The 144,179-nt window shown below is 41.5% G+C and overlaps 6 protein-coding genes, 1 long non-coding RNA gene and 3 other non-coding genes across 20 annotated transcripts in view; 4 read left to right on the top strand and 6 right to left on the bottom strand.

Annotated features, from left to right (window-relative positions):
* Positions 1-37,965, bottom strand: part of EZH2 (enhancer of zeste 2 polycomb repressive complex 2 subunit) — a 116,864-nt gene extending 78,899 nt beyond the window's left edge. For 2 of the 5 annotated variants that reach the window (XM_044453915.1, XM_044453925.1), the window contains exon 1: positions 2,985-3,147. The gene's annotated coding sequence lies outside the window, so the exon portion shown is untranslated. Of the gene's footprint in view, positions 1-2,984; positions 3,149-37,038 lie in introns of those variants that run through there. The other 3 variants (XM_044453907.1, XM_044453898.1, XM_044453934.1) reach the window with 3 other exon arrangements.
* An 8,542-nt stretch (positions 37,966-46,507) lies between these two features.
* Positions 46,508-65,893, bottom strand: PDIA4 (protein disulfide isomerase family A member 4). Of its 2 annotated transcripts, none has more exons than XM_044453880.1 (10): positions 65,428-65,893; positions 62,650-62,827; positions 59,830-60,035; positions 58,318-58,456; positions 57,100-57,305; positions 54,430-54,588; positions 52,444-52,595; positions 48,262-48,418; positions 47,938-48,171; positions 46,508-47,368 (listed from the first exon to the last, which is right to left on the bottom strand). In XM_044453880.1, exons 1-10 carry the CDS (start codon positions 65,519-65,521, stop codon positions 46,953-46,955), a joined length of 1,941 nt encoding a protein of 646 aa, XP_044309815.1. In that variant the 5' UTR covers positions 65,522-65,893; the 3' UTR covers positions 46,508-46,952. The 2 variants fall into 2 exon arrangements, with proteins under 2 accessions (XP_044309815.1, XP_044309824.1); XM_044453889.1 differs by having other exon boundaries at positions 62,650-62,824.
* A 9,864-nt stretch (positions 65,894-75,757) lies between these two features.
* TRNAA-CGC lies at positions 75,758-75,829 on the top strand. Its single transcript has one exon. It is a non-coding gene; the product is annotated as a tRNA-Ala (tRNA).
* Positions 75,830-76,054: 225 nt separating this feature from the next.
* On the bottom strand, positions 76,055-76,125 carry TRNAG-GCC. Its single transcript has one exon. It is a non-coding gene; the product is annotated as a tRNA-Gly (tRNA).
* Positions 76,126-79,125: 3,000 nt separating this feature from the next.
* Positions 79,126-83,700, bottom strand: LOC123035534. Of its 4 annotated transcripts, none has more exons than XR_006416979.1 (3): positions 83,598-83,700; positions 82,237-82,425; positions 79,126-81,416 (listed from the first exon to the last, which is right to left on the bottom strand). It is a non-coding gene; the product is annotated as an uncharacterized LOC123035534 (long non-coding RNA). The 4 variants fall into 4 exon arrangements; XR_006416976.1 differs by lacking the exon at positions 83,598-83,700 and adding an exon at positions 83,205-83,483; XR_006416978.1 differs by lacking the exon at positions 83,598-83,700 and adding an exon at positions 83,334-83,483.
* On the bottom strand, positions 81,504-81,776 carry LOC123017709. Its single transcript, XR_006413652.1, has one exon.
* Positions 83,701-83,969: 269 nt separating the features above from the next.
* Positions 83,970-88,941, top strand: GLRX5 (glutaredoxin 5). The gene is made up of 2 exons (XM_044453847.1): positions 83,970-84,360; positions 88,531-88,941. Exons 1-2 carry the CDS (start codon positions 84,051-84,053, stop codon positions 88,707-88,709), a joined length of 489 nt encoding a protein of 162 aa, XP_044309782.1. The 5' UTR covers positions 83,970-84,050; the 3' UTR covers positions 88,710-88,941.
* An 11,533-nt stretch (positions 88,942-100,474) lies between these two features.
* EIF1B (eukaryotic translation initiation factor 1B) lies at positions 100,475-107,723 on the top strand. Its single transcript, XM_044453835.1, has 4 exons — positions 100,475-100,721; positions 104,765-104,928; positions 106,531-106,632; positions 107,354-107,723. Exons 1-4 carry the CDS (start codon positions 100,691-100,693, stop codon positions 107,396-107,398), a joined length of 342 nt encoding a protein of 113 aa, XP_044309770.1. The 5' UTR covers positions 100,475-100,690; the 3' UTR covers positions 107,399-107,723.
* Positions 107,724-121,708: 13,985 nt separating this feature from the next.
* On the bottom strand, positions 121,709-125,154 carry CHST14 (carbohydrate sulfotransferase 14). 2 transcript variants are annotated; one of them, XM_044453819.1, is made up of 2 exons: positions 123,946-125,154; positions 121,709-121,825 (listed from the first exon to the last, which is right to left on the bottom strand). In XM_044453819.1, the coding sequence occupies exons 1-2, from the start codon at positions 124,800-124,802 to the stop codon at positions 121,804-121,806; spliced, it is 879 nt and encodes a 292-aa protein (XP_044309754.1). In that variant the 5' UTR covers positions 124,803-125,154; the 3' UTR covers positions 121,709-121,803. The 2 variants fall into 2 exon arrangements, with proteins under 2 accessions (XP_044309754.1, XP_044309746.1); XM_044453811.1 differs by lacking the exon at positions 121,709-121,825 and having other exon boundaries at positions 121,853-125,154.
* A 7,886-nt stretch (positions 125,155-133,040) lies between these two features.
* Positions 133,041-144,179, top strand: part of PIGA (phosphatidylinositol glycan anchor biosynthesis class A) — a 19,459-nt gene continuing 8,320 nt past the window's right edge. Inside the window, exons 1-6 of one of the 2 annotated variants that reach the window (XM_044453799.1) lie at positions 133,041-133,153; positions 133,738-134,138; positions 134,361-134,515; positions 136,253-136,385; positions 137,631-137,763; positions 143,987-144,179. The exon at positions 143,987-144,179 is cut by the window's right edge and continues 14 nt beyond it. In XM_044453799.1, coding sequence (XP_044309734.1) covers positions 133,768-134,138; positions 134,361-134,515; positions 136,253-136,385; positions 137,631-137,763; positions 143,987-144,179 — 985 coding nt within the window. In that variant the 5' untranslated portion in view covers positions 133,041-133,153; positions 133,738-133,767. Of the gene's footprint in view, positions 133,154-133,737; positions 134,516-136,252; positions 136,386-137,630; positions 137,764-143,986 lie in introns of both variants that reach the window. The other variant, XM_044453790.1, reaches the window with a different exon arrangement.

The following is a 144,179-nucleotide window of genomic DNA, read 5'->3' as shown; positions in this document are numbered from 1 at the left end:
ATCTCTGAGGCAGGCTGGATAAATGGGCACGGCAGGCCGTAGTTTGAGGACTCAATGTTATAGGACAAACATCAAGATGTCACATGCAATTCTCCTTCCAGCTCAAACTAAAAGGTATATTGTAGAAATGTTTGCCTGTGCTACAAACTGTGATGTAGAATTACAGGCAGTCCCCAGGTTATAGATGAGTTCTGTTCCTAAGAACATCTTTAAGTCGAATTTGTATGTAAGTTGAATCACGTATATAAAAAGCATAAAAAACACCTAAGAAACACTTCTATATACACGAAAACATCTTAAATACAATACAGCATTATGATAATTATAAAGTAGTAATAAACAGGTATTGAACAGACAAAATCTATATGCATGTGTGCAGGTATACAATACAGTTCTTAAATCAGTTTAGATAGAAAAAACAGTAAAAACATTAAAGTTTAACATTTCGTGAGCTACCATTAAGCCTAACATTAACTGGATGATGATGGGATTGGTGTTAGAAAGTATGCACCTGGTGCTGTAATAAGGGTTTGATCATGCTGCAGGGTGGGGGGGGGTTACCACTGGAGTCACTTTCTGGTTCTGATTTCACTGCTCACAAGTACTGCTTTCTCTCCTTCCTTCCTTCCCATCCTCCTCTTGTTAGCTGGTGCTCAGTGCCTGCAGGCACCCACTTGCAACTCAAAGATGAGGCAGAACTTTTGAGTTTGCTCATTAGTTTGTAACCCAGATGTTTGTAATTTGGGTACTCTCTGTATTGTAATCACTCTTCTTAGTTTTACAACAGATCTGCATAATTTGTGACCACCAAACCCAAACTGCAGTTCATTAGCCACAGACAGAACCCACATGGGCTCAATAAATCATTTTGCTGCTTGCCTGGGACTGTCAAAGCAGCAGATTGAGATCAAGTACCAGTTGGCCACAAAACATCACAGGTATACTACATTCAACTGTTGCGTCAGAAATTGTGCAGTCCTGTTTAACAAGTTTGGGACACTAGTCAATATAAAGCTACAATACACTTTTCAGTAGGATAAGTGTACTGCAAAGGGAGAAGGGAAAAGCAATGCACAAAAGGATCAGAATTTGACAATGTTCAATAAAGGAAGCACTTGTTCTTTGGTCAAACACAAGATTTTTATCTCTAAATATATGTTATAAATACAATTTCTTCTCATAATAACTGGATATGAGGGGGAATGGGTGGCTGCTTTTCATTTTCTACTACAAATACTTGCATAAAGCCAGGTATATATCCCTTTTGTATGCTAAGTTGCAGAAATATGCAAACATTATTATCATTTAAAGAAACACCAATTTTATTCTGATTTAATGCTAATAAATGTTGATTATTATCTTCTACACATCTCATTTAAAACAAAAATCCCAATACAAATCAAGAGAATAGGGTGAACTGATGGGGCTGAAAGAGTTGGAAAATGTTTTTTTCCCATGACTATACCTAATGCTAAGGAATAATATAATAGGGGGTAGAAGGGATGGCTTCCAAATCACCTGCAGCCAATGGCTTCTTCTAAGGTTCCAAGATGGGTTAAAAACTGCAATATACAATAATATTTGGGATGAACTATCACTGCCACTGGCTACAAAAGTTTACAAGTATTTTGATCTAAGTCAATGATGATATTTCACTTATATCAACAGGATTAGATTCAGAAATAAGCCCCTTTAAGTTCAACTGAGGCCCAGACTTGCTTCCAAATAAGCGTTTGGATTGCAGGCTTGATATTTGTGCTTTTCATAGACATTCTGGAAAACACAATATCAAGTCCTCATCTAGGATATGAATATAAAAACCTCCTCACTAGCAACTTATCTCCCATCACATGCTCCAATTCTGGAAAAGTAGGAAACAAAGTAGGATTCAAAAGACTTAAGCCCCTCCTCACTAAAGAACCTCCCTTGGGAGGGCTTTTTTCCTTTGTTACCAACAAATGAAACTTCTGCTGTGTGCCAATTAATAATTTTGAATTCTCGCTTGCAAGGTATTGTCGCTTTCAGATGCTTCTTGCATCCCAATGTAGAATCTGGTGAAAAGGGTTTTGCAGGAAACCAGCAGTGAAGGACAGGAATGCATCCCATCTCTGTTCTTTCCCTGTCTTTACCAATGGGTTCTCAACTCTTCACCAGCAGCCTGTTCAGCCACTCCATTGTGTAGTCAGGAGATCTATGAGCTTTTTCACAGGGAAAGCTACACTGAAAGGCTGGACAGCAGCAATTTAAGCAAAGAATGATTCACACTGTGTATGTTCTTTCAGCTGTCACTACCTCTCAAAATGCTGAATCTTCTAGTGTCCCTTTGAAAGCCCTCTTACAATCGCTCACATCCCAGTGATCAGCAATGTATTTAGTCCCATCCTGACAGGTGTGCACTCATTTTCCATCTCAAACCCATTTAACAAGTATCAAACTTGATGGCCAGTTACTATTCTGCCTTCCTAGACATATATTAGCCTGTGAAATCCGAAGTACTGTATATAGAGAACCTAAAGGTGCACCAGGTGCTGAACAAAGAAGAAAATCACATGCTTCTCTTATAGTATCATCGGCCTTTCTGCAACTCCTGTTTCCCATAGGGGCAGGTTTCTTTTCCCACCGACTCACTTGCATTTCCTCTCTAACCTCACTTTCCCCATTCACGCTCATCTAACCATCAACACATCATTCACACTTTCTCTATCGAGCTTCCCTCCCCACCTGTCCTTTCCTCAGTCTCGTCTTCACCCCGTCTCATATACAGTATTAACCCGTTCCAATACGTCCCTCGATAATCGTTGGGGGAGGGGCACCCAGAGACCCCGCCTCCATACTGTCCTTCATAAAAAGCCACGCCCCCCTTACCCCATAGACAGCCCCCACCCTGAGTTGCGTGCACCCCATCCCCCGCCCCCAAGCGCGACAAAGAGCCCTGAGCGGGTGTGTCTCCCTCTTTCTCTTCGTGTCCCTACCCGTCCGCTCACCCCTTTCCCTAGGCAGCGCCGACGCCCGTCCAGCTCCTTTTCTCCGGTCGCTTCCCGCCCACTGCGCTGCCTTTCACTCGCCGTCCGCCGGCACGCCGGTCTCACTTCACCCGTCTCCCTCTTCTTCTTCTCCTCGTCCTCAGCTCCGGACAACAGAGCGCCAAACCCGGCGGCGGCCCAATGGCCACCGCTCTCATTGGAGAGAACCTGCCGTCGTCCGGATTGGACGGGCTGCCCCCCTCTCCGCCCGGCGGGGCTCGGTTTCCACCAATCAATGGTGGAAGGAGGTGGTGCCAGGAGCTAGCAAGGGGTGGGGTGTCGGCTTCGCCCCCCACGTGCGGGGCGGGAAAGAGGAGAGAGAGAGAAAGAGAGAGAGGGAAGTTCTTTGTTCTCGCGCTGGTTAGAAGAGGGAGGGAGTTTCCTCCTCATCCCTTTTAAAACGTCTTTTCTCTATTGCTCACCTTTAACTGCCCCATTCCCTTCAAGTTTGCACCTTGCGAGTGGGTGGAAGAAGCATGAAAATTCTCTCATGCTCTTAACTAAGGGCAAGAGAGAGGGAGAATTAAAGTTAGTCCTGTCTGTGTAGCGCGCGCCTGGACTCAGGTCGGGCGCCCGCCCTCTCAGTTTCAAGGCGGGAGCCGTTAACGGTTCTAACAGCTGTGTGCGGCTTTGCGCGCGCGCGCGCGCGAGAAGAAATACAGAGCTCGCTCGGTCTCATACACAGGCGCCCCCAAGCAGGGCTCTGCGCCCGGCTCCCGCCGTCGCCTGTTGCTTGCTTAAGTCTGACTAGTCGCCGCCCACCTTTGATAAGGAAAGGCAAAGCCTGAGATTTAACGGTTCGGTTCTTTGCGGAGTTCTGCGGCTTCACGGCTTTTCGACTTCGAGGGGCTTCGGTGCGCCTACCTGTGCTGCTGAGGACCGGACTTACCATCTTTATTTTTCGAATACAAGTCAAGGTCCCTGGCAGCCCTAAGGATCTCACATCCAGCCTCTACGCAAATGTTTACGTCTGAATGTCGATAGAAATTCCTTAAATCTTCAGGCTTGCTGTTTTGTTTTTTGTTACTGAGTCAACGCCATCTACAGAACGTGTAACACAGCTAACATTAGCAAAAAAGACATCCATGCCTTAAGGAGTTTACAATCGGTTACGGTCCCGCTGTAGACAGTTAAACTGCAACTGTATCAACCACATGAATTAAGCCCTGCTGCACAGTGTTCTTATTGTACATCATCCCAAATGGAAAGATTTATGAGGGGAATTGCTACAGATTTATAGACATGGTGCAGTATGGAAAAAGAAAAAAGCAATAGGTCCCTACCCGCATTTATTCTTACGGAGACTTTCCAGCCAAATTTAAATAGTCCCTCTGGGGTCTAACCAATGTTAGTGTAAGTTTATTTCCATTCGTTTCATTTCAATGGGTCTACTCCAAGTGGGACCAATATTGAATACAGACCATTAATTTTCATGGAAGAATGTGTAGATCTTCAATTTCCTTGGTAATCAGTAGGACTTGCTCAATTTCTGCTTTCCTTCCAGCTAGGAAATAACATGCGTGAAGATGGTCATTTGTGATGTTTGCATGTCCCTCACTGCCAACATTGTGCTCTTTCCTGTGCAGCATAAATAACTTCCTATTTTCCCAGACATTTCATTTTGTCAGTTTGTTTTAAATCTGTTCCTGTATTATCTTTGCATTGCTGATAGATTTGACTTGTTTAACTTACATTTTATACTGCGGTTTTAAACTTTTATAATGTTTCTTATGTTGTATTTTGTAATTGTTCTGAATCACGCAGAGTGAATTATTAGGCAGTATAGAAATGTAATGAATTAATATTGGAGGTAGATGGTTCAACAAAAATTAGGCAAATTGCATGAACTGCTGTACACATGTACCTAAAGTTTTCTTGTCATTGCAGTCAAGGGGTGCTTTCATACAGGTAGCTCCTAGTACTGGCCAATTACTTTTCTTACAGTGGAACTATAAGAATTGCCATTAATTTCTCCCCCATAATTTAGAATGGGAACAAAATATAATGCTTTCTTTGCGTCTACAATAAATCCCCCTATGCTCTATCCACATTAGTGGGTATGACATGGCCACAGGAAAGGTTGAACTAACCTGTTTTGCTTTTATTCAATTTTTAAATGAATTATTTTAGGTCCCTAAAATGCATATATAGTTAAACACAATTGTATGGCTACTTCCAACTCTTCAGAAATGTTGGAATGCATTTTAGGAAAAATCTGCAGGATGGGAATATCTTACAAAAATAACACTGATGGAAATGCAGTGGGAATGTTTTGTTTCAAAATCAATGTTTAAATTAGTCCTGTAATGCTCTTTACTTTACATACATTCAAACTATTTGTAAGCCATGTTTTAGGGCCAAGCCCTCTCACAAATACAGTGGGAATATTACAAGATACAGTTAGGCACATCAGATAAGTGTACCAATACTATGAGGGAAACTGCTGCTCTGACTCACAAAAACCACTTACATTCTTAAGAAAAGGCTGCAGAATGACCTGTAGGACTACCACTAATGGTCATGTCATACTTGCAACCTAACCAATTTTCCTAACACGTGCTGAAACAGGACTTCCAAAATAGTTGTTAAGTGTATAGGCTGGATCATACATGTAAAACAGTTTTTAAAATCCAATTCCAAGCTGTTATAATATTTAACTATTAATACCAGCACATTGAATTAGGCTTGGAAACACAATGGCAACTAATACAATTTGAACAAAAATGGTGGAACCTGTTCAAACTTTCTGAAACCTGTTAGAAACTGGGTGACCATATTTTCCACCAGCTGAAGTTTTCAAATCATTTTCAAAGGCAGTCTGACAGAAGGACATTCAATTGATATTGGGTGAAAAAAAATAATCAAATGCAGATAAGTGTACTATAACATCAGTTGTAACATCAAATTTTTAAATAATATTTTAAAAGATGCCCATTGGAAAAGCAATAATACAGATATGCCAACTGACAATATGTTCACTTTACCCTGTCTTCACACATATCAAACTGCAGCTCCTGAAGAGGAAGAAAAATAGCAGCCCAAGTATTTTCTGGAAATTTTTGTCTGTGCAAGTGTTTTGTGCTAAGATAAGCAGCTGGCTATTTAACTACATGCTTTATTTTAAATTTATTTTATCTTCTAATTGAAGTATTTAAAATGTTTTGATTGTGTGATCTGCCTTAGGGCTGGGCCTTACCATTAGTTCGGGTGAAACCCACTTCATGTGGCTGATTTGGAGGCATTTGTTATTCACTTACTTATTTTTATCCCACTGGTCAGACAGTTGTTCTCTCCCAAAACAGCTCATACCAATCAGAAGAAAGAGAGAACTCTACCATCAGGTATACAAACTAAAAAGACTTGATCTATAAATGAAGGGGCTAGAGAGAAATGGACTATTGGTCTGACTCAGTATAATGGAATTCCTCATATCCTGCTTCAGAAATTGTCAACCTGTGTCCCTCCAGCTGTTACTAGACTACAATCTTCATCATAGGCTGAAAGGAAGCCAGTTTACACTGAGTCAGACCCTTGTTCCATCAAGCCCAGTACTGTTGATACCGACTGGAAGCAATGGCTCTCCAGAGTTTCAGGCAGAAGTTTTTCCTAGAAATGCCTTTAGTTTTACCTAGAAATGCTAGGAAACATCTGGGACCATCTATATGTAATGCATGTGCTTTACCACTGAACTATGGTTCCTCTCACAATTATCCCTAACAATTGATCACACTTAGCTGGTGATGATGGGAGTTGAAGTCCAACAACAGCTGGAAGGTCATATCTTGTCCATTTCTGTATTGAACAATGTCAGTTCTACCCAAAGTACAGTGGAACCTTGGCTCACAAACTTAATCTGTTCCATGACTCTGGTCATGACCCAAATTGGTCGGGACCCAAGTCAAATTTCCTCATAAGGTTCAATGTAAATAAGGTTAATCCATTCTGTAATCTTTTAAATCACAAAAATTTGAAACAAAGTGACAAAGAACAACAAAGTAACAACGTATTGTACAGTACAGTAGAGATCACTAACCTAGGTGGTGGGGAAGGTTATTGATTGGAGGGAGACTCCAAACAATAATCGTGTGATAGCAATCATGCTTGGGTGGCAGGAGATGGCCGCGATCGTGCTCGTGTGCCCGTCTTCCCTGCACAAGTGCAACCGCAATCATCACCCAATGCGGAGTTTGCAACTTGAGGCGATTTTTTTCTGAAATTTCTGTTGGCAACCTGATTTGGTCGTGAACTGAAGTGTTGGCAAGCCGAGGTACCACTGTACTTGGTATTCTCTTTTACTTACTATCAATGTTGCATACTTCCAGGCAGAGGGCATATGGACCACCCCCCAAGGTACAATGAATTCACAAGTCCATTTGTGCACATTTAAAAGGTCACAGTTGCTTTTAGTAGTAAACTATCTCCATTAAGCTCTATTAGCATTGAACCCTATGAGTGGAACTTCAGAACATATACTACTGGGCTCAATAAGATCCATTCTTTAATTAAGTGTGCATAGGATCGTAACTGTAGGCATCAGTCCCATGATGTATGTATGTTTGCTTGTTTCACAGTTGTATACATGTCTATTCAGAAGCAAGTCCCATTGCAGATAATGTGGCTTTTATTCCTAGACATTTGAGCAGCCACAGACTCAATTTTCTTACACAATATAGTTACCAAGGCTGCAATCTGAAGAAAAGCGTAAAACTGGCATGGCAGAAAGAATGAAGATGCTCATCACCCTCTGCAAGGGATCACACTCATATTTGATCTCTTAATGAATAAAATAGCTTGGAGGCAGGACAATAGAAAAATAGCATGGTAGAAAAGGGTTAAAAACCACACACACACACACACACACACACACACACACCTTCCTTGGTCTTTCTCTTCAAATTGAAGCTTCAGCGACTGCAGTTCTGTAGTCCTGTCCATTCTACATGGGCCAGGGAGGGGGCACATAATGAAAAATAAATCAAAAATTTAAACACTACATGTAGTTCTGCTTGATGACTGCTCAAGTCACAATGTCTGTGATAGGTCCTCTTTTAAAGATGGACATTATATGGAAATCCCTGAATAATGCTTCTATTTAGCATGCATTCCTGTGAAACCTGTTAACTCTTGTAAACTTCTCGGCACATAGATTTGCCTAGTTGCATAAAATTTCTCTATGGCAGTGCTATATATTTGCTAATACAGCTATAATTTATGTGTTTCCTAGACAAACCAGTCTGAATACTATGAAATTAGCACTAATGCACCACCATTTAAGGGTGCAGTCCTAAACATGTTTAAACACTAAAAAGCCATACACTTCCCAGCATTGCCTAGCCAGCTAGTTTCTTCTACCTTAACATGCTTCCCATTGTTCCTTAAACTATGTCTATGACAGTGTGCTGCTAACTTGACTTCAGTTGCCATCACCTTGATGACACCACTACAAAATGTCAGGTCCCACTTTCCATTTGAGAAATACTATGAGAAAACTCATCAATGCCTTCCAAAATCTATAACAACATACCACAAATAGCAAATATTTAAGAGGGATGTTACATAAAAGTGTGATATAAGAAAGGTGATTTGGGGAAAATATTAGAGTGGCTGTTTAGAGTGGCTATAGCAAGATAATTTGTTCTCATGCATCATTTGTATTTTTTAAGGGAGAGATGTCTGGGTGCATATGTCTGTGTTCAAGCATGGACCTGACCTCTGGCACACCTATCAAAAGTTTTGACTCCAAGTAATTTACATAGTGAACAAATAAGTTTATGAAGAAAAGCATATTGAAAGAAGGAGTTGCTGAAGGCTCTTCTCCCATGATATAAGCTTGGCCTCCCATTGCCTTTGCAAACCAATTGACAGATATACCTAACAGCAGATTGATTGCTTATTTATTCACCAGTCTTGTCCCTGCACTCCCATGTTGTGAATACACTGTCTTTATTTTTTCTTTAAGTATTGCATGCGCATGTATTAATTTAAACACGTCACAGATCTTAGGCAATCAGTGCTGTGTAAAGCCAGTTTTTGCTGCCAACTAGTAGAACTAGCTTTCCTTGAATTCAACCTTGGAGGAAAAAAAAGATTTGTGTAGGTCTCGGTGAGTACATCACAAAATGGCCCACTGTTCAAGTAATGTTTATATACTGCCAAATTCAGAAGTAAATTCCACTGAATTCTGTTGAGGCATATTCCCAAGTAGATATGCACAGGGTTACAATTTTAGTGCAACCAGAGCAGATGTTTTTGCGGAAGGTTTATTCTGATCCACAATGGGAAGGAACAGTTAAAAGCTATCCCACTAATTATGCATAAGCAACCAAATTCTGCTGTGAGTCACATTGGTGTGCATTCAAAAAAACAAAAACTGGGAGAGGAGGTTGTTGATCTCTCATCACAGGTCTCATGCTAGAAGAAAAATCTACCATGTGCTGTGTGTGTCAGACAGTGCCCACACACCACTTAAAGCCCACTTAATTTAAAAAATAGCTCCATGATATTTTAGTGTAGCTCAGTGTTTGGAAACAAGGGCTTACTCCTCAGTCTTTGCACATTTGTAACTCTATTGATTTGTCTGGCATTACTCCCAGTTTCTCTTGAGAGCTCAGAATCAAGCCCAGCAAGTACAGATGACTAATTCAATGGAGTGAATGAATCAGGGGCTAATTATGTAAATAAGCCACTGTGCCATTATGTGTTTCTGTGATCATTTTTATGCATGACTGAATGACTGCATAGCTTATTCAAGAAGCCATACACTTGTGTGGTCCTTGCATCGTTTTCCAGAGACGGAGGGGCAAATTGTTCTCAGTCATACTTGTATCTAGCCCTCCCTCTAGGGAATTCAGGGCACTGTTCATATGGCTATGCCATGTTAGCTAGACACTAACTCCACAAGGTATATTAGGCTGAGATAGAGTGACTGATACAAGGATTTCCAGTATGCTTTGTGGCAGAATGGGAATTTTAACTCACATCATGCTAGTTCAAATACAGTGACAAAATATTTTCACCAGCGAAGCATATACAATGATGAACTAATCTACAATTTTTAGCATATTTGCAACTTGTTTCTCACTAAATATGCTTCATATTGCTACTTTAAGCAAAGCTGGCACTACTGTTACACAGAGTGAGTTGCCTCAGGCAATACTTTGGATGTTGTGAAAAGACAACAAAATATATCTTCTTTAATATTGGATTTTTACTGTCAGGGAGAAGTACTTCTGAGATTTTCTGGTCAGGTGCCAGAATAGTGTGGCCAGTCTTGGATACCATCCATCCTGACTTCTGGCAATAGTAAAAAGAGGCATTTGCTACTCCACTTCAGAAGACAAAATAATTTGGGCTGACCCTAGCCTTAAGACATTCATAAAACACATCTGACCATCATATTTGGCCTTTAATAGATAAGTTCTGATGGGTCTCTGAAACCAGTGAGAGAGAGTTCGAGAATAGCAGTTATAGGGTAGAGGGAGTTCAGGCTGGGGAAGGATACTGGACCACTCCTACCTGCTTGCTCACTCGCTTGCTCACACATGTGCACATGCACACGCACACATGCATGGACACAGTTTGGCCCATAGTCTGCCATAAAAACTGCCACTTATTGCTGACTGCTCTGTATAAAACCTTACCAAACTTTCACAGATAATGTCAGTACCTTCCCCACTTCCCACCCCTAGCATCAAAGATAAAATCTGCTGTCCCATCTGCACTGTATCATCTCAAAATGTGTGCAGTTTTCTTCTGCAGTTTGCACTCAACCAATACAGAAAAGCTTTCCATGCCACCAAGTTGGATATAGCTAAAAAGGGACATGTTGAACAAGCTAAACTATGTTGATGTTTTCCACAGTCTGAACTGGGATATCTTTAAGACTGTTTACTGTACTTGGAAATAAATATCTTAAGAGCAACAAAATTGCACCGAATACAAGTAGGCTCTAGATCTAGAAGGATACTGTCAAACTCTAAACAGTCTTGATAATGTATTTTATATTATTTATTATTTTCAAATATTTGCAACCAAAAGTTATCAAATGTCCTGGGCACTATAAGACTAAGATTTACATTTTGGTATAGGTTTTGTGGGCCAGACCATAGTTCAACAGATGCTTAACCAAACCAACACTATACCTTGACATGAAAAATTAATCATTCATGTAAATTGTCTATAAAGGGCAGTTCTCATTTACAATGAGACTTGTATTACAGTAGGATGGCCACTTACACATCACCAAAAAAGAGGTCAAAAGGGCTTAGTGATTTCCATAACATTTTCATTTTGTTATGACCCCCCACCCCAATTCTACTGTTCTAGAAAGAAGCAACCTGTATCTAGATGGGGACTGGGGCATAAGGGTTTTTCTCCAAAAAGAGCAAAAGATATTGTGGGCTTGCACATTGCAAAAGGAGCTGCAAACTTCCTGCATACAAATTTCTGGCCATTCATTGTGCTCTGATTTCCTTAATTCTGCAGTGTTAAAACTTGCAAATTTCAGATCTTCAGGACTACAATGATAGAAGCCCGCAACAGAAAATATTTTCTAAACTTCTTGTATAAGCCAATTAGAAGGAAAAATACAGACTCCAATGTCTTTTAAAGCTGTGAAATTCTGAAAGCCTCATATTAAGACTTTCATTACATGTAGGTGTAAGCAGGTACACCTACATGATTCTTTTCTCACCCTTACCACAACCACCAAACTTTCCCTGGCTATTTCGCTTACCTGAGCTTATAATAGCCAAAGATATTCAAAATACTACCAATCAATACTTACCCTTTCTTCACCTGGAGAAAGAAAGAAGCGCTGCTTGTTTGCTTTCTTCCCTTAAAGTCTAATACCTAAAAATCAATTTTCTAACATTTGATGAGTGATCTCAGAAGAACAGCTTGTTTTGTTCTTGATTACTAAATCCTGAGGGTTAACCAGAACAAATCAAAGTAACACAAAGAAGATCCCTCCACCAAGAAAGCTCCCCCATCCCATGCTTTCCTCTCACTTTTTTCTCAGAACAGCAACCACCTCCTATTTGTCTCCCCTTTTCGAGAAAAAGGAACTCAACAAAGCTTCCCATCATTTCAGAAGTCAGCAGATGAGGAAAACTAAGTCTTTGCATTATCTTCTACTTTCTTCTAGGTAGCCCATATTCCAACTATCCCCTTTTCTCCCATTTTCCTAACATTTTCTCCATTCCAAACTTCAAAACCCCTTGGTTTTAGAGCTCCTTGTCACACTTTCATGTCTTTCTAGCCACTTCTACCAAAACCTCTTCATTTGTTTTGAACTCGTTCTCTAAAACTTATAATCCCCCACAACAGCCTATTTCTTCCGCATTCCAATTATCCTGGGCTGGCACTTCTTTCTCTTCCACCTTCTCCATGATCACGCTCGCTCGCTCGCTCGCTCTCTCTCTCTCTCTCTCTCTCTCTCTTACTTTTGATGTGGCCTAGTGTTGATTTTAAATGATTGTTATCTTTAGCCTTCTAATTCCCTAGATGCAAGTATGGTTTTAATTCATGTGTGGTTTCCATTCATTTTTAAGTCTTCTTTAATAAAACAAGAATAGATTTCAAGGTTCCTGTTACCGCTGACCTTCTCAGCTTTTGGGGGTTGCAGATACTCCTAGATGCCCAGGTACACGTCCATGTAGATTAAAGCATACTTCACAACGATATACTAATTTATAAGTAAAGATGCACATTTACAACTAATTACTATCATTTAAATAGAATACATATATACCTCATCACAGTGGGGAAGACTGCAAACTGTCTGCCTGCTCAGTCTGCTGACCAGGTTGATGAACAACTTCAAGGTATCTGCTTGATCTTCTTAATATAGTTCCTTATCTTTAAACCAATTTACCCAGATTTGGGACTGCACGGCCCTTCAAATAGAAGATAGTCCTCTGTCAAGAACTATGGCCATCCATACCACAGTCTGCTCATGAATATTTTCAACTATGGCACTGAGGTGACATTGTTAGGACTTCCCTTACAATTCATGAAACAGATTATGTTGTGCATTGACAGAGGACTACTTTGCACAACTGTGGCTTCCCAGCATACCGCAAAATATACACTTTATTTATTAAATTCCTGTGTTTCCCAATAGCTGAAGCACTCTAGTCAGTTTACAATAATTAAAACTACAAAATACAACATAAGAAATAGTATAAAGTTGAAACCACAGTGGAAACAAAAAACAAACAAACAAAAAACAAGTAAATCATAGCAGCAATGCAAAATGCAGATTTAAAACAAAAACCGAAGATTAAAATGCCTGTGAAAATAGGAAAGTCTTTGCCTGGTCCCAGCAAGAGCATAATGTAAGCAGTGAGATACATGCAAGCATCACACATGACAATCCATATGTGTGCTGTTTCCTGCCTGATGGAATTTCTTTGGAATATGGTCAGATTGGGAGTATTTCTATGGTGCTCATGGTGGAAATAACTGTAGAGGGTGCTGCATGACAGTTTAATTTTCAGTACACATACACACAATCCTATAAAGCAGGGTTGCAGGTCATATGTAGCCTGCCTGGAGTCCCAGGGCGGTACCCCAGAATTCCTTAGATAGCTACATTTCTTCCCCAGGCTCCACTACCTTCCTCTACCTGCCAATCATTCTAGACACGAATGCCTTACTTATTAATAATACAAACATTTGCTTGTGTTTGTGTGTTTGTATTTTGGCTTGCCCTCTTTGCCTTTGGCCCCACACCCTTTTACCCCTCACTGAAATGTAGCCTGTAAGCTTCTCCAAAACTGGAGATGCCTCTTCAGTTGAAAGAGATTCAACACCCCTATTCTATAATCATAATGCTATAATGATAATATAATATAAAGGCCTCCACAGTTTGCACTGCAATAGAACATACCTAATCATCAATATTTGGTGACCCACCAATTACTAGCTAAACCTCCTGGTTTTTCTGCCTGCCCAGATCTACAAAAATAGGTGACTACATTGAAGGATATAATACATGGCTTGGAGGAACCACAGATCCACAGACCCATTATATACCATGGTATAAATGTAATGCCTGAACATTATCCGCCTTCTCTAGTTGTCACCTCAGCCACTGGTATGAAGGTGGAAGATAAGGGAGCAGATTCTTCATCTTCAAGTGGTTACTCCCACTGATGGTTCAAAACGAACCTGTCATTTCCATTTGTGTGACGTTTTCATTAACTAAAAGATAAGTTAAAAGGTATGTGAAATTGAAATTACCTGTAAGTTTCTAACAAGGACTTGTACAACTTGCATCCTACTGAGCTGAATATTGTATGCCATCTGGGAAACTGCCTAGGCTAGGGTCAGAGTAGAAGCCCAAGAGCATCAGATTTAACCCCTGGCTGGATGCTCTGTACCTCTGACCTATTTCATTCTAGCTTTCTTGAAAATAATATAATGGTATCCTCACACAGAACAACATAGCCCCAGATGGACTCATAATGGGGACTTCAGTAGTGATATTATCATATGAGTGCCCACACAAGTGGCTATGTTCACATAAGAATAAACTGCCCACAGTCCAGTTGTCCTCATATTCCTGATTATGTAATTTTCTCATTGAAGTTTAGTAGTCTGCACTGCAATTTAGGTGAAAATGTCCCTGGAGTCAGCTTTCATTAATGGTACTCTGGGGAATTATTTAATTGAGTAAACCTCTTTGTGAGTTGAGGTAAATATATCTGCAAATCCTCAATTTTTACAATGATTGTTCATGTGCCACACATACATGTGTGAACAAGCTTCCTATGACAATGGCTAAAAAGTTCTCTAAAAATCACCAACATATAATGAGGGCATGAGTAATACTTGACAAACAGACAGCTTCAACTAAATACTGGATCAAAATGAATAGTACAAGTTAAAACATACTCATGTCTGTTCTGAGAAGTCTCTTGATTGCAGGGAATAGAACTGGATTAGTTTATGCAGATAAGAAAGGATTTTTGCCACATGATTTACACATCACAGAAAGTATATTGGAACCTACATGTAATTATTTACCCCCCACAAAAAAACCCCAAAGGCAGTTGTGTTGCCCATTTAAAAAATCCAAGATCCATAATAAAAACTGTAAAGTTTCAAGATCTACATATCTTTTCATCAGGCAAGATATTACAAAAAGCAGGGGTATAGGAAAGGGAAAAGGCTGACTAAATGTTGTAGTGAGGATGGTTCCATAGTCAGTCTTCAGATGATATGGAGGAGGAAGGTTGCAAATATTCAAATGGGGCTCCACCAGGCTGATATGATGTTTCAGGTATCAGAGCCCCTAGGATCACACGGAACAGGACAAAGCAGAAGACTGTTGTTCCTCCATTTGCTAAAAATGCAAAATTGAGTTACTGACTCATAATTCCCTCCATCTTGGATGGACCAAATAAGGTTCTCTGGTTGATGGAAAACAGAAGTAGAGCTCAACTAGGTAGTCTTCCCATTAACAAAGTCGGAAATAAATTTAGAAGTCACACTAGGTTAAAAGGGAGACAAAAAGTCAATAGAAATCAAAGTGGGTTCTTTTACTTAGGATGGGGGTCCCCAGCCTGTGGGAATTTAAGAACTGCTGTGCTGCATGATGATAACTTGGTTCCCATGCAGGATGCAGCTAGTCACATAATGACTGCTATGAGATGGTTAATCAAGGGGTGTGTATGTGTGTGGGGGGGCAGTGGGGAAAAGAAATAGCAAGGTTAGAGGCTGGGCCGGAGGAGGACACTGCTTTCCTCTTTGCTCACTCACTCTATTGCCACTCTAGCTTCTTTTTTCCTTTCCCCATTCCCTTTGCTCACTTTTTTCTCCTTTCCATTTCCCTAGCCTCCTTCTTTCACTTCCTTCCTAGCAGCCTTCCCTGTTCTCTACCACTCATCATTTATGTTGCTGTTTCTTGCTTCTCCCAGCTTTGATCTTTCTTTCCTCCTTCTCTTCCTTTTCCTCCTCCCCACTGATAGCAGTAGGTTTAGAAACAGGAAGGAGAAAGTGATACCTTATTATTTTTCAGTTTTTAATTAAAAATTTTGAAGAAAGGCAGGGAATGAGTGGGCTCTGCACGGGGACTGCTGATCTAGGTAGGTTCATTAGAGATCTTTTGAAATAGCAAGTCCCAGCCTACCTTATGCTAAAAATACCATAAATAACATTAAACCTTTTCCTGGAAACACTTATCTCCTGAAAAACAATGCCTAGATAAGAATGTGAATCATTTATGAAACATCCCATATGATCCAGTCTGATGTTAGGTGGGTGCAGTTGCAAGAACTGCTGTCTAAGAACTACAAGTCTAGGCCAAGAGCTGTCATGTCTCTCTCTTCGAGGCAAGTTGTCCAGACAGTTGTTTCATGGTCACTGGGCCTTGCATTTTTTGCCTTTAATTTTGACAAGTGCAGTTCCTAGGGCAATTTGGAATTCTTTAACAAGAGGCATAGCTTCCTTAAGCAGATATCTGCAATTGTTTATGCACAGCATATTGTTACCAAAGGGCTTACCCTGTTTCCCCAACTGATAGGATCTTTACTTGGTCTGTTTCTGTGAAAAGACAGAGCACTGAAAATTCATGTCTTTTTCTATTCTCTTACAAGTACATAAGCGAAGCATACAAGAAGCAAGCTAATTCCTAAAATAGGCAGCAGCCCACCACAAATTCACTAATGAGCAACAGCATAGACCCCCACACTCTCCAAAGGCTTCTTTCAGTTTAGCCAAGTCCAACCAAAAACTTGCAAGTCTGACTGACTCTGCTCAAATTCAAAACTGCTTGACTCTTTCTTGCACTCCCCCACCCGTTTCAAACTCTGATAAAACGTGTAGAATCTCATAAACTGAAGAGGGATTTCCAGCCATGAAAGACCATTTAGCTTTTTTGTTGACCACTAGGTGGCAGTTTGCAAAAAATGCGAGCAATAGGTTCAGGGTGCGTCCAGATGGAGGGCTCCTAGCATTGCAGGTGAAAAGGGCTTATATAATGCTATTCCATCTTTTTTTTTCCTTACTAGATTTTCTATGATATGCAAAAAGGCTGAAGAAGTGGGAGGAAAATATAGAAGGGTTATGAATTGAAGTTCATATCTGGAGTTACCATAAATAATTATGTGATTGAGCTATAAAAGCTTCATGTGGAAGTATCCTTATCTCACGGAATCATACAGTTGGAAGGGGCCTAGAAATCTATCAAGTACAACCCCCTGCTCATTGCAGGACTCAAGTCTCCCCTCCAGATTCTAATCAGGCTGTTTAGCTTCCAAGATTAGGCAGGATCAGGCACTTCAGCCTATTTAAAACACATCAAGCTCCTAGCAGTCGTCTTTCTCTTATAAGTCTGCCTTACGTGGTATACCTTGCTTTCTGTTTGTTATAAGTTAAATCTTTTCACTATTTTTGTGAGGGGAGGGGATTGTATGCATTCATTTATACAATGATTTAAGCCTTCTTTCCTAAAGACAATCCTAGGTACATACAATATTTTAAGAAAGCAAAATGCATAGAAGAGTAAAAATACAAAAAAAGCAATACAAACACAACTCATGGTAGACCAGAGTTCACCTAGAGAGCCTTTGCGAATGAAAAAGTCTACTGTTTATAGGAGAGCTTGCCTCAATATACAAGTAGGGGACTGGAAACTTTTTCCTGCTGTACTATTTTATGAACTTGGTTTTTAATGGAATACTTACCAGAAAATCAATGATACAACTACAAATGTGGTCAATGATGATAAGGAAGAAATGTTGTCACCTGGCAGCTGTTTCCTATCTTACATGATACTGGCCCAATTTCTAGAGAAGCAAATGCAATTTTGCTGTAAAACAGGTGATGTTCTTTGCTTATAAAATCCATTGAAGAGATGGATGTTATATTAATAATCAAACTTAGCATTCACAGAGATCTTTACAGTGCTCAAATCAGCACACATATATTATTTAACTAAACCTTATAGTATCTTTGTAAGTTGAGTTCACATCCCTATATTGCAGGGAAAGGATATATCTGCAGATGTTTCCCACTTTTGAAAATTGTATTCAGTACTTTGTATGTTAAATGGCTAGATGTGAAGCATGGATGTTCCTCCAAAAGTTGCTGAACTGCAAGTCCCATCATTATATATAATTGACTATGCTAGTTAGGGCTGATGGGAGATGTAGCCCATCAATATCTGGAAAACCACATTTTCCCAGCCCTGATGTAAAGGGCTTGACTGAGCTAGTTTGCACATGGCTTTATTAATCCACAAATTGCCAGAATTTAGTGAGAGCAAGTAAGTGTGCTGCTTCCAACATGCTCATCTCTGCTTTCAAATAATAACCTACAATCACCTCATGTGTAGGTTGTTAGAGACACATCCAACTCTGAATCATTTATGAGTTTAACAATCCAGAGTTAACCCATGTTTAATTAACCTACTATTACGCATTACAAGTGAATTAGTCCATTGTCTTGTCAATGCAAATAAGAGCAGGCAGGAAGAAATACAGACATGCATGTAAGTGTCTGTGGGCATTGGCATATCATTGGATTATACTTAGAAATGTTGATACATGGAGCTGATTGTTTCAGGGATCTGTACAAATTGTAAAAAGCTTAGGGAAAGGGAAACATTTTGGGGCTGGCAGCAGCTACCATAAAAAAAATTTGCACACTTAATCCACATACCTCAAAGCTTTCATTTTCAGGTCTTCTTTTTGTAAGCACTTTTCCTCAGCCATCCCATGGATACACATTTGAAAGGAAATTAAAGACAGTATACTTACATGACTATTTTCACATCATGGTAAACTGGACTTTCCTGTTTTCACATGTACTACTCATTTGAACTACAAATGCATGAAAAAATGAATAATCTCTGTAGACTCTAAATATGACCCAGAAATACTGTCATTACAAAACTGTGAGCAAGATCAAAAGTTATAAAGTCACTTCCATCCAAAGGCTACTCCTAAGGTACTTTTCACAGTGTGCTACTCTAATACATTATTAGCTGAAAGATTGTTAGATTGGCGTTTCCCTGAACTGATTGTTGTACTTCAAGTTAATTTTTGTGTTTGATGCATTTCATACAATTAGAGATAGGATTGTACTACATGAAATATGTTACGCAGGTGGAACTTGTTGACTTGCTTTGGGAATATTCAGTGTGTCTGACTGTAGTCTTCATTGCAACAGTTCACAGGCTCAAGTGTTCTGAGATTCCTGAGAATCCAATATGTCCAACTTTGGGATTGGCACTGTAGAATGGTGGGAAGCAAGGGGTTCCTTTGCAAAAATGCTTCTAGAAACACATGAGGAAGAATTGCAAGGAGGAAGTGGTGGGTGGGGGAGGAGCAAGTACCCTTCTGCCTCTTCTCCAGTGTAAATCACTTCCCTCACCCAAATCAGCTTTGCCAGGAAGGAGCACCTTTTTCAGTTTCTTCCTTGTGTTAGTCTGTAACATATAGTTCTGCCATTGAAAGTATACATAGAGGAGAATATTCTCAGAAACAGTCCTCAGTTTCTTAAACTGATAAAATCATATTGAAAGTAGATTAGTAAAAGCTGGCTAGCAGTTCTTTGAAGTAATGCCATTGCTTATTGAAGTAGTATCACCCCACGCCCCCACTTAAAGAAAGCGAATACTTGTTTCATAAGTATTCTTCATTTAACAGAAGTGCCTGAATCGCTTTATGTTAGCCATCTTCATGTTACATGAGCTACTCATCCAGGTATATCATCTACTTGGACTATATCTTCATTACAAAAGAAAAGGAACAGTCCGGTTCAGATTATCTGTGCTGAACACTGTAAAAATTATCCCACTTACAATTCACACATTATGTTTACTCCAACAATGGAGTTTAATAACCCACATTTCTATTAGTTTCCTAATTTTATACTAAGAAGATGCTTGCATTTATAACTATGCATAAATATCAAGTAATTTTATGATGGAATAAATAAACAATTCAAAGTGTCAAACTGTCCCTGCTAAAATTGCAATTTACCTACCACATACATTGCTATTTTTGCAAATTATAATCTTGTTCTTCCTCAAACATATTGTTGCAAACATTGTTTTTGGCTATACAAAATTACTTTCTTCTGCATTTTTATCCACAGCTCACTGAATGTTTCCTTAATGCTTCTGGATGGCTGCCTGGACACAAGCTAATGAAATTTATGACACATCTAACCTACCTGTGTTAAGAAAACTGTATAACAGCTTGAATATGGTCATTGAGGACAAAGGGCTATTTAAATGTGAGCAGTAAGAGAAATATGATTTGATGCTAGCTGTCAAGAAGCAACCTGCAAGAGTATGCTGTTCCCTTTAGGGGAACTGATACTGCTTTTAAGACTGACTGCAGCATCTATCCAGCTGCCTCCCTACTCACCACTTCTCAACATGCATGCTTCCAAACAAACACGTTACAAACCTATCGCTAGAGTTCAGCCATTCATTATTCATAAAGAAACCAACCCTGAAAAAGATTGACTGTGAAACTTCTTGCCATTTAAAGCTTCTAATCCATTCAAGTACAGCAGTAACTCTGCCACATTAAAAAAAAGAAACAGCTTCACTTGGCTAACCTAATCTTCTTTGGTCTAATAAGGAAAGGCAAATCCAATTTTGCTTTTATAATAAGAAAATAATCTTTCATTTTCACCAAGCTGAAAGTTTGATGCATGACACCTGATCAATATGAAAAGTTGTTTAACATCTAAAACTCTGAGGGAACTTATTCAGAACTGGGCTTCAGTATGCTGATGACACCCAACTCTGTTTCTCCTTTTCATATAATCTAAGGAAACTGTTGATATTCTAAACGAATAGACTGAATGAGGGTGAACAAACTGAAACTTCAAGCAAAACAGAACTTTTCCTTGTGTGTTAAGCAGAAAGATCAGGGAAATGGGTTTCAGGCTGTTTTTAGATGATGCTCTCCCCTTGAAAAATCAGCCTTGTGGTTTGTAGATTCTTCTGAACCCACTACTAGCTCTGGATGATCAGGTTTTTGTCATGGCCAGGAATTGCTTTGCCAAGCTGAGGCTGGTGCACCAACAAGGCCTGTTCCTAGAAGTGTCAGAAGATCCAACCATGGTGCCAGATTAGTTACATCTCATCTGGATTATTACAATACATTCTGTGTGGGGTTGCCTTGGAAAGCTGCAAGCTCTAGCAAAGAACAGTCCTACATGTCACAGTGCTGTCCCTAGGCAAGAAACCTACAAAATTTCAGGATAGTTGCAAGTGCTAGGAACTATGATAATTGAAAAGCTTTTTTGTTTTTGTTTCCTGCTCAACTGGCATCAACCTTCCAAAAATGTAATAAAGCCAAGTCAAATGATGAACATAGAGGTTACAGTGGCAGAGGCAGAACTTGAACATCCAGCATTTTCCAAGCAAATACTCAGTGCTACACTGTCCTGTACCAACAGAGCACAAAACTCTCTTTGGAGGTTTCTGTTCCTAGGAAAGATAGATAGGAAATAGCATTTAACACTGAATGAATTCTGAGATGTAATACTTCAGCCTTCTTCACTTAAAACACTCAGATTAGAGAATCCTAGTAAACTATTCACTGTGATTAGGAACAAGAGTTGCCAGTCAAAAGATATACCCCTGTTCTGTTTCCCACCAACACCCTAGTGTTTTCCTTATATGGAAAAAAAATAATTTCTGGAGACATTGTATCTCTCCAAATCAGTATCCAGATTTGGATTTGGTCTTCTTGAGAGAAGCCCTGCTTCAACTCAGACACCTCCCAAATCTGCCCAGTTTCCAAATTTGAAAGCTGGATGAATTCACTGCATGCTCCTACCAAAGACAGATGTAATTTGTGCAGGGAAACAACCTGACATTTTAGCACATTTAAGTCTCACTGAATTTAGTGGGACTTACTATTGAGTAAATCAGTCTAGGAGTGCACTGTAATTGAAGGATACTCCTAAACAAAAACTATTCAAGGGTTTTGGATCTAGTACAAAACAGAAGTGAACTCTGGCCCTGGAGAGTGTATTGGTAATAAGAGCTGCTGATTAAGAAGACTGCAATTCTAAGCACTTTTTAAAGGGAATAAGTAGCCATGAACCCACTAAACAAACCTCAGATCAAGGTGCACAGATGAATATTGTTAGCTAAGAAGTGCCCAGTTCAGATTAAATCATTTTATAGCCTTAGGAAAGCCACTGTTACCACAGTTTCCAATCTGCAATGAAGGGATTGTAATAATGGTCTGTATTCCAGCAGTGATGTAAAGATTACTGAGTTAATGTAGAGGAAGCTCTTGAACACAGAAATGGACAATATGCATGCTTATTGAAAACTCATTACTATGCAATGCACAACTACAATCAGAAGCTCACAAAAGTCCATTTATGTAAACTTCTTACTAACTTGTTTATTATTTATTTCATTTCATTGCTATACTGCCAAAGCTCCTTGTGCAGTTTACAATGTACAAAAATGCAGACCACATAAATATAGTAAAATACCACAAAATCTTTTCAATACACAGAATGTAAAAACTATTTAACATATTTTAAAACAATTTTGATACAGTTTGAAAACAAACTATACAAGTTGATACAGCTGATATGAATGCCCCATCATATCAATAAATACCATTCAATGCTGGCGAGAAGAGGGTGGTCTTAACCTGGCACCAAAAAGATGGCAGAGCTGACATAATGCCGAATTTTTACTTCCACATTTATGAATCTGTTTAAATTCAAGTTTAGTAGCACCTGTAGTTCAGCAGCTGTGCCTGGAAAATATTTATGCCGCACATTGGACTCAAGGACAAACTCATAAGAAGCAGCTGTTTTCACACAATGTGCTGTTACATTCTCGCATCTCTAAAAAGAGAACATTTCTCTTCTTGTCTTAACACTTGGGAACAAAAATTGCTCTCCATTAGAACAATTAGAATTAAAACATGAGGGACAGACTCTTGAATGTTGTTAAATATTCATATCTTCTTGTTCAGGACATTTATTTAATATGCAAATATGAGTAGATAAATAGGTACCACTTCAGTGGGAAGGTTCCATGCACTTTGGTGTTTAGTCATGCCAGCCACAAGACCACAGACAAATACTGGCCCCCTCAGCTAAGAAACAGAAATGAGCACCACCCCTAGAGTCAGACACAAGTGGACTTAATGTCATGGGGAAACCTTTACCTTTTACTATAACCCTTGCACTAATGTGTTAGGTAGTTACTGAACAAGGGGGCTAGCATGACTTCTCATCTAGCAAAATTGGATCATTTTTTGTGTGTGCTTTCCCCTACCTTCCCAAAGGCTAGGAGGCTTCAGGGGCAACCTTTTGTAGTGTCATTTCCCTTGTGAAGAAAAGAATATTGGATCTCATGATCCACTGACAACTCAGACAGACAGTGCCAGTTGATAAAAGTAGCATCATGTCTTCCCACAGCAAACAGAATGCTCTTCATGCCCGTAGTTCCTAGTCAGCTGCCAAACTGAGATGTTTGTCTCCTTTGCTGGTTCCATTACAACTCACACCTGTTCCTTTAGCCACACGTGCGTCTCAGGACTCCTGCTTTGTAGGTAGACATGACCCACAAGGCTAAGTGTACATATGCCATCTGATTGAAATTATTATACAAGTATTAGCTATTCAATTAATTAAAGCCTAGTGATCACCTTCTCTTGATTTGACACAATGGTATGAACATACAATCTCCTTCCATATATCCTTTAAGATGCTAAAAGACTGTAGTTAGAAGACTTTGCTCCCAATCCCCTGGGAAAGGAGACAAAAACAACTCCTGAATAATGTACAGAAGCACCAATCAAGGTTGGATTATTTTAAAAAATTCCAAAATATGAACCGGGGCACCACTAAATCCATCATTATAAAATAGAAAGAATATGATTCAACAGCAACTCTGCCTAGAGAAGGCTATTCAATGACTCATTGTAAGGAGGGCACTAGTCAGAGAACCAACCAAGACACCTGTGGTAACTCCAAAGAAGCTGCAAAGATTGGAAACTGGGGTGAAAGAAACCACTCATGGGCCAACTACAACCTTGATGCTCCGCAAAGTTGGGCTTTATGGAAAAATGACCAAAAGAAAGCCATCGCTGAAACAAACCCATATCAAAGTTCATTTGGAGTTTACAAGAAGGCATGTGGCAGATACAGCAAATATGCAAAAAGGTTCTCTGGTCTGAGGAAATCAAAATAGAATATTTTGGCCTTGCTATAAAATGCTATGTGAGGCACAAAGCCAACAGTGTCCATTGCCCTGAAAACTCCACCCCCATGATGAAGCACAGTAGTGGCAGCATTGTGCTGTGGGAATGCTTTTCCTTGGCAGGACTGAAAGCTGTTGTTTATCAATGCTCCCCATCCAACCTGGCAGAGCTGAAGCAGTTTTGCCAGGAAGAATGGGAAATACTGCAGCATCCAGATGCACAAAGCTGATAAAGACTTACCCAAGGAGATTCACAGCTGTAATTGCTGCCAAAGGTGCTTCTACCAAATATTGACTCAGGAGGGTGAATACTTAGGCAACTAACAAGAGCCAGTTTATTTTTGTTTACTTAACCTTTGTACAACAGTAAAAATATTTAGCACTTTCACACTGTTAAGTATCTTTTGGAACAAGATACAAAGCCAAGTAAATTCATTTCTATTCCAGATCCTAGGACAACAAAATAGAGAAAAGCCATAGCAAATATATCTACAAGGCACTGTATGTTCTTTCCAATTGGCAATCACAATTTTACTGCTCCTCTCCTTCCCCAGATTTCTTTTCAGGTACAGATGTGTTATGGTAAAGTTGATCCACCCACAAGTTGATAGGAAGTTAGTAATGACTTCTTTCTTTGAGGAGGATTGGGCAGAAAGTAGGTCTCTGAATGTTCTGAACTTCAACTTCCAGCATTCTGAATTGTTGCGTTTCCTAACAGACAGTTATGCAAATTAAAGTCAGCATATCTGGTGATCTCCTTTGTGCCCATCTGTGACCTAAGGGTTACACATAAACAGCAGTAAATGTCCACCTTGTAAATCAGATGTGGCTGGATGGCAACTCCAGTCACCTTTTGTTACTAGTTATGATGGTCAAGATTAATGGGAGATGCCATCTAACAGCTTCTGCAAGCCCACAGTTTGCCCATCCCTGTGATAATTATCTGTATACAGTGAACCACACTTTACCCCATGATTTCTAGTGTTTATAGTAACTGAGCAAGCCTTCTACTAACTTAGGGTTACATTTTAACTGGCAGAGAAATAGTAAAAAGGTCAAATACATAGACATAAATGCAGAATATATCCATAGAAACATGGAAAGTATAAAATACATGTTTGTATTGTATTGGATTTTCAGCCATTGTGGCATAGTTAATTTATTTTATTCCGATTAATGTTGTAAGCTGTCCAGAGATGGAAGTAATGGAAGGCATACACATTTTATAAATAAATATAAATAAATAAATAAATAAATAAGAGTATACAACTGTAAAATGTATAATTGGCATGTGTAATGCAAGGCCTCATGAGAGATGGTCAGTGGCTTCTAATCTAATCCTACACTTCCATGGTTAAAAGCAAGTCTCACCAAGTTAATGGAATTTGGACTTATGTAAGAGCTATAAGGAACCCAGCCTTAGATGTCAGCTAGATATGACAGTGGCAGAAGCTGTGTCCTAAAACACAGGCCTTGTCAAACACATTTAAAATGAAAAAATGAGTCATTTAGTACAGGTAAAGGATATATGGGGAGGGAGCACTGAACCCTCTCCCCTGTATCAACTTGTACTAAAACTGCTTTGCCTGAGCTACTAAATGTATCATCTTAGAGCTTTTCCAAGAAAAAAAGCATCTTGGCTGAGGGAGGGGAAAAGAAAGTGGGCAGTGCAGACAGGAGAGGGATTCAGCCCTCTCCTTACTGCCAGACCTCCTCATTTCCACATAAAGTCATACTCCACACAAACAACTTATGTCAATATAGCAGTTAATTCCTTACCTTACCCATAGGGTACTGATCCTTTTAGAATGCGGGGGGGGGGGGACTGCACAAATGCAAAGAAACTGCTAAATGTTGTTTGGAAGAATGGGATGGGATGGGGCCAGGAGAAAGATGGGTAGCCTTCTGAGGATCCTTTGAGAACCAAATTGGAAATGCAGGTGGGTTGCATTTGGCCAGTGGTTCTGAGGTTCTGCACCTCTGGATTAGACAATTTATGGAGGACATGTCTATCAACTGTGGATAGCAGCCATATCAATTAAATAGATCTTCCATATCCATAGCCACGGTACCTTTCAAGACCAAGTGCTGGAGCCAAATATCAGGAGGAGGTTTGTGACTTCATGCTTTGAGAGGTTTGCGCAATCAGGCTGGACATCCTTGAAATCAGGATGTTGCTCTAGATGAACCTTGGATCTGATTTGCCAAGGATGTTTATATACTCCTGATCCAAAATATGGAGAAAAGTTGAAAATGGAAAAGGAATTACTCATGAGTTATCTTGAACAGGCCATAAGAGGCATTCTATTATGAAACAGAATGAAGTCATTTTAAAATAGCATGGCTTATGATGGAGAGTTCATGGTTAAAATGGAAGAAGTCACCATCAAGCATTCCTAATGTGAAAATAATTGTAGCAGAGCACATATCTCGAAAAAGTTATATTTCCAGTGCAGAAACACTCTTTCTTGTGACCATTTATTCTTTCAGATCAGTGTTTCTGTGCCTCCCAGTAACACTGTAATGTTACTGTCGTGATGGTACAGGTTTTTTTCTGAAACATGAAGCCCTGACTACTAAGTGATTATCAGTTCATGACTCATACATGAGTCAGCATATCTAAAAACAGCAACCATTTTGTCACCAGCACCTGAAGGTGGTGTTAGCGCACAATTTTCTCCTTTGTCTTAAGACCCTAGTAAATGATTTTGGAAAAAAAATCCTTCATTATAAACTTCAAAGCAAATTCATATAAAACCTAGTAAATAAGTTATCTGCAAACTGTTTTAGGGTTTGGAGGGAAAATTCAGAACAAGTCAATGGGACTTCACTGGAACTACTTTAGTCAAAAAAAAAAAAAAAAAGCCTGATGAATTTCACACAATATTTATTTTCATGGCTCCTAGGTTGTTGAATTTTTAAAACTAGATTGACTGAGTCATAGCTCAAACTACGCAGACGTTTGCCTGAGGCATAATGTGGGAGGTCCATGATCCAACCATTTGACATCTTTTGTTTTGTTTGAGCAGTAGGAATTCTTTTTTCCCACACTGTGTCAGGACTCCACAATGAGCAACAGCATGAAGTTTAACTCCCATTCAGATGAGGCAAGGGAAGCCTAATCTATTGGACTAGCAAGACCAATGACAGAAGTACTGGAGGCTAATGCAAGACCCAGCATCACAACCAGGATTGGTCGGGGTGGAGGGGGGATGTTGAACCTGTTCTAGATGGCATTGCACTCCCCCTTAAGGAGTGGCTATGCAGCTTGAGGGTGTTCCTTGATCCTTCTTTGTTGCATTAGGCTCAGATAGCATTGGTGGCTTGGAGTGCCCTATATCAGCTTTGGCTGGTGGCCCAGCTGTGTCCCTATGAGTACCTGGACAGAGATAGCATGGCTTCAGTAATCTATGCTCTGGTAATCTCTAAACCTGATTGCTGCAATGCACTCTATGCCCCTGAAGACAGCTCAGAAGCTGCAGCTGGTGCAGAATGCAGAAGCCAAATTAATAACTGGGACTTAGAGGTCCAAACATGTAAGACCAGTTCTGGCCTGCCTGCATTAGCTGCCTGTATGCTTGCGGTCTTAACATATAAAGCCCTACATGGCTTGGGATAGCAATACCTGATGGAGTGCCTCTCCCAACCACAGTCTAGACTCTGGTATCTTCCTCCAGGTGCCTATCTCTTAGCACCAGGTCAAGACAGCCCTCTTTGCAGAGGCCTTTAAACATCTCTCTGGTCATTTAGGGGCCTGACACAATTAGCCATGTACCCTTCTTGTACTCTTGGCCAGGACTTCTTTTAATTGTTTTTGACGTTTATTAAGCTGTTTTAATTTATTTTTAAATTCTTGTTAATGTTTATTTAGTGTATGTTATTGTTTTTATACTTTGTTGTAAACTACCCAGAGAGCTTTGGCTACAGGTGGTATGGAAATGAAATATTTGTTTATTTATTTATTTAAAACTTAAATATGCCGTTCCTTATGCATGGCATCTCAGGATGGCTTACAATCATTAAAATCAAAATACAATAAACAATACATACAAATATAATAAATAACATATAACCAATAAAAAATAAATCAAAGGCAACTGGTGAAACATTAAAATACTAATTTCTAAAACAATAATTGAATAAAATGGTTTTGACCTGGCACTGAAAAGAATGTAAGCTCAGTGCCAGGCAAACCTCTCCAGGGAGTGCATCCCACATATAATTAATATAATAATCATGTCTAAATTTGCATCTTTACATATAAATTAGTTATCAATACATTTTATGTGAAAATGGTGTCCCTCTTGCCCTCTTCTTTGGGGATACATTTCCTCTGGTGGCAATTCATAAAATAGTTTCAAAGTAAGAGACTTGCCCCTCAAGGGCCTTCCAATCTTGAAAGTAGCAGAAAATGGGAGGGCAAATGGCCTTGAGACAGAAAGGGTTTCAACCTGAATTTTGTTACAGTAAAATGCACATTTGGAGCTTGCCTGCCCTTTGAATCTTTTAGCCAAGAAGAACCATTTCCCAGAGTAGAGGCTGCTACTTACTAAAGAGTGGGGAAAAGGTAGGGATAATACTTATGCCTGTACTTTTTCTCCAGTGTGGTGGACCCATTCAAAATCACACATGCATATACTCAGTGACACCAAGCAGGTTTTTGTGAAGATAAGAAGTGACATTATGATATTTTGGAAGGAGATCAAGTAATAAAAGCTGCATGGGAGAATAAGGAAAATCCTTTAAAGGAAAAGGGGAATTTCAAGTGGCTGAAGATGATAGGGTTACGGGAGCAGATGTCACATACAAAGATCAAGGAGCAAAGAACTTTTAAATGCTGGTTTAGTTTTGAATTTTTTTTTTTTTTTGCTTCTTCAACACATTTTCTGCATGCAAAAAGCAAACAAAAGAAATTATGGATAACAATTTATCAGCATGGGAAATACTTTTAATGTATGGTTTAATGACTGAGCTACAATAACAGAAAAAACTGAGCAAAGATGAGGGTTAAACTGGATATAATTGCAGCAGAGGTACATTTAAACTGACTGTCAGAGCACTATCACAATGGAACCTATTACCTGGGGTAGTTTTGGGCTCTTCCTCACTGGAGACATTCAGAAAGTGTTTGGACATTCATCTAAATGGGATGGTGCAACTTAGTGTCCTGCAAAAGGGTTGGACCAGATGGCCTGGCCCCTTCCAACTCTATTATTCTATGATTCTAAAGTTGAACCTGGATCTTCCTCATCCGTACAAAAGGAAGAGGGTGAGGGTTCCATTGTTAATGTCAAAAGGTGCACTCTTGTATCATCACAGTGTTCATGCTCCAACTATTCTTCCTGTGAAGATTCTTTCGTGCATGCTTCTTTTCTGTTGAAGCACATCCTGCTTGCTTGCTCGCGCACTCTCTCTCTCTCTTCAAATTTCTGTAGATATACATTTAAACTCACAATCAATTCCCCTCATCTCTGGCTTGGCAAATGTTCACCAGGCAGGGCCAGTATCAAAAGTAGCTATGGTTAGTCACCAGCAGAGGTCTACAGCCCTCTGCACTTGCTCTTTCTCCTCGTAATTGCAGCCTGCTTATTCAACTGCAATTTGCTCTAACCTATTAAAGGGAGATGGTAGTGAAGAGGAGGAGGAGCCAGCGTCCCTGCCTACTTGCTTGCTGTCTCTCTGCTGTCAAGCAAGTGAGTGGGAACAATGATGGGAAAGAGAAGGAAGAACACTGGCAGCTGATGACAATGACGATGAGCAGGGACACTCAGGAAGGCCACTGAGGATGATTTGCCAAAGGGTCCTCAAAAGCCTGTGGACCCAGCACTGTGATCAAAGGCTCAGTGCTGAGGGAATTCCCTATCACAACAAACTAATCAAGACCACAGCTTTTCTATCTTAGCAGAACTCAGGGCCACTCACATCTTGCCTTTACTTAGGCATATTTCAGACCTTGCTGACTTTGTCAACCAAGCTGAATCATGCCCATCTGCTCCTCAAGTACCACACTCCAGAAAAGTTACAAGCAACTCTATCACTTCATTTCATGCAGACACTCCTAGGCTTTCTAGCTGTGAGCATATTCACATGGCTGGTCACTGAGTTGCCTGAAATCATTTTGACAAACATGAAACGCATTCATTCCAGTTTGAAAGAAATCCAAATAAAGTGGTGAAGGAACCATAAATATAGGCTTGGTTTATAAAATCAGAATCCAGATTTAAGTGCCAGACAGTCTGCCTTCTGTTGAATTTACAGCACTTTAGATGCAGCCCTATACACACTTACCCAAGAATAAAATCTATTAATTCAGTGGGGCTTATGTCTGAATCGCAGTAATTAACATACATTAATACAAATGTCTTATATTCCTAAACAGTTGTTTCCACATTCATTCCTGAAGAGCAGCATATAAATTAACATATGCAAATATTATGCAAACCAATGCCATCCACTATTCCCTCTTTTTCTGATTCCTAAATAGTCACCCTAAATGAAATGAATTTAATTTAGGTTGCACCAATACCTAGTTTGTCCTGAACTGATAAACCTGTGCCTGAGCTTGTCTCACTTCAACCCACAGGGGAAAAAATGCAATGAACACTACGGCACTCGTCAAGTAGACGGGTATCGCAGCACACTTCTCCTAACTCCTGACATCTAGTTTTTTGTGTTACAGGATATATTTCATTTCATTTTTATTTTTTGTGGAAAATTCATTTACTTGTCATCTGAAGTGGTACAATACAGCCAGAGATTTGTCACTTAAGTAAGAACTAGACCTTACTGTTGCTAGAAAATGAAACTCATTTAAATGAACAACAGGTGCATAAAGCCAGGAAGTGTACACAATAGCTTTGAAGCGGTATGGATGACAGACAGAAAGCCACAGGATCATAGAATAGTATTGTTGGAAGGGGCCAAGAAGGTTACTAGGTCCAACCCCCTGCTGTTGCAGGACACCAATTTATACCATCCCACTCAGTGGGATGCCATAATTCTAGGCAAGTAAGAAGTTGTTTTTGTACCTAGCTAAGTCAGATTTTCCTGTGTTAACAGAAAGGGTATTTTAGAAATCTAGTACATTTTCAAAGAAACCATCCCCCAGTATACACACATTTTGACTGAACTCTTGTAGAATAAAGACAAGTTCTTATAACTCAGGTTTGACTAAAATGAAAAGTTGTTGCCAGTTATCAACTAGAAAAGGGACAGGAATCATGCACCCAAACCTTCTGACCTTTAGCATACATCCTGCTGCCAGCAATTTTTTAGCTTGTTTAGTTTGAAATCAAACAAAACATGTCCCTTTTTAGCTATCATCACAGTTGGCTGCCACTTCTTGTTGCTGCTACTAAATTTCAGTGGAGCAACATGAGAGCAGCCTACAGGAATTCAAGTGATGTAAGTAGTGGACCCTGGACCCCTCCAAAGTTGCTCATTCCTGTACTACATGGAAGAGTAGTATCTTTGAAATTGCTGTATTATTTAGAACACTGATTTTCAATCATTTTTTCTTCAAGCAATGCATTCCATGTTAACTGGTCTGTCAAGGATACCCACCCACCCCATCCCTGAATGTTTTATAATACACAAAGTTCATTCAGGATGCTAGCCAGGACTGTTGAGCTTCACTGTTGTCTTTTACTGAACAAACAGTGCATCTTAGAACCAGTTCAAATCTCCCATGTGACTGTTTATTGCAATGGAAGATTAGCAATGGCAGTCAAGCTTTCAAGGAATCCTATCTAGCAGTAATTGAGCTTCCTTTTGAGGAAGCCCTGACATCTCTTAAGAGACCTCAAGGATACAAAATGCACTGCTCTGAACAAGCAAAAACAAAAACAATATCCTGTGTTCCATCTTTGCTGCAAAAATTGGCCACTGAAATACTTAAAACTACAATGGCCCACCTTTTGTGCAATGCTGTAGTCAAGCCAAAGATTGCAGGGACACAATGCTGACACTTTTTAATTAGCAAGAAACCTAACATCAACTGCAACCTGCTCAGATTTCCCAGTTCCCCCTGAGCCTAGCTGCAATCTTCACAGCAGGTGGGAAAATGGATTTTCTCAACAACCAATCCCCAAGTATTTTGGGGTCATCTGGTCTTGAATGGGCAATAAAAACCAAACAAATTTATAAAAGCCTCATTCCTCATAGAGATGAAAACTGCTGGAACTGGTTTGTTGATCTGGATCAACATAGCAACCTTCATTTTTTGCCACTCTTGAGGAATTTGACTATGGAGATTGGCATGATAAATGTCCCAGTATGCCACTGCTTCCTCTGTTGTGAAGGTTAGAGGGAAAAAAATCCAGTGCCCCATGTACTGCAACACAGCACCTGCCAAAATCCTCCATCTACAAAAGGTCTAGAGGTAGAAAGATGTAAGGCCGACCATTCCTGGCCATTAGTCAAGTCCAGTGCCAGGTCTATGTTTTTGCAAGCCCTTGGAAAAAACATCCTCAACACCCAAGTCTAACTTCTCACTGTCATTGCTACCAGCTGCTTTTGTACCTAGCATTTTACTTCTTGCTTGCTTGGCAGGCACAAAGCCAGTAGACAAGTGGCATCTACTGTACCTCTCTCTCACCACTACTGCTTTATGGCCAGAGTGAGAGAGAGGAACAAGCACATTACAACGGTGAAGAGGTGGAGCAACTCCAGAAGCCTTTTGTCAGCAGACTCCTGCGGAGAGGTGGGCCCTTGGCAAGTACCCAACCATGCCAAGTACGACACCATCCCAGGACACGTCTGTAGGAAGACTGCCGTATTTTTGCATAAGTGCATTGTAAGAAGATCCTAGAAGGGATTTGAGAACCTTTAACCTTTAATTGTGCCCTTTAAGGGCACAATTCTTTGGCTGCCCAACATTGTTTGGGAGACATAAGATTCTTTGCCATCTCAGCAATGAAGTCCTGTGACCTTGAAGGCTTACATGCATCTGATAGGATTGTACCTTAAATAATCTAAACTGACATTTCAAGTGGCCTTGAAGTAATGTGCTACTGCTAAAAACTGCTTTTATACTTATAGAATACTGTATATTGTGGTAAAATTAACCTGTCAGATAACAAACCAGAAACTTCTGTGCATTACTGTGCACTCTAGTGTAAATAAACAGGCAGAATAGCTACAGATTTAATTTTCTTTGTACATTACTGCCATCTACAGTATTGGGACAACACAAACCTTTGGGCATTATTATGACCAGTAGCAAAGGAGAACACTCCCCCCACCCCCGAATACCAGCAGATATAGTTTTTAAAAAACCAAAGTCTTCTCAGGGACATCACAATAATCCTGTGCTCATTTTATTTAGCAAACAGCAATAGGTGTCATTTCAGTTTCAGAATATTTCAATATAAGAAAGACAAGAGAAACTGCTATTCAGTATCTTGCTTACATTTCCCATCATGCAAGTTTCTGAAATACAAATATCTTTTTGAAAAAAAATCTTTGATTTTGCTAGCAGTTGCAAACTGAACCAGTCATTCATTCCAATCTTTGATACACAGTTGGAATCACACTTACTGGTTCTTCTTCTGATTTGCCTGTTAAAAATTAATCATCCTAACTGTAAAAAACCATGTCTGGAGAACTATATATAGAAGCTCAGCAAAATCATGCTTTGGCTGGTCCGAAAGTAGTGGGTTATCAGAAATTATTACAGTTAGTTTAACTAACCTAAGTCACACCCCACTGCTAACCTTGACTGGTCTTTTCATAACCCCATTTTTTCTGAACCCACTTGGTTTCACTTGCATGTTTTGCTTGCATTCCAACTGCAGTCAATCTAGACAGGCTGGGCGATGAAATGTATATGAAATGTATATTAAATATATTATCACATTCAGTTATAAAATGATCAAGAGGCTACTGTTTAAATTAAAAGAGTGCCTGGTTGTGGTAACAGAAGGCCAATTCACAAAAGTTCAAACCAAAGAATTCAGAGGTACTGTTAACCCAAGTGCAGGGAGCAACTTGCAAATGAGGCCAAATTGCCAGATGCATGCCTCTATCCCACTGATGGCAGTGGCTGTGCTCATGCCCACTGATATTACCTGCTCACCCTTTCTGCCCTTCTCAGTGAGTTGAGAGGCACTCTGTCTCTCTCAATGTGGAGAAAGGAAACTGGCTGACTTTGTGTATTGTCCAACGGGGATGGAGGTGGGGGGCTGCACCATTCAAATAGACCTGACCAATATTTATTATTCATAGTATTGTATTTTTAAAAAAATTCTACGCTGCCTTCCAAGAAGCATTCCACATTTGCTCGCAACATCGAAATTAATATGCTATTTTTAAAAGATAATTAAAAACCTGATACACTAATACAGTAGTAAGCATTCATAGGACCGCAAGCTGCAGCAATAAAACATGACGTAAAATCCAAAGCGTAACTATAGTAACAGTACAGAAGTGACCTGGGCAAGGTCAAAGTAAACATGTAGGTCTTCTTTAAAACCTTCAGAGATGGGGCATGATGGACCCCCACCCCTGATGGTAACTCCTTTCAGAGGTGTGGGGCCACTATGGTTAGGGCCCCTCTCCTTTGAGGGCCCACCTAACTACTCTCAAAGGCAGGCAAAGTGAAACAGGCCTTTCTTGCTGATTCTCATCATCATCAGTCCCCAGCTGAAGCACTGGCTGAAGCTTCTCCAGCTGCCACTTCAACTGGGAAAGGCTTATGACAGGGCCAACGTCTTCAACCCCATGACTTTCCCCTTTGGGAAGCACTTAACTTCAGAGCAATATGCTCAGTAAGGGGAATCCCCTTGTTCTCTGTAACTGGAGATAACAAGGGGGTTTCCCTGTGCTCTCAAATGGGAAGGGAAGCAGGCGCTTAAGTCAGGGGAATCCCCTTGTTCTCCCAGACCATGATCCTTTTCCCCAGTTTCTCCCCAAGACTAGGCAGGGCCCACATCCTCTGAGGACTGGAGATTCCCCACTGCTGTATTACTGGAAACTTTGTCCACCCAAACCAAGCCTTTCAAGGTGTTCTGGAAGGGGCTGCACTCTCTGTGAAGAGCAAAGTTCACACTTTGTGGGTGCAAATTGAGCCATCATTGTCCTTACAAAGTGTCTCCTACTAGCTATGACCCTACCTTTGCTGATAGCCATCTGTTTAGATTACTGAAATGTGTTGAATCTGGGACTGCATTTGAGGCCATCTGGAAACTCCCATTGCTACAGGATAGGGCTGAAAGAGTGCTAACTCAGACCAGACAATATGATCCTGTTATACTAGTGCTGGTCCCTGGTCCCTTTCTGGGTCCAATTAAACATGCTGGCTTTGATCAAAATTCTTCAAGTCTCAGTATCTGAAGGATTGCCTCTCTTCACATGTCCCTACATTTACTCTCAGATCACCACTCTGAGGCACTACTCTGACTACTGTGTGTCCCCAGCTGACACACAGTAGGTGACTATGGAGTAAAGCTGCAATCCTATGCATGTTTAAACAGAAAACAGTCCAACGCTTCTCAGGATGGCTCAGGCAGTGCGGCTGTGAAAGGATGCTACGAATTGTAGGACTGTGCATGTTAATGAAGACTGTCCTCTCAGTTCTCTATTGAAGTCTTTGAGAAATAAATAGGGGAAATTATTCTCCAGCCAACAAAGTGGTAATATGTGATGTAAGGCATCTACCTGCATGAATACATCCAACACCTGTGACCACTCTGCCTCAAACAAGTATTGGAAGGACTAAGAGGAGATGACCATATCCCTGTTTAACAAGTTATGCCATATTCCTACTACCTCACCATGTGTGGTTTTCCTAAATTCTTGACTGGCTGAAACAATAGCCCGTGTGGAACTAGCCATAACCAATGTGGATAGGGCTTATCACAGTTCTAGCCATTTCTCTTTGTTGGATAAATAGGATGATACAATAAGGCAATTTTTACATGCAAATTAATAATATTCATGCCAGCCAAATCCATTATCATCATATCCCTGATTGGAATGGCAGTTGAAACAACTTATATATTTTCTTCTTTATATTAGTATCATTATAATTAATTAAATTTCTATACCACCCAATAGCCAAAGCCGTCTGGGAGGTTTACAGCACATAAATACAAGCATAAAAAGGTCATACCAATTGTAAAGCCAAATTAAAACACATATTAAAAATTACAGTAGCCTTTATGATTAAGCAACTTGTTTAAGCTGCTAAGAAAGCCCCCAAGTAACTATTGTCTGATGTCACCTTTCATGTTTCACCCTCGCTCTCTCTCTAACAATAACGTTTGCTTTCTTGCCTTGACTTAAAAAAAGCCCTAATACTCAAAGCGGTATTTCCAAACTGCCATTTGACAAAATGCATTGAAACCAATGCATGGAATGTTGGAGAATTTTTAAAAGTCAAATACATTTCTGCTTCAATCATTACAAAGAATGGAAGCCAATGGTACCAGGACCAATATATCATCTTTTGTACTGTTTTTAAAAAGGTTATTGCATTATACTAATGCAAGGAGCAATACCAACATCACAGCTTTGTGCTAACAGATACAATTACTTTTTCACCAGAAAAATGGAAATGACCAAGATGGTGTCTCTCCTGGTATATAGGGTGACTCTCATGCTGCAGTGCTGAAGTGAGATTCACCTGCCAGTCCAGCATTCTTCTGCACGTGGGAAAAGCGCCATCTTGCCCCCTGTCTCAAGCAGTAGCATGTGTTAGATTGTTCCTGCCTAAGGACCACATTTGGCCTCCTGCTGCTTCAAAATTCCTGCAGTACTCACATCACAAAACACTTGAAGAAGAAGCCATTTTGTTTACAAACTACTTACCATATGGTGGGACCGATCACGTGAAGCATTTCTGAAGCACTTTCAGTGGCCCTCCAAGCAGAGTCATTTCATGGATGCTTTTATGAGGAAACCATAACATTTGAATGGATCAGACTTCACAAGCAGACACTGACCATTTCTGGAATGTGCCTTCTTACTTTTGCTCACTTCAGTCTCTCTTCAGTTTCCAGTCTCTCTCTTGGTCATTTCCTTCTTGTGCTGGCCATGGACCCTGCCCAGCCATGAGCTCAGAAGGGAAACCCTGCTGCAGGAATCTGCTGGTCACCTCCCTGACAGATTGTGATGACCTCATAGCTGACTTCAAAATACTGGCTTTTGTGATGCAATTGAACTGAGTTACATTCTGCCCATACTAAAAGACAAACACCTCGTCAGCGTTGTCAAAGGTCCATCTTTTAGTTTCTAGACGTCTTGATATTTATAAGTACATTCTGCTCTATTCCTTTTACGACCAGCAAGTCACGCTAGTGGGTAGCTGACTTCTTTATTTACAAGATTTTTATCCCACCTCTCAGTCAAAACAGCCTCCAAGGGAGTTTAAAGATTAGCGGAAATACAAGTACAGACAACAAAATCACCACAGAATCCCAATAAAATACCAAGGAACTGGGAGTTATAAACCGATTTGGGGGCATGCTGGGAGTTGTAAGCCTTTTTTTTCTTGCACCTTAAGAATGCAATCCTATGCATTTAGCGGGGCATGCTCGGAGTTGTATTTTTTTTCCGTTTCAACATGCATAGGTTTGTGCCGTAAGTGATAAAAAGAAAGAAAAGAAACGGGTGAAGGGAAGGCTTGCATATCTGCGTTGGCTTCCTCAGTCGATTCTGCCTATTCTCAGCATTAAAGACCTGCTTGTCTTCTGACTGTGTCATCCCCAAACAAGCGTTCGGCTGATTTTATTTCTTACGCGATTGATCGTATCCGTTTCCGACATCTGCAAATCGTCTCAGCCCAATCGAAGCCACGCTTCTTTAATGAGTTAACAGACTAGCAGGCAGACAGCGTGAGGCCTCTTGAAGTCTTTTGATTTGCAAAGAGGCGTTTTTATTTGCATACAGTATACCCATAATGCAACATTGCATTCTGTTATCTCTGGCACAGGAGCTAAAAGAGAACAGGCCTTTTCGGTTTATTGAACGTCTACATGCTTACGGTAAACAGAAAACAAGAGAATTACAAGCACTGCATTAATATGCAGACCTGACTTTAAAAGTATTAGCCATAATCAAAAGGCACAAAATTATTACAGCTCTATATACTTTCTGGGAGGCTGACTTATTTTGGCTGGTCCGAATGCAGTGGTATTTATAATTAATTGATCACAGTCAGTTACAGGTTTCTTTGTTCTTTCTCCACTCCCACTGCTTCACTTGACTAGTCTTTTAATTTTGACATTAGATTTCAGCGCCCAATTATTTTAAATGCCCGTTTATGTTAATCTTAAAATACATCTATTTACATCTATATTTGAACCACCAAAGATTTTCTTTTGTTGAATGATGTTTCACACGCACAAAGAAAACCCCCTCCCTCATGCTCTAGAATGAAAAATCAATGCACACATGAAAGGTCGCAAATAGCGCATAAAGCCGCACGGAAAGGTCTTCAGCAGAAATAAAAGAGGTCTTTGAAGTGTCTTACTTTGGCAGAATAATTGTTAGCATACATGGACTGTGTACAGTCCTGAAAATGATGCATCTGCTTGCAGTTTTGTAGCTTAACAATATTAAAATATATATGGGGTGAGAGGATTAGAGATTTTAAAAGAAAACGAGAAACTCCTTTGATCCAGTCGAAGCAAAGTTTAAGCGCTTCCATTCATTTAGTGTCCTAGAGATCTAACGATCCAAATTGACGGAGAGAGGAGGCAACACGAGATGGAGGAAACGACGAAGAAAAAGCGGGGGAGTAATTATGAGTAAGGTTTACATTGTTCGTGTACATTTTAGGTTTCTATAATAACACAAAGGGGGGGGGGAATAGTGAAGTTACGCGTCATTCTATGCACCTTGAGCCAAAAAAAAAAACAGTCTCCAAACGCCCAGCATGCGCCAGCCTGGATAGTGCATTCCTGGATTTGTAGGATTGTTTTTTTCTATCTAAGCATGCATAGGATGGCCGGGAAATGCGCTGTTCTTTTGCTGTTCTCTTACCCTTTGTCAATTTGGCTATATTTCAGAGCTCCGCTCCAGCTGGTTCGAGCGATTCCCATTATGCTGCCTCTATTGCCGCCGCCGCCGCCACCCCGCTTCCCGGCCAGGCCATCTCCCGGTCGCCTGCCTACACGTGACCTGGAGCACGCCAGGGTCGCGATCCCGAGCTGGATTCCCGCGCTGCTTTTTGTCCAGAGATAGACAAGGAGCAGGCCTGAGCCCTCGCTCGCACCCTGGTCTACAGGCGACCTTACGGCAGACCGAAGTTTTCTTGCCCCAAATTCAGTTTTCTTATTCCCAGACTTTATTGTTCTTCGATCTCAGAACCTTAGAATTCAATTATACATTGGAGCTGGTGAACACTTTCTCTAAGAATCATATTCGAAGAAATGACCGTAATGCAAACTGTAAATCAGATATATTGTCATTTCCTTTCAGACAGAGGAGTAGGCTCTGTGATCATTTGCCCTAGTCATTCTGACTCCAAAGTATGTACAGTAGCAAGATCAACAACGCAGTACCCAAAATTATGCTACTGAAATGGAGAAAACTTGGAGTGAACGAGAGTGATTTTTGTGTGTGGAAGTGAGCTTCCTTCAGTTTCTTATCATCCCTGGGTTTTTGCACCAAGCTCTGATTGGTATTTCACACTTGTACTTTTTTAGGCACAAAGTAGATCCTGCAAGCCTGAGCTCTATCTGCTCCTACCTGAAGATACCCTAGAGGAGATTCTCTCTCTCTCTCTCTCTCTCTCTCCCCCCCAGAGCATCTGTGTGCTTTCAGAATATCATCACCAGTTATGCATGAAATTCGCTCTACTAAACTATTTCTCAAAAAGCAATTTTAGAGTGTCATTTATTTTGGAAGGGTATATTTCATGCTAAGTTAGGAACTGAAATGTAAAGTTCTGCCTTGGGGAGGGGAGGCAGGGGTTGAATTATTTTATTTACCCAAATTAGACAAATCAATCCTTTCAGTAAAATTTTTATCAAGGCAGGACACAATATAACTAATAAAATAACAGCTAAAATGATAAAACCAAAGAAACAACAAAGACAATCAAATAATTTCAAACAGCAGCTGCAACTCCACATTCACCAGTTAAGAAAACCCCCTAATACCACAGTGCCTTTCTCAACTGCAATCTGCCTCAACACTATGATTCACATATGAGGGTCCTTTCCAAAGGAGGCTGAGAGGATGGCAATTAGGAGGAAAGCCTTCTAAGTGTTGGTTCCCTAACTGCAGGAAGATTTCCCTAAATAGGCACCAACTCTATCCTTTTGGTGCCACCATAAGTCAGCCCTCTATGGCATGGGGATACCTGAGTCAGGTTTTTCAATGGTTGGGTTCATTCAATATTGCTTTAGTTGTAATTCTGTTTTAAATATTGTACTTGGAATGCTGTTAAAGTTTTATTATATTATGGTCCTGTTTAAAACCACTAGAGATCTTCAGCTAATGGGCAGTATAGAAATGAAATAGTCATCGCTACCATCTAAGTAAAATGATCTTGCCTTATTTCTTCTGAGAAGAAGAAATTTCCCCTCAATACTGGAGTTGTAACAGAAAAACCTATCTTGGCCAACACCAGTAAATTTACAATTACATAGTGAAGAACCATTCCCATATATCCTGTTCCAAGGGAGTAAGGGCTTTAAAAATGCAGATACCATGAACATGGTCTTGGAGGTAGAAACCAGCAGCTGGTGCAATTCTCAGAGAACAGATGTCCTCAGTAAGCAGCACTGTTTGCTGGGTTCAGTGGTGTTAGTTGAAAATTATGGATCATTTTCAAGGTCTCATCGCTTGGACAGAGAGTGCTTCTATTCAGAACCTGTTTGCAGATACAAAAGAGAACCCACTAATCACACAGAAAATTAAAAAGAAAGCCCTACTGACTCCTTCCAATATCATATGACCCTGATTTTCTTAGTCCTCTCCAAAATGATTTAATGTTAGAGTAAGAAGTCTGCACAGCCAAGGCCAGTGATAGGTTGTAATTATGCCAATCTGCCTGGTCTGTTGCGCTATGTTTGGGAAGAAGTCGCTGTCCAGCTTTCCACCTAGTATTTTGAAAATGTACTCATTTGTTCTATACTGAAAAAAATGCTCGATTTATACTTTTGCTGCTCTTTCCAAATGGTATTGCACCCAGGGCACCCTACTGCACTCATAAAGTGTAGACCTAAGCGGATTAGGCACACATTCCTTGGCTTCCAGGTTTAGCAATCTGGGATCTCTATTTTATGCTATGAAGATGCAATTACCTACCAAATTGGAAAGAAGTCCCACACAACTGGATTTACTCCTGAGGAAACATGGTGCACAGACTTGCACTGTTCGACGCACTGACAAAAGACACAGCGTGAAAGTAAGCGGGGAAAAACGGAGGCGGCAAGGGACGTGGAAAGGTGGACTTAGAAATGCAAATAACATTATCTTCGTCACAAACGGAGGCGCTTTCTGGTGTGAAGCATCTTTTGCTGGAAATCTCAACAAGACACCAACAGGAAGTTAGTAAATTGAATGAAGCGTTTTTTCTGACACTGAGAGTTTTAAAGCTAAAATGCTGCAGTTCCATACATTTGAGGAAGGCTGCAAAGGGATGTGCTTATTTTGCAAAGCCCTCCCATTCCAAGGAGACAGCAAACATCAGGTACTGCCTGAAGTTAATATAGCAGCGGCATGTCTCACTGGACTAGCAGCTCATTTCGTTATATCAACAACCAATACAATATATAAAGCACCCAATACAATATATAAAGCACCACTTGCATCTGCTCAGCTATTGCGGTACACCCATTGCAACAGTCCTTGGTTTTTGCATATTGGCTTCCCAACATGCACCAGGGCACTCACATAGATTTCCCCTTGTACGATTTTTGTGGTACAAACAGTATATATTGTTGATTAATAATAAGGAATTGAAAAGATCTTCATATATTATTCGAAAATACTGGAAAAAAGAGAGCAGTCGTCATATCTTTAAAAAATATGAAATATGAGACATATAAAAGGAGAGTAAGACGACAAAATATTCGGGCTGGTCCGATGGTAGTGGGTCATTTCAATTTCAATTGATTGTTCACAGTCAGTTACAGATCGATCTCCTTGTTCTCTCTTTCCCCCCTCCCCACTGCTGCACTTGACTAGTCTTTTCTTTTTCTTTAATTGTCATCGTGCTGCTATAAGAAGAGAAACCGACTACAAAGTTGCAATTTTTAAATAATCTATTGGAAGTGCAATCCAAAATATGCAAAAGTGAGAATCTCACTATGAAGTGTTTTGCTACATTTGAATGGCTTATTGCACTCACACAGGTTTCGGTGTGCAGAAAAGGATATGCCTTGTTTTAAAGGAGAGAGGCTAAGTAGCTAATGAATGTGAGAATAGGTTGGTTCCCTGTGTAATTGACACACTACCAATATACATTTCTGTAGAATGAACATCCATCTCTTACAGGGATGTTTTTCAAGATAACCTCAGTAACTATGCATGTAGAACAGAATACACCAATTGTGAAAAGTCCTCAAGCAATCACCATACGCTTGTTTCTTCATTTGTTAAAACTTTGTTTTGGTGGCTTGCATCTATGCCTTAACCAGATACTTCTACATTTTTAAGGGGGGAAACCCATACTTTTTCAAAGAAATCTACAATTTGGCATTCGTTAATTCAAGAATGATAGTGGTGAGGTAAGAAAATACCATACCATACTATAAATACCATACCAAGTACTATGTGAAAAATTGATTTTGGTGAGAGCTCCATGAAACCTGAAACTAGCTTCTGTGTCACCAAGAATGAGTAGAGCAAAGTCAGACAACCTACAAGACATGGCAAAGCCTCACTCTTTGCATCCCAGATTGGTGTTTAACCAGTGTGCAGTATCCTGTGCCCCAGGTTCCCCCTCTCCCCCACCACCCCCAGCCCATGTATTTTGACAGACACTGTGAAGGAGCAGAACAGTTTGTCATTTTTCTATTTAGTTGGGGGTTTTAATGCCACAGTACAAAATCTTGCACATATGTATGCGTTTGTGTTTGTCAGTTTTGACCAAAAGGTCACACATTATGGTAGACAGGATGTCTGGTCATGAATCCCTAGTTTTACAGGCAACTCAAGTTCAAAGTTTAGTTTGATGGAACTAAAAGGAGAAAAATAAGACATCAGTTTGCAAGAAATTCAACTTAAAGTCAGGGAAAGAGCTTAAGAAAAGCTTTCGTCTGGAAAGGTTCCCTATTGTTTGCTCTAGGTGCTCTCCAGATTGGTTGGAAATGGGGAAGCAAAATGAAACACCTATGGCACAAACCTAAGGCAAGAGCAAGGCACACTATTTTGCTTGGTTAACTCTCCCTAACAGGGCATTGCTGAGGTGGGAGACAATACATGCATATTCTAGCAATTATGTTTGCATATTTTCCTGTAATATCAATTGCCCTTTGCAAATTTTGAGGTTTTAGAAGGGAAGGGAGCAGTTACACTTTGTACAAAAGATGCACAGGCTGTTCATCTGCCAGGTGCTTCCTGGTAACTGCAGTAATTTTTGAAATGGAAAGGTGTGTTTAAGAAGCAGCACATATGGACAACTGCCATAAATATATCATCCTCAGTTTATTCAGAGTGTGTGACTACCTTGTTCTTGTAAACAGAAGCCTCTTTTTCAAACATGTTGCATGTTCATAAGGAAGTGCATAGTACACAGGTAGTAGAGTTATCTATCACCTAAAGTATACAATAATGCTGAGGGGGTTTTTTGCTGAGGACCAGAAAAGAAAGGTAGCATTAGAGGCAGATAGATGGACTGGATTTAGAGAACAGGATAACCTGCACTCAAGGAGTATGAGTTAAGTTGAAAAGTGGGTTATCCTGTAGTCTAAATGCAGCCAATAAACCATGCTGAACTACCCAAAGTTCTCAACCCGACAACAAACCATGGGTTCTCTTCATAGGTTGTTCATGGTTAACCAGCCACGGTGTGTGATCTCTTCTGGGTTCAGACAACACAATAATCATGTTTTGACAATAATTCATGGTTCAGTGACAGCCCACACTCAGTCAATGCTTGACCCTTAAATATAGGTTATCATGTTATCTGAACCCAATCAATATTGTGTGTGTATCAGCGGGGAAAGGAAAAAATGGTGCCTACAGGAGAATAAAGAACTTTATGAAGTATGGCCTATCCATCCTGAAAACAGAACATCAACAGGCATTTAATTTTCCCATCACTGCAACTCAACAGATAGGGATCACTTCCCCTTTTAACCAACATGTTTATATATGTTCAGTGACTTAAAATGTTCATTCACGGTGTAGTAGTAATTAATTTATTCTGGGGGAAGGTTTTACATCAGGTTGTATGCACATATTCCAATTTCAGGGAAGTGCAAGTTTCATTATTTAGAAAAGTATATAAAGAAAACAGAATCTCCATCTGTAATGAGACTCCTACATAATCAAGGCTGCTCTGCCTTCCATTGCCCTTATTCCTATTGACTGGGTTTGCATGACATGAGAAGCCATGGTGGGTTTTTACCATTTGTCTGTCCTGTTGTCTGAATCCAATAGGGGTATTGGCCTCTAGAAAGCATGATACCAACTTTGATCTATGGTTTCTGCATACCATAATGGTTTCTTGGGATATCTGAATCCAGAATCATGGTTTTCACAATCTTCATATTCAGCTACCACAAAATGCCCTGAACAGGGTGGCCAGTCTAGGAGCCCCTCCAGCCATCCAGTCTCTACCATCCATCTCTGCCTAGTAACAGACATGCCACTGCTTGCTATGCTCCCACAGGCTGCTCTCTGCTCCTCCTTCCCGCCATCATTTCTGTTATCATCCAGATGTCCTGCAACTTTCTAGCTGCAGAGAAGCATGCAACACTACCCAAAAGGGCAGCCTTGGAGTCAGCCAGTTTTTGTACTCCTTTCTGCCCAACGAGATTTTCACAGATTCCAGTCTTAGTTCTTGTGGCTTTTCTTTTCCTTAGATGCATACTAGTACGAGGAAGAATTCTGTAATTGGGGGAGAGCAATTAGATTATGGGCAGTTTTTGGACAGCACACCTGCAGAACATTCTATTTGTACATTTCTAAGCCACTGAACAGATCAAATATTTTAACAGATGTTTTTGAAATAACCTGGATTCTAGATGAAGAAATCTCTTTAGGAAAATCTTATGCCACTGCGATAAAAATATGGTTTACTATAGAAAAGCCTTTCAATAGGGCTTGGTAGGTTTGCTCATGATAAAGACTGCAGAGCATTTCAATTGTGGGGAATGTTCTCTTATAACGGTACAAAGAAAATTAAGCAGTAGATCAATCATGTGGGCTTTTGGGAAGACATATTTTCCGGTAAGGGAGAGAAAAGAACTAGATTTCATATTCACGAAAAGGGATGGAAAGAAACATGAACACAAGAGTAAGAGGAACTGGCATGTAAGATTGTTGATAGTAGAAGGCAGGGAAAATAAAACTGGAGAAGTACCAAAAGGAGATGGGCACAGAGGAATTGGAGGAAGATGAGAAGCAGTGCAGTGTGGAGGTTGGAATTTTGGACAAGGGATTCCAATGTTGTGAGCATAACTAAGAAAAGGAGCAAAGCAATACGCTGAAACAGAATCAGTACAAAATTAAGATTTTAAAATTTATGGAAAATGCAGCTTAGTGGTACTTTTTATATAGGAGTGATAGAACTGTCAGTGTAGTGTAAGATCAGGAATCTGTTGTGGGGGTAGGGAGCATCAAACACACTGGAATTCAGCACAACTGGCAACATTGTATGAACTTGTGTTCAGGTTTTAGGAATTAGCATGCTAATTTTTAAAAGGAGGTTTAATGTAGTCTGTGTTAAAACCATCTGGAATGGCTTTGCAACCATTCCTTCAGAGGGAATATTCCTGTTCAAGTTCTTCTAAATCCTTTTCTTCCCACTCTGAGGCATGAATGCAGAGGGTAGCTAAGCTGAGTATTTGTCAGGGGCCAAACACAGAAGGCCACTGCTTTCTCAGTGCTACCACTTTTCCTTTCCATAAAAGAAACAGACATAAATCTGTTTGCCTATCGTGCTTCCACTAAATTAGAACTGCCATTCCATAGGACCCCCCCCCCAAACTTGCAGAGCCAGTAATGGCCTTTCCCTCTTCCTGCCAAGAGAAAAAAGCAAAGGGATCACCTTTACCCTTACTCATGCCAGATGAGTGCTCTCAGTCTGCCTCAGTCCTTACATGAAAAATAAATTTCATAGGAACTGTGATTGTTTAAAATAAGGCACAGACACCACTTTCATTTAGAATTATTTTTCTGAATGAAGACATACAAAGTAAAAGACCTGGAAGCATAAACTGCCACATGTCTGGCAAAGCACAGAAGAACCAATTCTTAGTTATACTTCCCCATTTTAATACTAATAAAGAGACACAACCTTGTTTGGCCAAGATTTGTTTGATAACTGTTAAGGTATTATAAAAGCTTTGCTTTGGAATAGGGAGAAAAAATCAAGTTCAAGTCAGTCACAAAAAATATATTTTTCCACCAATCAAAACCAGTAAACTAATAAAAAACATTCACATCAAAAAGTTCAGTGTTCAGATTTGTTTTGTAATACAAAAATCTCATACTGCAGTTTTGCTACCTCAAATCCCCTTTGCTCCAGACGCTGCACTGTTCCCCCAATCAACCTTTCAGTAACTTTGCAATGACCCTGTTAAACATGATCCTCGCTGCACCTAAAGTTCTTCTTTCGTCCTGCTTAGCTTGGTAGAATGTTCTTCTACAAATTTGCTCAAGCTCTCCAAATCTCTTTCCCCACTTTCAAATTTAATAGGATTCTTCTTTTTGTTGCTCGGAGCAAAATAGATGGTGGGGAATCCTTCTGTTTTGTACTTGTCACTGGGGACATCATTTGCAGTAGCATCCATTTTGGCAATGACCAGATTTTTCTGGTTCTTGTATTTTTTACCCAGCTCAGTATAGATGGGCTCAAGTTTCTTGCAGTGTCCACACCAGGGAGCGTAAAATTCAATGAGAACATCCGCATTCGGATCCATCACTATGGATTCAAATGTTTTACCAACAACAATCTTCACAGGACCCTTGTTATTTTTTGGTACTGGCTGGGATTTCACAATGGGTTTCAGCTTACCTAGGAATGGAAATGCAAAGAACACTGTCACGCAAAAACCATGTTTCGTATAATTAAATTTGCAGAATTAGCCTACAGAATTTATTAGCCTAATTATAGTATTATTTTAGTGCCTTAAAGCAAGACACAAGTTATAACCTTTGTGAAGCACATGCTTTCAGCATGTCAGCAAATATCTTTCACAGCATTTCGTTAGAACATGTTAATCCACAGTAATGTCATTTTTCCCTCCCAACTCCTTTCTTTCTGCTTAAATATGCAGCTTCATGAATTCTGAAGAACTCAAATTCTTATTCATGATTTGTGACAATTTGCTTGGTTCTAATGAAGGTAAGAATACCAATCATCAGGCATGCAAAGAACAGAATAGGATGTTCCAAGGAATTTTGCTCCTACTTCACCTGTCTGACAGTCAGAAGGCTGGGAGTTAGCATTCTCTTTACAATGTTACACCATAGGTTTTTTGTACTTCTGGGAGAAGTACTAGCCACAAGGAATGATTACATATGGCCAATTACTCTACACCCAAAATAAAACAAGAAGTTGTTTACAACCCAATCACAACTTACCTTTTTTGAATAACAGAACAAATTTCCTCAGCACATCAGAATCAAACTCTTCTGGTTCCATGGCATATTTCTTGCCCCCTTCATCAAAGATGGCAGCATTTACATCCTCTCCACTGTCTATCAGTCCAAGATCCTTGATCTCGGAAGAATAGTCGTCTTCATCAGCAATTGCAAAAGTATACTCTGGAAAGTCCTTAGCCACCTCTAATACTTTGTTTCGCCAGTACTGAGTAGCTAAAGACAACAGGCAGACAATGAAGTTAGAGATTTCTTGTTTGTTTTGTACAAGGCTCTTAAAAGGTGATAATTTTTAGGTATACTTACCAACACGATAATCAAAACTGAAATCTACAGTATAGTAAACGACCACCAAAGGTTTCTTAGTGTATCTCTTAGCATCATTGGTAGTCTTACGATGACCAACAAGAGGTAAGGCGTATTTTAAAACATGGCTTTTCACTTTATCAACATCAGTGGATTCCTGTTTAGAGTAACAAAAAATAGATCCAGTGGATGTGATGTCAGAAAGAGTTCACATTTCACAGAACATCATTTATGTACTGATCTAGACTTAAAGAACACCTGTAGAACTGTACTGTTTATGACCTTCATTGAAAATAGTTTACACTGTTCAGCCTAAGGAATCTCACGTAAGTTTAATATATGAATAGTTTCCATGGGATTTCCAGCCTAGAAGTCACCAAGGGGGCCTCTTTGTCTGGCCCACAGCATCCCCATCACAGCAATTCTGCTCCTATTAAGCTGCCGATGGAAATCCTGCAAAAACTCAATTACTGCTGCAATGAGCAGTTTTCAGGAAGGAAACAGCTGGGATGGGATGACTCTTTTAAAAGTATCAGTGAACTTGGTTTTTTAGAAAAGAATAAAGCTTCTTGCTGTGCGGGACAAGAAGGGTGGAAGATAAAGAAAGAGGAATAGTTGGGTCAGGAAGGAACATAATCATGCATGCAAGAGAAAGTAGCAGTACGAAAATAGCTTTTGTACATGTCCAGCCTATTACTGGTATTTCACCCACCCACCCATTCAACACACATAACCACACAGATTTCCTTGATGGGAATGTGGCCTGCAGAAGGGAAAAAACTTTCCCAATCCTAAATTAAAAGATTCAGGATATCATGTTGCATTTCCTACAACTGTTGCAATACAGCTTGGGCAGCAGGTTCTTGCTACATTGTGGGAACTCAGTTCTAAGAGATTGGGAAGTAAAACAGTTTATTCCAGAACATGAGTGCTGAAGTAGGCTTCAACTAGTTGGTGCAGTTTCTTTTTTATTAATATGTTCATCACCAACTTGCATATATGTTTTAATTACAATTTTGATTCGACCTTCTATTTTAATATTTTGACCACTTTGAACGCTATTTATACCAGAATGCAGCATATGCAGTGGTACCTCGGCTCACCAACTTAATCCGTTCCGCGACTCTGGTCGCGGCCCAAACTGGTTGTGACCCAAGTCAAATTTCTCCATAAGGTTCAACGTAAATAAGGTTAATCCATTCTGTAACCATTTTTAATCACAAAAATTGAAACAAAGTAACAACAAAAAGATCCCGGCCACCTCCGCCCCTCCCAGCACAACTGCAATTGCGCCCGTCTTCCCTGCACGAGTGCAACTGGGATCTTGGCCATCTCCTCCCACCCCCAGCACGATTGTGGCCATCTGCCCCCCAAGAGCGCGATTGTGGTCGTACTTGGGCAGGGAAGACGGGCATGATCGTGGCCATCTCCCTCCCCCGCGAGCACAATTGCGGCCATCTCCCCCCCCCTCCCCTGACTGTGATCATGCAGGGAAGACACCTGAGCTCGCAATCGCCACCAGATGCAGAGTTTGCGACCTGAGGCAAGTTTTTTCTGAATTTTATGTTCACAACCTGATTTGGTCGTGAACTGAGGCATTCCTGAGCTGAGGTACCACTGTAATTTGAACAACTACATACATTCTGCCTCTCCAAGTAGGGTTTCTAAACAACTCTCCCCACGGACATTTTTCTTTAGTGGATCCTAGCTAAAAGCCATTTGCCATTTTCCAAGCTTGCTCTCCCCCACAACTGAATAGCTCAGATTGTATACATCTGTCATCTTGAAATTCTCCAACTTTGCTTCAAGTGGGCATATTGGGAACTCTCACATGCTCATTCAAGCTGCCAGAGCTCTCAACCAACTTGACCTTGTGGAGAAAGCGTTTGTCATTTACTTGTTTATCGTATATGTACACCACCTCCAAGGATGAAATTCTGCCAAGGTAACGTACACATTAAAATGGAAAAATCAATAGAAATGATCTATGCCAGCAATCACAACTAAAAGCACAAACACGCTTTAAGGAAAACACATCAACAACTAGGGGTCGGTTTGCAGAGGTTTCCTAAGAGCCTACAAAACACCTGAATTCCTGACTGAAGCGCATTACATAGATATGAATGTACTAGAAAAACCCCCTTCATGGGGCTTGCCAACCTAATGGCCCTTGGCAACAGGCATTCCAACAGGAAGAAATCTAGGGGAATGTTTTGCTCCAATAGTTAGCACATACATACAATACAGTTTCATTAAAGCTGTGAGCCAAGTCTATACCATTAGGAGCTTTTCCATCATGTTCACACATAGCCCCTGCAACTCAAGGAACAGATAAAAGAAGCAAGTCCATCCTGAAGGAGCAGGAGGAACTGCAGCTATAGGCCAGTATTTGATCTTGACCAGTGTAAAAATACCTCTGTATTTATTGGAAACGGTCCCCCAGATTTTAAATTGATGGATGACTTTCAGTTGTTGCGGCCTGATGATGTGGACAAGGTGCTTGGACAAGTACGTCCTACCACCTGCTTACTGGACCCTTGCCCATCTTGGCTACTTAAGAAAGCCAAGGATGGGATAGGGACCTGGATCCTGGAGGTTGTCAATGCCTCTCTAAGGGATGGCCGGGTACCTGCCCCTTTAAAGGAGGTGGTAGTCCGGCCAGTCCTAAAGAAGGCATCCCTGGATCCAGAGGTGGCCGCCAATTATAGACTGGTGGCCAACATCCCGTTCTTGGGCAAGGTGTTAGAGCAGGTGGTGGCAGAGAGATGGGGAGTGCGTCCCTGTTGGTTCTCTTGGACCTCTCGATACCATTGACTATTGTATCCTTCTGGATAGGCTAGCGGGATTGAGAGTTGGAGGCACTGCTTTGCAGTGGTTCTGCTCCTATCTCAATGGCCAATTCCAGAAGGTGGTGCTGGGGGACTATGGCTCTGCGCCATGACAGTTATGCCATGGAGTTCCGCAGGGGTCCATTTTGTCCCCCTTGCTATTCAACATCTACATGAAACCACTGGGAGAGGTCATTGGGAGGGGTGGGCTGCGGAATCATCAGTACGCTGATGATACCCAGCTCTACCTCTCATTTTCAACTAATCCAGGTGAGGCAGTGGCTGTACTGAACAGGTGCCTGGCTGAGGTAATGGGATGTATGAGGGCCAACAAACTGAAGCTCAATCCAGAAAAGACGGAGGTCCTGTTGGTAGGTGGGTCGCGCTTTGGGGTGGAAGACCTGGACCTTGTCCTGAATGGGGTTGCACTCCCTATGAGGGACAGGGTTCGCAGCTTAGGAGTGCTCCTCGACCCAGAGTTGTCATTAGAAGCTCAGGTGATGGAGGTGGCGAGGAGCACTTTCCTTCAGCTTCCGCTGATCCAGCAGCTGTACCCCTACCTGGAGAACGATTGCCTGGCAACAGTGACACATGCACTGGTAACTTCCCCATTAGACTTCTGTAACACGCTCTACATGGGGCTGCCCTTGAAGACAGTCCGGATACTTCAATTGGTGCAAAACAGAGCTGCCAGGTTGCTGACGGGAACTGGGCCTTGTTCTCATATAACCCCAGTCCTCCATCAGCTTCACTGGCTTCCCATTGAAGTCCGGGCCCAATTCAAGGTGTTGGTTATCACCTATAAAGCCCTCAACGGCTTGGGACCTGGTTATCTAAAGGAGCGCTTGCGTCCATATATGCCCTCCCGCCCCCTGAGATCGGCAGCAGAGGCCCTCCTCCAGGAACCCTCCGTGAAAGATATTAGGAGGGTGAGTACCCGGAGGAGGGCCTTCTCTGCGGTGGCGCCCCACCTATGGAATGCGCTCCCCAGAGAGATCTGCCTGGTGCCATCATTATTGCTTTTTGGCGCCAGGCCAAGACCTTTTTATTTAAAAGTTATTTTAATTGTTAACTGATTATTTATTGGGTTTTATATTGTGCCGAAATGTCTCCAAAATTTTTAAGGTTAATTGTGCGAATGGTATTTGTAAGCTGCCCCAAGGCTTTTTGCAAATGGGGTGGCATAGAAATGTTTTAAATAAATAAATAAATAAATAAATAAATAAATAAATAAATAAATAAATAAATAAATAAATAAATGTAGTCTAGAGCATCAACATTCAGTAGACATAAACAGCTCCCTCTAAGAACAGAGCTAACCCATCTGCAATAACACATTGGCCTAAGTACTTACTTGAATATCCAAAACATGCATTTTAGGCTCATATTTTGATTGAAATTTTTCAGGCTGCATCACCACCACTTTCCCAGAATCAACTTTCAAAAAGTTGATGATTTCTTTGCTGAACGTATGATGGAACTTGTATTCTTCTCTCATATTGTTAGCTGAAAAATGAAGAAAAGTTGGGGAAACATCCCCCCTAAAAAGTTTGGAAACTGTTTTGCATCTCTGCTTCAGCAATCCAAATACTTTACACAGCCTGAGTACCCTTACCTATGAAGCTCCAGAACAGGGGCGGGCAACTTTAGCCCACCCTGAGGCCAGCCCACCTCACCAAGGCTCCTGCTGCTACTACCAAACTGGTAGCATGGTTGCTTTCGAGTATTTTCTAAGACAGTTCTTCCTAAATTTTAATGGAAAAATCAAGGACTTCGTAGACCCCTGCAAGCTGACAAAGGACAACCCTGGTTTGTCCCCAGCTCTCACTGCCCTAATAATTAGAGACATATTATTGCCTGGCTCCACCAGACTAATACCCATTATCAGATCTACCCTCCATGAACATGCCTAATCTTTTTCTTAAAAGGCATTCTTGATTGATGGGCATGTTCACACCTTGTGGTAGTGAATGCTAAATTATGCACTGATCCAATCAGATACCAGGGTTAAGCATTATCAGAACAAGCTATACGAAGCTTTGGGCACACCTCATAAATTGCCCCCCAACAATCCCTTGAAGGAAGGCAAAATGCAGCACATTCAATACTGGAAGAAGCAACCTTTAATCATCTTCCGCCAAACTCAGAGAGAAGAAGGCCAAGTACATCATTCCAAGTCTTGCTGGACTCATCATTTCATCTGGGCTATGCTGCTGTGTACAGCAGTACTTTCCATCTGTCCTGAATTTGTTGCAAATGTATTTCACTGGATGGCCAAGAGAAAAAATAACCTCTCTTCTCCACACAGTAAATGTCCATCATCATATCTTAGTTATCCTACATCCCCTTTTAAATTGCCTTAACCTCCAGTCATAAAAGTGCTCCAACCCTCTAAACAATTTAAAGCATATTACTATGCATACTTAGAAAGTCCTACAATTCCCATCACTCCTCAGCCAGCCATAGTTGGAGGACTTTTCCTAGCTAAACATGCATAGGATTACAGCCTTACTTGCAGTCTTTTTATTTAGTATATTTGTATCCCACTTTTTTCCCTTTCAAGGAACTCAAGGTGGCTTACATAATTCTCCTCCTCTTATTCTCACAACAACCGCCCTGTGAGGTAGGATGCACTGAGAGTCTGTGAGTGGCCCAAAGTCACCCAGTTAGCTCCATGGCCAAGTGGGGACTAGAACCCAAATCCCAAGTTCCACACTCTTAACCACACCACCACACTGGCTTTCTTCTGTACTCTCTCCTAGTTCTAGAATGTTCTTCTGAGATCAGCTGACCAAAGGAGGGCTGCCTCTTCTCCCAGATTAGGCTGCCTCTTTTCTGCTCAACCAGGGAGGTTTGTTGGTTCTTTCATATAATATGCATGTTCCCTTCCAAGAAGACAGGCATCTACTATTTTCTGTTGCTTGCTATTAGATTATACAAAGCAGAATCTAAACTTCTAGAAAGTTTAAAATTCACTCCTGTTTTCACTCTTCACTTTTTAATGCCTCTTCTACACTATTTCATGTATTTGCCTCTGATTTGCCTCTATATCTGTTTTTCTGTTCCTGGTCTAGCACTAGCAGAGGGACTGTGCCTCCTCACTCCTAAAAAGTATCAAGGGGAGGCAGTTCGATGCAACGCACCATTTGAAAGCCATGGACCTGCAATTTCAAGAATATGAAAAATAATATTTAACTCCTCAAGTTATGCATGTCTAGCAGCTAAAGGAAGTTCTGCCCTGCTACTATGCACTCTAAAGGTTTAATAAAGCACTTTTCATGTGAAGGTGGACAGTGTGCACATTCTGACAAGTTATTTACAAATAAATGGAAAAGCATACCAGCATCTTGATACAGTTGGTAGGCTGGGTCCTGGTCTCCTTTAAACACCCCAATGATGATGACATCATCCCCATCTTTCAAGAATTCTTGTACCTGTTTGGTAGCCTGTACTTGTTTGGATGGAGGGCCAGCCTGTTCTGTCATATAATCAACAATTCCTGTTAGCGAAAGACACAATCTCATGTTACTACTTGGGAAAAAATGTGCAGTTACAAGCATCCTTTTAAAATTACAACTTTTCAACACTATGTGGTTAATCTGCTGTATCTGCTTTCAGATTTGTCACAGAATTGTGTCCCAAGCATCACACCAAGTTTTCTTTCTTCCTTTTCTGGGTAGCAATCTGGAATAGCAGAATAGCTCAAATATGCAAGTGGAAGTTGCGTTTTTGTTTTTTGCTTTCACAATAATGCTGCATTCTCCCCACTAAAAGAAAATTCACCCCAAAGTACTCTATAAAAATGGAATCTTCATAGTCACAACCACGTCTAAAGAATCCATGAACAGGAAATGAAGAGCATTCGTGAAGAAAAAATCCAAAAAAAGACTGAGATTTCATTTTGATTCCCTGCCTTATGTGGTCCTGAACGTGCAGTTCCAACAAACTGAAAACTTTATTTAGTCTTCAAGCTGTCATACAGTGCCTTGGGACTGTATATTTTAAAATAATTAATGTTCCACCTGCAGGCTTTTTAATGCATTTTATCACCACTTTTTTGAACCATGTTTAATGTTAATGTAGTTTGCTTGCTAGTCAGCTTAACGTTTGATTAAGTGCCTGTTTGCTGTTTTCTTGGTTACTGAATTTCAATGCTGATGAAACAATGAAAGCTTTTTAAATCACTGGTGTATAAAGCCTTTAAAAATAAACAAATAAGTAATTCTTTAGGGACAAACACAACAAATTGAGTCAGACTGAAGCAGATTAACATATGTATGATTCTAGAGTACAGAGTTAACCCAATATTTAGAGCTGATCATGTTACCTTTGTAGTGTGGTTACTGTGCATTTGAGGTGGTTCCCTTGGTGCTTTGCTATGGTTACATATTTATTAGATTTCTATCCCACCTTTTTCTTTTCTACAAAGGACTCCAAGTGGTTTACATCATTCTCCTCTTGCTGCTCTCCATCTTATCCCCACAACAACCACCATGTGAGGTAAGTTGGGCTGAGGGATTGTGACTAGCCCAAAGTCACTCAATGGGCTCCATGGCTGAGCAGGGAGTAGAGCCCAGGTTGCCTAAGTCCTAGATCCATGCTCTTAACCACTACCCACACTGGCTTGATATCATTATTCAGTATCATGAGAAAAATTCAGATCATACAAGGGCTTCCCATACCAGCCAACTGCATCACGGTACTCCACAACTATGATTTTTAAATATCAGCATTTTGCCTATCTACATGTCCCACTGCACCTGAAAAAGGAAACATTAAATCTACAGGCACGAGGTGGTTTCAAAGTCATGCCCAGACTTCTTCAAATTTGCTCTTCTCTGTGCCTACACAATCAGAACTCACTATCGGGCACCTATGCAGTCCCCTTTGAAGTCACACCATACAGCAAAAGGAAGTTTGTTTTCCAGGTAAATACAGCTGGCAGCAGCTTTAGGATCACTTTCATGGGATATATGCAGCTCCATGATCTGGAAAATAGCTGGCTGCCTCCTATGAATGCAGCAACACTAGTGGACGTTTCTGTGTTGAAGCTGACACTGTACAGGAGGCTTTTCATACTGTCTAGGCTGGATGCTTTTTGCTAGTGTTGATTGTTTTCATATATGGTGGCTGTTTTCTTACTGTAGCCATTGTTTTTTTATACTGAGTGTTACAGCTGTAAAGTCACCTTGTAAGAGTTCCTGCCCTGAAAGGCAGCCTAGAAACACTATGAAAAAAATAAGTAATACTGTGTTTACTCATGCAAATATTGTGCCTGGAAAAAGCCTAGTCTGTCTGCATTAAGCATGAAACCCATCTTTGTCAGTGGTTTGAGACAACTCTGCAGGATGTCTCGGTCAGAAAAATCAAGGCTTGCAGCAGACAAATCTGCTGGGAAGGAAATTTACCTGCCAGTCTCTGCCATTCCCAGTAAAATGTGAAACCACAAGGAAGAGAAAGACATCCACTTTCAGTTCGCACAGGAAAATGATGAGGCTTGACAATCCTTTAGCCATCAACCTCCACGAACCAAAGGTGCACCCTCAGGACGTTTTGCAATGCACTAAGATTTTGTGTGGTTTAGGAGGAGCGAAGAGGGCTCCCAGAATGGAGAAAGCTAAACTGTTTTATATGAAACAAGATTCTCTTTTTCTCCCTTAATAATTTGTTTGCCCATGAAGAGTGCATACAGCATTCCAAATCGGGACAAATAGTAGGAGAAAGAAATGCTAAAGCATAGAGCATGTAGTTTCAAAACTATAGTTGGAATATAGTTCCAAAACAGAAATTCCAGACTGTAGCTTTCATTTGTCTTAGCAGATGGTAAGACGCAGAAGAGGACAGAGCACTAGACTTCAATTGATGCTGAAATCCCAAGTCACCTGTGGACAATTTATGTAGCTCATAGCAAAGTCAAACTCAAAAGTTTCAGTTTCTCATCTATCAAATACAACTGGGATCAGACTCACAGGTTTATTGCAAAGATGAAAAACAAAACACTTTGCCATACCGTATTTTTCTCTTGGGCCATTATAGTCAAAAGGTTTGCCCTTGCGAAAGATCTTGAGAGTTGGGTATCCAGACACATCAAATCTCTTTGCAAGATCAGTTTCAGCTATAGCATCAACTTTTGCAAGGGGGATAGGAGGGGTACGTTTGCTAAGCTCCTTAGCTGCTTTCTCATATTCTGGAGCTAATCTTTTGCAATGTCCACACCTAAATGAGGATGGGAGAGAGAAAAAAAGTGTTAAAGTTTTGCAGCACAGTTTTTCAGTTTTGTTGGAATTTATTCTTTCAACTGAAGGATGGGGGGAAGATAATACTTTAACATGTTAACAAAGTGAGCAAGCATACATTTCACAATTACATCTCTAAATCCTGATGTGAATGCCACATGTTAATTTTCCATGTACACATCCTGGTTATGCAGAAGGTTCAAGTATACTGTCATCATTTTGAGCTAGATATAGAAGCACATACACAAAGAGGAAAGTTGAAGATAATGCACTGGCTCTCAACTCTGTAATTTAAATCATGCTTCTCAGTGAAGAACTGGATATAGTCAAGTCATTTTATATTACAAAATGCATTTACTTCACACTGCAAAACTGGATTAAATTTAGAGATGTACTTTCTCCAATGGAAAATGTAAGTTTTCAGGAGGATGGACCCTGTGAGACTTGTTTATGTATTTCCTGCTTTTAAAAAGTATTTCTAAATGTATCTTCAGAGGTCATTCAAATCTGCAATTAAATCTAACTCACTGAATGAATGGCATTCTGGCGCCAAACACAGCACAAAGGAAGATGGACTATTTTGAAGAACCGTTTTAAAAAACAGTAAAAGTTTTAAGCTACATAATTAGAATGCATGTTACAAACCTAGGAAAACTTCATGTTTTTTATTTTTACCACTACAGAGCAGGAACAGCCAAATCAGAACTGGGTGAATGTTTCATATATGGCTAAACCTATTATAATTCTTCCCAAATAAGAGATCAAACTCTGAAGAGATAAATGCTACAGTCCAGTGAGAAACACAGATCACAGACTACACTTCTCTTCCCCTCAGCAACAAAACAGCTTGACACACATCATAGAATTGGAAATAGAGGGCTAGCTAGGTTGCACATGCCCTGTGATTCTAGATCTGGGGCAAGGTACACAAAGCCAACACACTATTCTGCATCAAAGGAAATAGTAAGATGTGATAGCTAAAACATACTTACCATGGAGCATAGAATTCAACTAGAATTATGTCAGCCTCATTTACTGTTTCATCAAAGTTATCTTTGGTCAACACTAATGTTGCTTCAGGAGGAGGAACCCAATCTGGCTGTGAAACTTCTTTCACTTTAGCCACAATTTCTAAAGAGAGTGATAGTCACAAAGAACAAGTAATTGTTAACTGACAAAGGTGATGTCATTTTGCAGTGTGGGGCTAATGCAGCAAGGTGACACGTATGGACTGTATGCATGTGCTTCACCCCATGTCTGATCCGGGGCACAGGAAACCTGTCCACCCTTTGTGCCCTCAGCACAATATTCTCCAGCTGAGCACTTCTCATTCACATGTGCAGAAGTAAAGGGGTATACTTGGAATACCACTGGGATACAGGCTACAAGTATTCCTTGATATGAAGAATGCAGCCTATCCCGAGCTATCCAGGCCAGGGATGGGTAACTTATGGTCCTCCAGATATTTTGGTCTACAACACCCATGACCCCTCCCCATTTTGCAGGCCAAAACAAGCGAGACACAGGTTGCCCCCACCGCAAGTGTAGTCATGCTACAGTGAGACAGCACACTGAGGGACTGGCTTTTTACACTGCCTGTTATACCAAATACACTACAGGCACAATCCTATACAAGTTTACACAAAAGAACAAGATTACAACTCCCAGCATGCTCCAGCCAGCATGGTCAGCTGGGACATGCTGGGAGTTGAAGGTCTTTTGTTCTGTCCAAGCATACAGCAGTTTAAGCCCTAAGATGTATTATCAGCCACGCCCATGTCTACTACCTGGACATGCTGCTCCCAGCAATCCACCTGAGTGGAATGGAAAACTGCCCTGTAAGTTGGCTGTGATCTGCCATTGCAAAAACAACTGCAGTACAGTACTTCTTAACCAATACTGCTTTGAAATTCTAGACTGACTCACCAACACTGCTAAGATCCACCTGCAACTGCCTTGGGAGTTGAGAAAAATCTCCAGCAAGCACAGGGTATTTTTGTATGGTGATGCAGCAGTGCAATTAATCTGTTTAAAGATCTTTCAATGAAAGATCCTTAGCTTTAAGCATTATCTTTCACAGCACGATGGAGCCAATGTTCTGCACTTCTAAACACGCATAAGACTGAACAGTAAGAAAAATAATCAAGCATGCCTATGCCTGTTGCATGTACATGCCACTAGCAATTTCTTGGCAATTTCTCTGAGATGAAGACATTCTCAGAGTAGATAAAGCTCTTACATCTCCCTATGGGCAGATGCCTGCCCTTTGCAATATAAGCAAGGAAAGATGGTGTGCAAGTCACATGTGCATTGTTTTAACATCAATGCATCTTTGTAACATGCAAAAGAATACCTGCGCTTCCTTTATTTAGACCATCAGGGAGGTATTTTATGTGTGGACTAAATGACAGGCCATGTGTAGCAGCCTGTATCGAAAGAAGTGAGATCCTTCATTCCTATTTTACCGCTAATGCAAAACTAAGTACTAGCATGGGACTGCTTACCTGCTTCTGTTCTTGAGCCTTCATAATCCACAGGCTGACCCTTCTTTAGGATCTTGATGGTTGGGTAACCACTAACATCAAAGCGGCCTGAAACGGCAGAAGCTGATGTAGCATCTATTTTGGCAACTGGGATGGGAGGATCATTTTCTTTCAGCACTTTGGCTATTTTTTCATATTCGGGAGCAAACTGCTTGCAGTGCCCACACCTGAAGTGAGGGAAGGGAGGCACAAAAGGAAGAATTCAGTGACCATCTGGTTTTACGGAACTCTACTGCAAAACTACAACACTTTTAAGGATAGGGCGGGTTGCACTGCAACACAGTGCTTAGCTAGGCAGCGTGCCTATGTCAGAGGTGCAGATTCCATTTCAGAAAAGGATGCAGGGGCCTCACTTTTAAATTGTTTCTAGTAATTTTATTTTTTTTATAAACCACTATAAACCTACCAGACAGCTTTGGCTATTCTGCAGTACAGAAATGAATAAAGGGGGGACAAGTTCAAAATAACAAATTTCCACTTAAAACACTTGCTGCACTAATGGGGCAGCAGAACAGGCACTTCAATCATTTGGAATGGGAGGAAATCAGTCAAAAGGCCAGACCACCATCAAAGGGGGCTGGGGACCACCTGGGGAAACCCTGAGAACCAGATTTGGCCCAGGAGCCCAAAATTCTCCACCCTGATCAAGATATACTCACACCTCTAGTTGAGCATTTTCTTCCTAAGCCTTCACATCTCTAGTTTTGCACATACAATTAAAGGCACCTGACAGGAATCCTGTTAGATTTCATGTACATAGTCATATGGTGAAGACTTTAATTAAAAACACTTATATCCCATCTATACCACACAGATATCAAGACAGCTTACAACAACAGCAGCACAACTAAAATAGAAAAGGAAAAAATTAAAATGTCTGTCTTGAAATACTATCAAACCTTGAAATACCAGGTAAATACAAATGTTTTGGCCTGGTTCCAAAATGAATAAAGTGTCAGCACCAGGTGCACCTCTCTGAGGAGCAGGTTCCAAAGCTAGGGTACTACCACAGTAAAGTCCTTCTCCAGGTAGGCATCAGAAATCATATGCAAAAACACTCTTCAGTTAAAAGTTTCTTGCCTGCAGAGTTAGCTTGCCCTGGGTTCTGAGCAAAATGGAATGCAGGCTGGGACCATGAGCCACCTGGGGACTGCTTTCCCCCTCAGCTAAATGAAATCTTTTTACCCTCTGGCATGATTGCACAGTACAGACAATAATCTTTTTTCCTCTGCATCCTAATGTCTTCATTTTTTTATACTAACACTAATAGGTAACTACTGAGAAAGAAAAGAAAACCCTGATCTAGTACATGGATTCAAAATAAAACCAGAAACAATAAACCCAGTAAAACTCATCAGGTTTTAGCAGTATTCCAAGTGAACTTATATAATAAGTATAAAACAGATAAAATTATTTTGCACTCAGAATCTCACACACTCATGAAATACAGCTGAAGATTTCTCTCTAAACCAAGATCTGATACTGGAATTTGAAAACCAAATTCAGAGGGAACATAGGTCCCTCTACTTCAGCTTCATTGACTATGCTAAAGCCTTTGATTGTGTGGATCACAACAAATTGTGGCAAGTTCTTAAAGAGATGGGAGTACCAGACCATCTTATTTGTCTCTTGAGAAACCTGTATGTGGGTCAAGAAGCAACAGTGAGAATTGGGCACAGAACCACTGATTGGTTCAAAATTGAGAAAGGAGTTCGGCAAGGCTGTATACTGTTGCCCTGCCTATTTAACTTGTATGCAGAGCACATCATGAGAAAGGTGGGCCTAGATGAATCACCAGTTGGAATTAAAACTGCTGGGAGAAATATCAACAACCTCGGATATGCAGATGATACCACTCTCATGGCAGAAAGTGAAGAGGAACTAAAGAGCCTCTTGATGCGGGTGAAGGAGGAGAGTGCAAAAGTTGGCTTGAAACTCAACATTAAGAAAACTAAGATCATTCAATTCCTGGCAAATAGATGGGGAAGAAATGGAGGTAGTGACAGATTTCATTTTCCTGGGCTCCAAGATCACCGCAGATGGGGACTGCAGCCAAGAAATTAAAAGACGCTTGCTCCTGGGGAGGAAAGCTATGGCAAATCTAGACAGCACACTAAAAAGCAGAGACATCACCCTGCCAACAAAAGTGCATGTAGTCAAGGCTATGGTTTTCCCAGTTGCAATGTATAGCTGTGAAAGTTGGACCATAAGGAAGGCTGAATGCCGAAGAATTGAGGCCTTTGAATTGTGGTGCTGGCGAAGACTCCTGCGAGTCCCATGGATAGCAAGGCGATCAAACCGGTCAGTCCTAGAGGAGATCAACCCTGACTGCTCTTTAGAAGGCCAGATCCTGAAGATGAAACTCAAATACTCTGGCCACCTAATGAGAAGGAAGGACTCCCTGGAGAAGAGCCTAATGCTGAGAACAATAGACGGCAAAAGAAGAAGGGGACAGCAGAGAATGAGGTGGTTAGATGGAGTCACTGTAGCAGTTGGTGTGAGCTTGAGTGGACTCCGGGGTATGATGGAGGACAGGAAGGCCTGGAGGAATGTTGTCCATGGGGTCGCGATGGGTCGGACACGACTTCACGACTAACAACAACAACACAGGTCAGTGTTAAATACTGCAAAAATAATAACAATGTCATGTTTAGTCATATTAAGATTAAGGATTCAAACTGAGTAAAAGAGAAATGAGCATATGCTTTTCTAGCAGCAAACCTATCTGCAGAAGTAAGTCTGAATCAACTTCAAAGGAAATGCTGGGAGAGTCAACCTTACCATGGGGCATAGAACTCCAGAAGAACAGTATCTTTGCCTTCAACAAAAGTATCAAAGTTTTCATCATTCAACACCAGAACACCATTTTCCTCTTTTACTTCTGAATCGTCATCTTCATCCTCCTCCTCCTCCTCCTCCTCCTCCTCTTCTCCGGCCTCCTCTTTGGTAACAGCATCTGCTTAAGGAAGGGGAAAAAATCAATCTGTTCTAATGCACATCAAACACATATATACAGTTCTGTTTCAGTATAGCCCTAATGTTTGGAAGGGAACTCAGCCAACCATACAAACAAGTTCTCCAAAAGTTCTGCTGCCAACTTGTGACAAGGGCAGTTAATAAGAAGTGATATCCAGTCATGGAAAGGAGCTAGAACACAGCAGACAAGCATTCAGCTTGTTAGTTCAAATCAGCATGCAAATTCAGCTCTTCAGTTTCCCTAGTCTACAGTTCCCTAGCTAGGCCTCTGTGAGTCCCACCCCATTGCTCCCACTTCCTTGGATGTCCCCTCAAGGCTTCAACACCCAACATCTCAGTCCTCTGATGGAGTTCAATAAACTTCCTACTTCACTGCCCCACCCTTACCAACAAGAACAGACTGCAGACAATCATTCCTAGAATACTAATTAGTGTTGAGCTCCATGGGTTAGAAACTGTACAAGCTGGCTATGGTGAGAAACAAGTGCTAAATGTTTGCAACAGAGGCTTTTTCACGGAATATGCTGATAGTGGAATTATCAAGTCACCCCACCACGCAAAAAATCCCATAGTGGATAAAGAGTGCAACTTCCATCAGCCCTAGACAAACACAGCCAGTGGGGTGAAGGATGTAAGGAACTGCAGAGCAGCAACATCTGGAGAGCTACACATTGCCTACCATGGCTCTAAACAAAGGAAACTGTTTTGGAAATATTTCGGAAAAGTAACAACTCCCCTTTTCCCAGTGTGCTTATGTTCCTCCCTGTTCTAAAACAGAGATTTAAGTGAGTAATATGTGCAAGGTAAAGTAGGAGATTAACATCAAAGAACATTCAGGTCAGAGCCCCAATTTACAATAATGTGTCACAATATCTTTCAGCATGACCTGTGCTGAAAGATGTATGTGTAAGGTATCTTTTTTAGAATTTCCATGACAATTGTTACATTCTATCTCAAAGGTTCTGTTCTATAATCTCAAAAATTGTGACCCCATTCAATAAGATGAAATTAAAAAGAATGATTAACCATGAACTGAGAGGAGAAAATATGACTTTAGATCAGGTATAAACAAATTTACCTTGAATTCTGGCTTTGATCCCAGTTTATATGCATGAGCAAAACTAATTATACAGTTTAAGGAGGATTTAATTACATGCAGCCAAACCATTAGTTAAAAATTATAAACATGGTCTCCCCAGAGAACTTGTACTACCAAGCAAACAACTGACACAATCCAGCATGAGCTGCTTTTGTACAAACTCTGTGTAATATGCAATGTTTTTTCTATACTTTACTTGAGAAATCTTAACAGAAAAATTATACAGATATATAAGAAATTGCCTTGTACCATCATTTTATTTATCAGATCCATCTTGACTGGAAGCAACTCTTCCAGGTTTCAGAGAGATGTCTCTCCAAGCCCGATTTAAGGATGTCACAGGGTGAACCTAGATCTTCAGGCAATCAAAGCATAAGGTATGGCCTCTTGCTACATGTGCTCCAAGCAAGCAATTAGAGGCCTAACAAGCATTTCTATATAAGCTTAACCCCAGAAGTATCCAGAAATAGGATGTATGCTGAAATATTTCATTACCTACTAACTTGCATTTCTTGTCCCTAAATTCACTTAGGGTGCAATCCTATGTAGACAACTGTAGGCATGCTGGCCTACAATTCCCAGCATGCCTATAGCTGGCCGGGGCATAATGGGAGTAGTAGGTCTTTTTCTTCTACCCAAGCTAGCATAGGATCATGCCTTAAGATTTTAAGAGTCAATATTACTGAATCAGAGTAATGTCCAACATTGTTTCCAACAGCAGCTGAATGCCTCCAGAAAGCTACCAAGAAAAGTTCTACCCAATTACTACCTCTAGCTTCTCTATTCCTAGGTACACTGCCCATAAATATAAGCTCCTGCATGACTAAACAGACAATGTCTTTTTACCTTCTATCAATCTAAGAAGCACTAACGTTTTCTTGTACAACACATTTTACATTTGCATTAAGAATATATCTACCAACTTTGCGAAATATGTCCTTGCAGCACTAAACAAATGACATCCTTTTGCAGACACTATTTAGCAGTACCAAAAAGTAACAGGTACCGAGTCCAAACTGGGGTTTCATTCAGTGTTAGCCGTACTCAGGGCAGATCTATTTAAATAATTAGGCTTTAATAATTAGACCGACGTTAACTACAACCCATGGCCTTCCTGTACGTCGAGAAGGGTACCACCTCTATCTTGCATGCAAATATATTTAAATAAAATACACTGAAATCGTGAAAAAAAATTAGCAGGCTCTTCTGCTCTGAAACACTGACGTCCCACCCGCTTCTATATAGCCCATTTTGCCTTCCTGCCAGCTATTTTTCCTAATGGTTTCTCCACCAAGGGTCCTGCTGCTACGTTGCGCCCCGCGTCCCCCGCAACAGGAGGCCTTCTCCCTTTCCGTCTCTAGAAGAATCTGCCGTTAGGCGCTCCTTTCTCTTGGGGTTTCTAACCCCAGCGCAAACGGACGCCCCAAGCAAGCTTCTCCCAGGCCTGGGAGAGCGGCTCTTCTCAGAGGAACGAACACGCTTACCTTCCCTTCGCTCCTCGTCTTGACAGCTTGCCAGAAGAGCCAACTGTGCCAGTGCCAGGAGAAGCGTTAGCAGGCACACTCTCTTAATGTTCATCCTTGCGTGCTCCTCTAAGTCTTCTCTCCCCTGCCTACCACCCCTCCCTAAAGGCGAGCCTCTTCCTCCCAGTAGACGAGATCCCAGGAAGTCCTGAGCTCCGATTGGCTATAGAAAGACTCTGGGAAACCTGCGTGAACAAGCCAATCATAAGCAACTCGTCTTTGACGGAATTCTAAACTGCAAGTCGTTGCAGCTACTCATAAGCGCCCTGGCATATTCAAGAACGTCCGCTTTGCAAAGCGCTAGTCCGGCCCCTACAAGCAGGGAGTTATTCGCATTTTAACTACGTTGCACGACTTCTTCTAATTCTTCTCCTCGCTTAATGACCTGAAGATAGAGACCGCACGCGTAGGTGGAAGGGTACAAGGGGTGTGCGCTCAGCGTTAGAGGATTTTTTTAAAAACCCCATAAACTTGCTCTGAGGTGCCTGTCCCTGATTGGCTAGTCTGGAAACCACCAATCACCGCCTGCCACTCGTTTGGAAACGCAAACAAATCCTGGGGCGGAGAAGAAGCAAACGGGACAAAAGAAACGGAGGATGGGTTGAGGAGTTGGTGGGCGGAGCTGGCCTGCCCAGGAAGCCACTTCTCGCTTTGGGAATGGTCCGAGGATGATGAGGTCATAGAAGCCGGGGCGGGAAGAAAGGAATTATTGGGCAGGCGGGAGCCGTTTAGGCTATTCCACGTCAGTTTGAACCCTGGGAGAGCGCTGAATGGGTTGGTCGTGTGATAGTCCAGTTCACCTTTCCGCTGTCTGTGCCCTGCTGCTGTGCAAAACACCAGGGGATGATGGGAGTTGTAGCTGTACACATCTGGAGGATACCAGATCGGAGGCTGTTGCTTCAATTAATATCGAATAAGGAGCAGTGCTCTCGTGCTGCTCTGGTTTAGCAGAACCGAGTCATATTGCTGATAGCTTTTATTGCGTTTAAAACTTATTGTAGGCAATTAACAGGAGGGGTATGAAGAACGAGCATTTTCTATTTTTTCACTTTTTGAACATTTTTATTGTGAAATTCCAACAAAAGGGATATAAAAAGTAAGAAAAATTATATGCATACATAGATTACAATATATATCAGTGAACACTCGTTATTGGTGAATAAATACTATATATAGGGTTTTAAGCAGAACTGGTGTTTTCGAGATGAAGTAACTTGAGGCTTTTGTAGCTGTGCCTTGCCACAGATCCTTACAAGGAAGCAAATGGAAATAGATGGCAGGGTGGTTGGGGTAATGCATTTCTATAATACAAGAAAACAAAGACCGCATACTTCAAGATACAGTTCTTCAAGGCCATGGGCACTTGAAAAGCACAAGTTCCCTGAGCTTTTCCTGCCTTCCCTCAGGGCTAGGCTAGAGAAATTGGAGGGCCAAGAGGGGAAATTTCCCTGAATGGGAAAATTCAGGGAAATTTCTTTGCTTTCTTTTCTTGGGGGGAAAACATAGAAAGGAGTGGGACTAGAGAAATAATACTTTTTATACCCGTTTTTCTGTCCCCCCACTTCAGACCTTCAGGTCTCTAGGGCTGTACCCCCAGTTCTCTCAAGCCACTGAAGATCACTTCTGAAGCTGATTGCACATGCTCCTCAACCTGGGCTTCTCATGCATGCTTGTCAGTTCTCCACATACAGTGGTACCTCGGCTCACGAATGCCTCAGTTCACAACCAGATTGGGTCGCGAACAGAAATTTCAGAAAAATTTTGCCTCAGGTCACAAAATCTGCATCGGGTGACGACCACCATTGCAGCCATGTTCCCGCATGAACACAATCAGGAATGCGGCCATCTTCCCCGCATGAACACTCCAAACAATAATCTCCCCACCCACCACGAGGGGGAGCCGTGAGGGCGTGTTCACCTTGGCCAAGGCCTTCCCGGCTCCTTGCTGCTGCTCTGCTTCTGAGCCAGAGGAAAGTCCCCTCGCAGATGCTCGCCCGGCTCCGGGAGGGGGAGCGGGAGGCCGGAGAGGCGAGCATGGGAGGGCTCCTCCAGCCAGGAGAGGGCTGCAAGGAGGGAGGTAAGGGTTGCTTTTCGTGGGCCGAGGTGAGGGGAGGCAAGGGACAGAGCTGCAGCCGGCGGAGCAGGGCGCTTCCCACCTCTCCCAGACCAGGGTGGGAAGAAGCATGGAGGCCACTCAGTGTAGCCAGCTTGCCCTGAGAAGGCCGCGGCGGAGGCGCAGGAGCCACTGCCCCGCTCCTGCTCCGCCTCAGCCTGTCCGCCTCCAGGCTTGGCGAGGCAGCCACGGCTGTGCCCGCACCCCAGGGACATGGCTCATATTTTTGTGGTTTAAAAAATAAACATTTATTTAAAATTTCTATATGCTGTTCTTTATGTATAACATAAAGTTACGGTTCGGAACAGATGAACCTTATTTACATTGAACCTTATGGGGAAATTTGACTTGGCTTGCGACCAATTCGGGTCATGACCGGAGTCGTGGAACTGATTAAGTTTGTGAGAGAAGGTACCACTGTATTATAAACAGTGAGGGCAGAAATGAGCGTGTTTGAAAAGAAAAAAATGTGGTTGGGTTCCACTTTGTATACTATTACTGGAGGGTGGCATCAGTGGTCCCAATTTTCAAAAAGGGTAGTAGAAGGGACATGGGGAATTACAGACCAGTTAGCCTTATGTCCATTGTTGGAAAAACAATGGAAAGGCTCATAATAGAGAGATCTAGTGATGCAAGATAGGGAAGGGAGGCTGGCAGCCACACAACACGACTTCCACAAAAACAGGTCCTGCCAGACAACCCTTGTGGAAATCTATGACAAGGTTTCGAAATAGCTAGATGGAGGGGATGCGGTGGATGTGGTTTACCTGGATTTCAGCAAAGCCTTTGACAAAGTGCCCCATAATATCCTGGTTGAGAAACGGAGGAGTTTTGGGATACACCAAAACACTGTCTGATGGATTAGGGCATGGTTGACTGACCGAAGCAGAGGGTAACCATTAGTGGGGAATCATCAGGATGGTGGCCAGTGACCAGCGGGATCCCCCAGGGCTCTGTCCTGGGGCCGATCCTGTTTAATCTTTTCATCAATGACATGGAAGAAGGGGTGAACAGTCTGCTGATCAAATTCACAGACGACACTAAAACTGGAGCAGTGGCCACAACTGAGGAGCAGGTACTCCAGATCCAAAAGGATCTGGACAGACTATGGAAGTGGGCAGGAGACAACAGGATGGCGTTCAATGTGGATAAGTGCAACGTCTTGCACTTGGGGCATAGGAATGGGTGTCATAAGTACAGGTTAGGTGACAAGTGGCTGGAGAGCAGCACTTGTGAAAGTGACCTCCGGGTGCTGGTTGACTCCAGGCTAAACATGAGTCAGCAGCATGATGTGGTCAAGAGGGCGAACGCCACCCTTGGTTGCATAGCCAGAAGTGTGGCTACTAGATCAAGAGAGATATTACTACCACTCTACACAACTCTGGTGCGCCCGCAACTGGAGTATTGTGCTCAGTTTTGGGCCCCTCATTACAGGAAGGATATAGCCAGGTTAGAATCAGTGCAGTGTAGGGCCACAAGGTGGGTGGCTGGTTTGCAGGGGATGGGGTATGAAGTGAGACTGAGGGAACTGGGTTTCTTCAGCCTGGAGGAGAGGAGACTCAGAGGGGATATGTTGGCAACATACAGGTATGTGAGGGGATGTCACATGGAGATGGGTAGAGACCTGTTCTCCCCTGCAGAGGAAGGCAGGATGCGCTTCAACAGAGCAAAGCTCAGGGAACGAAAGTTCCATTTAGATGCCAGGAAGCACTTCCTGACAGTCAGGACCCCGAGGGTGTGGAATGGGCTTCCACGAGAGGTCGTTGAGGCCCCATTGGTGAGGGTGTTCAAAGATAGGCTGGATATGCACATGGTGGGCATGTCATGAGCGGAGCCAGCTGGAGCCGGGGGTCAGACTAGATGGCCCGGGAGGCCCCTTCTGACTTGCTCTGTTTCGATGTTTCTATAAAACTTGGTCTTCAAAAGAATGCTTCTGCAAAAAAAATGCTTCTACAGATGAATTTTTCAGGGAGTATTCTTTACAAATTTGTGCTGGCAGCTAAGAAAAAAGGGGAAATTGTGTAAAAAAAAACAGGCGGTTTTAAAGTTTTAGTTTTTTATTTGAGACTACATGAGAGTTGCAGAAGTTTCTAAAACAGCAGCTGCTAGAAACACTCTTTCCTTTGAAAGACAAAAATATTCCAAGCATGCAGAGAGTTCTTTTTGAAACTTTATTGCAGCAAAGGGAGCCAATTTGGTTTCCTTCCCATCATCCAGCCCAACTCAGCACATGCTCACATCCCATTTTATGCCCTGCCCCCGGCCACTTCTCCCTCCTCCTTTCCTCTCATTGGCTGGGGTACCGGGAGTTTACAATCTTTCCACTGGCCTGCTCCACACTGCTCCAATACCAGCCCTTCTTTCCCACTTCAGCCCTCCCTGGTGAGCTATAATAGGCCCATTTTGTCCTGCCATGCTTGTCAACTAACAATAAGTGAGTCATTCAGCCAGTATTCGGCCATTTTGTCTACGTGCTGGTTTTCTCGCACACTGTATACGCACCCCCTTTAGACTATGGAATTTTCTTTGTTAACTTTTTTACTTTTCATACTTCCTTGTTTCAAATCATCCTTTCACACCTATCAGCAGCAAAATCTCAGTCCTGGGATCTCATTCCAAGGTTCCCCCAGAAAGATACACCTTTTCCCCTAACCACAATTCTTTGATGGTTTCTCAGCTTCTGAACAGTTGTTTCCTATTTTAAATGGATGAAATGGCTCCTTTTTACACAAAGGAACTCAGCCTTCCAAACCATATCCCATCAGAAATGACCTACCTTTGGTCTATTTTCCCTTCAACTGAATAGAGTATCTCAGTTTCCAGCATGGGTGGGCAGGCCGAGAATTAACTTACATTCCCATTCAGCCACAGCCTCTGTTGCTTTTCAAATTATGTCCTCGAGTCAAACTGGCCCAACTCTTGTTACAACCAGTCTGCCTAGAACTATATAAGGTGATACGCTGTGGAGGAGCCAGCTCCCTGAGGAGCCCCAGTGAGAAAATGGCTCAGTCCCAAAGACAAAGTGCCAGTATACAAACAAGTTAAGCAACTGTGTGAGTTTGGCAGCACGACAAAGAGGCCAGGGCAGAGAATTTAGCCCTTCTGATAGTCAATGTAAATTATAAATTACTAACTAAAAGTAAATCTATCTCTTTTACTCCAGGAAAAAAGAATCACAAACAAAACTAAGTTTTCCAGGTAAGCAAACCCAATAATATAATTAACTCCAGTTTATTTATTTATTTATTAAAACATTTTTATGCTGCCCCATTCTCCGAAGCCTCGGGGTGGCTTACAACAATAAGTTAAATAATTAAAAATATAAACATTAGAATAAAATATAAACATACAATATAAAATAAGCCGCCCTGGCCAGATAAAATTCAGTAATATTAACATTTAAAATGCTGCTTAAATAAAAAGTTATGAAGGTAGAAAGCCAGTAGGGGTGTGAGGGCTATCTGCTAGCACAACAGAAGTTGTCAGTGTGTGCTCAGTTGAATAAGTTCCTGGATCTCAGGGAACAAGTTCGTTCCCTTCAAGCCAAGGATGCTGGTCTGCAGAAACAAAAGGAGACCGTGAGATTGGCTGCTGAGACCATCAGGGAGCAAACAGTAGGGTCCCAATTCCTGGATGAGAACTCCTCTGCTGTCATGGAAAATGGTGGTCTTGGGGAAGGAGACAGTCATTCTGAGGAGGAAGACAATAATCTCTTAGAAATAATCCTTTAGAATGACTTTGGAAGGGAAGCAATTCTCCGTTGGTACTGAGGATGTGTGGCCAGGGGGTGGGGGCCTTGTGGTGGAAGCAGATTGATCATCGGACACATACATGCCTGGATTTGCAATGGGCATGTGAACCACACAGTAAATTGCCTGCCTGGTATGAAAGCTGTGGTATCATGCGCTGTTTAGATCATGGATCCTCAAACTACGGCCCATGGGCTGAATCCAGCCCACCATGCCCATTTATCTGGTCCGCCATAGCTTGCCACACGCATGCGTGGCAAGGTGCCGGCTTACTCACAAGGAGATCGTTCTGGACTCACTCGGAGAAAAGGATCTCCTTGTGAGCAAGCCAGCACCTTGCCAGGAGATCCTTTTCTCTGAGCAAGTCCAAAATGATCTTGTGAGCAAGCTGGCCACGAGGCACTGGCTTGCTCGCAAGGAGATCATTTTGGACTCGGGAAAAATGATCTCTGCGCATGCATGCCCCTGCCTTTCTGAGCGCACACACCTGCCCCCGCCCCCCGCCTGCATCACCTTGGCGGCTCACACCCATTGCTGGCACCTTTCAACTGGCCCCCTATTCAAAAAGTTTGAGGACCCCTGGTTTAGATAGATACCCGTGACATAGAGATAGGTAGTCATGAATTCCTGGAAGCCAAATTTTGATTGCTAAGTAAAAGGCTGAAATCTAGGACTACCAATGTGGCTTTCTTTAAAAGTATACCTGTTCCACAGATAGGGCCAGCTATACAAGTTGAGGAGTCTCAAGTTGCGGGTGAGATGGTGATTCAGACTAATTAGGCACCAGGGAATCCAACAGTTAGATGGTCCAACAAAAGATGGTAAAGAGGTCCAGCATAATCACATCTGACTTCAAAAGAAGAAACTTCTCAAAAATAACTGGTGAAAAGGAAGTTGATGTGGGAGTCGAGAGTAAAACCCCTTCAAAATGCTTGAAGAATACTCAAAACCATAATAATAGGCACTCAAATAGTATGTATACCACAAGTTAGGAAGGGTAGTATGAAATTCAAGAAGTTGTTGGCATGGTTAACAAGTAGTATTAAGGAGGAGGGAAGATGGTTTCCTTCAGAAAACTGGGAAGCTTTCCCCAATTACAGAAAACAAAAGGAAGCACAAGCTTGCACAAGAGAGATGCAAGCAGATAAGAGGTGCAGAAAAGCATTTAGAGGAGCGTAACACTAACCATATTAAGGCCAATCGTAAACAATTCTTTCAATATACAAGAAAATGTTAATGCCATTAAAGGAGTACTACAGGAGGATAAGAAGATTGCAGAGAAATTGAATGAATTCTTTTCATCTATCTTTATAACAGATGATACAGGACAGATACCTGTTCCTAAATTTAGGTATTGAGGAAGGAAATCTGAGAAATCAAGGCAGAAAGAAATGATGAAAGATGATATTCTCAACCTTACTGAAAAACTAAAAGTTAATACATCACTGAGCCCAGATGGCTTCCAACCATCTTAAAGTGCTCTAATTTGAAATTGTCAGCCTTCTTACAAAAATACGTTACATGTACCTAAGATCAGCCTCTCTACCAGGAGACTGAAGAATATCCAGTGTAACACTAATTTTTAAACGGGTCTAGGGATAATCCAGGAAATTACAAAGCCAGTCAGCTTAAAAGCAGTTCTCTGACAATTGACTGAACGTGCTATTAAAGAATCAGTAAACATACAGAGGCCTGGAGGAGTGTTGTCCATGTGGTCATGATGGGTTGGGCACAACTTTGTGACTAAACATAGCAACAAAGCTTATAATGGGATTCTCCACTACTGAATTTACTAGACCACAGCACAAAAACAGCAACAGAACATCTCTTAATAGTCACAATTGAATGAATTATATCTATAGTTTTTCTTTTGGCAGAAAATAGCAACTATGTTGTGTAGTGCTTATCTCAAGTAATTTTTAAGCATGTCATCTAATAAAATAGTAAATGAAAACACAGTGCAGTGGTACCTCGGCTCACGAATGCCTCAGTTCACGACCAAATTGGGTCACGAACAAAAAATTCATAAAAATTTTGACTCAGGTCGCGAACTCTGCATTGGGTGGCGACCGCGATCACGGCCATCTCCCCCCTCCCCCCGAATGGGGAGATGGTCGCGATCGCGCCTGGCTTTCCTGCACGAGTGCAACCGCGATCTCGTCTATCTCCCCCTCCAGCACAATCACGCCCGTCTCCTCCCTCAAGGTCACCTGTGTTCGCGCCTGTCTCCCCCTCCAGCGTGTCGGGATGACGGGCATATGCAGGGATGATAGGCATGATCACAGTCATGCTGGAGGGGGTGGGGAGATGGCTGCACTCATGCTTGGGGTGGGGGAGATGGCCGCATTTTTTGTTGTTACTTTGCTTCACATTTTTCTGATTAAAAAAAAAAGTTATAGAACGGATTAACCTTATTTACATTGAACCTTATGGGGAAATTTAACTTGGCTCACAACCAATTTGGGTCACAACCAGAGTCCTGGAACAGGTTAAGTTCGTGAGCCGAGGTACCACTGTAATTGTAAACTAGCACCTTAGTTACATGTATTGACTGTGACTAAGAGATAATAGGGTACTTTTTCCTACAAATGTTAGAAGATTATGATGTTAATTTTTCCTGTTTCACTGAAGTGCATTCACACTGCACGACCATGGCTAGACTCACTTCATTAGTAGTAGCTCTAGTTGTTAGAAATAGTATCACTTTCTGTACCAGGCAAACCGCAGTACCACTCTGAAAACACAACAGAAAACTTCTGTATGCTTTGCTGTGGACCCATCCTTGCAGAAGGCTTGAAGACCAGTATACCATCAATTCCTATTTATGTGTGGATATGTGGACAACTGAGCCTTCACTATTTGTGTATAGGAAAAGTCAGTCTTGGCAAACCTTCTATTCTTGCAGGGACATTCTCAACCATTCTCTTCTGTACCCTGATACTAGATCTGGCAATGCTGCTATAGTCCTAGTGCCATTCCTTTAGGAAGAGTATTCTGTTGCAAATGCATGTAAAACTGTGTGGGTTCCACAGTCATAGGAATTCTTTTGTTATCACCACACAAAAATGTGGTCCATCCTAACACAAATGACATCACTGCTACCTAGTGACCCGTAACCCCTGACCACTGGCTGTGCTGGCTCTGGCATATCAAAACATCTGGAAGGACCAGGTTGGGAAAGTCTGCTTTAAGTACTTAAGGAGTATGCAAGATCAGACTATGATCAAGAGAGAACCTCCTATACAGGATAGAGATTATGACATGAATATTTAATGTTTCTCTGAGATGGATGCACTTGCTCCATGGAGAAGACTATTGGTCCAAATAAAAATGGTCCAATTAAAAGTGAAAATAAGTAGTTGATCTGGACAGAGTAAGTTAGATGTGGTTTTTGTTGACTTCATGGTTGCTAGTGAATGTTCTAAATTTAAAACTGCTCGTAATGGTAGATGGGATGCACTGCATCCAAGGATTCTCCTCTCCGCTGTCCAGCATACCCCTCTGCCCCACACCACAATGCTGGCTCCAAGGGCAGTCCTGGGAAATTGGCTGTGGGGGCAGAGGGAGAGTGCTTGAAAGTCCGAGTCTCAGCTCCGACCTTGGAGTGCTTGTCTGAGGTTGGGCCTGGGTCTCCGAGTTATCCTAGGCCATTCCGACAACAACTATTGACCATAGGAGTGTGCACCAAGGATTCATTCCTATGTGTTTTTGGACAGAAAAAAACTTCTACAATTCCCAGCATTCAGCTAGGCAAAGCTGGCAGTTGTGGGATTTTTCTAAATATATTTTGCAATTACGAAACTCTCAAAGAAAATTCCCAAGTGGTCAATGGATTGCACTCATAGTTTTGCCTGTAAAGCTGAAGATAAAATACGTTAAATTTACTATCCCGTCAACAACTGGATTTAAACCTGATGTGATTGTCTTTTGTATACCTTTGCCAAAATTCGTACAATCTATTGAAAAAGAATTCCTTATTACGTTCAAGAATGAACAAGCATCCTTGCAGCTGTAGCAGATGAGAATAGCTTAAAAACTAGCAAACTTCTGTCTACTTAGGTTTCAAACGACCTTCTGTTTTTTAAGTAGTCTTTTTGTTTCGCGTTTGAGATAGAGATTAAGGTGTCATTCCTAAAACTGAAGCGGAGGTTCGTCTGCAGTTTCACTTCAGCACGAGTAGTTCGTCCCCTGAGACCGCTGCTTTGTCGACAAGTGAGAAGAGGCACTTTGCAAAATGCAACGTGAGCACTCTTCTCTGTGTCTTCGTTTCGTGTTTCACACACAAGCGTCCTACTTTCAGAGATTTAGAGGTGCTTCCTTTTTGCCCTTCCGTGCTCAGAAAGATGGGCTAAATGATTCCTAAAACATTTTCTCCTACCTTAGCCCTATGAGTAGACTTTATATATCTTTCTGAGAAAAGACGGACGTGGGGGATGTAGCTCAGTGGTAGAGCGCGCGCTTCGCATGTGTGAGGTCCCGGGTTCAATCCCCGGCATCTCCAGTGTTTTTTGCCCTGCTGTTTCTTCAATCCATATACCCCAAGCACCTATATTTTTCCTTACTGGGTTTCTAAATAACTAAAAGTGTTTGAAACACATAGCTTACAATTGCAAACGGTCTGTAGTATTTCTTCCTCATTTTAAGGAACACCAGTTCTGTTGACTCCTACAACGTAAATGTAATGAACACACCTCTGTCGTTGTAAAACTGTAAAATAAAAAAGAATTGCATTGGCCGGGAATCGAACCCGGGCCTCCCGCGTGGCAGGCGAGAATTCTACCACTGAACCACCAATGCACACACTATGTACAGCTTGTCAGAAGCCTCTTCACGGAAAAGAATTCCAAATTCGCTTGGTAGAATCCAGCCAAAATTTGGTGAGAATAATTTATCAAATAAGGGATTTGTGTTAAATATGCATATACATATTTATATGTACCGATTCGATCTTAAAAACGATTACTGAAATTTAAACGGAAGTACAATACGACTTGCCCTAGTGGGAAAGGCTGTGTGGGAAAGGCTTGTGTGACCAGGTAAAATCGACTCAATTTGCAGAGGAGGTGTGGCTAAGTACTGATGGGCAATTTCAAGCCCCGTGCTTGCATTTCCTACACCCTTCATACGGTTCTTAATCGCTAAACTCCATTTGGACTTAATTTCCAGATGCCCTTCAAGTGCCCTTACTTTTAAATAAAGGACAGCCCTCCTGCAGAGCTCAAATAGAAGATGGTCCGGTACAAACTAGGATGCTCAATCGCCCTAAAGAGGAATTCTAGGGCTACGAAAAAGAAAATGTTTTTTTCCCCTTTCTTAGTTAACTTTTCTGTGGTAAGAAGAGAAACAAGTGGCAGAAGGGACAAAAGGGATAGGTGAAGAATGCAATGTTTTCTGGTGGAGACTGGCTTGTAAATTAATAGGAATGTTGGGGAACACTGCTGTAATAAAAGACTTGTTCTTTTCAAATACGCATAATTCCACTTTGAGATGGTCGCACTTGGATCCCATTGAAACCAGTTGGTCTCAAGAAAATCGCAGCAGATGTTTCACATTAATTTCAGTAGGATCTCAATGCAGCCAGCATAGTCTGGCTCCAGTTCATTTATTGTGGCAAATATTTTCAAGAACAAGAACCCCCATTCCAAAAGGAGCAATTTGAAGACCTCCCAGCAGCTGGCTGAAGATGAGGGTAAGTAAAGTGAGTGAGGACAGGATGCAGAGGATCCACCATTCCTTAGGAGGAATGCGAGGTGCTGTGGCACAGGGAACAGAGGGATGGCACTGTGTAGCCTTTCGTATGATCCAGCATGGCTCTTTTTACTTCCTAATGGAAGCATGAGAAGCAGGAAATTGCAGACATTATTCCACTGTAATGACTCCATGGATGCGAACCATGCCAGTCTTTGGAGACTTCCCCATGTCTTCTGGAACTTTAAGGACCTAAACTGTGACTGTTTGTAGCCATCAGATTTAATCTGAGCAATATCACATGGACCTAGTGGAGTCTTAATTCTCTAGGCTTATTTTATCATTCATTACCCTGTGGTTTCCAATTTCTCATCATATTGTATCACCTTGTTGCTTTTCCTCCCTCTCTTTTCTATCTAATAAAAATATTTGTCTCCAAGAACATTGCTGCAAATCTATCTACACTCACCTGTGAGTAAGCAACATGGAACACCATGGGCCTCTCTTCTGAGTAAACATGCATAGGATTGTGCAGTGAGTAGACAACATCTAATCATATAATTTTATGCATCTATTGTATAATCTGTATAATTATTATTTTAAGCCACATACTAGTTTTGAGTACAGTGTACTTGTACTTTTCAAAAGTCTTGTTTTTGCTGAGTTGGAGAGCACTTACTATTTGCTTTTAAGATTTTGCTTTTAACAATGTGAACCATCTGGACGGCACGTGGCTAATGGGGCAGCATACAAATTGACTAAATAAAATAGGACAGTTTTGCTACTGATAAGGCTCTGAAATTGTTGATGCTTTGTTTGTTTTACTCTTCAGATTAGGCCTAATAGTCTAGACTAGCCTCCTAGGCTAGTTTCCTCTGCCTGTGCAAGCCCATGTGATTATGAGAGTTCAGTGGAGACTTAAAACTTGCAGTATCACTTGAAAAAAAATGACTGCACTGTCTGCACTGCATCTTCCTGAATATCATGGATGGTTGAACTAGATCCCTGCTGCAAAGACAGTAACTAACCCTTGACTTGCATCTGCTGTGCTTATCCCAGTTTTTGTAACTTGTCCTCAAGCTGGGCTGTAGGGATAACTATACAGTGCATAATTCTGTGACCACTGATAAGCAGCTCTTGATTATCTGAGCAGGAAGCCAGCTCCAGGCACAGAGGCATGATGGAAAGGAGTGCTTGATAATAATTGGTACCAGGGCACAAATGACGCAGCTATCGTGGTGAAGCAAAACAAATCTGTCTATTCAACAGGGAAGCCTATGTATGTCCCTTTAGAGTGCTAGCATGGAAAAAAAGGGTGGGCATATCAAATAACCACTCCAAATGTCACTTAGCTGGAATTGGTGGGAGGCAGAGCCCAACAATATTAGAAGGATCCAAAGTTCATTCACCTTTAAGTCAAGAAGAAAAGCTAGTGAAAGCTCAAGAGCTTGAGGCTACTTCAAAGCTGTGGCAGAACCACCACTCCTGCATATGTTGTGTAAGTGGTGAAGACCTTTGGGGTCTGTCCAAAGACATACAGGTATGCATGCATGCACACACCATGCAGCATTCATTCACATAACTTGGATCTCTCTGCACCCAGGGTAGGAAAAGAGAAGGAAGAGGAGAGAAAAAAGGGGATGCAAGGAGGATGAAAGCTCATTGGTGAAGATTTTGCTTTGCCTCCTTTCCACCTCTGGTCTGTGTGTCTCAAGGAGGTTATGCATCAGAAACAAAGAAGGAGTTTGAAGCTGTTATGACACACACTATCATTTTTGGCTGTTTTTGCTGCAACACGCAACTGACGCTCAGGAAATTATTGTAAGCAAGAATGTACTCCTTGGGCAGAGAAATGTCTCCATCCTGCAGATTCTCAAAAGCATGCTGTTTGACCCCAATTTATGTACTGTGCTGGCAGGCATTCTCTAGTGATGGAGGTGAAAGGTAGACTAATGGACAACAGAAGGCAGGGAACATCTAGGTAGAAGGACTGCTAGATCTGAATGGAGGGAGCATGTAGTCAGATGAGTTTGCGGTTTTAATATTTTCCCTTATGACAAAAGGAAAGTCTGATCTTTTAGCGGGGGGAGCAAGGAAAAGCAAAACACACAAGTTGTTGATCATTTTAATTATATGAAAATATGTATTTTAGAGGAGAGATAACACTATAGTGTCTTGAAAATTAGTGTTCTAAGAATTAAAAAACCATTTTTTTAACAAGTTTGTCTTTCCATTATTTTTCATTTCTTAAACATGTCAATTTATACATACAAACAGATTTTACTGAATCAATTTAACATAGGATGGTTTGGAGTTTTCCATTTAGCTGCTATACAGGTTATAGTAATAGTCAAGCCATGCAACACTTTCAATGTTATCTTTGATTTTAACTACGTGTCCATTTCATACACCACCCACCTGTGAAAATTTTTACAGGTGACCCATCTTCTTGCACTCTGTAAAGTAGGGCTGGGTAGCACACAGTCTGCCATGAAAATTTGTGCAGCTCCTGAATCCTGCTACCAAAATCACAGTGATTCGGCAACAAAATAAGCTGCTTAGGAAGTACATGCTTTGCTTGCCAGAAAAATTAGATGCCTGACAGCCCATGAAATTGCTGCTTGACAGGCTATGGGAGCACAATTCTGTTTGGAAACATAAAGCATACTTCCTGCATATTTTCCTGCAGAATCAATAATTCCACAGGGCTCTTGGGAGATGGCTCCCTTTGTGTGCCCCCTTTTCCTGCAAAATGGGGCTTCTGGTAGCTAACCAAATAGATGGCCATGGAACTTGAAAAGCAGAACTGGACTCTGAATTTCTGTACCAAATTTCATTCCAATATCACTATTCAACAACATTATTGGGTCACTAACAAACTTACCTTAGGGCTTTATGCCATATTTTACTATTGTAAGTAGAATGAAATTATTTAGGAAAGCTAAAGCAGAAATTTCAATCAGCAGGTACATTTCTTTTGTAATATCTGCTGCTGCTTGCCCCAGTGCCAACAGGCTTGTTTGGGATTGGCATAGCATTTCACATATTTCCTGAAATATTGCTCAAGAGATTGGATGAAAATGGCTAAGCTGAAAATACAAGAACTGTTTGGCAGAATGAAATATTTAAGTGGAAGTAGGACAGCAGGTGTATAACAAAGCAATTATTTAGCTCCTTCTAAGTAAAAGTCAATCTGTTGGTTTTACAGAAAATCTAGAACACATATTAGAAAAACACCCCTACTATCTCTCTGCAAAAGAGGAGATCAGCCTACAATCTGAGTATTAAAATTCAATACAAGAAAAAAATGCATTACATTAGATGTTACAGCCATGAATTCATATTAATGTCCACATGCCCAATGGGACGTCATAGAACTTACTTCCATTTTAATAGTTCGTTATTAAAAAGTTTCCCAGAAATATCAAGCTCTTCATTTGAATCTGCACATCTACTGTTGTTAAATCTGTATTAGCAGTGATTGTCGAATGCTGGGGTAGAGCTGAATTTGGGGGAAGGGTCAAGCTTTGTCTTACCTGTGAAAGGGGAAAATAGCTAAAGTTTCTATGCCCATTCAACAGCTACTCCAGCTGCCTACCAGTAAAAAGTGACAAATGATACCTATCTGCTCCCAGTTTCCACATGTGTCAGCATTTCTAGGAGAGGTATGACAATGACAGAGACTACAAATAATGGCTGGTTACAAAGTCCAGCCATAATAGGTGAACCCCAGCTTTCTAGGTGACAAGAACAGTAGAAAATTGAGACTTGGACTCACTGAACAAAAACACCACAATTAGCAGGCATGCAAGAATACAGAAAGTTAGGGCAAAATGAACTACTAACCTTTAAAGCAAAGGGTTAGTATCCATGAGGTTTAAGGCATTCAAGCTGCCAATTATGGCAGCATTCAAAAACAAATCTGTGGGTGGGGAAAACAACCATTCCAAGCAGCAGAAATTCATAGCCAGATTAAGCTCCATGCACAAGAATTAGTTCTAACATCTAAAGTTACATAAAAGTTAGAATCTGATTTATTTCTCAGCACTTGGTATTTCATTAGTTCCTTTTATGTCCACTCTGTGTATATGCAGTACCTGAGAGTATTTTAGAGTATCAATTCTAAATTGGTTTTTGAGTTGCCCACAAAAATACCACAAAAAGTAGGGCTAGATTGGATAGTGTCTCACCAGGAAAAAACTGCCCAAGCCATCGCAAACTTTCTAGACAAGTTACACTGAACACTTATGCCCCAGTGTTTTTTCTTTTTTGAATTTTGAACATCTGTAGGCAAATACTGCACCATGCTACTTTAAGTACTGAATGCTGTTCCTGACCAGTTGCATTTGTGATACAATCTTCAGTTGTAGATCGGATGTGGAAGACTTGAATCACTTAACCTGAAAACACACACAAAGGGCAAGTGTTAACAATTTCGGAACATAAAATATCCAGATGTACTAACAGATTTTAGGAAATATACTCAAATATGTAGCAGTTGCTAGTGTTCAACAGAAATGCCTCCTTTGCTGAACAATATCACACAGCAAATTTACTCTTACTGTTGATAGATGGATAATGACACTGAACCAATCATTATCTCCGTGGCAACAGTATTAATATGTCAGAGGAACATTGCACATGGAGCTGCCATTACTTTTTACACTCCTGCCTCGGCTTCCTCAAACAGATACTCTTTCTGCAAAGCCAGGAGACCCAGAGTACAGAAGCAACTAAGGGCAATTTCAAGGCTGCAGACTTACTGCCATGAATGGATAGCCCAACACTTTTATTTCCGTACAGATGTTGATGAAGTAGGTTTTTGCCTACAAAAGTTCCATCTTTTAGTGTTAGTTTTGTAAGAGACTGTTACCTTTTCTATCACTAACTTGGCTTCCCTTCTAGAGTTTATATAATTACATTTTGAAAGCCCTTGTTGTGATGCAAACCAGATGTTTCTGGGAACTATGCCATAAGGTATGAAGGCAACAGTCCTTTTCTACTCATTCTCCTGCTTCTAGCAAAGGGAATTCCAAAGATTACTGCCCCTGAATCTGAAAGTTCCATTATGATATAATGGATCAACAATACTGATCTAGACTTCGTTTCATATTACTTTTTATAACAGATGGAGATCACAATTCTATATAATTCAGCTGGCAACATTTCCATCAATATTAGATAGGGTGTTTCTGAAAGGAAGTAGCTATATGTTGCTACCTTTCATTGCATTTATGTAGTCAGATTATTGACAGCTGCAATTATTTCCAGTAACAATTTATCCAGCTGCATTCCACTTAGGAAAACCTCATTCTAGGAATATCTGGTATCAATTGTATTCTTGGAAATGCTCATCATTTTAACAGAGATCTTCATATTCTTCTGTTCAACAGCAAGAATGTATGTGTGCTGCCAGAGAAGAGAAAGCGGTTTGAGTACACAGTTCACCAAATTTAATCAAAAGAGTTGTAGAGTACTAATATTGGGTGTCTGCTCTACAAACATTTGAGGATAAATCAAACTGAAAAGTTGTACATAGCTGGGTAACCCAGAAAAAAAGAATGAGTAGCTTTCTTATTTCTGTACTAAGGACAGTATCCAGTGCTAGCATAAATGACCTATAGCATTTGCTGGTTGCAGAAGTTTTTTCAGAAAGCCTGTTCACCTGTAAAAGCTATTGGCTTCGTGCTAAAGATAGTTTCCAGTGGCACAACACAAATTACATCAGCAGTAGCGGATGCTATTGAATGAAAGGAATTCCTGGAATTCTAACTGCAGCTTCTCCAGGTGTGCCACACATATTTTGTTACCTTTCATATCATTAGATAAGGAGAAAAACAGTGCATGTTTTCCCCCAGATTTGGAAATGTGCAAGCTTCCTTTTACCACTTGAGCAGCACCTTTCTCTGAAACACTGATAGCTATTAGGATAACTCAATTCATTTGCATTGTTTCCACCTAAATCATCATTCAAGTGTCTCATGCCACTGGAAAAGGATAGCTCACACAACTAGATGTGATCTTCCATATCTGTCCTGCCTTCTCCTTCATTAGTAGTTCTGAGATATTCTTAGTATGCCACTCCTAAGAATGTGGCTGTTGATCCATTCCACGCTTATGCTGTGGGGCGGTACAGAAATGAAAGCATAGTAATAATGCTACACATGAAGCTGCCATATTCTGCTCACCGGGTCCGACACTGACTGTGCCAAAATGACAATGTGAAAAGCCTCTAGGTGAGCTCATGAAAGAGGCACTCGCGGTCTCAGTCGCCCTTAGCCCCTCTCCCCGCAACACGGGCAATAATATTAGCTTACTGATGAAACACTTGAAAACACTAATTATTATCTCACTCAATCGAAACGGCTCCCGTTAACTTCACGCTGCTGCTCCGGACTGACATGCTAGCCTACACTATGACGACCAACGACCACTATGACGCCGCTCCGCTAATCCCGGTACAAAATAAACAGGAAGCGGAAACCCACCTCCCCTCATACTCCCCCCACCCGAGCATTGCCGGTGGATGTTGGGAGTTGTAGTCCAACGCAACTGGAGGGCACCAGGACGGGGAAAGCTACCGTAGAATGGCAAAGCCATCGCCGTGCGCTTCACGACTTTTCAGGGTTCGTTTCACTTCTCTCATCTGACACTGACCAACGAACAGATCATCGACATAATTGTAAGCCTATCATGAAAAGCCCAGCGCTGATCCCTAGACAGGGATACTAAAGGCTCAAGGCGGCGCTGTGCAATTGGGCGGTATGATTAACTAATCAAAACCCAGATATTGAATTCCCGTCCGTTGGTTGGTCATCAGGAAGGGATTATAGAGCACATGCTCTCTCTTCACAGTGATTGGTAATTTGAAACCGATTGACAAGCTTATTGACCTTTTGTCGGGCAAGGCTGTCAGGGGGCGGGCACCTATTTGCACCAATCAGAGGGGAGTGTTTCCGTGAGGCCTTTCGTGAGCAGGGTCGTCAGAGAGGACTAGTTCTACGAGGGGCGAAGAAGGCGAGGCGTCGACGGCCATGAGTGGGTCCTTTTGCAGGCTGTCCGCGCCTCTGCGGCTCTTCGGAGGCCCACTGCCCCTGAGGCTTTTCGTGCGGCCGTTGAGCCAAGCTGGAGCGGACTCCGGGGGTGATGGAGGCGCTCTGACCGACGGATCGAAGGAGGCGGTGGAGCGGCTGGTGCGCGCACATCCCGTGGTGGTTTTCATGAAAGGCAGCCCGGCCCGGCCCCAGTGCGGCTTCAGCAACGCGGTGGTGCAGATCCTGCGCTTGCATGGCGTCAATGACTACCGCGCCTACGACGTCCTCCGGGACTCCAATCTCCGGCAAGGTAACGGCTGCAGGGGTCGGCCCCGCCCACTCCCACTCTTTCCGCCGAGAATCGGGGGCCTACAGGGCCCACGGTGCCCTTCAGCCTTTCCAGCCTGCCCTGAAGACCCAACTTGCAAAATCTAACATTTATTTTTTCCCTAGAGCTTTAAAATATTATCTTTTTTATTTGCCTATTTTACTGTGTGTGTGTGTGTGTGTGTGTGTGTGTGTGTGTGGGGCAAAGAGTCCTGTAACTCCCAGCATCTTCCATTTGGTGTGATATAGTGGTTAGAGTCTTGGACTGGAACTTGGGAGCTCTGGGTTCTTACCCTCACACAGCCATTAAGCTCACTGGGTGACTAAAGGTCAGTCAGTGACTTTCACCCAAGTTTCCTCTTAGTGTTATGAGAAGAGAGGAGGAATATGAGTTCCTTGCAAAAGGAAAAGAGCAAAAAACTATAAAATAAAATTGTGGTTCTGTTTACTCTAGCCATCTTAGGTCAGGGTGTAAGTCAGTAATGCAATACCAATGAATAAGGGGAAGTTATTTCCATCTTTTAGTCTTCTTTAGCATCTTACATTGCCACCCCCAGTTGTAAACCTATGTTCAGGATTAAATAATACAGAATGAGTACCACCCCCTTGTTTGGTGTTTATAGCAATTAATGCAGACTGGAGGTGGACTAGTTATTACCGTACCTGGCTCATGTGTAAGTTACTACTACTGCCATGTGTAGCCTATTCACAAGAGTAGTGTTATGGCTGAAGTGAGGTTATGTTGAGAATTGCAGCTGATGCTACTTGTTGAAAACAAACAAAAAAGCTATATGTCTTTCTTGTACACTAAATTGAAAACAAATTGATTTTGAGATCATGCGTGCAACTTAATTTCCAATGTTGCATTATCATAGAATGTACATGGAAAAAATAGTTCCCCCCAACCTAGTATTGACACCCAAAAGGATACAGAAGGGAGAGTAACCTTCACTGCCTTAACACTTAAACACATGACATGTGACACTAATACTGTAAGTACATTCACACTTGTATAAAAAATAAGTACTGGTTCTTTCATAAACGCACAAACTGGAACTGGTTGTGTAAGTGTTTTGGGGCGTTTCTTGCTTTTCTCATTCTGCACAGTTTAACCAAACTCTGTTGGTTAAACATATATCTGACTTACAGATTCTATCATGGACTAACAACTTAAGCCTGATGTTTTTTATTTCTCTGTACAGACATACCAATTTCTTCCCTGCAACCTAATAGCCTGGAAACAAAGGAAGAATGCTTCAGTTAACAAAAGTTTCCTACTTTCTTGCCTAGAAGTGATTCTTGTTTGCTACAGGCAAATGTCTATTTACAAATGTAATCCAACTATCTTTGAGGTAGTGTGGATGTGTACTTTGGCAGCATATGCTGCAAGTATTTGTACCTGAGAAAATATTATTTCTTCCCTCCTCCTATCCATGGTGCAATTGTCATGGTGAAAGTGGTTCACAGGCATTAAATTGCTATTACCTCTCTCCTATATGAGTATGCCACTTGTGACCTTTGAGTATTAAAATATTCCCATGCTCTGCAGCTCCTGCGTAGGAGTGTCCTCAAGCTGGACTTAGAGAAAAGTATATAGAGATTATTATGCTACTTCACAGAATTGCAGCTCACAAACTGTAGAGCTGATTATGCTTGCTGCATAAAGGAGGATAGTCTGATTTGATCCTATATTATGGACATAGGCCTTTAGTGTGTGAGAGGGGAGGGAGGGAGAGAAACTTCATTAATAGAGTGTGTTCATCTTGAGGTCTTGATAAGGGAGAAACCCAAAACACTTAGAGAATATCAGCAATGGAATATTGTCAATATACTTGATGTTTTATCTTCAGGAATCTATGGCATTTCTATTCTGTGTTTGTGAGCTGTGGTTGCTGGAGTGCTTTGGATACAATGCTTTGGATACATTAAGATTAGGACCTTAATATTAGCATGTCTGTGCTGGCTTTATCAAGTCAAGGACTGTGGCCTTGAAACTTAGTTGTGGGTCTACAGCTTATGTCAAAGCATTTCTCTGACATATGTGCAACAGCTTGCACCTCTCCCTGAACTCCCAGGGTCTGTTCGGAAGAGATAAAGAATTTAGACAATGCTCAGTGTGCAAGAGTGTTTAAGCATAGGTCCAAGAAGTGTTGGTTCTTTGTAAAAAATGAAACAAAAAACTCCCTTATTTTTCATGCCGTGCATAACCCTTCATGTAGTTCCCATGAATCTGTTTTGCAAGGGTTTAGTGCTGGAAGTTTAATCGAGATCAGATTGCTCCTGAGTTTAGAAAGATGCATGGCTCTTTCCTAAAAGCCTACTAGCTGCCAGGATTATAGCTGAAATGGGACAATTGAGAAACAAAAAGGAATCAGTCTGAGGTGGTACGTTCTAATGGCATGAAGTCCTTTCAAAGCAGGGTACTAATAACCCTATTCTCACTCCTGGAATATAGTTATGTGTACATTTGTGATAGGGGTTTTTAGGGTTAGGGATGGCAAAATTGAAAAAATTCCAGTGCTCTAAATAATGTTACCTGATTCATTATGTTTGGTATTTTTTACCTGCACCGCCCTTTCTTTAAGAAGCTCACAATATCTCATATTTAGTAAACAGAACAAAAACTGTAATGATGTATTCATAGTGTATATTACATTGACCTTAAGTCTTCCCAATAGCTATTAAATATTTGAACTGAATTATTTGCTTTGGGGGAAAAGTACATGATGCAGTTTAAATGTTATATTCAAAACTGTTCAAAGCTTTATGTGGAAATTATCTTTACATTTTTACAAATATTCCAGTAAAATAAATACAAACAAGTATGTGCTATTGCTAATAACACTGTTTTTAAGGTGCATACTCAAAGAAAGCTGATATAGCAACAGTTTAATTTTCTTTTGCAGAAGTGACTAATACCAACTCACCATCTCCTCTGTTTATCAGTACCATTTCAAGTTGAGAACAACTAATTGAACATTATTTTTCACTAAAGGAGGGATGTTGGTCTTTGGGCACAGCCCAGCGAGCTTGAGCGTGAGACCGTGCTCATGGCACGAGCAACTGTCTGGCCAATGTGTGAACAGAATGCTGGACTAGATGGGCCCTTAGTGTGATCTAGCATGGCTCTCTGTTAAGTGAAATAAACAGTAATCACAATCTATTTCAGCTTTCCTCCAGTTTGATATGGAAGAATCAATAGAGGGCAAATATATCATCTATAGAACTGGTCCAAGCACAGCCTGGAGCTTGTTTGTTTGTTTGTTTGTTTGTGTAAAACATTTGTATGGGCTTAGTCATACCTTATTGTTCAGTTCCCTCATGAGCAAGTGAGCGTTAGGGTTTGCCAGTGCTTGCTTTAGAATAATAACTTACAGAATCCCATAGCCTATGTTTAACCAATCTAACATTACCGATTGAAGTATATCAACCTAGACAACCTTAGATAAATACCAATTATATATAGTATGGAAAATTTTATATGGTAAAATTTAGCTTTAGAACATTTTCATACAGTGTTATATTAACTAGACCATAAGGTGTGACTGGAGAATCCTCAGTTTAAATTGTCATCAAGCTCACTGGTTGGCTGAGAACTAGCAACTTGCCCATGGTCAAACATATAGCACTGTTAGGTTAAAATGCTGCTCTGTACTTGTGCAGAAATTAGTAAATAACCCTTTAGTTGGGCTTCCCTACTTGCTTGACTCTGAAATGCACTAGCAGGGTTTCAAACGCTACTTTCAGCTTCTGCTTGCATTCTTCTTTTCCATACTACTTCTGTCTAACCTGGCAGAATTGGGTCTGGAACATTTTTGGATTTTCACACATTGCTACCTTTCCACAGTTCCAGCAGATGCCATAGACACCCTGTTTGGAAGCCTCAAGCCTTATATTATATAGTGCTGTTAGGAAAAGTAGTATTTTACAGAGCAGCAAAAGAAAAATGACAGCTTTCATATTCCAAGGAAGGGAAAGAGACAGCAGTGGTACTGGCTTATGGCCACTAAGCCATGCAAAATGGCCTGTGCAGTTCCTTTTTCATCTCTTGTGAGGTCTAACTGCCTTGCTTCTTTCTGGACTTTCAAAAATGTTAATAAGTTGTCTAATGTGTTTGGGAACCCTTGGTTTGACTTTTCTTTTTTTGGTGCAGGAATTAAAAACTATTCCAACTGGCCTACTATTCCTCAAGTCTACCTCAATGGTGAATTTGTGGGAGGCTGTGACATACTTCTCCAGATGCATCAAAGTGGAGACCTAGTGGAAGAGCTTAAGAAATTAGGAATTCGCTCTGCACTTCTGGATTCAGAGAAAGACCATGGAAAAAAATAAGCTGCTGTGATTTTGACAAAGACAGCTTTTGATAACTGGTACCAGAAAAGCCTTATGTAATTTAGCTCAAGAAGGCAACTTTTTGAACTAAATGAGGTTTATCACTTAGCATTCTGTTATCCACTGTCTCGTATGATAGACTGATGTGTGAAAATTCTGTTATGAAAGTTTTTATGGATATAGCATTGTTAAGCAAATGTTTTGCGATCAAAGTAAATAAGCATTTCACTTCTTCTTTGTCCTGTATTGTATGCATTTTGCTTCAACTGAATTTTTTCAAACATTTTTTCCCTGAGTGCGTCTGTACTAGGTATATACTCCAGAATAGTCATTTTTTACAGGGCATCCATTTATTTGGTGCAGTCATCCAGCTATGAGTATGGTGTTTTATCTGTGCTTATTCAGTCTTTTCCTGGATTGCAGAAAGTCTGGCTCCTTTGTAAGGAACAAGAGAGTAGTGTTATCTCGCAGTTGTAGAATTCCTAATCTAGCTCTTTCATCTTTTTGAACAGGTCAGATTCTTAAGTGGCAGTTCTCTTTTGGGAGACTGGGTTCTTTTACCTTACCTCTTCTCTACTGGGGTGTACCCTGCTTTCTTTTACTGCTGTTTTAATAGCCCTAAGATAATAGTGTGTTTTAAATTTAATTTCTGATAAAGCACTGATATTAAAAATCATTTACACTGCTTCAGTTAAGGAGGAAAATACCAAAGTATTGAAATTCCCTGTAGAAGCCAAGGTTCTGCAGGTTTTTATAAATATTTTTGTTGGCTTGACACTGCACACATGCACAAAACATTTGGTTGATGTGGCTATGTGTGTTTGTATGTGTGCTTCCTGCCTGGTTCCCTCCTACTTACTGTCCCAGAGCTGTCACTCCCCATTGCATTGTCCCAGTAAATAGCATGTTAGCATTCAGTTTTTAACAAAAAGTGTAAATTGGCACTATAATGCTGTATAGTAAATTTTAAATAATCAAATTTTAAAAATAAAGGTATGAATAAGAGAACTAACAAATGGCTAAGAATGAATGAAAAATGTCTTCCTGAAACAATTAGAAGAAGTAACCTCAAGGGTGGGCAACTTGTGGATTTTCAGCTGTTTTGACTTCTAGCTCTCATCAGCCCTATCCATCATGGCCAGTGGTGAGGAATGATGGGATTTCTAGCCTCCAAATGTTTTGATCAAGTTGCCCACCCCTATATATCTAGGAAGTCAATTGAAAGAAGCAGTTTTTCAGTTTCAACAACCCATTTATTTATGTAAAAATGAGAGCAACCTGCTAAATTAAGCAAACTCACTTGATATCCACAGTACTTTTGCCCATAGAGACTTGCTATCTTCTTCATCTTTCATCTAGCCATCTTCATACACCCCTGCTCACATACATTCATGTACACACACTTCTCTAGTGTGCTAAATCCCAACAATGCTACCATAGGAGTAAGCTGTCAGTAAGCCCCATTGAAATCAGTGAGGAAAGTTTTAGGCTACCAGTGTTTGTTTCTCCCCCACTACATTTTTGCTGTCCTATACACTACAGGACAGCAGGAAAAGGAAGTTGTTTTTAAATGTCTTTTTCAGCGTACCTAAATCAAATCCTTTTTTTTTTTAACCTTTCAGGGAGTGATTGGACAGTTGTTCATTAAATAACTGCTACAATGCCAGATAATTAGTAACTTAAAGATTGGAGTGGGGGGAATATGAAAAAATGGCTGCCTAGGTGAATTGTCCCTTCACCCCTCACACATCTGGGTCATGATGTAGCATGTGTGCCCCAGTGTTAACATAAAAAGGCATAATATCCTCTGTGGTATGTAAAATGAAGTACAGTTCTGATTATAGTTGAAGAACATGACTGGGTAGGAGTAGGGCTCATCTTTGTCTTGCAAATTGTGTTCCCTATATATAATCTCAAAAAATGTGGTTCAGATGACAATACAGCCCACTGTAGGTTACTTAACTACTGGGGCCCCATCCACCATTATGAATACATAGGTTCCAGCTGAAAGGTGTGGTGGCTTGGTGTGTCATCTGAACCTGAGTGGCAAGGTTTTTTGTGGGTTAAACAACACTTGCAGAAACCATGGCCTATTTTAGGATTATGTGTGAGTTGTTTAACACCCATTGTTTGGGTTCAAATGACAAGCTGTGGCAACTCCCCAGCAGAGGTTACATGTTCATAATGGCAACCAGTTAACCCATGATAGTCTGTTGTATCATCTACACTGCCCCATAGTGTTTAGATTTTCCTTGCCTTTCCATGAAAGATGAGAAGAAATAATACCAATCATCCTACATTTATGGACACATATTAACTCTGCAGTATAAGCATTCTGAGGTCTTGGTTTGAAAACAACACACTAATACTATAAACCCATGTGGGTTTTGAGAAAAATTGCAAAGTTTGGATTAGAAGAAAGTAACTTCTACCTCTATCCAAAAGACTGCCTCTGTTGTTAAGCATCACCATATCAGTGATTAGTGCTTTAATATGTATGAAGTTTTAAAATCTTTTCTTATGTGGTTCTGAAGAAGGTACACAGTGATGAGTTTTGAAACAGCTCCATTGTACCTTCTATGTAAGTATACAGACCATTGGGAAGTAGATATTGTATATTCACCATGCTGAAGTATTTCATTACAAAGTTATGCATGAAGATGCAGTTTCAAGGTTGGAGAAAATTATTGCCTCATTGAAGAATATAATCTTCAGTCTAAAATGAGCAAGTATAATTGTTTCATGTTCAAGATGGAAAAAAGTAAAAGAAGTAGAATATTAGTAGGGATGTCTTTCTAAAACTTGTGTATATCAGACTTCTTAATATTTCTGTTTCTAAGCAGGAAAATATATTTTATTCTTTGAATGCATGTGTGCACTGTACTGTGCATCATAGTAACAGCCCAGTATAGTTAGGTTCCTCATACTTATTAAATGTGAGAACAGTGTACATCCATGGATATGGAGAAGCTATCTGAGAAACTGCTACTTCGTGATCTATGATTATACCCATTAAGATAAAGGGCATATAAGATAAATTTCAGTATCATGTGTCTTTATTGGTTTCTTGAGACTTTTTAAAGTCTTCAATATGCTACAAATAGCTTCAATTAAAAGCCGTCAGTGGTGGAGACCAAGGATAAATCTTTCAAACTGAAACTTAAAAGATCCTGTATAAGCCATTGCGAACCCTCATCTAATGGTCATTTTGAGACAGCTAGAAGGATGCTGTGTGTGTTGTAATGTTGCAGGAACAGATTGTGGTGGTGAATGCTCCTTCCTGCAAGCTTCTGCTTCCTGCCTCTACCTCTTAGGACAGTGAAGGTAGTGTGGACAGTGACTCAAAATCTCATAAGCAGAAAGATAACTGAACAAGGTGAGGGTGCCAAACCTCAGTCTCCTGGGAAAAATCAGACCTACTTGGGATTCCAGCCCAGCCCTCTGGGGTTCACCCTCTTTCGCAGAGTAGACTCATGAAGAATGTGTTTCAATGGAAGCACCTGTTTTCCCCATCAATACAAGTGGAACTCCCTAAATTTCAGGAAGGAACACAATACAAAAAGCACTGTCTTTATCATTATGTTCTTTTGAGCACTGGTAATCGTGTATGGGGTAAAGCGCTCATCAGAGCAGTGCAGCTAATACTGATGTTAAGAGGAAAATGAAAGCTTTCTGCTCAGTTCAAAGAAGCATCCCTGTGTTCTTTCATTGTTCAGTTTATGCTTATACTGGGGCTTCAGGATACACGGTGCAGAGATGTGATGACTGGTAAACCCAGTTGTGTCCAGAGTCTTAAAGTAACAATGCCGACAGATTGTGTTCTGGCCAAGTGAAGCATTGAACCAGCAGGCCCGATTGACCGGAATAAAAGCCAAATCAAGTTCACTAAAACAGATGTGTTTTCTTCTGCATTAAGATGAGCACCCCAAATTGAGGGACCTGCAAAGGGCTTATGCGGAGTAGACACATGAAGAACATGTTTGAATGGAGTGTTAGACTGCGACATCAATTCAATTGAAATCCCTTAATTCCAAGAAGGAACACAACAGTAAAAGCTTTGTCTTTATCATAACATTCTGAACCCTCGCAATTGTGGATGGGGTACAGTGCTCATCAGAGAAGTGCAGCTAATATTGACGTCAAATGGAAAATGGGAGCTTTACCCTCGGCTAGTAGCACCAGAAAGAATGAAGCGACAGGGTCAAAGCCGAAAGGACACTCGGTTGCAGATGTACCTGGTGGTGAAAGGAGAGTCTGATGCTGTAAAGATCTATACTCCATAGGAACCTGGAATGTAAGATCCATGAATCAAGGCAAGCTGGATGTGGTCAAACAAGAAATGACAAGACTGATCATCGACATCTTAGGAATCAGTGAACTAAAATGGGCAGGAATGGGTGAATTTAATTCAGATGATCATCAGGTATACTACTGCGGGCAAGAATTCCTCAGAAGAAATGGAGTAGCCTTCATAGTCAATAAAAGAGTAGGAAAAGCAGTACTGGGATACAGTCTCCAAAATGACAGAATGATCTCAGTTCGAATCCGAGGAGAACCATTCAACATCAAGTCCAAGTCTATGCCCCAACCACTGGTGCTGAAGAGGCTGAAGTTGACTGGTTCTATGAAGGCCTACAACACCTTCTAGAATTAACACCAAAAAATGATGTCCTTGTCATCATGGGGGATTGAAAAGCCAAAGTAGGAAGCCAAAAGATAACCAGAATAACAGGCAAGTTTGGCCTTTGAGTACAAAATGAAGCAGGGCACAGGCTGGCAGAATTTTGTCAAGAGAACACACTGGTCATAGCAAATACTCTTTTCCAACAACCCAAGAGACGACTCTACACGTGGACATCACCAGATGGTCAACACAGAAATCAGATTGACTATGTGCTCTGCAGCCAGAGATGGAGAAGCCCTATACAGTCAGTAAAAACAAGACCAGGAACTGACTGTGGCTCAGATCATGAGCTGCTTTTGCAAAATTTAGGCTTAAATTGAAGAAAGTACGAAAAAGCACTAGGCCACTCAGGTATGGCCTAAATCATATCCCTGATGAATATACAGTAGAGGTGACAAATAGATTTAAGGAATTAGATCTGATAGAGTGCCTGAAGAACTATGGACGGAGGTTCGCAACATTGTACAAGAGGTAACAACTAAAACCATCCCAAAGAAAAAGAAATGCAAGAAAGCAAAATGGCTGTCCGAGGAAGCTTTACAAATAGCTGAGGAAAGAAGGGAAGCGAAAGGCAAGGGAGAAAGAGAAAGATACAACCAATTGAATGCAGAATTCCAGAGAAAAGCTAGAAGAGATAAGAATGCCTTCTTCAATGAACAGTGCAAAGAAATAGAAGAAAACAATAGAATAGGGAGGACCAGAGATCTCTTCAAGAAAATTGGAGTTATGAAGGGAATGTTTCATGCAAAGATGGGCATGATAAAGGACCAAAATGGCAAGGACCTAACAGAGGCAGAAGAGATTAAGAAAAGGTAGCAAGATTATAGAGAGGAACTATACAAGAAAGAGCTTAACATCCCTGATAACCACGAGGGGGTAGTCACTGACCTCGAGCCATCCTGGAATGTGAAGTCAAATGGGCCTTAGGAAGTCTGAGCAACAACAAAACTAGTGGAGGTGACAGTATTCCAGCTGAGCTATTCAAAATCCTAAAAGACGATGCAATTAATGTGCTACACTCAATATGCCAGCAAATTTGGAAAATTCAACAGTCCCCACAGGATTGGAAAAGGTCAGTTTACACTCCTATCCCAAAGAAGGGCAATGCCAAAGAATGTTCGAACTACTGCACCATTGCACTCATTTCACATGCTAGCAAAGTTATGCTCAAAATCCTCCAAGCTAGGCTCCAGCCGTATGTGGACCGAGAACTACCAGAAATACAGGCAGGATTTCGAAGAGGGAGAGGAGCTAGAGATCAAATTGCCAACATACGATGGATCATGGAGAAAGCTAGGGAGTTCCAGAAAAACATCTACTTCTGCTTCATTGATTATGCTAAAGCCTTTGATTGTGTGGATGACAACAAATTGTGGCAGGTTCTTAAAGAGATGGGAGTACCAGACCATCTTATTTCTCCCTTGAGAAACCTATATGCAGGTCAGGAAGCTACAGTGAGAACTGGACACGGAACCACTGATTGGTTCAAAATTGAGAAAGGAGTTTGGCAAGGCTGTATACTGTCGCCCTGCCTATTTAACTTATATGCAGAGCACATCATGAGAAAGGCGGGGCTAGATGAATCACCAGTTGGAATTAAGATTGCTGGGAGAAATAACAACCTCAGATATGCAGATGATACCACTCTAATGGCAGAAAGTGAAGAGGAACTAAAGAGCCTCTTGATGCATGTGAAGGAGGAGAGCGTAAAAGTTGGCTTGAAACTCAACATTAAGAAAACTAAGATCATTCAATTCCTGGCAAATAGATGGGGAAGAAATGGAGGTAGTGACAAATTTTATTCTTCAGAGCTCCAAGATCAATACAGATGGGGGCTGCAGCCAAGAAATTCAAAGACGCTTGCTCCTAGGGAGGAAAGCTATGGCAACTCTAGACAGCAGACTAAAAAGCACAGACATCACCCTGCCAACAAAAGTGTGTATAGTCAAGGCTATGGTTTTCCCAGTTGCAACGTATGGCTGTGAAAGTTGGACCATAAGGAAGGCTGAGTGCTGAAGAATTGAGGCCTTTGAATTGTGGTGCTGGAGGAGACTCCTGCAGGTCCCTTGGACCACAAGGCAATCAAACCGGTCAGTCCTAGAGGAGATTAATCTGGACTGCTCTTTAGAAGGCCAGATCCTGAAGATGAAACTCAAATACTTTGGCCACCTAATGAGAAGGAAGGACTCCCTGGAGAAGAGCCTAATGCTGGGAACAACAGATGGCAAAAGAAGATGGGGAGGGCAGAGAATGAGGTGGCTAGATGGAGTCACTGAAGTAGTCGGTGTGAGCTTGAGTGGACTCCGGGGGATGGGGGAGGGCAGGAAGGCCTGGAGGAATGTTGTCCATGGGGTCACAATGGGTCGACACAACTTCACGACTAACAACAACAACAAGTATGCTTGTACTAGGACTTCAGGGTATGGTGGGCAGAGGTGTGATGACTAGTAAAACCAGTTACGTCCACACACTTTCATTAAGGAGAATTGTGATGGATTGTGTTCTGGCCAAGTGAAGTGTTGAACTGGCAGGCCCCAGGGACAGGAATGAAAGCCAAATCAAGCTCACTAAAACAGATGCACTTTTTTCAGCGTTGGGATGAGCGCAATTAACTGAGGGAGGCTGATCTGCCTGACTCGCCTTCCCTGTTAGATCCTGTTGCACTGATTTGACGAGGCTTCTGAGTGTGGGGACTAGGTGAATCCCTGAACGCTCCTACACCCGCTGTGGAGCAGCAATTAAGCATGCCGGGCTGGGGCTGGTGCGATCCAGATTCTAGTCCCTACCTGGCCGTGGAGCTCACTGACTGACATTGGGCCAGGTACAGAGTCTTGTCCCATCCTACCACACAGGGCTGTTATGAGCATCAGATTGGGCAATGCACTATGCAAGCTACCTTGAGTTCCTTACAAGAAAAAAAGGCATGATACACATTGAGTATACAATAGCCTCTGCACAAATTCTGCACCTTTCCTAATGGTGATAAATAATAATAGCATTTTTAGAGACTTAAAGGTCCAATAACTATCAAGAAGACAAGCCTTCCACTCACTATGCTCCACTTTCTGCAACCTGTAGATCCATTTGCCCAGTAAATGAAGTGTTTTTCTTGTTGGTCCCCTACCAGCCTCTAATTTTTTATTCCATTTATTCTCTCATTATTTAAATGTTTAATTTGTTTTAATTGTGATTTTATTGTGAATTGCTGGGTGCTGTGCCATTTTATCTGTCCTTGATATAAAGCATCCGGAAGCACTAGTAATGGGACAGAGTATAAAAGCTTTAAATATATTAAATTGATCAATCAATCAATCATTTGATTAGTTACTGGACCAGTGAGTGGACCATTGACTTGTAACACCTCGCCTGTGTTGTGAATTCCACAGTGTGGGCTGCAGCACCCACTCCCCAGTTTGCAGTGAGCAATGAAAAGTTAAGGGCAGGAAGACCCCTTCCTCCAGCTAATGCCCTTTCTTGTCCTGCTGTAGTTAGAACAGGTCACAGAGCTGAAAGTGCAACCTCAACACAACAGGAGCCTGGAACATGAGAGCAGGAAAATGAGGAGGGGTTCAAGATCAGCAAAGTGTAGCAGACAGGGAATTAGCACTTTACATCAGGGGTTAAGTCTTAAATCACAAGATTACAGCAAACTTCTGAATCTAATGCAAAATAAAGCAAGCAAAGTCAGCATAGGTGTGATGCTTAATTGACTTTTTATACATACAGTTTATGAAGAAGAGGTTAAAGTAACATCATGAAATAACAAAGGGGCGTCCAGCCCCAAACGTATATTACAGGTTCAATTAATCAAAGCCTATTTGAAAAGGAAATTTTCAACAGCAATAAATTTTCAACTTCATTGTGAGGGGTCGGCCATGCCCCACCTTTGCCAAAGCTCGAGTGTGAATATATACAACTCTGCAGACACAGTAAAGGTTAATGGGATGGTTTTCAGATATATGGGCAAAGGCAGGACATCCCTGAGAATGAAAGAACCTGACGTCAAGAGCGTGGCACTCTAATCTCATGAATCTCAGCCATTCCAGTGAAGCTATATTTATACCAGGTTTATGTCCTACCTGCTACTTTGTTTTTCTGGGTGCCTCCAAGGTTAGCAAGTTCATAGCTAATTTTAAAACTCACCAGAAAACCTAGTAGCATGATTTAATACTAATTTCTAGAGATACTGTGGCACACAACGTATTGACTGAGAAAGCATCTCTTATTAAATTTTTAGATATTGTTCTGTTTTTCAGTGGGACAAGCTTTGTTTCAGTGATGGTTGAAGATTTCTACCTCAGACAAAACGACATGAGAAGCTGAAAAATAACCGCTGAAGAAAAATCAGCTCCAAAACACACTTCACACTGTGTCATTCTCAGTTTCAATGAGTCGGCCAGTATGCTACAAGGAAAGTCTCCATGTTCATTTAGGAGGGCAGTGGGTTCTGACATGAGCTCTGTTCATGTGATTTGATCTGTGGACCCTCGTTTAGACTCCGGGTTCCTCCTCCTCCGCACAGCTAGCACCCAGCTTACGGTCCAATGCAGCTCCTTCCTGGCATTGGCCTCACGAATGACGGGACCGGCAGCATCTCCCTGAAAGGTCAAAACATAAGAAGGGTGGTTAGCATTGTCCAGTAGTCATCAGGATGGGTTGATCAAAATCACAGGCTGGACGGGTGGAACAGGTTCACCAAAGGGGGAGAAAATGAATCAGGGTGAAAGTGTAAACATGTGTAGCCACACACAATTCCGCTGCCGGCTGTGGAACTGTGGGAGTTGTAAGCCATCTTCCTGTCTGCACATACGTGGGACTGCATCCAAAGTAATCTAGAGGATTCTGGCATTGCTGTTTCTGTATCTGGAGGGGTGACCTCCTACCACCAGGTACATGGTGCAAGGAAGGAGTGATGGCAGCTACAGCAGGTGCTCCCAGGAAACCATCCTCACCTGAGTCACTCATAAACAGGATGCTACATTGGAAATGTCAACTGGAAAGGTTTAAGGGAGGTGTTAGGGAGTATTCTGTTCACATGGGCTGCATCAGCAGAGACAATTCTGCTGTCAAGGACTTTGGCAACAGCAGATAAGAAACTTTGGGTGACTCGGTCTTCCTCTCTCGATCTCCAGCAGGGAACATGTTGTCGATCACTGTCTGATGCGCGTCGTTTTTCTGACAAATGCTCTGGGATATCAAGTGCATGGTCGTTTTCGGAATCCTGGAGTGGTAAACCCTAGCTGCAAACAAGAGACATGGCCTTCATGTGAGACTCTTCTTGGGGACTTCTGATGCTGACCATCTACTTCATGGGTAGACAGACAAAGGAAGGACGTCAGCCTCTACCCCACCAAATGACTTCGTCCTCAACACTGTGCTCCTAAATTTAACTCAGATGGATTGTCCCCCATCAAAAAAGAAACCATATCAACAAAATTGGTAAAACTGTGTGCAGACTGAGAACTGAAGGGAAGGATTTTCTCAGGCGGCTTTAGCCTGAGGTAGGCTTCAAGAGTAGGCTTGAAGGTAGGCTTCTAGAGATCTACATTGTCACATGCCATAGAATGGTGGAAAATGTGTGTACTTCTGTGTTCTCTTCTGTAGCCAGAAACTTCACACTGGAAGTTATCTCTCAATGATACCTGTGCTGCGTTGGGGCATTCAATGGTGTGCTGGAAGTGGCATCTGGGGAAGGCACTCAAAATCAGACCTAGATGCCCAAAATCGGCCCACAACCCTCACCTGTGGGTCACATCCCTGAAAGTGGCCAAAATGGGCAGGTCGGCAGAATGCTTCCAAATTCACAGTGTTTGCTCGGAGAGGGCCCCTGATTCCTGTGATGCATTGGGGCATTCGATGGTGTGCTGGAGGTGGTGTCTTGGGAAGGCACCCAAAATCCGGGATGGGGTAAAGTACTCTTCAGAGCAGTGCAGCTAGCGCTGACGTTAAATTGAAAAGGAGAGTTTTATCCTCTGTTCAAACGAGCACCCTTGTGTTGTTCGATTGTTCAGTTGTACGCTCATACTGGGGCTTCCGGGTACAATGGACAGAAGTGTGATGACTGGTGAAACCAGTTGCGTCCACACACTTTCAGTAAGGAGGATGGCACAGATTGTGTTGTGGCCTAGTAAAGCATGGAAGTGGCAGTGCCCTGTGAAAGGAATGAAAGCCAAATCAAACTCACTGAAAGAGATGGGTTTTCATCAGTATTACCATGTGTGCTGTGAACTGAGGCAGCTGCAAAGCTCTTACTCAGAGTAGTACCATGAAGAACATGTTTGAATGGAATGTCAGTTGGGATAGTTGGGATTGCTTGAAGTATGAAGTATGGCTGAGAGAATGGGTTCATTTTCTAATGTGAATAAAAGCACTACATCTTAATATGTGCAGACTGTATTTTCATCAGCGAAACCCAAACCAAGCAACCAGGAACAGGAGGTGAAGATTTGTTTGTCTGGGCTGATTCTCCAGTGAAGAAGCTCTCAAGTCATGTACTCCATGCATTTTAGACGGTGAAGAGCTCTTTTTACAAGTCATATTGTGGAACAATCCATATAAATATAATAATATTAATAAAGACTCGAGGGTGGTGAGGTGAGGGTTTGTGTAGCATATTGCCCAAAGAGATTAGGCTGTGCATAAACACAAATACAATTCTTTTAGACGATCAGCATCAGCAGTCCCCAAGAAGTCTGTCTGCGGTGTGATCACTGGGTATCCTTTCCTTCCACCTTGCTTTCCCGAGTCTCTCTGGAGCATCCTGCTGAGTCGGGGTGCTACTATACCTCTGGCCGCGACACATCTCCACGCGTCGAAGATCCAACCTTGAGCAGCTAGGCTGATATCAACACAGGCATTTAGGGCGTGCGGGGAGCAAGAATTAAGGGAGATGACAGGAGGCAAGGATGGATGGAGATGAATGACAAGGAATTCTGTTCAACAGTGTCTACCGGGACCTGCAGTCCGTCTTCCCGAATGTGCGTTGGGTTTCACTCCCGGAGGGACTCTATTTCCCAGGATCCTGTGGGAAGCCTGCTGCAGTCACGTGCCCTCTGCTTCGGCAAAGGAGAGGCTAAATACGGACTGTCGGCCATTTTGTGAACGGACGTCGCTATCGTTGTTGCTGTTGGAGCTAAGTTCCCCCTCCCCGTCCCGAATCGGGTCTTCGTCGCCGTCAAGGCCTCGCCGGTTGTTTGCATTTCTCTCTTTCCTTCCCTTCACTGCTGAACCTGAGAGAGCCCCGGGCGTACCCAGCCGCGGCCTTTTCCCCCCGAGCAGCGCCCAGCCACAAAATCGCATGTCCACTATCCAGAACCTCCAATCCTTCGGTAAGGAATCGGCTCCCTCCACCCTCGTCCCCGTATCTGACGTTAGAAACAAGACGGAGACCGGCTTCTCCGGCCGCCTTCTGATCCGCAGCCTCTTGCCTTCAGCAAGATGGGATTGGTCCAGGTCTTCGCTCTCCCCGCATCCTCTTCTCTCCGCATCCTTCTTTCCCCACCCTTCATCATTTTTTTTTCTTTCTGCTCACTCTTCCCCTTCAATTCCTTGGAATGGAAGGGTGGCATGAACATCGTCATGTTGGCATTGGCATTGTCTCTCTCTCTATCATCTATAACGGGAATGAACAACCTGGTACTCTGGAGATTATTGGATTACACCACCCGTTATCCCTAGTCATTGGTCATGATGATAGAAATTGTAATCCAAATGATTTGGAGGGTGCTAGGTTGTCTACTTTGGTCCATGGTAACAAAGGGGATGTAACAGAGATTCCTCTGAGCCCTTTCCTCTTCTCCCCCTGCCAGCCCTCCACATATATACTGGCTAGAGCCTTCGTTGGGCATATATAAAGCCTTGATTGCTGAGGTATGGGTATTAGAACAGATGTTGCCCCTTCTGCTTTTATCTGGAATCCCTATTCCTTTACATTTTTGGGCTCTGATGTACTGTGGCCCAAATGCTACTTATTTCTCTCCCCCAGCAAGAAATGGGTTGGCACTGATTAATATTCTTTTCCTATTCCACTAGTCAAATTCATTAGGAAAACATTAGCTGGAACAGTGTGTCAGATAGTTTACCTCTATCTTTCCCATTTCTGTTACACAAAGCTGTGATAGGGTTCTAAGATCTTAATCAGCAACTATGCATCATCTCAGCTTACTGATAAATGACAGGGCCAAATGCCCAATGCTGCTTGTTTGTTTTTTTAAATGAGTGAACTGCCTAATCAGGCTGTACCAGCAGACATCAATGGTATAGACTTTTCAGTGTTGTTATCCAGAGCTTTTAATCTGTAAAACATTGCTTAACCTTGATCTAGAATGTGTAGTCATCTAATGAGAATTTGCCAGGATACTGTTCAGCTAACTGTTGTTCTCATGACACATACTTGCTTTAACACGTCCGTGGCTAAGACACTTAACACAGTCATCTCCCTATATAGCAAGCTGGCCTACTGCATAATACCTTGCCCACCCATTGTACACCATTCATAATTTTCACTCCATCGGAGTATTTCAGTTTAAAGCTGTGCATATTTCTTGTGGCAGTAATAACCATAACTGTACTGACAGATTCTGGTTTATAGCTCACTTTAGATCCTTCCATGTTAGTTTTACTAATCCATATTTAGGAAACATAGTTTGAAATCATGGAGGCTAGCCAGATGGTTTAGGTCACCAGTTCTGAAGTTCTTTCCTGACTTCCCAGTGCTGCCAAGAATGATAAATTCTTCTCTTGTTCCTTATTAACTTTGCTATATTTTTGAGAAAGAGGCAAAGTCAAGTAGCTGCCTTTGCTTTTCTCCAGGTAATATCCTACTGGACCTTCCCTACCCTGATGCCTTCCAGATGTGTTAGACTATAACGCAGATCATCCTCAGCCTGGCTACAATGCCTTGGTTACGATAGAAGTTGCAGACCAATGCTTCTAGAAGATACCAGGTTGCAAAAAGCTGCTCTGCTGCAGTCCTTTCTGAGGGACTCATAGCTTTATGCCTGTTTTGACGTAATTTTTGAGCTTCATAGATCATGGTCCTAATTCTCACAGATGTGGCCAATGTATTTCAGGGCTGTACAGCAAAATGCATATTAGAGTCCTAATGACTAAATGCTCTTCTGTGTCCCCACCCCCATTTTTTTTTTAAAGCTGTACATGTTGAGAAAAGGGTTATATGAAAATCCTTTCTGACATGTCTTTGGTTTTTTTGTTTTAATTGGAGAAGATGTTAAGTCTTGTGAGTCCCTACAGTGGAACAGTCAAGACACCAGCTTTAGTGCCTCAAAAAAGGCTCTATTTTCTGATGCCAGCTTGAGGATACCATTCTTCAGTATCCAGGGTACCTAATAAGAGTTCCCTTGGTGTTTCACATCTTTCTATTCAGATAGCCCTTATTCTGGAATCATGTCTTCAGAGTCTTTACCATAATCAGCAATTCTGAAATCCTACTTCAGTTGTACTGAATTCAGAGACTGCAACCTTACGCTGGATTTCTCATAAACTTCTGACTTCTAAGTCTGTTGAAAACAAACTTTTTTTTTTTAGGGATCTTTTTATTCTAGCTAGACTTTCATGCTTTATTGAAATTAGATACAGCTTCTGAATTTACCAGTTGTGGAGGAGGACAGAAAATCAGCTTTAATTTCATACTGCTACATTTGACCCTTTAAATGTTTCCATGTGGGGAGAATCAAGTAGTTGTGAAGATGTGAAGACTGCTTAGGCTCAGCCAGTGTAGCAGGAGTGAAAAAACCTGTACTTCTCCAGATGTTGTTAGACCTCAGTTTCTGTTAGACCTAGCCAGTATGACCAGTGTTTAGGAATCATGGGAGTTGTGGTCCAGCAACATCTGGACTGCCACCATTTCCCTGCTTTACAGGTAACAGTAGATGAGGAGCAACACAAGATTATTTCCTTAAAATTCTGACATACCTTTATGTAATCTGTCTCCTAGTTATTCCTAGAATACAGTTCCTGTTCTAAAGCGTGCCTTTCTCTGACATGATCATCCCCTATCTGGGTTGTTATCAGAGCCTTGCATGATGAACTGCTCTTAATTCTGCAGAATTAAAAAAAACCAGTGTGTCAGGAAGATAGTTCTAGTTGAGCCCCACCTCTGGTCAGAAATAACCACACAACGTCAATCAAACCTGGAAGATCAAGGCCTTGGATATGTTGAAATCAGTGCAACTTGCACAGTGATCCAGAAGTGGCTAGATAGGTCCCCAAGCTATCACGCATGTGGGCAGAAAATAGATCTCCCTATATTTTGGATCAAGTCAACATTCCTGAATGTTGGCCCTGCTGGTAGTGGCTTCTAAATAAAAATCTAAATCTAAATAAATCTGGAGATTTAACTTCTGCCAACTCCTGATCTATGCAGTATAGTCTGTACATCATGGTTACTTAGAATTCTGGCATCTCTCAATACTGCGTACCATTATTCTGCAACTTGTGTCTGATGTTTATATTGGATTTGCCCTTGCTTCCCTTTGTTAACTTGCTAGGGCATTACTTTCTAGGTTCAGTGTGCAGCTGCTGAAGAGCACCTGTATGTCAGTAAGCCCAACCGACCTCTCCAGTGTCTGATGTGAACAGACAGTGTGTTTTGGAATGGGCCCCAGAAGCTCCCTACTACAGTGCACAGGAGTTGCATGGTAGGCTGATATGGAAAGAGTTCTTTGAAGGTAGATTGAACTTTGCTCATCTGGGTAGCTAGTTAGCCTACTCCTCAGAAAAGGCTTGGAATGGATCCTCTTTGTTTTGAACATCAGACAAAAGAAGACAAGGTGGGAAAAGGCTCCTGTCAGGCAGGCAAGCAGTGAAACTTGTATAGCTGATGCGCAGAAGACTTGAAGGGTAAAAGAGCAAGAATGGGCAAAGGAAGTGCTGCTCAAAATTTCCAGCACTACTATTGAACTGTCTAATGAAATACTAGGTTACATATGGTTTCTATGATACATTTTCCAACTGCTGTCCCTGTCCTGAATATTTTTGATTAGTATTTGTGTGAGAGTATTCAAGGTGAGATCAAGAGTGTGTTATGAACATTACAACGGCTAATGAAAAACACTGTATAGGTTAGCCTTCCCCAACCTGATATCTTCCAAATGGGTTTGACTACAAGTTGCATCACCCCCATGGTATCTGGGAATGATGGATGTTAATAGTTCAGCTCATGTAAAGGGCACCAGCTTGGGCAAGTGTGGTCCATCTTCATATTTTTGTGGCTATGAATGAGAAAGAGCTGACATTGTCTACCTAAGGCAGTTTAGCATCTTCAGAGGAAATTTGTTAGAAGTGTCATGATTGTATGTAGGAATGTGGAGATTTGCACTTGGCTAACTCGTGAATTTCCCTCTTGCTCTAGACCCCTTTGCTGATGCAACTAAGGGTGACGACTTACTCCCGGCAGGGACTGAAGACTACATCCATATAAGGATCCAACAACGAAACGGCAGAAAGACACTAACTACTGTTCAGGGGATTGCAGATGACTATGACAAAAAGAAGCTTGTGAAAGCTTTCAAAAAGGTAGAGCTCTTTCTTTCAGGTTCTGAAGTGTTTGAGTTTGAAAGATCCATATGAACAACATTTCCAGTATGGAAGTTTTACTGCAAACTCAAATTCTGTAACAGTTCTAAAACTGTCTTCTATTAGAAAGACAACTTGCTCTCGAAACAACGATTGTACCAGTTGCTGAATGTATTGACTACAACAGCTAACCAAGATTAAAAAAATACAATTTTTGATCAGGAATGGTTGTTTAATCCAGCCTTTCCTAACATGCAGACCTGTTAGACTACAACTCCTGGCATATCCAACTCATTGGAAGGCCCAGGTTGAGGAATGGTTTCTTTTTCAATTTATTTTTATTGTGAATTTCACCAAAACAAGACAAATGGGGGAAATCTAATAATAATGTTAATTATAAGTAAATGTTAAATATATATAAATATATACATGACTAAATTAAAACAGAAGTTTCAGCAAAGGCAGACCCAATATCTATAGATATATTCATCTTTGAGTGGAGTCTATATATCATTTGCTCAAATATTGAAAGTATGATTAGGTCTTCAATTATGTTATGTGAGATGAGTTGTATTTGTTGTTTAGTTGTTGGTAGAGTGAAGCTCTAAAAGCTACAGGGTCACATCTAGTTTCTAGTAAATGTGATTGTATAAGCATTGTCATTTAAATGTAGCTGGTTGGGGAGGGTTGGCCTGATTGGCTTCAACCAATTTGTGTGTGGTCTCTGAAAAATGCCACTATGTTTAGGAGTAGATCTGAACCCTTAACAATGCATCTAAACCATAGAAGTATTGCATCAAAGGGCAACCAGAATTCACTGTCAGTTGTTTTTAGAACAAATATCTCCATATTTTGTTAAGTGTTCTTTGATAAGTGCCTGGATAAAATAGGACTGGAAAAGATGAAATTTAATTTTTAATATCCACCTCTGCCTTTTTAAGCAGGGGAGTGAGTAAAAAATGAAGACAAGTATGGAGTAAACCAGGATGGGAAATGTGGCCGTCCAGATATTGGTGGACTGCTGTTCCAGTTATTTTTAGCCAGCATAATGAATGGTAAGAGATATTTACCATTATCTCTTATCATTATGGCTTGCCAACGAGGGCCACATGTTCTCCATCCCTGGATAAAGAAAATGAACGTGGGGTTTACATGAAATATATCTGAGATATATGGAATAAAATCAAATTAAGGAAAGGATAATATACACTGAGTTTGTGGGTGGTAAAGTTAGGAGAAATGAGCAGAAGGGTAGTTGCAGAGAAATGATGAAGTCACTTGGCCTTTGCAAATTATTTAAGCTTTGCTGGATTTGGAGCTATGCAGTTACAAGAGCAGTAGCCCCAAATCTGAGATCTTCTCCTAGAATCCATCATTACAGAAAGTATCATTCTAAATTACTAGTGATTTTTTTTGTCTATGAACAAAATGTTGTAATTTGTATGTTGTTAAGTCGCCCAGAGAGCCTTATAGCTAATAGGGCAGCATGTAAATCAAATAAATACATAATAATATTAGCTGAAAGTATAGATTTTGGCTCTCCTCTAAGAGTGATCTAGACATCATTTGTTGCAGTTTAATAAATGAAATATTTATCTGCAGAAATTTGCCTGTAATGGTACTGTAATTGAGCATCCGGAATACGGAGAAGTGATTCAGTTGCAAGGTGACCAGAGGAAGAACATTTGCCAGTTCCTCCTGGAGGTGGGTGCAGGCTTAGTCATTCAATCTGCTAATTCATTTTTTAAGATACACACAGTATGCATCTGTAATATTACGTATTTGACAATTGTGCATATGCTTTAGGGCATGGGTCCTCAGACTATGGCCTGGGGGCCGGATTTGGCCCACCATGCCCATTGGACCTGCTGCGTGAGCCTGCACCCACATGCACATCCACCACCGCCCACCTCGCCCCGCGTGTAGGGAGGCAGCAGTTTGCTCACTCAGAGAAAATGATCTCCAAGCAAGCAAGCTGCTGCCTCGTGCACCTGCCTTGCGGTGCGTGCCTGCCCCCGCCTCGCCTCCCCTCACCGTGCGCCCCATGGGCGCTGTTACCTTCCCACCAAAGTGGTACCTGTTTACCTACTTGCATTTATATGCTTTCGAACTGCAAGGTTGGCAGGAGCTGGGACAAAGCACAGGCGCTCACCCTGCCATGTGGATTTGAACTGTCGACCTTTTGAACAACCAGCCCAGCGGCTCAGCAATTTAAACCACTGCACCACCCACAGTCCCAAGTAAATGAGTTATTACTCAAAGATAACCTAAACTTTTTTTTATAGATAATCTTGTACCAGCCTCATTTGATATTTTATATTAAATGTCTTTGTACTTGTTTTTGAGAAGTATGTTTCATTTTATGTTGTTGAAGATCCAGGTTCTAATAACTAAAGGCTTAATGCTGTCTGTTTCTTTTCTGCAGGTTGGCATTGTTAAGGAAGAACAGCTGAAAGTTCATGGCTTCTAAAATGTGTGTGCTTACATGAAGAACTCTGCAGGTTTTGTTCTTGCCCAAGCTGGCTATTCTGTGAAATATGATTCTTTGCAGTAAATGGACTTCCCATTCCAAATCTGATTTGCTTTTGCATGACTACAGAAAACATATGGAGTGTAGACTAGAAACACATAAAAAAACTGCAGTAAGATGGTAACACAAGATCCTTGAGAATTTTAACACATTTCCAATGGAAATGTTCTACTGCTGATAGTTCAGTGTATTACTTTTCACCTGATTTAAATGTTCTATTAAAACCATGTATGTTGCAGCTTAAATAAAATGTCTCTTACCTTAACATCTCGAGTGTTCAGGATGCATAACCAAGATCTTCAACAAATTAGCAGTTTCCTTGTCTATCTAGCAAACTAACACTTCAGAAGAATATGTTCAACATCAGCACAACTAAATATGGCAAGCTTTCACAAGGATTGCTTAACAATCTGAAATTGAGTATAATAAAAACTGACTATTGCTTACTGTGTCAGAATTACCTGACAGATTTGGGTAATTAGGTCAAGTGTAGCTTTAAGTCTAGGAGATGCTGTCATTGCCAGCGCTCAGACTGAGGTTTCTTTCCACTGCATTTCTCAAATTCTTCTTGATAAACAAGCTTGTGTAGAAATAATGCTTCTGAGGGCCAGAGAAATAAGCTTTGACATTTTTGGTCCTGGTTTTTTGCAATCGAGACATTATTGAGTATTCTAGAGGGAACACTTACTGCTGCTTGATAAGGAAAGCATCCCTTGCTGTTTTCAGGAAGGGTAAATCATTTTGATGAGGAAGAATCTCATACTTGAATACTTGGTCCTGATCCTTACAGTAACTGGGTGCATTAGAAGGCCTAGAATACAGTGTCCTGAACTGAATTTCAGGTTCAAATCATGTACCATCAGTATGTCATCTTCCCCTATATTGAACTTTTATACTCATGAATATATATACTGGTAGCTTGAGATACATGTTGATGCCCATGCCTCAGTTCTCTTTAAAATATGATGCAAGAAATTAAAAGTTGGGTTGACGTTCAAGGCCAACATAGTGAATTGCCACATTTTGACTAGAAGGTGATGGCTGATTGAAATCTTTTGTAAATTTTTTTTGCCACAGCAGATGCCAGTGCTTGATCAGGGGGGAAAAAATCTTAACACTTGTGTAACTACACTGGGTTAAGTTGACTCTGAACTGTATTGGGCAGTTACCATGGAAGAACTATTTATACTATAATTTCTGGCAGAGAATTTTACTGACAGGTTTTGTATGTACTCCAGCCTGAATTAGGTAAGGGTAGGCTGTGACCCATGATTGCCATATGGGTAAACAGTGGAATTTATATGTTAATAACTGCTGGTTTGTAACCAGAATTTGGTTTAAACTTGAGGAATGTTTGCTGAAGGCAGTAAGATAAAGCAAATGATGACTCTTGTCACTTTTACTCAAATAGATGAAATTGAAGACACTTTGGTCTTAATTGTCGCAAATCTGTATCAGCTCCTTTTAATAGAATTCATTTTAGAAAGCAGGAATAGCAAATGTGCTTTTGGATGTACACATGATAAGTTTAAAGCACTAGCTCTGGACTGTGTTTGCATGAATATCTCTTTTAAGAACTTCTATACTACCCCATCAATATGATTTCAGAGCTATTTACCTCTGACTTTGTCGATTCATAGCCTGGCTGAGTTCTCTAGAATGTAAGAAGCTTGCCTGTCAGCACCTTGGTTCCTTTCAGTCTGGGAGATCCATACTCCAAAGCAAAGCTGAGGGAATGGAGAAGGGAGAAAATGAGAAGAGACCCAAAGACTGCCTGTGAAATGGCAAGCTTGCAGCAAGAATTTAAGCTTGAAAGAAAGATACATTTGCCAGTCAAACCAGCCCAATCAGAGACTTATTTATTGAGATTGATATGCTGCTTTTCACAGTTTCAAAGCTGTGAGCATAAAATGTCATATCAAGACAACAGTAAAATATGAAAATAAATGATAAGGCTGCACTGGGTCATACTTGGGGAAAGCCTACCTGACGCCCCAGTGAAATTGCTTTTCTTGAGCTTCTCTGTGCTTCAGTCCTGCCTTTCTTTTTATCCTGCATGCTTGTACTGTTGCAGTGTTATCTGGTAACATAGTTGTTGGTGATGGGAAGACTGGTCAGTGATCAACAGAAACCTGGAGAAAGGCTTGTTTTGTTAATTTTCATGCGGATGCTTGTGTGAATAAGAAATCTTTCGGAAGACAAGGCTTAAAATTTAAGTAGAGCAGATTCTAGGGATACATTTTGACAAGATGAATGGCTACTGTTAATTGCTTCAGTTAGACAAATGGAAACATTCATTGTTTGAGTCTCTTTCAAATCTATGGTGTGGTTCTACCTGAATATGTTCTCCAGCAGAAGCAGCATCAACATGAACTATGTGCGTAGAGGAAATCAGATACAGTTGCTTGACTTCCAAGTTGACTGACTGAATAAAGTGTGTCCAAAAAAAATTGTGTTCAGAAATATCTGGTTTGATTATGAAGCACTCCAGATAGATGGTTCTAGGATCATGAGCACTTAATCTGTTTTTGACAGCTCTTTCAAACATGCAAGAAAAATATCAGGCTTGTAAGGGGATGTTACAACACATACAAGGGCGTTCAATGTATTCTTGGTATCAGGTTAATTTGCTATTGATGTGGGTAATTTAATTATTTCATTAGCTAATGACACTATCTGAGGGTATACATGCAAAATTTCAAATAAGTATGATCATTAGTTCCCTGGTAATCATCAGTGAAAGACGACCATGATGACTGATGTGACAATGTCGAAGAAAATTGAGTACTGCGCTGTTCCTTACAACACAAGGAAAAAGTCAAAAAATCATTCACGAAGAGATGATAGCCGTTTTCCAGGACTCTGCACCTTCATTATCTACTGTTCAAAAGTGGTCAAGTGAATTTAAAAGGGGCAGAGAAAGCATTGAAGATGACCCTCGCTCGGGCAGGCCAGTTACTGCCACTACGAAAGAAAATGTGAAAAAAATTGAGAAACTTGTATTGGAAGATGCCTGAATAAAAAACAAAAAGCAGAGATGACAAACCTATCCGTTGGTACCATATTTACTATTTTTCATGACCATCTTAACCTTTCAAAGGTTTGTGCAAGACGGGTGCCGTGAATGCTCATGGCGCCTCAGAAACAAGTGTGAGTTGAGTGCTGTAGGGAGTTTTTAGAGCTCTGTGGTGAAGATCCAGCAAGTATTTTCAACCGGATTGTTACCACCCAGTTGAACAATCCGGTTTCACCCAAGAGATGAAACTTGGGTTCATCACTATGACCCTGAAAGTAAGCAGGAGTCCATGCAGTGGCATAAAAAGGGTGCTGACACTCCGAAGAAATTCAAAGTCACTCCATCAGCCGGAAAAATCATGGCCACAGTGTTTTGGGACTCAAAGGGAATTTTATTGATCGAGTACACGAAAAAAGGTGAAACCATAAACGCAGCATCTTGCACAGCCACTCTGCATAATTTAAGAGAAGCAATTGAAGAAAAAAGGCGAGGAAAATGGACCGCAGGTGTGTTGCTTCTTCACAGCAACGTGCCTGTTCACACAGCATGTGTTTCGAAGGCTGCTGTGTGAGACTGTGGTTTCAAAGAAATAAGCCACCCACCCTATAGCCCGGACCTGGCCCCCAGTGACTACTACCTATTCCCGAATTTAAAAAAAGAGAAAAGAAAGTGATTTTCCAACTGATGTAATGGAAAGTGATTTTCTGACCGATGAAGAGCTCAAGGTGGCAATTAACGCACATTTTTTAGACAAGGAGGAAGGTTATTTTTTACAGGGAATTAAAAAGTTAATTTCTAGATTTAATAAGTATATTGAAGTTACGGGGACTACGTTGAAAAATAAAAATTATTTCAATTTATTATTTCTTTTTCTTCATGCTGATACTGAGAATACATTGAACGCCCCTCATACTAACAGGCTAGTAAAGCTAAAGGTTTCCCCATGACATTAAAGTCCAGTCATGCCTGACTCTAGGGAGCGGTGCTCATCTCCGTTTCCTAGCCGAGGGAGCCAGCGTTTGTCTGCAGACAGTCTCTGTGGTCATGTGGCCGGCATGACTAAACACCAAAGTGCACAGAACGCTGTTTACCTTCCCACCAAAGTGGTACCTTTTTATCTACTTGCATTTGCATGCTTTTGAACTGCAAGGTTGGCAGGAGCTGGGATGGAGCAATGGGAACTCACCCTGGTGTGCAGCTTCGAACCAGTGACCTTTCGATCAGCCAGCACAGCAGTTTAAACCACTGTGCCACCTGCATCCCTTTAACAGGCTAGTAGCCTCTTTTAAATGCTAAATATACTATCTATTTTAGTCATCCTACTTTGGGACAAAAATGAGTGGTGACCTGCTTCAGACAGTACTCTACAAGGGATCATTCTCCTTTGGTATTTTGCAAAAAAGATTAATGTTCTCTTGAACTTGAAGGCTGTGTGAGCTTTTTTTCTTTTTGTAGAAAAGCAATATCTGAAGCCATAATCTGGTTACAAAAGCTGGAAAATTTCTGAGTTTGATATCCTGGGTAAAGAAGCTGAGGAAACAACACCTGGTAAATTTGTATCAACATAAAAGGGATTAGATGCTTGTCCTACCTCCAGTGAAAGCATAATGACCAGTGAAGCTAATCAGCCTGTGAAGGAGTTGCCTTTCCCAATGATGCATAATATTCCAGCCAGATGTATGGTGGTAGGAACCCTTAAAGGGAGAACAAATGGAAGAAATAACATATGACTGCTTTTAACCACATGTGTGTCCAGGTGTTCCCATTTCTGTAGAAGCAAAAAAGGATTTGTGTGTGGCTGCTGAGGCTTGTGTGGATTATTGATGTTTTCTATTTTTATCCTGGTCAATTTCCATGTAGCCTGAAGTGCCTGATCCTGCCTAATCTTGGAAGCTAAGCAGGGTCAGGCCTGGGCAGAAGTGGGATGGGTGACCTGAGTGTATGATTCTATGATTATTGCTGTCAACTGCCTAGAGAGCTTTGGCTATGGGCAGTATAAAAATGTAATAATAATAATAATAATAATAATAATAATAATAACTAGCATAGCTTGCCAAAAGACTGGCTGTTGTACAAATCTATACACATCAAATGGTCTCAGAAATAAGAGGTTAGTTTTAGTAGCTCTGATCATAGCTGACTGGCACACTAATTGCTAAAGCAAAACAGATATCACCACCATTCCCCCCCCCCCCTTTGCCAAAAATAGGTAGGGAAAAAAGTCGGTGTGCCTTACTTTGCTTACCTCTTCCACCTTTCCAACATCGCTTTCTGTAAATGACCTCTGCAGGGGAAGAGTTACCAGCTATAGCTATACGCTTTTTATTCTGGGCTTGCAAGCCTCCAATGTTTACTTCCTGATAGAATTTGGAATGCAAAATTGCACTGCCCTGCTTCAGTACATCAAGTAATGAGACTAGTGTGCTTCCAGTCTAGCAGTGTTATTCTTGCCTTGTGGTCTGCAAAGACTACTATTTCCACTTTGAGGTTCAAGCAGCAGGAATTCAAACCAATTCACAGGGGTGCAGGAATGTTGTTTTCTGCCACTCCCTTCCCTCAGATTTCCCAATTCCCTCTGATATCCGCTGCAATCCTCACAGTAGTTAGAGCAAAATAAACATTCAAAGGAACAATATATTCCTTACTGTCATCTGGGTTTTTGGCGTGACTTGATTTTGGAAGGGCAATTCAAACCCAGTAAATTTATAAAAGACCTGCTGCCTGAATTGTTGAACTTTTTGAAGCTGTGGCTACAGGGCTTGTCATGATGAGCCAATTCTTAAAAATATACTATACCACTGATAACAAAGAGATTTATGCCTGTTCATAATTTCAGAAAGCAGGCTGAAATAAGACCTGATTGCAGTCTGTATCTATACAGATACTAATCTGTTTCAAATAAACAGATTTGAATTTTCTTATTGTTCAAATAAACCTATCGCTTCCCAATGTTAAAGGGACGCACTGTTTTGCCAAATTATCTTTGTTCTGCCTTTCTTATGAACCTTGACTAAGCCATTTAAACTAGCAAGCATGTTTGCTTGTCAGAGAAATACATCCTCTTAATTCCTACTACATGCACCATGTCTCCTAGATCCAAGAAGTAAAGGTGTTTTAGTCTTAACTATTGCTCCCACAGACTATAGTTTCTTGCAGTAAAGCGTAGCTTCCATATGATGATGGATAACAGAATCCCTGTGTTAGAGCCAAACCAGACATTACATAAATGTGTATTTGTATGTAGGGTGGAGGTTTTTCAAAATCTTCATTGCATCATTGGGAATGGGGGGTGTTGCGGTCAGATTTAACAGTTGTGGTGTGTTCCTTTAAAGCATCTGAGGTGTAACCTTGCAAATATAATAGTGCACTGACTTTCCATATCATCTTACTTACTGGTAAGGTCAATTTAATGAACTGAGCTAATATCTCATGTTTTTAATGGAAGCAGGAATTCCAAAATATTTAAAACTTAATACAGTTGTTCCATGGTTTTAAAGTATTTTCTGAGGATGCAGAAAACTATTTTTACCTCAGATTTCATTTAGAGAAGGAAAAAGATGAGATTTCTGTCATGCTAGAAACGACATGCTTCCTGGACTCCCTTATGAAATTACTTATTTTCTCTGTTGCCTTAGACAACCTGAGCTTCTCAACTGCAGAGCTAAACATACAATCCTGGGATGAGAACTGCAGATTTGTTTAATGCAGCAAATTTCTTAAGTTTCATTTTAGATGGGTAGGGTGGAATGGTCCAAAACATTTTGCTGCCTGAGCCAATATACAATGCCCCTGTAAAAGTCAACAGGGCTGGCTGGCAAGACAGCAGCCTCTGCCTAATTTGAGGGCAACAGGGTAGTGTTGTCCAACCTCTGGCTGCTGCTTTCTGCCTTTCTCCACCTAGAAATTGTAACATTTCTCATCTCCAGGGCTGACAAACAATACACATAAGAGTGCTTCCTTTTCCTTCCCTCAATCAGAGATTTTTGGAGAAAGAAATTTTTATAGTCACATTTCAAATGCAACAACAGTTTCTTCATTTTGGTTAATGCTTACAGAAACTGGAAAAGGAAGTCATGTTAACTACTGATTTAATTCTTCAGACCACCCTTCTTTCTCTTGAGAATTGACTGGTGTGCACAGTCAATTATTGCAACATAATTGTATTAATGAAACAACTGATTGAACATTTAACTATTAAAATATACCTATTTAATTGCCCAGATGAGTAAAAATGCTTTCTGCTAAAGGCATCTAAAGAAGGGTGTTGGCAGAAGAACATAAACAGGTTCTGTGATGATGCCTCCATCAGCTGTTTTTGAACCAAGCAATTTAGGGCTTTAAAGGTAAGTGGCAATACCTTGGACTGGGCCCAAAAGGAAGCTAGTGGACTTAATTTAAGCCAGTGGACTTAATTTAAAGCTGGTGTAATGTGCTCAAAACTGCCTGTATCTGCCAAACAATGTAAAAAGCAAGGATCAGGGCTTGATTGCTTTGCTTCCTTCAACAATATTAAAATAATAAATGACATTAAAAGGGGATCCACGGTCACACTGAAAATTCTTCATGCTTATTGGCAGCAAAATACCATGGCAATTTTCCCAAATATTCTCTGGGGGATGGGACCAGACTTCTCTAATAGTTTGGAAGCTTGGAAGTGAAAATGTGCAGCAAAGCAAATTCTGAGGAGTTTCAGTTCTGACTTTGTGGGAGACTTGTGAGTTTTGCCTTGCCATACTTGGTTTCAAATACATATCTACAGCTTCTTAAGTTTAGGGAGCATCCTGCTTTTTTTGGGGGTGGGGGTGGGGTCCAGATCTCTCAATGTGTTGATGTACAAATACATGTATCATCTTAAGAGGAAAAGGAAGCACAAAACTGAATAAGACAGTTGGAAGACAATCTTGGAGGTCATCTAGTCCAACACCAATACTTGATATTACCTGTTTTCTCTACAACACTTGGTGCTAAGCAGCCACTGCCAAAAGAAATCATGTGAAGACCAATAACTGTGTACTGAAAGGCAAGGAGCTGTGGACCTTCTCATACATGTTGGCTTCTGAGGTGATTAAGGTGAGGGCATGACTGTTATTTATTTAAAACATTTGTATGCCACCCAATTGTGCCACAGCACCTCTGGGCGGTTCACAATCAAAAGAAGTAGATTTGAATTGGTCTGTATCAGAATGATACTTAAGTGGGATTTAACTCATGTATATATAGGGTGAGTCTTACAAATGAAAAGACAAGAAGACAATTTCATCTGAAAATGAAGCTTAAACAAGGCCCTTTATGCTTTAGTCATTAGAGAGCTGAACTAGGATTGGAGAAGCCCATTTGATTCCCAGCTCAGACTTGAAACTTGGTGAGTGACCTTGGGCCACTCACTATCTCTTGGCTCAATCTATCTCGCTGGGTTGTTGTGAGGATAAAGTAGAAGAAGGGACAACTACTTTCAGAGTTTTGAATTCTCTGGAGGAAAAGCAGGGTGCAAATACAATACAGTGAGAAATATGTGGATGTAATTGTATTTGCACATATTCTTCCTCTTGCCTCTGTGTCAAAATTGAACTTCTCTGAGCAAAAACACCAATGTTCTGTTTCTGTTATTTTAATATACCAACTTGTAAAATATTAAGCAAAATATTTTGGAACATTTTATCACCATAACAGTTCTGGCGAGGCAGTAACTGGGGTGGGGAACTTAAAGTAACAGTGTTCCTTTCTACAATACCTGAGAATATAAAATTTTATTCAGGTTATTTTTTGTGTGTTGCCACATAAAGTGATTTTTTTTCCATTCCTATGTTTCACAGGAAAATACTTAGACTTTTTATTCTCATTACTCAGAAAAAGTACCTATAAAAATACCCTAACCCTCATCTGGAATACTGTGCCCAGTTCTGGGCACCAAGATTTAAGAAAGATGCAGAAAAATTAGAAAGGGTCCAGAGGAGGGCAATGAAAATGATCCAGGGTTTGGAAACACTGCTCTATGAGGAGCGACTGAGAGAACTGGGTATAGCCAGTTTTGAGAAGAGAAAGCTGAGGGGGCCATGATATCACTTTATAAGTATCTCAAAGCCTATCACAAAGAGAAAAGTCAAGATCTCTTCTTGCTGATACCAGAGTGTAGGAAACAAAATAATCAACTCAAGCTGTAACAACCCAAGTTCAGACTAGATATCAGGAAAAGTTTCCTCACTTTCAGAGCAATATGACAGAGGAACAAGTTGCCCAGAGAGGTGGTGGGCTCTCCCACACTAGAGACATACAAAAAGAAACTGGACATGGCCATCATGGCCCCTTCCAACTCTGCTATTCTATAATTTTTATTCTGTATTCTGCCTTATCAATGCCTGAGCTCACAAAAGCCACGAGAGGGCAGCACTGGGTCTGTTTTACAGCAAAATACACAAGGCTTACAAAGTATAGTTAAAAATGAGGTCGTGTCATTCTAAAATTTTAGTAGAAATTAGTTGGGCCCAGAAGTTTTTGAATTCTCTTTATTGAGGCTTCATGTTAGACCTTAACTATCTATCATGTATTGTGTGGTTTTAAATATTTTTGGTCATTGCAGACCACAAACATATTTCTGTAGAGTTGTACCTATTATTTAAACAATAGTCCTCATGAAAATGTTGCTGTTTTTACATTAAATGAGACCCCTTTTGCATACCACTTCTTGTCTTTTCAATTTTAATTATGTAATCAAACATTTATGGATCACCTTTTTGATCCAAATTATTGTTAGTAGTAATTTCATTTCTATACTACCCCATGGCTGAAGCTATCTGGGCAGTTTATACAGTCCATAAAAACAGATGATAGCAATACAATAAAATATCAGAAAATAAGAAAAAAAACCTTAAAAGGTTTAAAACAGCTATAACCGATGATAAAAATAGACAATAACAAGGAATAACAGAACAGTGACTCTGCAAGACCCCTGGAGATCTCCCTCAAATCCTGGGGGACCAAGTAAGTCTTTAAATATTTCAAACTAAGACTTCAGCACCTGCTGGCCTGGCAAACAAGCCTCCAAGCTGACTTACAGTTAAAATTTGCAACAACTTAAAAACTTTAAACCCGTTTAAAGATAAAACTTAAAAACTTAACTGGGAGACATATGGTCCTCATACTAGACATTTGCCCCAATGTGTTGGAGAAAATGTGACTGGAATGTATTTTAGCCTACCAGTTTATATTCTGGTTTGGCTTTCCCTATAATGCATGACTTAAGGCATAGGGCAGGCCCTTTCATTAGGCCGAGTGAGGTTTTCACCTCAAACAGCAGATGCCGAGTGCCTTTTGAGCTCCCCAATTATTCCCACATCTTGGGGGACAAGCTGTGTATGCTGGCTTCCCTCAAGTAATCCACTGCCTCATGTGTTGTAGGGGATACTATCTTACTGTGAGTGTTGAACAAAGTTTCAGATGCCAGTCCAGTGAACTTCTCGTAATGAACAAAATATATTGACCTAGCCCTACATCTAAACACATTTAGTTGGCAGGCATTGGATTACAAGGCTGCTCCTCTATGCTAAGTCAGGAGGCAGTAAAGCATGAATTATATTTTGATTTGTGGTGAGCTGATATTTTGAGAATTTTATTACTGATGCAGCCCATACAGACCATATTGATTTTGTAGTTCTATTTTACAGCCAGTGGGGATAGGAAATATTCTGGGAGTAATTGGGAGTAATCCAAAAAGTATTCTGCTAGAGAAAAAGCAAATTAACATTAATGGTTTAACTCAGGGACAGGGAATGTGTGGTTTTAGAAGGACCAGCATATTTTCCATGTAAAAGATGACTTGGGAGGGGAACTTGGTATATACTGATTTTTAATCTTGATATGCATTATTCACAATCTTTTCCAAAGTGAAGGCCTTTAGAACAGGAGTGGGTAAAAAGTAGATCTGAATCTTATAGGTTTATCTGTATGATCTCCACTAGACAGGCAAGGACTTCTGTCTCCTGGTGGTTACAACAGTAGTAACAAAATGGCCCTCCACTCTAAATTATACAGTAGTACCTTGGCTCACAAATGCCTCCGTTCACCACCAAATCGGGTCGCAAACAGAAATTTCAGAAAAATTTTGCTTCAGGTCATGAACTCCTCATCAGTTGACAATTGTGATTGCGCCCATGTTCCCTGCCTGAGCGCAACTGCGATCGCGTCTGTTTAGGGCCGCGATCGTGGTAGCGCTCAGGCAGGTTAACATGGGCACAATCATGGTCATGCTCAAGGGGGAGATGGCCGTGATCTTTGTTGTTATTTTGCTTCAAATTTTTGTGTTTTTTTAAAAAAGTTACAGAATGGATTAACCTTATTTACATTGAACCTTATGGGAAAATTGGACTTGGCTCACAACCAATTTGGGAAGTGACCAGAGTCATGGAATTGATTAAGTTTGTGAGCCAAGGTACCACTGTACTGCTGAAATAAATAAATTGGAGGAAGGGGGAGGTAAAAGAATCACAAGCTGTATTCCATTCAGGAAATTGAAGCAAATTCCTTGACTCAGAATTGTATACTTCTTAAGTGTATATTGTTTGCACCAACTTTCTCTTGGTAGATTTCAAGGTTCTGTTAAGAAAAATGGAAGATTTCTCAAGGGTCACCTGATGATGCTTACTAGTAGAAGATTCAGGGTTTTAAAAAGGGAAAAGATACTTCCCACAGCATTGCTACCACTAGATGTAGTGATGGCCACTAACTTGGAAGCATTTAAAAGAGGATTACACAAATTCATGGAGGATACATCTAACAATACCTTCTAGTTATGAGGAATATATATTACCAGAATGCCAGATCCTGACATTCATGTCAGTTGCTGGGGAATATGGATAGGAGTACAGTTTTATGTTCATGGCTCAATTGTGGACTTCTCACAGGCAGTTTTGTTGAGCCCTGTGCTAACAGAATGTTAGACTAAACAGGCCTTTGATCCAATCTAGAATGGCTGTTCCTTTGTGGAAAAATGACCCTTCCTGAAAAAAGATAAGTGTGTGTACATAGTGAAGTTCAGAGGAAATATAGTGCTAAAAATAATCTCTAAGGAAGGACACTTGATGTAACTACATAGTATTCTTGGAAGCTAGCTCTGATCAACAAGCAGAAGGTAATGCTTAAAATCAGAGAAGTGAAAATAAGAGAATAAAGGATCCAGAAATGTCATGGTGCCCTTCTTATTATTTAAAACATTCTCCAGCTGAAACACACAAGGGATAGATTCTGATTTGCACTTTCTCATCTCATTCTCCCCCCCCCCCCTGTAAGTATGCATCAAGTAGTAACACTACCAATTAATTCCATTTCAATCCAGGCTGTAACACAACGAACTGTGGAAAAATCAAAGGGACTGAGGTAAATGTGTCTGCAAGGCAGTGTACCCTCTCTTCCAACAGCTGTCACTGGAGATGACTCTCTCACTCTGCCTAATGGTAGGGCTGGCCTTGTGAACTCATACAGTGGTACCTTGGTTCACGAACTTAATCCGTTCCAGGACTCTGGTCATTACCCAAATTGGTCGTGAGCCAAGTTAAATTTCCCCATAAGGTTCAGTGTAAATAAGGTCAATCCATTCTGTAACCATTTTTTTAAATCAGAAAAATGTGAAGCAAAGTGACAACAATAAAGATTGTGGCCATCTCCCCCCCCCCCCCACCCAAACAAAATATGGGCCCCCCCCCCCCCCCACAGCACAACTGAGATAGCACCTGTCATCCCTGCACACACCCATCATCCCGGCATGCTGGGGCGTGTGGGGGAGAGACGGGTGATCACGAGCGCACTGCGGGAGGAAGAGAAGGGCGCAAATGGTGCACTGGGGGAGGAAGAGATTGGCGCAATCTCGGCCATCTCCCCCCTGCCCCCAGCATGATCACGGCCATCTCCCCACTCAGGGGTGGGGAGATGGCTGCGATCGTGCTGGTTGCAGGTGGGGAGATGGCCACGATTGCAGTTCCATTTGTGCAGGGAAGGCGTGCCTGATCAGAGGCGCGCTCCTGCAGGAAAGACAGGCGGAATCTCGGCCATCTCCCCTGCGGCTTGGCTCTGCTGCTCCTGTCTTTCCTGCAGCAGCGGGCCTCTGAGCACACATGCCTTCCCTGCATGAAAGCAACTGCGATCGTGGCCGTCTCCCCACTCGGGGCGGGGGGGGGGGAGATGGCTGTGATCTTGGTCGCCATCCAAAGCGGTGTTCACGACCCAAGTCAAAGTTTTTGTTTGTGCCCCCATCTGTTCGTGAACCAAGGTGTTCATGAGCCAAGGTGCGAGTGCTCGTACCACTGTACTTAGCATTGTAAACAGATACCAGAAATCACACACTGCTATATTTCATGGAAACAATTGAAATGGTTGATGCTGACAGGGACTTTCTTCCTGCTTCATCCAAGGTCAAAGGATGCCAGTTGAAACATGGATGCCAATCAACTTGCACAGGTATAGCAGCCTTGTGCAATAATCACGGAAAGATTCAGGCATTTAGTTGGAGCTCAGTGCTCTGGCCAAGCATAAGCAGCAGGGTTGAAAGCAGTGGCTTGTGCTGCTACTGAAATGCAATTTATTAATTCTTTTTTCCTAGTTAGGGGAAAGGAGAGTCAGCTGGTGTATTCCTTAAGATTAGCAAGCTACACTTTCACATAACATATTGTATTAGCACAGCAGCTGAAGATAGCTGGGGAAGGGGAAGAGCAAGAGAAGAAAACCTTGTTTCTGTTAAGAACTGCATTCCAAAGCTAACTGCAAGCGGGGCCACCCTTGCTCCCCTCCCTTTCCTTCCTGCCTAGTGGGATGCCTGGGGAGGGACAGATCATCACACCTGCCAGAAGTTTAAGTGATTGCTTCTGGAGGGCACGTGAAATGATGCCAAAGGCTGCAGACACCTAGGGTGGCCAATTATGAATCTTCACAAAAAGAGAAGATGCATCCAGGATAAAAGAGGATACTAGTTTGCACAAAAAGTGTGCACACTGATGTTTATGTAGTGTTGCACATTTTGTAATAATTATGGATGCAAATGCAATACATCTTACCAGAGTGTGGAAGATGGTGACCAGGTGATTGTAAAGGCTTTGCTCAGCTTGCTGTCCAGGTTCTGCTGATGGGCAACTTCAAGGACCAGCTCTTCCTTCCGATGGTTCTTTGTCTTAAATTGGACTTAGACTGGATGACTGTTCAAATAGAGGAAACTTACAAAACTGTGAGCAGTCTTCCATAAAAGAGGACACATGACTGCTTAAACCTGAGTTAAGAACCAATTTGGCTGCAGTGTTAAGAAAAATGCTTCTCTTTTTCAAATAATGAAAACTGGAGGTTGCTTCTTTCATCTTTCCAAATTCCATAGCCTAAGGTAAAACACAATATCCAATAAAACCATTACATACAAACTTTATTAAAAGAAAATGGTATAAACATGTGTGAGCCATTTTGTCTACTCTCTTTCATGGTGAATAATCATAATACTTAAATATAAAGCTATGAGAATGCCATATACATGTAAATAATCAAATTTTCTTCAACAGGTATCCTAGAGAAATCAGGTTTTCTAGTTTTCTAAGTACACTATCACAAGTAATTTTCGAGATAAACTAGAAAGATATTAATTTTTATTTTAACAAAAAGTGTATATATTCATGGGAAAAAACAAAGAACATATGATAGTACCCTAGCAAACTGCATTATCTGAACTTAGAGTATACGAAGCTCCAAATTTGTTAAAGCTCTGCTTTTACACAAAGTACTTCTAGATAAGGCTTTCTGTTGTGCAGCTGCCCTGCCTTGTCCATGGAATTTGGTGAAGCGGGGTCCAGAAGTTGTTGTCTTCCACTTGTAATCCTCCTATGTTTTACCACTGCTTCTTCCATCTTTTTACATTCCACAGAAAATCTTGCAAAGAGAAAATAATGGCACAGCTGCACAATGCACTAAGAGCCTCTGTCTGGAAGTATCCACTCACCTTTCTGTTTTCTCAAAGCAATATCATACTATACAAACAATGCTTCTTTGAACCTCAGGTTATCTAAACGTTTTGGTTGTTTCACAGGCGAACTGTATGAATGTGTTTTCCCATACTGACATTTTAAAGGCTGCAATTGTCAAAGCTTGAGTAAGTTCCAATGAATACAGTAGGACTTACTTTTCAGTAAACATGGATTATGGTTGCTCTATAAATGCTAATTCCTATGACTTGCTGAACTAGTCAAATAAGTACTTAAAGAAAGAGCATATCAATGCCTGCTAATTCAGTACTGTGGGTCACACATTTTCATATGCAAAGGGATGCTGACATACATAATTTTTGATCAGGGCATTACATTTTCTATGATAGAAAATAATAGCGAAAAATACCGTTTTCCCAAAAATAAGACCTAACCGGAAAATAAGCCCTAGCATGATTTTTCAGGATGCTCGTAATATAAGCCCTACTCCCAAAATATGCTCCAGTTAACATCGTCAGCCAGACGAACTCATTTATTATGTCTGTTGCAACACAATTCGGAGTTTGGAGTGTTATGACAATGTTTCAGAAGAAGATGGCATGACTATTTGAATAAATGTAGATTGTTGTATATGAAAAAATAAGACATCACCTGAAAATAAGCCCTAGTGCATCTTTTGGAGCAAAAATTAATATAAGAACCAGTCTTATTTTCAGGGAAACATGGTAGTTAACTTATAACATTATCCTATATGTATCTATTGAGAAGTAATTCCAACAAGTTGAATGGGAATTGTTGCCAGATAAATGAAGACAGCATCCTCTATAACTCTACCAATAGAAACAGTACCTCATAAATATCAAGATGTTTAATACTGAAATAAAGTAGTAATAAAAAACCTATCAAATTGCTACGCTCACAGGACAAGCCCCAACAGTGCAAGCATGTGGCCTGCATGTAGAGGCCCTTGAACCCTCTCCACAAATCTTGCGCTGTTGCTGTTGCAGTTTCTTTTCAAAATGTGACTGTCCTGCAGTTGATGCTCTAGTAACTCTACAAAAATGCATATTTCCTAAAATATACAAAAAACGCACCCCAAATAAAAAAAGTGTGCTTAACTCAATGACGCATATACATATGTTATAAAAATTAAAGCTATTTTTAAGCTAAAGGCAGCATATATAGCAAGGCATTTGATGTCAAAGGTGTTCATACAATATATAACATTAGGAAATTGCATAGGACATGGATTTTTTCACAGTGGAACAGTTTATTGCCTGCAAAATTCACTGGTAACATTGGGTAGAGGGTAAGCAAACAAAGAAAAATCCAGAATATACTTTGGTAAGAGCTCTTTTACAAGCCCCCTTGGAGTGTTACACAGAAAATAATGCAGAGTTTCAGGAGTCACTGGCTTATACCATGATTGCCGCTCTGGGAAGTGTATAAAAGAGGGTGCCTGAACCCTTTCAAGAATATAATTGGCATCCTCATTCAGTCTTTCATAGGATCCAATGAAATCGTACCTCACTGCACACGGCTGGCACAAGTTGTAGATGGGCATCCAATGTTCGTTCATTCTCTCCACTTCTTCATCTAAGAGGTACTGGAGAAATTCAGAGAAGGTAACATCATCACCTGTGCTTTTCCCAGGGTTTTTTCTATACCTTTTTACGATTTCCACGCCATACTTTAGCTGGTATTCTTTGATTTCTCCAAACTTATTCCTATAAGCTGATAAAAGCCTTTCCATTGGATCCCGAACAAATATGAACTTGAAATAGTGCTTTAGTCGGTAACGGATCTCATCTGGCTTCATGTCACTTAGGAACAACAAGTCTCTTTTGTGGTCCATTTTAAGCTTCATATTCACACTCTCCAATGCACCATCCAAAACTTTAAGAATCCGTTTCCAGTTGGAGCAGGCCACTTTGGGGACATAGCAGTACAGAAAACGATGTTTGTCACTAACCAGAATGTGTTTGAGTGCAGTCCTCCTCTGGCCTGCCGGGAGGTCCCAGACACTCTGAGGCATGTTTTTTTGTCCACACATAGTACGGATGGTCCGATTCCGGATATCCTGCAGTACTTGGTAGTCCACATCCTCTGATGCTGATCTGGCACTGCCAACCCTCCTCCAAGGCAGCTCCCCATGCGAGGGATGGAGCGGTGGGGGCTTCACGTCCGCCAAAATCCCCTTTTCGATCATAAGCAGGAGTCCACTGGAGGCCACAATCACAGCAAACATCAGCATAGATGGCAAGAACATAGTGCCACTGGCACTTCGGGAGCGGGTCCTGGCAGACACGGTGGCCCGGCGCACGGAAGTGGGCCCCATCTCCTTGCCTCTTGCCACGAGAGGCATGAGGGGCTGTGGAAACATGGCTTGTGGAAGTTGCTTGGAGGCTGGCTAACAGCCGTGCTCCCACCTCCTGGCCGACGGGTGATGCTGTGTTGCTGGCGCAGGCGCTGCTTTCCACGGACGGGCCTGAGCGAAAAGGGGCTGGTGCCGCGCCCCGACAATGCCCCTCTCGAAAGCTCCCCTGATTAACTCAGTCCTGCCCTGCCTGCTCCTCCGAAAGGGCAGCGACGGGGCCCGAAGGCTCGCAAGCTGCCGCCTTCCATGCGGAGAGGAGTGGAGCCGGAGAAGCGGGCGGCGGCGGGTTCCTCCAGCGGAGCCTCGAGGGCAGCCGCAGACACGGACCGGAGGTGCCGCGCTTTCTTGGGAGCCGGGAAGAGCGGCAGTCCGGCAGTGACGGCTCGGCCGGGGCGGGTAGACCGGTACGAGCTGGAGCCGCCCCCTCCTCTTCCTCCTTCGCTTCCAGCGTCGCTGCTGCTGCGTGTCTCTGCCTCTCTCGGCGGAACGGCTCCTCCACGCGGCTGCCTGAGGAAGGCGATACTCCTTCGATCCGCCTCACTTGCCCGAGGAGTTGGCAGGGGGCGCCTTCGGAGCCCAGACGGTGGGTGCGCGGCTGAGGCTGCCCGCGCACCGCACTTCTGCCTCGCTCTGGCACTTCCATGTGCTGCTTTTTGCGGGTTCTGCACCCTTAAGGAAGGGGATTGTGCCGGGGCAGGCAGCTTGTGGCTCTCCAGGCTCTAGATGTTTTGCCCAGCAACTGCTGCTCTGCCTAACTAGCGGCGGCATTGGCTGGAGCTGATGGGAGTTGTGAGACAAAACGCCTTGGGCACAGGCTGGGACAAGGCGAGGTCCACTAGGCTGGAGCCCCAAATCGCTGGTGCCTCACCACCTCCTTTCCACTGGCACCTGCTGCAATAAAGGTACAGAGGTCCTGATGATCTCTGCTGCGTCTGGCCCCCCATCCCACAACTAGCAGCCTTTTGCTGAAGTGCTTCACCTCCTGCTGCCCTCTCCTTTGAATCTTTAAGCCAGCCTTCCCCCCCCCCACCTGAAAGCCTGATTTCTGAAATGCTCCACTCTCTTTGTCCATACATAACTTTTTATAAATATGAGTGTCCACTGGAGACAAAGACTTAAAGATACGCATAGAGACTGTAAAGTGTATTTAAATTAGCATATGCATATTTGTACATTACTATTTTAATGCTGTGGGCCAAGACTTGGATCTTTTCCCTCTGTCTGGAGGGCTACAACTTATGCTCCCCAGACAGCTTAGTGCAGCCTTCCCCAGTGTGGTGGCTGCTCTGGGTGCCTTGGGCTTCTGCTCATGTCAACACAAGCCAGCATGGCCAATGATGGGTATGATGGGAACTGAAGTCCAAATATCTTGGATGGCACCCAGTGATTGTTGGAGGTAGAATTAAAGGAAAAGAGGGCAATCATGGAGCCTGATCCTCAAATGCGTGAGTCTGCTCGGGGACCCTTGGCAATAGGCATTCACATCCCCTTGGGCTAAGTCTACCCTGTCAGCAGGAGGAGGAAAGCAAGAACTGGTGGATCACTTCACTCCCACCCCTCCATCCCTACCAGGGAAGAAGAGCAGGCCCCATAACATTCCCAGAGCTTGCTGCCTCTGCTCAGCCTATTCATACTCTCTGGTTAGTGCAGTGGGGAGGACAGGACCTGCTGGGCCCAGTCCTCACGGCTTTACTCTCAGTGGGCAGCTGTACCTGCTTGTGCCACAAAAAGTCCCCTCCATCCTCTCATTTGCTCCTCTGTGCTCTCTGTTCAGGCAGCATGTGCTGGCGAGAGAGTGAGTCTAGGTCAGTGATGGTGAACCTTTTAGAGACCGAGTGCCCAAACTGCAACCCCAAACTCACTTATTTATTGCAAAGTGCCAACACTGCAATAAAACCTGAATACTGAGGTTTTAGTTTAGAAAAAAACAACTCATACATTAACATCTTCTGTCTTAAAAGAAAAATACAGTAACAGAGCTTTCAATGATACAAACAGCTTTTTATTGAAAGGTAAAAGTTTGCATTTGGCATACTTTTTGCACAATTAATGTGATCTTTGCTGTTGTATGCATGCTGATAATTTGTCAAACCTTGACTCAAATATGCCAGGGGGACAGCTCAACATTAAAAGAATCTCCGTCTCTTAATTAGAACATCTCTTTGCTAAATCTTAGATATTAAATTTCATTTTTTCATAAGAAAACTCAAAGCTAAAATCTTGTGTTAATAAAAACAAATGTATTAAAACTGACAGCCAGTCCAAGCAAATATATATATGTATGTATGTATGTATGTATGTATGTATCTCCTTGGCAGTGCAAAAGCTCGGACGAGTTGCGGCAAATAAGTCGTGGCTCATGACGTCATCGCCTGGTGCCACTACTCCTTTCTGAGCATGTGCATGACCCCTGTGTGCGCTGTTATCCAATGCTTGGCTGCTGGGGTGATGCTGGCGTGACTTGGCTTGCGTGCCGACAGAGAGGGCTCTGCGTGCCCGCTGTGGCACATGTGCCATAGGTTCACCACCACTGGTCTAGGTCTTTCCACTGTGCTCCCAGAGGAAGGGCACATGGCCAAGCAGGGGTTCTGGTTATTCTTGCTCCCTTTGGGTGGCCTTGCTGGACTCAGTCTTTCCACCATGCTACCAAAAGAGAGAGGCAGCCTGAGTGAGCAGGCAGAACTTTCCAGAGTGAACTTTCTGCTTCCCACCCACAGGAATCATATACGCAAGTAAGTGAAAGGGTAATCACATGATTTAGTCCTCTTTACTTCTCTCTTTCTCTCTCCCTTACGTACGTGTGTGTGCGTGTGTAACAAAACACAGACCAACAACATCAAAAACAGAAACAACATATAGCCACTGTAACAATCAGAGATACACTGAACTGGTCTTGAGACTACTACTACTAATATATGCATAGTTCTCCCTACTTCTAGCCTTCCACATCCTGGGTCCTTCCAGATGTTTCACTTTACAACTCCCATCAGCACCAACAACCAGTGTCTATGATCTGGAATGACAGGAGTTATCATCCCAAAACAACTGGAGGTTCCCATGTTCTTGCAATGGTCACTCTGCTGCCTTCCATCCCAGGTCTGTCAAAGGACTCTACTTACTCTTTTCTTCTTGAAAATGAAACAGTTCCTTTCCTGTTTGGTTCATTATAACCAGAAAAGGGAAGTATGGTCATGTTGACTAACTTAATCAGAATGGATCACTCACAGTCCACAAACTTTAAAACTCTTGTTTAACTCTTGACCTCTATCATTATTATTATTTATTACATTTCTAGATTGCCCATAGCCAAAGTTCTATGGGCAGTTTACAAAAGGTGTAAAAATAATAAAATACAATAGATGAAAAAACTAACAAGAGTTTAAAATTAATTTAAAATAGCATAAAACATTAAAAGACAATTAAAAAGATAATTAAAAAGACCTGGCCAAGAATGAAAGGGACCTGGGTAAAGACCAGGGAGATCTTTAAAGGCTTCTGCAAAGAGGGCTATCTTGACCTGGTGCCAAAAATAAAGCAAATTTGGTGCCAGGCAGGCCACAGCAGGGAGGTTATTCTAAAGATGGGGGGCCACCACCAAAAAGGCTCTCCCCCTAGTTACCACCCTTTGAGCCTCTTGAAGGGTTGGCACAAAGTATAGTGTCCGGGTAGCTAAACCTCTAACTGCTTTCCAACTGAGCAAATCTGATTTGGAAGCAGTAGGTTCCAGGAGGATTTTATAATTCAGTCTGGGACACTGTATGTGGATTGGACCCTCTACCCAAGCACAATCTATTGGCAGGGACTGCTGCTTATGCAATGCAAGTCTGTCCTTATTTATATCTGTGATACACTGGAGGATGTCCTAATTCACAAGAGTAATGAAGCTCTAATGTAATGTTCACAGCACAGTTACTGGTGATATGAAACATGAGAGGTGGATGGGGGGAAGAGAGGGAGCGATGCCAATCATAATTGTAATATTTGTTGAGCCACATGGTACTGTAAGATAATCTTTCCTCTCCCAATGTGACCTACCTCAATGGGCTGTTGGGAGGGTAAAAATTAGATATCTCTTAATTACAACACCCTGAGCTGTTCTGAGAACAGTAACAAAATAAATACAATATTTGAGAGAATCAAACCAAACATTACAAAAATACTGTCTATTATTGTCTTATTTTAATCTAGACAAAATGTAACACACAAATTTTGTGCACACTTGGATTTAAAAAGGGGCATAGGGTACAATTCTGTGCATTTTTAGACAGAATGAAATCCAACATTTCCCAAAGTTTCCCAGTCAGTGCTTCTAGCAAAACAGGACTAGTATTTCTGTCTTCCAGTCCTAAGCAGATACTAGAATCTGTCTTTCCTTTCCATGGTTCTTACATACCTTGTTGCTCCAAGCATCATAACATTGCGGTTAACCACACACTGCTGCCATAGGGATATACAAAGGAGAATGGCAGTGAATGGCCCTGGATTGCCTTGGTCTCAGTTAGAACTACAAAGTATTTCTAACGCCATTCAGAAGCTACCAGTGCTGTCCAATAGCCCTTCGGTACCATTCTTTGAAGCATGACTGCATAAGGAATTAGGAAAAATAGAATCCAGGCAAGCAGCTTGTGGCCCAAAACTTCTCATTTTCAAAATGTAGCTACCATTGCAACCCAGCTCATTCTGGATGACTTATAAATGGCTGATTCACTATAAAAACCTTCCCTGAATTCCCTGGAACCCTCCTTTTAGAACAGGGCCACAGCGTGCAGGCCACATGCAACCCAGGATGGTTATGAATGCAGCCCAACATAGAATCATAAACATTTTTTGCATTTTTTGTAACTTGATTGCACAGTTCTTGAGCATGAACTTTATAGATGACAACATTGTGTTGCATCGCCCACTGTGACGACTTTGCCAGGCATTTCAGGGAGAAAATCGCTCAGATTCGTCACAAGCTGGACACCACTATTGATTCAGAGGTTTCAAAGGAGACACCAACGCTGCCGTCTGGTCCAGATTTATTGAATGAATTTCAGTTACTGCGGCCCGATGATGTGGACAAGGTGCTTGGGCAAGTACGTCCAACCACTTGCCTTTTGGACCCTTGCCCGTCTTGGTTAATAAATGATTCCAAGCACGGGATTGGAACCTGGATCTTGGAAGTGGTTAACGCTTCTCTGAGGGAGGGTCGGGTGCCTGCCCCTTTGAAGGAGGCGGTAGTCCGACCGGTCCTGAAGAAGGTGTCACTGGATCCAGAGATGGCCACTAATTATAGACCAGTGGCCAACATCCCGTTTCTGGGCAAGGTGTTAGAACGAGTGGTGGCGGGACAACTCCAAGCACTCTTGGATGAAACTGATTATCTGGACCCATTGCAGTCCGGCTTCAGACCCGGGTACGGTACTGAATCTGCCTTGGTCGCCCTGTACGATGACCTGTGCAGGGAGAAGGACAGGGGGAGTGCGTCCCTGTTGGTTCTGCTGGACCTCTCGGCGGCTTTCGATACCATCGACCATGGTATCCTTCTGGATAGGCTTGCGGGATTGGGGGTTGGAGGCACTGCTTTGCAGTGGTTCCGCTCCTATCTCAATGGCCGGTTCCAGAAGGTGGTGCTGGGGGACTATGGCTCTGCGCCATGGCAGCTATGCCATGGAGTACCGCAGGGGTCCATTTTGTCCCCTTTGCTGTTCAACATATACATGAAACCGCTGGGAGAGGTCATCAGGAGGTGTGGGCTGCGGAACCATCAGTACGCTGATGATACCCAGCTCTACCTCTCGTTTTCCACCAATCCAGGTGAGGCAGTGGCTGTGCTGAACCGGTGCCTGGCCGAGGTAATGGGCTGGATGAGGGCCAATAAACTGAAGCTCAATCCAGACAAGATGGAGGTCCTGTTGGTTGGTGGATCGAGCTTCGGAGAGGGTGAATTGAACCTTGTCCTGAATGGGGTTGCACTCCCTCTTAGGGACAAGGTTCGCAGCTTGGGAGTGCTCCTCGACCCAGAGCTTTCACTGGAAGCTCAGGTAACAGCAGTGGCGAGGAGCGCTTTCCTCCAGCTTCGGCTAATTCATCAGCTGCGCCCCTATCTGGAGAATGACTGCCTTGCGACAGTGACACATGCGTTGGTGACTTCCCGTCTGGACTTCTGTAACGCGCTCTACGTGGGGCTACCCTTGAAGATGGTCCGGATACTTCAATTGGTCCAAAATAGAGCTGCCAGGCTGCTGACGGGGACTGGACGTTATGTTCACATGACTCCAGTTCTCCGTCAGCTTCACTGGCTTCCCATTGAAGTCCGGGCCCAATTCAAGGTGTTGGTTATGACCTATAAAGCCCTAGACGGCTTGGGTCCTGGTTACCTGAAGGAGCGCTTACATCCTTATATGCCCAGCCGCCCCCTGAGATCAGCGGGAGAGGCCCTTCTCCGGGAGCCCTCCATGGAAGAAGTTAGGAGGGTGGTTACTCGGAGGAGGGCTTTCTCAGCGGTGGCGCCTAAGTTATGGAATGCGCTCCCCAGAGAGGTCCGCCTGGCGCCGTCGTTATTTGTTTTTCGGCGCCAGGCGAAGACCTTTTTATTTAAGCAGTATTTTAAATGTTAATATTTTTGAATTTTATTTGGCCAGGGCAGCTTGTTTTATAGTGTATGTTTTATATTATATATTTGTATTTTATTGTATATATTTTAAAATGTTATTTTAATCTTTTTGTTGTAAGCCGCCCCGAGGCTTCGGCGAATGGGGCGGCATAAAAATGTTTTAATAAATAATAAATAAATAAATAAATGTCATGTAAAATAAATGTACATATGCTCTCACTATTTGTATGCATGTGTGGCTTCAGTTTTACTACTTAGATATGCTCATTTTCTATATTAGTGATTGCAAACTTGGGACCTGCTTGATGATTTTAAAAGACTCTCTGAACAGGTTGCGGAATACTTAGGATTATTATGTGAAGACGTTTTTGCTTATCTGTGGTGGTGGATATCATGAAAATTATGCAGAGACTTTTTTTTTGGCTTATCACGTTTTGTTAGTGTTTGTATATTTAATGTGCAGTCCAAGATAATTGTTCTTCTTCAAAAGTGGCCCAGAGAAGCCAAAAGTTTGGACACCCCTGATTTAGAATATTGAAACACATAGAGCAACTGCTGAGCAGCAGGGCTATGGCACTGGAGACAAGAAAGGGATTCTGTTGGGGAAGTGTATGAAGAAGTTACAATCAGGATTATCTCCTGGGAAATCCCAAATACTAGGAAACATTCTTGGGAAAGAATTTTGCCTTCATGTCATGCCTGTGAGCTGTGGGAACTGATTGATCTTGGTCTGATTTCACAATTTCACATTCTTATGTTCTGGTCTACACCAATCTTATCTGGGAATTAGGGAAGTTGTATTCCAACTCAACTTAAGGGCTCCAGTTGAGGAAGGCTGTTCTACAAATCTATGAGTCATCTATGCCCATTTCCTTTATGACTGATCTGACTTCAGCAGCTACTGGATGTAAGGAAGCAGTCTGGTTTAGCAACTAGGCTCAGGTGGCAACTTGTTGTGACCTGCAAATGTTGTGATCTACACCTCCCACGATCCCACACCCTTGGGGATGCTCGCTAGAACCGATGGGTCTCGTACGCCCAAACATCGGGAGAGTCACAAGTCGCCTACCCCTAAGCCTACTTGTTGCACCGCACTGCTTCCTTATATGAATCACCGCACCAGTCCAGTTGCCTGCCTCTTTTTTTCCTCTACTGCTGGTGATGAATACGACTTTTTTCAGGTGCTACGACCTTTTCTTGCTGTTGCTGAACTGCCTATGGAGGTGAGTCTAGAATTAGCAAGAGATGCAGACGAAGAAGTGGACCCGCCCCAAAGCCAAGCCTGTGCTCCAGCCAGAGGGGAGCTTCCAGAACACTTAAGGGTTACCATCATAGATTCAAAGGACAGGCTAGAGAACGTTGCTAAGTAATTCTAGGCGCGGAGAATGGTAGCGAAGTTCGGGGGGGGCGATTTTGTAAGAGGCTACCCAGCCAATGAGAGGAAAGCTCCGTGCTCCACACCGGCATACGGCGAACAGCCAGTCTCTGGAAACCGTCAACTGCTCGTCAGAGCCTACTTCCTGAGAAGTCTTCTAAGCGCTGGGATTGGCTTTTGTTACCCCACGTGGTTGGTTCCTTGTCCTTGGATTGGCCACTTGCCGCGCGGAGTCTGAAGAACCTAGGATGTGAAGATAGGGTTACTGCTTAGATGAGCGCAGGAACCGCTGGGTTTGCGCGCTCCCGCCTTAAATTAATCCGGAAATGGGTTGGAATTGGAATTGGACTTTGACTGGCTAGAACCTCGCGGTCAGAAGCGCAGGTGAGTGAATGAGATGCCAGGTTGGTGGGAGTGGGTTCGGTGCGTTCTGAGGAGGCTCACTTGGCTTTTTGTAAAGCAAATGCGAGTCAGAACTGTGGGAATTTTTTCAGTGTATTTTGTTAATGACAGGTAAACTTGACCTTCTTCCTCCTGCCTAGCATCCCTCCAGACTAGGGGGACTCTGTTATGACTAAGCCCTACAGGACACAGCGATGCTTATTTCTGAATAAATATGCCTCGGATACTGTAATTAGTGCCTGACTTTAATTATTGTTCGTTTATTGCTTTGTGCTTGACTTCATGCAGGGGTCGCGCAGAAATGCAGCTGCCGGCAGCAGACAGCTACTGTACTTCTTAATCAATTCCTGAAATGCTGCAGCTTGCCTTCTAGCTATTGCTGCAATCCCAAACACTACAGGAATGGGAATAGCTGTTCAGAAATACGGTGTGACTTACTTTTGCGTAATCACACACAGGGTAACTCTGTAAGATATAGGGCTCTTCGTGTAACAGCAGCAGTAAGTAGCGAGAATTTTTCTTTTAGCTTTAACATATAATGTACCTTTTTCCATTTACTGTCCTAGGTACTGAATGGAGCCTGTTCTTCATATGGAATGGCTACCACATGGACAAATTGCCACCCTAACATGGCCTGTAGAAAGAGGGAAAATCACAGGGAGTCTCATTCTCTCTCTTCCACTGCAAACTCTTATAAATTTCCAACCTGTGCTAATCAGGTTCATCGTATATGCATGGTGTCTGATTTTTTTTATCCAAACATGGGAGGTGTGGAAAGCCACATTTACCAATTATCACAGTGCCTAATTGAAAGAGGACACAAAGTTATAATAGTCACACATGCTTATGAAGACCGTAAAGGCATCCGTTACCTCACCAATGGACTGAAGGTTTATTATTTGCCATTGAGAGTTATGTACAACCAGTCTACGGCAACAACTCTCTTCCACAGTCTGCCTCTGCTCAGGTATATCTTTGTACGGGAAAGAGTCACCATTGTTCATGCACATAGTTCTTTTTCTGCCATGGCTCATGATGCACTGTTCCATGCCAAGACAATGCAACTACGGACGGTTTTTACAGATCATTCCCTTTTTGGATTTGCGGATGTCAGTTCAGTACTTACAAACAAACTCCTAACTGTATCACTGTGTGATACAAACCACATAATATGTGTTTCTTATACTAGCAAGGAGAACACAGTGTTGAGAGCGGCGCTGAATCCTGAGATAGTTTCTGTCATCCCAAATGCTGTTGATCCCACTGACTTCACTCCAGATGAATCTAGGCGGGACAACAACACAATAACTATTGTTGTTGTCAGCAGACTTGTATATAGAAAAGGTAATGAGGTCTGGACTATAAGTTGCATTTAAATGTAGTTTCTTCTTTGAAATGTTAATGGAATTGATCAGAAATTGTATTTTAAACAGTTTTACAGTTACTGACTGGCAGACAGCTGACTTAGTCCTGATAGGTGTTACCTCATGACTAAGATACAGTTAAGACCTTTGGCACACCATTGATAGGGATTGCATGGGTGTGCCAGTTTTGTATGAACTGAAACTTTTCTGTGGAGCTTATACAGAGTTTGTTGTGCTTTCACATGACTTTGGTGACTTGAGAAGGCTATTGTGAGTAGGCAAATTGTTGTAGGCCCAAGAAGGAGGGTACTTGTTCATACCACTGGGTTTTCCATGAAGTCCCTTTATAAGTAAATGGCCTTGATTCCTCCGTAGGTGATTATATGACACTTGTAGGGCCCTGTGTTTGCCTGTATACATATACATACAAATGGACATGTTTTTGGACCTTTTGGGACTGCCCAAAATCCTAGGATAAACAACAAATATTGTTTAACGAGCACTGACACTGCCTTGGTACATTAAATGCTTCATGCAGACGGATCTTTTCAATCCTGGTGCAGCAAAGCTGGGGTATGTGTGTAACCTTTAAACAACTTATTTAAGACCAGGACTGGGGAGAACCATATTCAAATTCTCTCTCTCCATCACCCATGAAGGTCACTAGGTGACCTTAGGCTAGTCACTTCTCTCAGCCTTTGCTAGCAGGGACTTTTGGGGATCGAAATCCTAAACACCTGGAGATCTATCTTTGGGGAGGAACATGCACACCAGAAGAAAGCCAGAAGATAAATGAATTACTCAAGAGCAATTCTGAAAGAGTACACCTATTTATGTGTTCCAGTACAAGGTCAATTGTATACCACATAAACAGGTGCCCTCCTTTGAATAGGTCTTCCTTGCTGGAGCAATGCATTTCCTTGTTGGATGTTGCTGCCAGCTGTGGACTAGTGGTTGGACACTAGGATTTTGCATATATCTGTGCTACTTTTTCTAAGAGTAGATTTCCTGTTAGTCTGTTCTTTGCTCCACTCCTGGTAGAATGCAGGAAGCTGAAAGCAACATATTCTGTATGTGCGGATTAATCCTGTGCATACTTACATGGGTGTAAATCCCACTAATCTCAGCAGGACTTGCTACTAAGTAAACAAGCAGAGGATGGAGCTGCAGGTGCTGGATGTCAGTACCTATCTAAGTTACTGTGTTGCAGTTGTTAAGATTTGCTCAATTATGTTGATGCTGTCCCATAATTAGTCTGCCTCATGCTTTTTTCCATTAATTCTTGGCTATAGAGGTAGGATTATGGTATGTTTTACCAAAGGCAGTTGCCTCACAAAACCTTATGGTATAATATAGTAGATGCGTAGTTATGAAGCTCCACTGGAGTCCCATGTTAGCAAATGGTTTCTTTGGAAACATATTCTTGGAGTTATTGTGAACTTTTGCAATCCCCTATCTCTCTTCCCATCCCCCATAAATCTGGTTACAGTAAAACATCAATGTCAAGGAACTTAACTAAAATATTATTAATATAAGTATTATAATTATTAATATATATTATTAAATATTATAATTATTAATATAAGTATTATAAGTATTATTAAGGAATGTATTAATATGATCTTTTGTCACTTTTGTTTGATACTAACTTGTAAATCTAACATGATTGCTTCAACAATTCTTTTCATATAACTGTTTTTAACTATTATGGCTTCAGGTATAGATTTGCTTAGCGGTATAATTCCTGAGCTTTGTCAGAAGTATCCAGATTTACATTTCTTAGTTGGAGGTGAAGGACCAAAACGGATTATATTGGAAGAAGTACGGGAACGATACCAGCTACATGACAGGTGTGTGCCTTCCATATTAAAACATAACACTTGAGATAATTGAAGGGATGGGAAAAATGAGGAGAGGGACAGAAATAGGGGGTGCTACAGAACATAGATAATGTCAGTAGCTATCTTAAACCTGACAGATCTGAACTAAACTGAGCAGCTTGTTACAGTTTTTCTCTACTATATTCTTTTTCTGAAACAATATCTTCAATTCTGGAAATGCTGGCTCAGTTGATAAAAATACTGGATCTATTGTTTAATAAAGCTTATATGATTTACTTAAGAGAATGTTCAGTTTTATCATATCATGTGTGCAGTTGTGTGTAGATGGGTGTGGATCTAGAAAGGAGACCAATCACCCCCAACTATTGTAATCCTATGCATGTCTACCCAGAAGTAAATCCCATTAACTTCAATGAGACTTACTCCTAGGTAAGTTAAATATGACTTGTAGCCTCAGTTTGCTAGGTTGTAATCAGCATTATTCTCCTTAAATCTTTTTCAAAATTGCTTTCAAATACTTCTGAGCAGTTTAAATGCCTCTTTTTTCTTTAGGCCCTTGTAGAGCTTGTCATCTTTTCTTTCCTTGTTTTGCTTTAGCCGTTTCCATAGAGGCTAAAATAGGATATGCAGCTTGAATACACAACCTGCCCAGATCTTTCTAATATTAAAAGCAAATGAATTAACATATAAAAAGCTAGTATTTTAAATTGTGACATTCAAAATATGTTCCTCTGAAAACTGAGTAGCAATATTAAGAAAACAAGTCCCTAAAGCATTGTTAAATGTTGTGGTCATTTTTCCCAATTCTCAATTCAGTTGTTTGGTGAAAGTGTAAAATCACACAGGATTTACAGAGCAATAAGGTGTGGATGGTCCTGGAACTTCTTCACATGTGTGCATTCATTATCACATTTCTCTTTGCTTGATTTTGAAGGCATGATCCAGCCAAAGCTAAACCTGTTTATGCTTCATTGAATGTAATAGGGAAGCTGAAATCAAAAGGTCTTGGAAAAAACGCTGCTGTTGAATTATGCCTGTTGTAACAAAATTTATGATAGTTGGACTGCCTGTTTTGATACGCTGCAAAGATAAATATTTTTCACACCCATAATGTCAATAGAGCATTTTTATGTACTTGTTGCAATGAAATCAGTAGCATGTACAAGTCTTTGATTCTTGCTGTGATCATGTCATAGTCAGGAAGACTTTTGTAACAATTATCTTAAAAAACTTGTTTTTCATAATTCCATGCAGAGTTCGTCTCCTGGGAGCTTTAGAACATCGGGATGTTAGAAACGTCTTGGTCCAGGGACACATTTTTCTTAACACCTCTCTCACAGAAGCATTTTGCATGGCAATAGTGGAAGCAGCCAGTTGTGGTTTGCAGGTAAAACCAGTTTCCTTACCTATAGCAATTAGTTGGGCTGAGTTTTTAAAGTGATGCAGTCTTAAAATATAGAATATTAAGGGTATGATCCTCTTGGTTATGCCCTTGATATTAATAAGCACCTGAGCATCTACTGCAATATGGAAAGATCAAAGGAAGTTATTTCTGTACTCTTGCACCTCCTATTTTGTATTTTAGCTAGATGGTTATACTTGGGGTGGCAGGTACAGTTTGTTAGATTAAACTAGGTAGAAAAATTAAGGCAGCTCTCAGGAATGGTGGTTACAGTTCATCCTGGGATAATAAGAATTGCTCTCATATGACTCTCAATTTATCAAGGCATTTAACTTAATTAAAACGCAATGTATGAGCTGTAACATTCTACATATTGTAAGTGTTCCTTCTACATGTAGGTGGAAGGACCTATTGCACAGGCTTGCTCTACTAGTCAGTGTCTGGGTGCAGGGCCTAACCAGAGTAGGGTGCATGTTTAGGCAGGAAAAAAATTCACATTCCAGCATGGGAGCGTCAGGACTTCAGTTGAAATATGCATAGGATTGTGGCCTTACTAGTGTGAGATACACCATATTAACAAAAACAATCAACATATATTAACTGTGCCAGATGGGGCTCATTTACTAAGACTGCATGCCTCACAAGAAAGCCTTGGAAAACAGATCTACCTGATGTGAACTTCATCTGCTCCTGGAGGAATGGTATTCTTAATTTTGTCTGTAGTAACTCTCCTCCAAAATGCATGGGAACAGGCTATTTTTTGTTTCCACTTAGAAGGAATTCTTACAATAACTCCATATTCTGTCCTACCTTGGAGTGAAGGACATCCTACACAGGGTTGTAGAATAGGAGAACTCCATTCTTGACATTTTAGGAGGCTTTTCCACATGTAAAGGAATAAGGCCAGACTTGTTTTACTGAACAGGTGACCTTTGGATGGCTATTAGTGGAGCTGGAAGAGCAAAGGACCTGGGAACAATGTTTTGTGATAGAAGTATGGAGAGATAAGGGTGAGCAGGGATCCGAAACCTATGCATGATCCAGAACGGAGAAAGCCAGCGTAGAGATTTAAGGGGTGGTGTTAAGTGACAACAAGAAATAAGAATAATTTTGGCAGCAGAATACTGGATAAAGGTGTAGGGATGAAGGTGAGGCAATGGAAAAACAGAGAGAAAATTGCAATACTTGAGGGGACAGATGCCCAGAGAAGAGTTTTCATGGAGGGGAAAGAGAAGGGGTATGTTATTATAATGGATTTCATTTGCTTATTAGCTTTCTATATCCTCCAATGCACAAATGTCTTTGGGCATTTTACAGTGATAAAAGACCACAAATAACAGCAATATAACACTGAAAATAGAATGTTAAGGTATTAATGTTAAAGAGTCAACACTAAAATAATCAGAACAATAGACTGAGTGCATGATAGAAGAGGAAGCTTTTAAGCTGGAACCTAGATGCTAGGGAAGAGGTGATACGAATTGGTGGAATGAAATGGGGATGGGGCAAAAGTGAGAGAAAAGTTGAAAAAGTGGTGTCAAACTTGGTATTTATTTAGATTCCTGTTCTGCCTTTTTCTTTCAAGGAATTCAGACTTAATTCTCCTTTTCTTAAACTTATCCTTACAACTCCCCTGTGAGGTAGGTTAGGTTAGAATCAGAGATGGCCCAAAGTCACCCAGTGAGTGTTGTGCTCAAATATGGACTGGAACCCAAATCTCCCAGATTTCACCCCAACAGAGTCTCTGTTCAGTCCTGAAGCTGCAGGACTTTGAGCTATTAATGCATTGGGTGCATTGTGGTATACAAATTGACATGTTAAACCACCCTGTGAATAAGCCACGATGTCTTGGTTGTTCACAGAACAGACGCAGCATGCCCAGCAGGAGTTTGGGCTTACAGTGAGTTGTTCTTCCCTTCTCCCTCTGTCCATTAGCCAGAATTCTATTGTCCTTCATAGCAGAGTCCTTCTTGTCTTTTCACTCTAACCACTACTCCTTTTTGCTTGTCACTGTTCTGTGTTTATTTTTCAGTCTCAAAAAGTTGCATTTTTTTAGTTGATCACAGTAACATGTACAAATATCTTTCTAATTTGGAGGTATGAAAGTGTGTGTTTATATTTCATCAATATATGTATAGTTCAGACTGGATATACTTCAGTGAGTTGTAGTTTCATCTGTCAAAGCAAAACTGGTAAAGGTGGGGGGAAACTGTTGTTGTTAGTCGCGAAGTCCTGTCCGACCCATCGCGACCCCATGGACAACATTCCTCCAGGCCTTCCTGTCCTCCACCATCCCCCTGAGTCCACTTAAACTCACACCAACTGCTTCAGTGACTCCATCTAGCCACCTCATTCTCTGCCGTCCTTCTTTTGCCATCTAATGTTCTCAGCATTAGTCCCTTCTCCAGTGAATCCTTCCTTTTCCTCTAGGACTGACCGGTTTGATTGCCTTGTGGTCCAAGGGACTCGCAGGAGTCTCCTCCAGCACCACAATTCAAAGGCCTCAATTCTTTGGAGCATAGCCTTCCTTATGGTCCAACTTTCACAGCCATACATTGCAAGTGGGAAAACCATAGCCTTGACTATACTCACTTTTGTTGGCAGGGTGATGTCTCTGCTTTTCAGTATGCTGTCTAGATTTGCCATAGCTTTCCTCCCCAGGAGCACGCATCTTTTGATTTCTTCGCTGCAGTCCCCATCTGCGGTGATCTTGGAGCCCTGGAAAATAAAATTTGTCACTACCTCCATTTCTTTCCCATTTATTTGCCAGGAAGTGATAGAACCGGATGCCATGATCTTAGTTTTCTTAATGTTGAGTTTCAAGCCAACTTTTGCGCTCTCTTCCTTCACCCGCATCAAGAGGCTCTTTAGTTCCTCTTCACTTTTTGCCATTAGAGTGGTATCATCTGCATATCTGAGGTTGCTCAAATTTCTTCCAGCAATCTTAATTCCAAATGGTGATTCATCTAGCCCCACCTTTCTCATGATGTGTTCTGCATATAAGTTAAATAGGCAGGGCGACAGTATACAGCCTTGTCGAACTCCTTTCTCAATTTTGAACCAATCAGTAGTTCCGTGTCCAGTTGTTACTGTTGCTTCTTGACCTGCATATAGGTTTCTCAAAAGACAAATAAGATGGTCTGGTACTCCCATCTCTTTAAGAACCTGCCACAATTTGTTGTGATCAACACAATCTAAGGCTTTAATATAGTCAGTGAAGCAGAAGTAGATGTTTTTCTGGAACTCCCTAGCTTTTTCTATGATCCAGCATTATGTTGGCAATTTGATCTCTAGATTATCTGCCTCTTTGAAACCCTGCCTGTATGTCTGAAAGTTCTCGGTACACATACTGCTGGAGCCTAGCTTGTAGGATTTTGAGCATAAGTTTGCAAGCATGTGAAGTGAGTGCAATGGTGCGGGAGTTTGAACATTCTTTGGCATTATCCTTCTTTGGGATCAAAATGTAAACTGACCTTTTCCAATCCTGTGGCCACTGTTGAGTTTCCTAAATTTGCTGACATATTGAGTGTAGCACTTTACTGCATCATCTTTTAGGATTTTGAATAGGTCAGCTGGAATACTGTCTCCTCCAATAGCTTTGCTGTGGCTAAGACTTCCTAAGGCCCATTCAACTTCACATCCCAGGATGTCTGGCTCGAGGTCAGTGACCACCCCATTGTGGTTATCAGGGATGTTAAGCTCTTTCTTGCATAGTTCTTCTGTGTAATCTTGCCACCTCTTCTTAATCTCTTCTGCCTCTGTTAGGTCCCTGCCATTTTGGTCCTTTATCATGCCCATCTTTGCATGAAATGTTCCCTTCATATCTCCAATTTTCTTGAAGAGATCTCTGGTCCTCCCTATTCTATAGTTTTCTTCTATTTCTTTGCACTGTTCATGTAAGAAGACATTCTTATGTCTTCTAGCTATTCTCTGGAATTCTGCATTCAATTGTTTGTATCTTTCCTTTTCTCCCTTGCCTTTCGCTTCCTTCTTTCCTTAGCTATTTGTAAAGCTTCCTCAGACAGCCATTTTGCTTTCTTTTTCTTTGGGATGGTTTTAGTTGCTACCTCTTGTACAACGTTGCGAACCTCCATCCATAGTTCTTCAGGCACTCTGTCTATCAGATCTAATTCCTTAAATATATTTGTCACCTCTACTGTATATTCATCAGGGATATGATTTAGGTCATACCTGAGTGGCCTAGTGCTTTTCCCTATTTCTTCAATTTAAGCCTAAATTTTGCAACAAGAAGCTTATGATCTGAGCCACAGTCAGCTCCTGGTCTAGTTTTTACTGACTGTATGGAGCTTCTCCATCTTTGGCTGCAGAGCATATAGTCAATCTGATTTCTGTGTTGACCGTCTGGTGATGTCCATGTGTAGAGTCATCTCTTGGGTTGTTGGAAAAGAGTGTTTGCTATGACCATCATATTCTTTTGACAAAATTCTACCAGCCTGTGCCCTGCTTCATTTTGTACTCCAAGGCCAAACTTGCCTGTTATTCCGGTTATCTTTTGGCTTCCTACTTTAGCATTCCAATCCCCCATGATGATAAGGACATCATTTTTTGGTGTTAATTCTAGAAGGTGTTGTAGGCCTTCATAGAACCGGTCACCAGTGGTTGGTGCATAGACTTGGACTACTGTGATGTTGAATGGTTTGCCTTGGATTCGAACTGAGATCATTCTGTCATTTTGAAGATTGTATCCCAGTACTGCTTTTTCTACTCTTTTATTGACTATGAAGGCTACTCCATTTCTTCTGAGGGATTCTTGCCCACAGTAGTATACCTGATGGTCATCTGAATTAAATTCACCCATTCCTGCCCATTTTAGTTCACTGATTCCTAAGATGTCGATGTTCAGTCTTGTCATCTCTTGTTTGACCACATCCAGCTTGCCTTGATTCATGAATATTACATTCCAGGTTCCTATGGAGTATAGATCTTTGCAGCATCTTACTCTCCTTTCACCACTAGATACATCCACAACTGAGTGTCCTTTCGGCTTTGACCCAGTCGCTTCATTCTTTCTGGTGCTACTAGTACTAGCCCTCTGCTCTTCCCCAGTAGCATATTGGACACCTTCCGACCTGAGGGGCTCATCTTCTGGCATCATATCTTTTTGCCTTTTGGTACTGTCCATGGGGTTTTCATGGCAAAGATACTGGAGTGGGTTGCCATTTCCTTCTCCAGTGGATCACATTTTGTCAGAGCCCTCTGCTATGACCTGTCCGTCTTGGGTGGCCCTGCATGGCATAGCTCATAGCTTCATTGAGCTACGCAAGCCCCTTTGCCATGACAAGGCAGTGATCCATGAAGTGGGTGGGGAAGTTGGTATATCAAAAGGGAGATGTGACAAGTTCTCACTTTTAGCATTATAATTCTCTGGATTTTTAATTGCTGAGCTTACAGTTCACGGTGCCCTCCACATTTTTTTTTACCCTTTCCTGGGTCTCTGGCTACTCCAGAAAGGGCAAATATCTATCCTCTTCCTTTGTGGGGCATTATCTGCTGTGGTTACTGCAGTACCTTGACAGTTCTTTAAAAAAATCCAAACCCTGGGAAGACTGCTGAATGGGATGGCGTGACACATGAGAGTGCATGCGTCAGTCTCACTGGTGCTGGCATCTCATTTGCTTTGTCTTTTTTTGTTACCTCTAAGAGAGTTTTTTTAACTGTCTGTCAAATGTGCTCAAACTAGAAAATATAAGCTTTTGTTTCTCTTGACCACTCATCTTTTGAGAACTGTTAGGACAAACCATAATAAAAACAAAGCTCTTGTCAGCCTTGCTGGGTCAATGTCCACGAGGGGGCATGTTTTTGATGCTCTTGCCAAGAAGCTTACTTGCTGGTTCCCAATACTCAGGTCCAAGCATCCTTTTGAACAAGCCATGAATTGTCAGAGGGGCTTGCTTTCAACAAACAAGTCTTGTGGAAATAGTCTGGGTTCACATGACACGGCAACCCACTGTGGCTTGTTACCTATGATGGGTTGTTGTGCTCTGTGAATCCAACTTCATCTGCTTCACAGGATCACTGTAAGAATTAAAAAGGAAGACAGTTATGTGTGTGACTTAGTTGAATGGTAGAATAAAAATAAAAATTTTCAGTCTTTTTTAGATGGACTATTCCTTACAGTATAGTAAGATAGAGACTTCGGAGACATCAACTGTTTCATAAGTGTTACAATAATTCTCTGTTTTTTCAGGTGGTGAGTACAAGAGTTGGTGGGATTCCTGAGGTGTTACCAGATGATCTTATAATCTTGTGTGAGCCTTCAGTGAAGTCTCTGTGTAATGGGTTGGAAAAAGCTATCATCCAGCAGAAGTCAGGATCACGTCCATCTCCAGAAATCATACATAGGAAAGTTAAAACATTTTATACTTGGAGAAATGTTGCAA

This window comes from Varanus komodoensis, unplaced genomic scaffold (genome assembly GCF_004798865.1).
Source record: "Varanus komodoensis strain SLA01 unplaced genomic scaffold, ASM479886v1 scaffold10, whole genome shotgun sequence".
Taxonomy (NCBI): domain Eukaryota; kingdom Metazoa; phylum Chordata; class Lepidosauria; order Squamata; family Varanidae; genus Varanus; species Varanus komodoensis.
Note: the sequence above shows the minus strand (reverse complement) of the source record. Positions and strands in the feature narration are given on the sequence as shown.

What these genes read in the sequence shown, in the direction of transcription:
- PDIA4 (XM_044453880.1), bottom strand. Translation starts at nt 65,521, where the DNA reads ATGAACATTAAGAGAGTGTGCCTGCTAACGCTTCTCCTGGCACTGGCA. An exon ending in TGGCCCAAGAGAAAAATACG is followed by an intron (nt 54,589 to 57,099) that starts GTATGGCAAAGT and finishes TTTCGCTAACAG; the next exon opens with GAATTGTTGATTATATGACA. An exon ending in TGTTCTGTTATTCAAAAAAG is followed by an intron (nt 47,369 to 47,937) that starts GTAAGTTGTGAT and finishes TTCCATTCCTAG; the next exon opens with GTAAGCTGAAACCCATTGTG.
- EIF1B (XM_044453835.1), top strand. Translation starts at nt 100,691, where the DNA reads ATGTCCACTATCCAGAACCTCCAATCCTTCG. An exon ending in CCAGAACCTCCAATCCTTCG is followed by an intron (nt 100,722 to 104,764) that starts GTAAGGAATCGG and finishes CTCTTGCTCTAG; the next exon opens with ACCCCTTTGCTGATGCAACT. An exon ending in TTTGCCAGTTCCTCCTGGAG is followed by an intron (nt 106,633 to 107,353) that starts GTGGGTGCAGGC and finishes TCTTTTCTGCAG; the next exon opens with GTTGGCATTGTTAAGGAAGA.
- GLRX5 (XM_044453847.1), top strand. Translation starts at nt 84,051, where the DNA reads ATGAGTGGGTCCTTTTGCAGGCTGTCCGCGCCTCTGCGGCTCTTCGGA. An exon ending in GGACTCCAATCTCCGGCAAG is followed by an intron (nt 84,361 to 88,530) that starts GTAACGGCTGCA and finishes TTTTTGGTGCAG; the next exon opens with GAATTAAAAACTATTCCAAC.
- CHST14 (XM_044453811.1), bottom strand. Translation starts at nt 124,802, where the DNA reads ATGTTTCCACAGCCCCTCATGCCTCTCGTGGCAAGAGGCAAGGAGATG.